Here is a 144,179-nt window from a genome sequence, read left to right on the forward strand (position 1 = left end):
CGGTCCCCAGAAAGCCCACAGTGCACTGCACAAGTGCATAGTGCATTGTGGGTATCCTCCTGGTGATGGTTAGGCACCCCTCAGTGTCCCAGCACCGGCTAACACACGATCAGCTAAAGAGAGTTAAGGGTGTACTTGCTCCCTAACCTCATTTAACAGCCAGGCTTCATAGTCGGATCTGATGCCAAGGTGCTGCTGGGAACCCTGCTTTGGCTGCTTGTGAGAACAGCTTCAGTATTTCCCAGCTCTAGATGATAGGCATTGAATCTGGGACCTCCTGCATGCAGAGCACATACAGCACTCTACTGCCAACGTAAAACCCTGTCCCCTGACCCATGTCTTTTTGAGCATCCGTAGCTTCCTTTTTAATAACTTCTCAAATTTTGCCCTTCCAGGACATTTTAGGCTGCTGTTCTGATTATCTTTTCATCTTCGTCCTGACTGTCCTCTCTGGGCACAACTGAGGCACTTTAAAATTCCAGAGGCTGACCTCCTAAGATACCAAAATATTTTGGAAGAACTTTAAGGATGCAATGGGCTTGTTGTCATGCCCACCTCTCCCAATTGCACTCCAGTGCACCCCAGATTGAATCTTGGTGTTCTGTGATGTTTCTACTATCACTGTTTCTACTAACAAGGAAGCCTCTCCCTGCATGCATTCTTCTGATTCAAGGAAAAGAAATGGGTCATTCTGGCCAGGTTTTTCTTGGTGCCGTCAGGTCAGTAGTGGGATCGCAAGAGACTAGGAAATACTACTCTGACAGTCACTGTCCCTGAGCATATACAGAAATTACCAGAATAGGCAAAATTTTGGAGCACTGAGATTGGAATGCAGTAATGACGCAGTGGGGAAATGGCTTGACTAGCAAGCCAGAGGTTGCCAGTTCGAATCCCCGCTGGTATGTTTCCTAGACTATGGGAAACACCTATATCGGGCAGCAGTGATATAGGAAGATGCTGAAATGCATCATCTCATACTGCGTGGGAGAGAGCAATGGTAAACCCCTCCTGTATCCTAACAAAGACAACCACAGGGCTCTGTGGTCACCAGGAGTCGACACTGACTTGATGACACACTTTACTTTATTGTAATGAATGAATGCCCAGATAAGCCAAGGAATCAAGGACATACTCCCTCCCACAGATAAGACTTTTAGAATCAGTCATACTGAAAATCAGTGCCCACTTCCCCACTACAGTACCCTCTCATAGGAAGAGACCTATACAGCCTTTTGTTTTAAGAGAAATCTTGAAGAGAGCACACAGCCCGGACATCATCAGCACCTTTTATCTAAGTATTTCCTTGTCCACAGAACAATGGATGCACCCAGTATCATGCCCTTAGGCTCCTTTTCAGCTACAAAAGACCTCTTGCCATTCCATGTGGAAGGAGGGAGGAAAGGAAGCAGCTATACAGAAGGAGACTAGTGTACTCACACATGTAGGAACCAGCACACAGATTGTTGTTTTGCTCTGACCATCATACCAAAGGCATCTCATCTTTTGGAACCTGCTCATAGAGATTCTTTCACACAGGACCTCTTGGCTTTTGGTGCTTCCCTTCCCTTGGGAGATCCTTTGGTGTGCCTCCCCCAGAGTAGGCTCAGCTTTGGGAAGCACACTGTGAGGCTGTACACACATGTGTGCAAAACTGGGCTAAGGGAGCCCAGCCTGGTTTTGCACACACGTGTGAACCGCTGGGATCGGGCCCGAATCCGGCAGCACCACGGCAGCAAACCTGCCTACGGCCAAGTGACTAATCCTGCACTTCAGATCTGTGTTTGAACCTGCAGAACAGCAAGAGACAGCATAGACAATACAGACCTAGGTAGACGGCTGGTCTGACCTGGTATGAAGCAGCTTCATGCTATGCATTACATGCATGCATTACAAGTGGTCTAGTAGCTTGTATATCCCTCTTACTTTCACTTTGGGGGAAGTAAAGCAACAAATCTGGTACACCAGCCAAGTAGCTGGAGAATATGTTCCTGTTTCAAGGACTGATTCACCACATATCTACAACAGGTGCACACAGTGGGAAAGCATGTAAGATTGGAGGGTCAGAATGATATAGTGCAACATGGAGGGGGTGGGGTAAGTTACAGGAAGCAGCTTTTAAAAACACTAATTTGTTTCCTTCGTATCTGTCAAGAACTGCACAGGCAAGAGCCAGGGAGATGATGAATTTTTCAAAATATTTGAAAAAATATATACCTGCAGGCCTTCTTCAGATCAGAATGATCTTTTGTAAAGAGTCATTGTAAGTTATAAAATATAACAAAAGGACAAAACACAACAGGATCCATGTAGTTTCTTGGCTGGATGAAAGGACACTTCAAAGTCTATTTGTTTTTAGGCAGTGTCTGCCTTTTCATCTTTGTTAATTGTTTCAGAAAATGAACAGTAGATGCAGGATAATTCCTTTGTGGAAAGAAACCTTTTCAAAAGTAGGTGTTTATATTACTCTAGTTCCATATGAAATAAAGCATAATTAGGTGCATTTAGTATCACGACTTTTAAATTATTCTCTGTAAGAGACTTATGAAAGTCACCTATTTTAAAAGGAATGTTGGCACTCACTGTTAATTTCTCATTTTCATAGTATGAGTTTCAGGTAATTTTTTAAAAAATCTTGGGCTATTATAAAACAATACAGATCTGTATAAGCAATGAAAAACATATAAAGTATATAATAGTTCATTTGAAAACAGTTTTATCTTCAATTGCTCTATTGTTTCTCTACATTAATAAGGGGTAAAAAGAAAAGACATTTCTGCACCAATCAGTCTTTTGTCTTTATTACTACCGTTGTAATTTAATTTCATATAATTAAGAATATTTGATTTATAAGTCCTTTTGTGCAAAGTGAGCCTATTGATCAAAATGTCTTATAGCTTCAAAATGTTAAGGACTGAAGACTTTCTTCCCAAGTACTGCACTGTATAAAAAGATTAATCGCTCCAAAAGGAACCCTTCAAAGGCCTGAGTTAGACAAAATTAAATGTACAGTTTGATTCATGTTAAGCATATATTTAGCTGTTCAAGCAATGGCTTTAACATTTCCACCCACAAACAGAAAAGGATTTTATAGAATCAGTATAGAAGACATTTTTATTTTGGTATTGGGAGGTTTAGTAAGTCTGGGCATATTTGACTGTTCTTTCGATATTTTTAGCCAATATGTTCCATATGTTCTTAATCCCAATGGTTCCTTTTTAAAATCTTCATGGAACTTAGGTTCTCCCCACCTCCATGTTATCTTCACCACAACCCTGTAAAGTAAGTTATGCTGAGGGATAGTGAGGCTATTCTCACAAATGCTCACAAGCGGGCTAAGGGAGCCCAGCCCGCTTTTGAGCAGTTGTGAGAACCACTGGGCTCATGAGCGAACCCGGTGGTTCAGCAGCAGGTAGCCCACCTAAATATCCCTCCCCTAAAATGAGGTTAGTGGAGCGAACGCTCCACTAACCCTGTCTCTGTGATCATGAGTTGCCACAGTGCAGCTCCGCAGTGTGGTGACTCACAAAGAGACCCCTGATGCCAGGAGGCTAAAATGAGCCTCCTGGCATCAGGGGTCTCCCCAGAATGCCCTGCATACTTGCGTGGGGAATTCTGGGACTTCCTGTTGTAAATATGTTGGTAAGGCTGACCCAACAGGATTTATGGTCCCTCAGTCTCCACTTCGGTGAGTCAAGATAGAAATTCTGTAGATAAGAAAGTAGCAGCTTAGCTGCATGGACGAAAGCAAAGGATGACTCTCAAAGATAAAGTAGTAGAAACAAAATGAAGTCCCCTTGAAACTAAACTAGATACCCCCCTCTACGATATCAGAGCAATAACTGAAATAAAGGAGCAAGGAAGGAACAAAACAAGGTCAGGCTGAAACAAGAAAGGTTGAACAATTATAAGCACGAGGAACACTGTCTGCGGAAGGCAATGTTGCTGACAGTACCGTCTCAGGAACAGCGTTTACTTGATTAGGGTTCGAGATAACCAGCAGCCAATCAGGCTGTCCTGACTCAGCATTTCTATTGCCTCTCCTGTGAGATCTTGCACCTGCGTGTCTCCCACTGAGCCTTTCTCTTGAGACATCTTCTTTACACAGGTAAAATTCCAGCTTCCTCCTGAACAGTCTCCTCAGCCCGCATCTCTGCCAGCTGTTCAGATTCCCCTGTCTGCTGCCATTCCACCTCAGCTTCAGATTCTGTTCTCACAGCCTAATCCTCCTGTTGTGCTTCTGAGCCTGCTCTCCCAACCAAATCCTCTCGCTCCTCCTCTGACTCTTCTGACTCAGAGGTCTGGGCCATGTCACCTCCGGGGGCCAGGCAGCCCTCCCCCCACCAGCCCCAATCAGCTCCATGGTGGAACCAGTAATTGTGTGCACGGCTGTTCTGGCCACCCAGGGCTAGCCCCCTGATCATCTGTGCTCTCCCCACAGAGCCCTATTAGGCTCTACACACACCAACCATGTGTAAAGCCTCACTGACTGATCCAAGATTAATGAGCAAGCCTCAGGTGTGAGTGGGGGTTGAACCTGCTTCTCTCAGGTCCTAATTCAACACTCCAATCACTGCACCAAACTGATTCTGTTCTATGATGTTTGGACGATACATTTCATGGAGTCTGAAACAAAACAAAACAAAACAAAACAAAAGATTAAACTAAACTGCATGCAGGTTTGGTCTTCCTCACACATTATATACAAAGAGGGTATTCTCACGATCACTGGAAAGTGCAGCACAGTACCTCCAGTGACTGTTGCTGGTGTCTGTTTTATGTTTCTTTTTAGATTGTGAGCCCTTTGGGGACAGGGATCCATCTTATTTATGTATTATTTCTCTGTGTAAACCGCCCTGAGCCATTTTTGGAAGGGCGGTATAGAAATCAAATAAATAAATAAGCGGGCTAAGGGAGCTTAGCCCTCTTTCCAGTCATTGTGAGGACCAGTGGGCTCGCAGGTGAGCCCAGTGGTTCCCTGGTGGCTAGCCCACCAAAGTAGCCCTCCCCTTAGCCCAGGTTAGTGGAGTGAGCGCTCAGCTAACCTGGGCTTCCTGATCATGTATTGCCACAATGCAGCTCCGTGCTGTGGCAACACACAAGGAGACCCCTGGCCGGGAGGCTGCAAGCAGCCTCCTGGGCTCGGGGGCCTCTCCTGGATGCTCCGTGCGCTTGCGCAGGACATCCTGGAACTTCCGGGGGCCACGCGGCCCCCGATCCCCACAGCCCCTGCTGGCTCCGTGATGGAGCTGGCAGTCGTGTGGGTGGCCGATCTGGCCCCCCGGACTGCTGCCTTGACCACAGCCTGCTCTCCCCGCAGAATCCCCTCCAGTGGGTCTCACTGATTGTAAGACTCACCTCAAAGACTGTTTCGAACCTGCTATATTTTATTTACTCTGCAGGAGCCTGTCCTGAACTGGCTTCCAAAGCAAGGGTGTCACATTTTCCACTTTTCAAAAGAACTTAATGGTGATAATGCTCAGACAGCATATGCTGGTTGTAGCAATTTTGCCCCACCCGACCTTTGTTAAAGCACAAGGCTGGTAGGGTTATTTGATTGGGAGAGGGTTTAGGTGGTCAGAACCAGCAAACCATTGGAGCTTGATCTTGCACAAACTCTCAGTCAGTGTTTGAGAGGCACCTCCCTGCCCTCCCTGGAGAACAGTTTGGGTCTTGGCTGCTCATCCTTTTGGGGGCTCAGTAAGAATATTGGCTCTTCACCCCAATGGATGATGATAGGGAGTGGTTTTTTTGCCAACCTAATTCTGTTCTCCATAGTTAGCAAGGCTCATTAATCACAATGGCAGGTACAGAGCAGGTTGGAGGGTGATTGGGCACAGCTTATTGGTGAGCACCCTAAGGCATGTGGTTTTGCCTGAAGAGGAGTTCCAGTCATTCCCTAGAGTAGGCCTACACAACTTCAGCCCTCCAGCTGTTTTTGGACTACAGCTCCCTTAATCCCCAACTGCTGGCCCGTAGTCAGGAACTGCTGGCCCAACTGCTGGCCAGTAGTCAGGAATTATGGGAGCTGAAGGTCAACATCTGCAGGAGGACCAAAGTTGTGCAGCCCTGCCCTAGGGGCTTCATGGCTTAGGGTAATTGGCCTCGGACTTATCTTGGCATTGGGGCATCATCATCATCATAAATTTTTAAAAAGGCTTGCAGTGGCGGCCATGCTTTCACCTTAATCCTATATGGGTCTGCAAAGAAGAACAGTGCTCAGGCTTAGGGTTGTGAGGTTACTTCAAGCCAGAATGTAATCACCCAACTAGAGTTAGTTATAGAAATGGCATCTTGGCTCAGAAGCAATTAGTGCCTGCGGTGTGGTGGGGGTGGGCGGGTGGAGAGCTCATTCTTACTACAGCATTGATTGGATTTGAATTAATGAAGTTAACCTTAACTTCCAAGAAATTTTGACTTGTGTTTTAATTAGAAAGAGACAATGTGTAATACAAAGCCTAATCTCATAACTAATACTGTTGTGCTTCTGCTGTAGAATAGCTACAACTCAAAAACATTCAGCAATCTGCTCCTGCAGCCTGCCTGATTTCTGGGAAATCACCCTCTGCCAGGAGCCCCCTGCATGCCATTTCAAACCTTCAGGTCACTTGATCTTCAGAATAGGTTTTCCAGGACTGCAGATTGTTGTTTTGGGGAGAAGGAGCTGGCCAAGTTCCTTTGCAGGAATTTCCTTCTGTGCACACTTAGGTTCCAATCCTATGAATCATGGAGAAGTGTGAATAGTTGGGGGAAGTGTGAATAGTTGGGATCCTAATCCCACGGCTTAGGTCAAGGTTACCTGAGAAAGCGTCTTCTTCTGCATGATCCTCACCGCATGTTAAGGTAATCTAAGGAGCTCCGTCTTCAGTTATCACCAGCACGTCTGTTGGCGACTCAGAGGTGGGCCTTCTCTGTAGCTGCTCCTGGGCTGTGGAATGCACTCCCAGCAGAAATCCATAGCTTGAGTTCATAGTTGGCCTTCAGGAGAGCCCTTAAAACCTATCTGTTTGGCCTGGCCTTACAGGGTTTTTAAATTGTTGTAAATAGTTTTAACGTTGTAACCTGGTTTTTCAGGGTTTTTAAATTGTTTTGAATGTTTTAACTGTTACTGTTTTATGGTGTTTTACAACCTCTGTTTTTAACAGCTAATTGGTTTAAATTGTTTTGTTTTAATGTAAACCTCCCTGAGCCATTTTGGAAGGGTGATATAGAAATCAAATAGATAGATAGATAGACAGATAGTCAGATGGATAGATAGACAGATGTGCTTTGAGAGCAATTTTGCACTTAAGATTAAGCATTATCCTTAAATACTTAATCATAATATCTTTACGTATGATTAATATTTTAATTGGAAGCCATTACAGGGTGTTCATCTGCAGTTAAATAACAAGAGGCTTGGCATGGCAATTATCGATATGGCTATAGTATTGCAGTTCAGTGCAGACATGTTTATGTATCTCCATCACAATATGGTCAGGTAAAAATAGGGGTTATGATTTGTAGTCATAGCAAGAAACCGATCAATGTATACTAAAATATAGCAGATGAACACTTTTAGGAATTGCTGTCTGTACTGGCTCGACAGTGAGATGCAGGAGTGAAAATAGAAAAAATAACAGCACCATGGATGCACTTAAGAATCCAATACTTTTAGAAAAAAAACTTTGAAGGTTGACTCAGAAACCGTGTAAATTATATTGAAACATGCATGCTGAGAATACCGAATCACATCTTCCATCATGACTTAGTTTGCTTGATGGATTTTTTCATTATTAAAATGCATTTATAATATCATAGAATTCAGCTTTGGCATCTGTTTTCATGAAGCATAAAAGGAAAGGATGTCAGATTGTAAAATATAAAAAGGGAAAGTTGTTTTTAACACGTGCAAAACTGCAAGATTTCATCTGAAATATTGCTTCAAGAAAAACAATTTACCGTAATATTTAAAGAGTTTTCACTTACAGGTCAAAAAAAATAAATGCAAATCGCATTACATGCTTTGATCTGGTAAATATGTACACTTTCACTTTCTAAATAATGCTAGTTTCACCCTTAGGACTAGAGCGGCTCCCTTCTTAAAGAACGTTAGATTTAGTCATTTGCAGTTTAATGTATGCTTTAAAATACATTTGAATATTAGCAAACTTTGATACAGGTGATAATCTAATCAGATGAAGCCTTTTGCATGACAGAACTGAGAATGAGTACGTAATACGTATGTAATACAAATTTGGGAATGTGAATGGATTATGCATATTATTAAGTAATTTTTCTTGGGGTTTTTTTTTTTTCATGTTTTAAGCCACTTCTACTAGCCATGGAGTTATGCAAAGCACCAGACATGAATCCCCTGAGTCCTAGGAGTTCTGGTCAATCCATAAGTAGCACTGCAGGGACAACTGCCCTCCTATTATCTCTGAAAAATGCCAGTGACAGCACAGACTGGCAATGGCACAGCCCAGTGCCATCACAGCATAGTGTCTGTCACAGCACAGTGACCCCCACCCCGCAATTCACAATTGGGGAAATTCAAAACACAAACTAAAGTTCAGCCTATTTCAAATTGGGTCCAGGGACTCCTTCAGATCTTGCCTCTCCTCCAGCCACTCTTCCTTGCAAACGTCCCCCACCACTTCCAGCAAAACAAAACCTCTTACTTTAAAGAAGGAGGGAATAATCCACAGTGCTTTGTACTCCCCAGTTCAGTTCAGTTCAGACAGCAGGGAACACAATAAGTTCCACACTCCTGAGCATGCTCAGGAACACCATTTCCAGAGCCCTAACTCAAAGTGATGTTTCTGAGCAGGCTCAGGAGTGTGACATTTATAGTGTTCTCTGCTGTCTGAACTGAACTGGAAGTTATAAAGACTATGATCCTCAGCAGAAAAATGATTAGGAAGAGTCACATCGAAATAAGAAAAGATTGAAAAGGCCTCTACTGTTTTTAGCAAACCCTTACCACTGCTGATTGCCCCCTCTGCCTTCTCAAATGTAAGGGTGTCCTGTTTTTGTGTTGTTGTTTTGTAGGGGGGCTAGCAGGGGAGGGTTGTATGCCTCACTAGGTCTGTGCACAGCCAAAAACATCAGATTCTACAACATGACATGATAGTGACACTGTAAGGAGGGCCACTGTTGTGTCATGTTGTGTCTTGTTGGAATCCAACATTTTCAGCTGTGCACAGACCTAATGAGGCAGGACCCCCCAACTATTGGATCGCATCTAGTCATTAAAGAATTCTGATTGTTCCATTGGACCCCTACAGTACACACACTACTCTTTCCTCCTCCTTACTTTTTACTGGGTGGGACAGAGGACAGGGTTGAACATCGCTTTATCTTCGCTCCAGAGGGAGCACTCAGCCAGCTGCCTTGCTGCCTGAGGACTGAGTTTTAAACTAACTTTTTTCTCATTTAGCTTTCCTTCTAGATGCCTGAGTGGCCTGAGTGCTTCTGGGAATGGCTATTATTTCCTGAGACTGTAGCCTTGGCTGCAGTCTCAAGGGGGACACACACACACACACACCTATGAACCCTAGAAGCATCCAAGTCCGTCAGGTACCTAGAAGGACTGCTTTCTTTTTAGGACCCTTAGTGGCCAGACTGATTAGTGGCCTGAAGAGAGGAGAGCTGGTCTTGTGGTAGCAAGCATGACTTGTCCCCTTAGCTAAGCAGGGTTCACCCTGGTTGCATATGAAAGGGAGACTAGAAGTGTGAGCACTGTAAAATATTCCCCTCAGGGGATGAAGCCGCTCCAGGAAGAGCAGAAGGTTTCACGTTCCCTCCCTGGCTTCTCCAAGATAGGAAGGAGATTCCTGCTTGCAACCTTGAGGGAGATGCCTGAGGCAGATTCCTGCCTGCAACCTTGGAGAAGCCACTGCCAGTCTGTGAAGACAATACTGAGCTAGCTGGACTTATGGTTTGACTCAGTATATGGCAGCTTCCTATGTTCCTATGATTCTGAGAATTGTAGCTTTTTCCAAAGGCTGCAGAAAACACTACCATTCCCAGATGCACTCAGGCATCTAGAAGGAGAGCTAAAGGGGGAAGGGTTGTTTTAAAATTCAAACCTCAGGTAGCAAGGTAGCTAGTTGAGTGCACCTTCTGGAGTGAAGACAAAGCAATGTACTGTTCTGTCTCTGCTCCCACCCAGTGAAAGGTGAGGAGGGGGAGGAGGAAGAGGAAGAAGAAGAAGAGGAGGAGGAGGAGGAGGAGGAGGAGGAAAGCCCCTTTAACTGGACAAAGAGGAAGCTTTCAAAGTAGTGACCATCTTATATTTAGCAGAATGAGAGTAACTAGTACCATTCAAGCCCAACACAGCCACCTCCTAGTGTCTGTTACTGGTGTGTTTGTGTCTCTTTAGACAGGGAACCATCTTTTTTATTATGTTTTCGCCCCTGTGTGAACTGCTTTGAGAAGTGGTGTGTGTGTGTGTGTGTGTGTGTGTGTGTGTGTGTGTGTGTGTGTGTAGGGGAAGGCAGATGGGGCAGGCAGGAGCTACAGCTGCTCTCTCTCTCTTCCTGCCCTGCTGTGGCTGCCTCTTCCTCTTGTCATCCTGGCTTTACATTTAGCTGCACAGGTGGTCATTTGCATTCTGCGCCTGACCTTCCCACCTGCCCCATCCTCTGCCCACCCCCAGCCAACCCCAGCCCCGCTCTCACTGGCCAAGGCTCCTTGTGTCATTCTCCCTCCAACAATGCCCAACAGAGGCCATGTTGGTCTGACATGTATGTCAGACGGACATGACTGCACAGTCCTATGCCTCACCTGTATGACTTTTTAAAATAATCTTCAAGAATTCTAAAAAAAAAAATTAGTCTTTTATTTCACTTCCGAGGAAAACTTGGGGTGGGGGGCAGGGGGTGAAGCAACCTAAGTGGAGCAGTATTCCCAGAAATGCCACATCTGGGATTTAATCTGCTGAACAAGCAAGTGAACTTTCTGCACTTTTAATTTACTTCATCTTCATCTGCTTCACCTTTTTTTACCTCTCAAAGTATTTTTCCTCTTACGCCACCACTTATTTGACTAGGCGTTTTCTACATTTTCCCAAGATGATGTTTGCGATAAGGGCTAGAAACCTGTATATATCAGAACCAAGCAGCCTAGGCTGTACTGCACAAAAAATGTTAATTGGCTTTTTGTGTATTCTTTGGAATTAATTACATGTGAAGATCCTATAAGCAATTAGCATTGAAATCCATCATTATGTCAGTGCTACGTAGTAAGCCTTTTTACAATGGTGATTAGGCTGTTCCACAATCATATTTTGTATAGATGTGCAGTGAAGGATAGCCACCTGGTCCTAACCATGTCTACTCAGAAATAAGTGCAATTGCTTTCAATGGGACTTGCTCCCCAAGTCGGTATGTACAAGATTGAAGCCTAAGCCAGTGTAAGATAACTTTTTCTAACTTATTTTGCAGCCTGCAGACAAACAGAAAGAATGCTACCATACCCAGCTGTGCATGAAAGAATCAAGGAATCGATTTTGTTCTTTTTCACAGGGGATAGGTATGTGAGGAATGAAGATGTGGAACTGGCAGATGCCAGCAGCAGATCAATTTGTGGAAGAGTAGTTGGGCACATCAGCCAGTCATGGCATATTGCCATTTGTTCCCTAGCTATGTAAGACTCAAATAGTTAAGCCTAAACAGAAAAGGTAATATTCTGCTAAGCAAATCCACTGGGGCTATTTATACGCTGGATGGGAAGGAGTTAATAAAATTATGATAGGAGCAGGTTGCTAGGAGGGAGGGAAGAATTAAAACTTTGCCTCCTCCTGCCCCCTCTTTTAAAATTTCGTGGGAAATCGGTGTGGCAAGGTTGAAGTGCGTTCTGGGACAAGAGATGAAGATGGGTCTCAGGCCTTTTGTTTTCTTCTCCTCACTCCACATATCTCTGCTGTAGAACAACCGCTAAAGACACAGTGGAAAACAAAACATCTTGGCATACCCTCAAAGCAGCAACAGATTCAGAGACAGGGAGGTGGGTCTCACGATTCGTGAGACCCGCTTTGGCCAGGTTTGCAGGCACTCCCCGCAGATGAGCAGGGCAGGATCCCTGGACAGCCGGATCGGCCACCCACACAATTGCCGACCCTGTGATGGAGCCAGCGGGGGCTGGGAAGTTCGGGGGCCGCACATCCCCCCGGAAGCTCCAGTATGCCCTGTGCAAGCACGCAGGGCATATTGGAGAGACCTCTAGAGCTGGGAGGCAGTTTTTCGCCTCCCCTCCGGGGTTCTACTCATGAGTAGCCGTGGTGCAGAGCCACACCGCGGCAACTCACGATCAGGAAGCCCGAGTAAGTGGAGCTTAGGGCTTAGGGGAAGGCTACAAAAGCGGGTGACCCGCTTTGACTCTACCGGGCTTGGCTGCGAGCCCAGTGAGTCTCACGATCGGTGGAAAACGGGCTAAGCATCCTTAGCCCGTTTTCCACTGATCGTCAGAATAGCTCCAGGGTTTTGGAAACAAAATTGTATTGATAAACCAGAAATATAATGCAAATGGTGGGTATATGATGACCTTGATACTGTTGCTGTTGCCTGGGGGCTGAATTAAACTCTCTGGGAGTAGATAAGAAGGGAGATGGAATGAAGGCCTTAATAGCCTAGTGCAGGGGTTCCTAGTCTGTGATGTTCCAGTTATTGCTGAACTACAACTCCCATCATCCCCTAGGCTGTGGTTCAGCAACATCTGGAGTACCACAGGCTGGGAACCCCTACACTAGGCTATTAAGACCTTCAATCCACGTCCTTTCTTATCAAATCCCTGAGAGCTGCCTTCACTCCCTGGGCACCAAAGATTTCACAAAGGATCATCTTGCGGGGGAAGACGATCTTGCCTTTCTGCCCACCCAGTCAGTCATGTGAATACCCTTACTGTGTTCTGCAGAAGCTTGAAGAAAAAGCTGGGCTAAGAATTGAAGCATCTGCAGGGTTTCCTTTCTGGGGAGAAAGTATAATGAAGCTATACACATGTGCAGCAAAAACTGGGCCAGGGAAGCCCAGCCTGGTTTTCGCTGCACATGAGAACCTCCATGAGCCGTGCAGCTCCTGGCAGTGGTGCAGCAGCGAGCCTTGTAAAGTAGCCCACCGCTTAACCCAGGCTTTGGGTGTGAGCACGCCTGAAACTGGGCAAATTGCTTTGTGTGGCACACTGACACACGAGTAGCCTCTCGACTGGCATCGGGAGGCTCCTCATAATGCACTATGTATTCACACAGTGCATTATGGAGCAGCCAGGAGGCCCCCAAACCTCCTGGCTCCCCACCAGCTCCTAGATGGAGCCAGTTATCACCTGGGTGGCTGGTCCGACTGCCCATCTGGGCGATCATCTGCGAGGAGGGGTAAGTTAACCTGCTCTCCCCATCCGAAGCTCTTCACATGGATTTTGTGAACAGCTTCAATATGTTGCTGACTTGTCAGGATTCTGTTCAGGGCTTTCAACTTAGGGAAACATTTTTAGATACCCTATTGAGTACTGGGTTTAGATGGGCTTTTTGTTATGTGATCCCTGGTTCCCCCAAACAGTGAAAAGTTCCAGATGGATTACCCAGCATATCTTCTTCTGCTATTCTGTCTAATAATATGTTGTGTTTTGTTGTTTGGATGTTTGTCCTAGTGGAGATCCTGTAGAAAATATGGTGGTGGAGTCAGAGGGGAAGGGAAGGAGGAGGAAATGGAGTTCTGAATAAAATCCCAGTTAAATCTACCTAAGATTACTTTATGCTTATGAGGGAAGCAGTTATAAAACACATTTTTTAGATGAGAGATGTGCTGTAATTGCGACTGCAGTCTTCAGAACCAACTCTGCTGACAAAAGCACTACAGGCATAAAGTGTCTTTGTAATATTTTCTTTGTAATATTTGCTTTATTTACAAATATATAAGCAAAACATAAGTAAAGGCAGAAAGTTCTGCAAGGCAGCAGATCCACTAGATCAGATCTCCAGAGAGAGACCATACACCCTAAAGTGCTTCATATTTAATCAGCAAAAAGCTTTCTTTCTCTTTCTTTGTCGATCCTGTACATCTACTCCCACAAAGAACATGATGGTTCATGCATGTCAAATCCCTGGCTTCCATCTGAGACACTTTAGACAACACCATAAAGGTACCCATTCACAGTAATCAGACAACAAACTTGCACTATTATAATAATATAACTTTTTATTTCCCTTCCTTGATTTCCAGACCTTAGAGATAATTTTGTTGTTGCTGCTGATTTTTTAAAACCTCTTTTGCCACAGGTTACTCTTTTCTCTATTGCAGAGATCAGTTTTGTTGGAAATTTGGTTTCCATATAAAAATACTAGTGCAACAATCTCTATCAAATGAAATGAAAAGTGAAAAAAAATTAAGCTCTGTTCCATAAGATATCACTCTCTTAATTTAAAACCAACAACAATCCACTGTACCATATTTTGGTGCATGTGCAAACCTTAATCAATCATAAGGTGTACTTTTAAAAAATCAGACATTTATAATATATAATAAGTTTGATTTTGTTGATGTGCTTAACAAGATCATCAGGGGTTCCTATAAATCAATTTGTCATTTGCTTCTTAGATTTCTTAAATAATGTCTTTCTTTCCCCCACTTTTATTTCCAGTGAAACCCATTATTATTGAGGTCAATGAGTCCTTTAATAGGACCCTATTAATGGAAAAGAATCTATTTTGAGAACTATGTAATGTAGCATTTTCACAGAAACAACACTTCAAGGTAAGTCTTTATTTACTGATATTCTTTTACACTACAAGAATATTTAATTTCACTAATTTAATAGAAGAGCAAAGCAGCCTGGACATTGTCCAATACATGTAAGTGCCTTTAAATAATCCTCTTTATCATTACTTATTTATTTATTTGATTTTTATACCACCTTTCCGAGCTGGCTCAGGGTGGTTTACAATTAAAAAACAGAAATCGTTAAAAACAATTAAAACAGAAATACAAATATAAACACCAATTTAAAAACATCTTTAAAAACAATTAAATTATCAAAACAATTAAAACCTTATAAACCAGGTTAACATTAAAACAATTAAAACTAATTAAAAATCCTGAAAGGCCAGGCCAAACAGATGGGTTTTAAGGGCTCTCTTGAAGGTCAGTAAAGAATTAAGATGACGAATTTCCGCAGGGAGTGCATTCCACAACCCCGGAGCAGCTATAGAGAAGGCCCGCCTCTGAGTCACCACCAAACGAACAGGTGGTAACTGGAGATGGACCTCCCCAGATGACCTTAACGTGTGGTGGGGATCATGTAAAAGAAGGCGCTCTCTAAGATATCTCGGACCCAAGCCGTTCAGGGCTTTAAAGGTAAAAACCAGCACTTTGTATTTTGCCCGGAAACATATTGGCAGCCAGTGTAACTGTTTCAAAACAGGCATCATATGGTCTCTCCGGATTGCCCCAGAGACCAATCTGGCTGCCGCATTCTGAACTAACTGAAGTTTCCGGACTATGTACAAAGGCAGCCCCGCATAGAGTGCATTGCAATAGTCAAGGCGGGAAGTTACCAGCTGATGCACCACTGTTTTGAGGTCATCCTCCTCAAGGAATGGGCACAGCTGTCGAATCAGCCGAAGCTGACAGAAAGCACTCCTGGCCATGGCCTCCACCTGAGATACCAGGGTGAGGCCTGGGTCCAGGAGTACTCCCAAGCTATGCACCTGCTCCTTCCAGGGGAGTGTAACCCCATCCAGCACTGGAAGATCTAACTCATCCCTCATTCTGAACCCCCACAATGAGCACCTCCATCTTGCTTGGATTCAGCTTCATTGTGTTATCCCTCATCCAGCCCATTACTGCCTGTAGGCAGGCATTTAGAGAATGAGTGCCATTTCCTGAAGATGAAAAGGAGGAGTAGATTTGGGTGTCATCAGCATACTGATAACACCCAGCACCAAACCTACTGATGACCTCACCCAGCAGTTTCATGTAGATGTTAAAAAGCATTGGTGACAGAATGGAGCCCTGAGGGACTCCATATAACAGCTCCCGTTTTGAGGAGCAACTGTCACTAAGCTCCACCATCTGGAATCTACCTGAGAGATAGGAACGGAACCACTGCAAAGCAGTGCCCCCTATCCCCAACTCCCCCAGGTGATCCAAAAGGATACCATGGTCGATGGTATCGAACGCCGCCGAGAGATCCAAAAGAACCAGCAGAGTCACACTCCCTCTGTTGATTCCCCAGTAAAGGTCATCCGTCAGGCCGACCAAGGCTGTCTCAACCCCATAGCCAGATCTAAAGCCAGTTTTAAATGAGTCTAGATAATCAGTTTCCTCCAAGACTGCTTGGAGCTGGTCAGCCACCACCCTCTCAATCTCCTTGCCCAACCAAGGGAGATTGGCGATTGGCCTGTAGCTGTCCATTGCTAAGGGGTCCAGGGAAGGCTTCTTTAAGAGTGGTCTAACCATTGCCTCCTTCAGACAGCGGGGCACCCTACCCTCCCTCAGCGATGCATTTACAATATTAACTAGGCCACCTCCAACAATCTCCGTGCTAGATAGAAGCAGCCAAGTCGGGCAAGGATCCAGAGAACAGGTGGTAGGCCACACCGCCCCAAGCAGCTTGTCCACATCCTCAGGAGTCACAGATTGAAACTGATCCAATCTAATACTGCAAGAGGGATCGCTGGACACCTCCTCCATAGACCTTGCAGAAATAGTGGAGTCCAAGTCGGCCCAAATACAGGAGATCTTATTCACAAAGAACCCATTAAAAGCATCACAGCAGAACGACCCCGGGGACTGATTGGAAGTAGAAGGAGCAGAAACCAAACTCCTCACAACCTGGGATAGCTCCGCTGAGTGTGAACCTGAAGCCGCAATGTGCGTTGACCAGAATCTCTTTTCACTGCGCGCACTGCCACCACATAAGCCTTCAAATGGGTCCCATGCTGAATCCTGTCAGATTCTAACCGAGTTCTCCTCCACTTGCTCTCTAGTCACCTACCCAACTGCTTCAGCCCCCGCAGCTCCTCAGTATACCAAGGGGCCATTTTTGCAGCAGGTCGGAAGGGACGCTTAGGAGCAATCGTGTCTACTGCGCTGTTGAGTTCCCTGTTCCAGGTTCCCACCAGGGCATCAACAGAATCACCGGCCACACCAACATCAAAATTCTCCAAGGCCTTTTGAAATCCCACTGCGTCCAGCAGCCTTTTTGGACGGACGATCCTAATAGGTCCACCACCCCTGCAGGGGTGGATTGTGGCTGTGAGACCAACCTTAACCAGGTAGTGGTCCATCCATGACAATGGGGAAACCACTGGATCCCCCACCCACGGAACATCAGCTCCGTCAGCTCAGTTAGGGAGTCAGTTGGGCAGCGGGGTGGACGGTACACCAACAGAATCCCCAATCTATCCCTAGTTCCCAGCCTCAAAAATATGCACTCAATATAAGTCAGCTGTCTCACAGGGCCCCCAGTAAGGGAAATGGTATTCTTATGGACCACAGCCACCCCCCCTGCCCACTTCCCATGGCCTGCTCCACGACAGAGTAACCTGGTGGGAGAAACTGAGCCCACACTGGACCACTCGCCTCCCGCAACCAGGTCTCAGTTATACATGCCAGGTCAGCTCCCTCATTCACGATCAAATCGTGGACAATTTCAGTCTTATTCTGAACTGACCTGGCATTGCAGAGGAGCAAGGCCAGATTCTGTGGGTCATTGGAGCTGCTCCCCGAGGCTGAAGCGTTGACAGAACAGTTGGAAGTGGAAACAGTTACTAAATTACTGGTTTCCCTTCCCCTGTAATGGCCAGCTGCTCTGCCAGCGCCGATGCTTCTATTCCCCACCACTACAGTAATAGCTGCTCCTGAACTGCTAGGCACACCCCCAGCACCATCCCACTCAAGAGAGCCCAAACACATGTCTACAAGAGGCCTGGCCCAACCCAACCCCCCAACCCCCAATTCATGGAGGACAGGTATATCAATGGCTACTAGTTTGATGTCTGTAGCCCACCTCCAGCCGCAGAGGCATGATGCCTCTGAATATCAATTGCAGGGGAGCAACAGTAAGAGAGAGGGCATACCCTCACTAGGGATGTGCATGAACCGGTTCCAAGGCATTTTTACGGGCCTCCAAACAGGTTAGAACACCAGGTGGTTCAAAGGGGGGGGGAGGGTACGCTTTCCCCCCTCCAGCGTGTTTCCCCCACCGATGCGCACTTAAAAACTGGTCCAGCGGGGTGGCAGCATACCTCCCTGCCACCCCATCCTCTCCTCGCACTGGAAGTTAGTGGAAGTGGCTCGTGTGCATGGGCATGTTGGTCCCATGTGCATGCACGTTGGGCTTGCACACACACACACGTTGACGTGCGCACATGCATGGGCTACTTCCGCTTACTTCCGATCTGAGAAGTGGAGTGGTGGCAGGGAGGTACGCTTCTGCCCTGCCGGACCAGTTTTTAAGCGAGTGCCAGTGGGGGAAATGTGACAGGGGAATAAGTGCACCCTCCCCTGACCTTATAGTTATCCCCCCTCCACCTTTGAACCAGCCCCTGCTGGTTTGGGGCACATCCCTAGCCCTCGCCTGTGGGCTTCTTAGAGGCATCTGGTGGGCCACTGTGAGAAACAAGATGTTGGACTAGATAGGCTTTGGACGTGATCCAGCAGAGCTGTTTTTATGTTTTTATGCCTTGACGCATTTGGTTGGTAAGAGGAGCAGCAATTGGCCATAGGGCTATGATGCTATTCTGAGTTAGGTGTGTTATCCGATGTGTTGTAGGCATGGATGCACACCTTGAGTGGTGAGTCATTAATTCCTGCACTGTAGCCAATCCCTTTGTTGTATAATTAGATGTCCATTGAATGAAGCTGAGTCCCTTTCCTCCAGTTAAGCCCCGTGTCCTCCTTGATCTGGGTGCAATGTTACATAGACAGCAACAAAACCCAATTTAACATATACAATCCTATCCCAAAACTGTAAGCAACTGAATCAAAAATTCTTTTAAAAAGTATGGATGCATGCATGTAATTGTTTCACAATAAAGAAGAGTTCAAATCCTCTTAATTACTAAATATCAAAAATGATGTCATTTGTGAACTTATAATACAGAATTGGGTACTCTGAATAGAGACTGAGCCACCACTGAGTAGTGGAGTACTTAATGGATTATTTTGCTGTTGTCTGGTGGGGGCCCAGACCAGCCTTACCGACTCTGACGTTCCCTCGGTGACCAAGGCTGGAGTGTCCCCAGGCAGGGCATGTGGCTGGACAGATCAGCCTGACGAAAGGCCAGCCAAGACACTGTGGGACCAAGGAGCCGGGCTAGAGGGTCCAGGGGAAGGGCTGGGGTGAGTGAGGGAGGAGGCAGCAGCAGACAGAGGCACTGCTGAGGGGATAAGGGTGAGAGCAGTCTGATATGGCCAGGTGGAGGTCCAATCAGTTGGGGCGGGGATGCATCAATTGTCAGGAGGGATTGAAGGCAGGCTCAGCCAGTGATGAGGGGCAGTTGGAGGGTGAGTGGTGGAGGCTTCTGGAGAGAGACTGCCACAGTGACACCAAGGAGCCTGGAGGAGGAGGACTTGGGTGAACCAAACCCCCTCCCCTCAAAAACTCTGAGGCCCTGACTGGGGGAGGTGAGAAGGAGAAGTAAACAAGAGAACGGCCGTGGAAAAACCAGTGTCGTGACAGCTGTCATGTTGCTCTTTGGAATTTTTTTACCTCCTTTCCAGTAGACTTATGAGATCACCTGACATTCTGTGCAAGGACACACGTGTGTGTGTATGTCTACCAACTTCGTAATCACTGGACCAATATGAACCAAATTGGGTACAGTACATGGACACATAAGTATACCTCAATGGCGTAATTTGTGATGATGTTACTCATCCCAGTTCAATATGGCAGATGTGTAAACATTTGAGGTACAAGTGGGCTAACTTGTGAACCGCTTAACCAATTTTAAACAAATTTGCTAGAGCTATAGGGACACATAGAGATGCTCCAACGGCATAGGTTGTGATGATATCATCTACCCCAATTCAAGGTGGCAGATGCATGAACATTTGAGGTGCAAGTGGGCTAACTTAGGAGTATAGGAAGCAGCCATATACTGAGTCAGACCATGGGTCCATTTAGCTCAGTGTTTTATACATAGACTGGCAATGGCTTCTCCAAGGTTGCAGGGAGGAATCTCTCTCAGCCCTATCTTGGAGAAGCCAGGGAGGGAACTTGGAACTTTCTGCTCTTCCCAGAGTGGCTCCATCCCCTAAGGAGAATTTCTTACAGTGCTCACACATCAAGTAGACTGCCTAACCAATTCAACATAAGAATATAAGAATAGCCCTGCTGGATCAGGCCCAAGGCCCATCTAGTCCAGCATCCTGTTTCACACAGTGAAGACTGCCTAACTGATTTGAACCAAATTTGGCAAAGTTATAGTGAGTGACAAACAGAGACGGCTCAAGGGCATAGTTTGTGATGATGTTATCCACCCCAATTCAAGATGGCAGACATATGAATGTTTGAGATGCAAAGTGGGAAATGATTTGGACCAAATTTGGTACAGTTGTTGAGGCTCTTAGAGACACCTCACACACATAGTTTGTGATTATTTCATCTATACCAGTTCAAGATGGTGGATGCATGAATGTTTGAGGTGCAAGTGGTCTGCCTAATTTGGACCCAGAGGCAATATAACCCCCGGACCTTGGGGACCCGGCCCACGGCCTCAAAGGTACAGAGAGCTCCAATGGATTGGGGCCTCCAGGGGGCCTCCTGTTGCCACCCTGCACCCACCCAGCACTCCCCTGCTGTGCTGCCCGTGAAAAGCTACCTTCCTTTAGCCGCCAAGGTATATGCCTGGGGGGCAGGGGCGGGTGGTGAGCTGAGCAGGCCTCCCCCTGCTCTGTGGTGGTGGCAGCAGCTGGCGCAGCTGCTGGGCAGGCCTGTCTGGCCCAGCAGTCCTTGCAAACTGTGAGGCACTCCAGCATGCCAGCACCTTGCAGTTTGCAAGGACCACTGGGCCAGACAGGCCCGCCCAGCAGCTGCTTCAGACACCACCAAAATGGGGCGGGGGGAGGCCTGCTTGGCTCACCTCCCACCCCCTGTGCGTGTACATTGGCAGCTCAAGGAAGGTAACTTTTCATGGGGTGGCACTGGGGGCAGCCGTAAGGTGGCAACAGGAGGCCCTCACAAATGCGGGGGGGGGGGGCTCATAGCAGGATGGTCCGGGCAACACTTTTGGCTAGGTGCACCCCTATTTGGACCAAATTTACTCCAGTTGTAGGGTTAGCAAAAGGAAAGGAGAGAGCTGGTCTTGTGGTAGCAAGCATGACTTGTCCCCTTAGCTAAGCAGGGTCTGCCCTGGTTGCATATGAATGGGAGACTTGAGGTGTGAGCACTGTAAGATATTCCCCTCAGGGGATGGAGCCGCTCTGGGAAGAGCAGAAGGTTTCAAGTTCCCTCCCTGGCTTCTCCAAGATAGGGCTGAGAGAGATTCCTGCCTGCAACCTTGGAGAAGCCGCTGCCAGTCTGTGAAGACAATACTGAGCTAGATAGACCAATGGTCTGACTCAGTATATGGCAGTTTCCTATGTAAAGGGAATTAGGCAGATTAGTTCTTACTAGAACAACTTGCCTTTGGTATAAATTACTTCAATAGTGAAACCCTTCATAAATATCTTGTAAGTGGAAATCATCCTGCTCTGACAGAATTTTATTATTATTCAGTCATTAGTGTTTAGTATTTTCAATGGTTTTGTACATTGGTAGTATGATTTATCGGTTGTGATTTGTATGTCTGTAACTTCAATATATTCTATATACTAGTGCTGAGAGCTTGGCTCCCTTTGTCACCCCTCCTGGTTTTCCCTCTTTGTATTGCCACAGTCATGACATTCCACCATATCTTTGTGTGCAGTGTCTTGGGTGACCTCACAGTACTGGCATAATTCCATGATTTTTAGTGTTGGGCTGGCATAGCAGTTGTTGTGCCTAATTTTAAATATTTATTTTCAGGATCACTTGTTCATAGATCAAACTGAAAGCATACCCATATAAAACCTTTCAAATTCAGTTTGATGGTTTTTCCAAGGAATCTTAGTATTGTCTCATGTGAGGGGAAATGCAGTATTGAACCAGTTTTCAAACCATGTTTTTATGTCAACTGAGTCTCCGAGGAAATAACTTCCAGAATCAGTGAAAAGTGCAAAAGCATTTTCTCTACGACAAAGCAGGATACAAACCATTATTCTATTTCTTTGTAGGTGAAGAGGTCGCCACTGTAAGCCCAAACAGACACTTCTCAGACTACTAGGGGGAAACAAAATCATGAATAGTTTCAATAAAGTGAACTTTCCCCCTGCCCACAGATAAATTGAAGTCAACTATGGAAGCAAACTCCTTGTCAGGTATAGAATTGGAAATCTGTGTATTACAGCTGATTCTTCTGGTCTGGTGCATTTATTAAGTGCAACTCAGAGCACATTTTAGAGCAGGGGCGGGGGGAAAGGCAAGCACTAAAGGCTACTTTGAGAGATTGTTTCCGGTTGCTGCAACAATATGTGGTATCATAAAGTCTTAATAATCATCCCCTGCAGCCTCCCAGTGTGAACAGAATAGCAATAATGGAAAGCTGACAATGGGCACACACAGGGAACCAAGGTTTTTAAGTTGAAAACAAGTGTTTGAAGTAGGTTCAAACATTACTTACATTTTGGGAAGCATGTACTGAAACAGCAATTATACTGTTTTACGGTACATTTCCAAGGTTACAAAGTCCAAGTATTAAGGGCATCAAGAAGAACTATAATTTGTTTCATTGTTTCCCCGGGAAATGGTATGATGGCCATTACTTGCCTGCTTGCGGAGGTGGAAAAAAATGGAAGAGGCCAAATGAAATTAATTAACATTTGAGTCTCATTTTTGCCCAAATTGTAGTATGTGAGCAACATTTAGAGAAATCCCCATGGTCAATTCACACAAGATTGACATCGTATGTAAGTTGAATAGGGGTCCACAAATTTTGGGTAGGCAAGGTAGTTATTTGTTATTTCCAGGAACCACACACCTTCCTGCTTCACAGACATATCAGCACATATTTTTTGAACCTGCTGCCTGGTGAGGAGGTTTTATAATAATTAATTATTATTATTATTATTATTATTATTATTATTCGATTTCTATACCGCCCTTCCAAAAATGGCTCAGGGCGGTTTACACAGAAGGTTTATGCAGAAGGTATGTGTGTACCAACCACCCAATCTGTAATACTGACCAGGGGTGGCCCAGTATACATAATACTGAGGTGCCTGAGGCAAGACAGTATCTTGGGCCACCCCTGGTCAAGGTGGGGAGGAGGGAATGTTGCCAGTAGCCTTCTCTTCTCCCCTTGTCTTTGTTGCAAGATTTGAAAGTAGTGTGGGGAGAGGCTTTCCTTCCAGTGCTTGCAAGGGTCAGATCAGTCTCAAAGAGCTGTGTTTATGGTAGCAGCAGGGAGGGGATCTCACCACCCTGCTGATGCCCCCAAAATCTGCCACCTGAGGCAATCCTCTTACCTTGCCTCATGAAAGCGCCACCCCAACACTGACACTGAGGCTATTCCCACGGCTACTGGAAAGTGGGCTAAGGGAGCATAGCCTGCTTTCCAGTAATAGTTGGAACCACCAGGCCCGGCCGCAAGCCCGGTGGTTCCATGGCAGCTAGCCTGCCTAGGAACCCCTGCCCTTAGACGAGGTTAACGGAGCGCTCATTCCGTTAATCGCATTTTTGCTGTCATGAGACTCTGTGGTGCGGTTTCGCGCTGCAACAAGTCTTGAGGAGACCCCCGCCGGGAGGCTCCAACAAGCCTCCCAGCCTCGGGGGTCTCTCCATGATGCCCCATGCACTCACGTGGGGCATCCTGGAACTTCCAGGGCCCGCGTGGCCCTTGATCCCTGCTGCCCTTGCTGGCTCCATGATGGAGCTGGCAATCGTGTAGGCTACCCAGGGACGACTCCTCACACAAAACCTAACAGCGCTTCACACTAATCATGTGAAGAGCCTCACTGCCTTCCAGCACAAGACACAGTCTGATGCCGTGTTTTAAAGCAGCACTCTCAGCTTCCCTAAGTTGCAAGACCGTTTTCAAATATGAGTTATTCCTAAAGCAGAGTGAACTGGAGACTTTTTCTGCTAGTGTCCGGAAACTACATTTCTGGACATCACTGGCAACCATATCTGTGGAACCCTGGGGTTCAGCTTATCTGTGTTGGACTGTGCTCACTTTAAAGCAGGTATGTAGTTATCATTCCCTTTGTCACTGCCAGTGCCCTCCAGCGGCATAAAGGCCTTCAACCCCTTCTGTAGTTGCCTATTTGTTGTGACATCCTAACATTAAGAAAATAGTTATTTAAGAATTACCAAGTGTAAATTATATACAAATGGGGCATGTGACCTGCTGACAGTAGATCTTAAAGTTCCTGGTAAAATACTGAAACAAACAAAATGCAGGATTTACATCAGATTTGTATCCCTAAGTTCCCCACAAAGAACTCAGGGTAGCATCCAGGAGTTGCGGACAGAGAGAAAACTTGAGGAGCAACTACTCACTTCAAGGGGTTTTTTTGACAGGAGGAAAGACATGTTGGAGGGGAGAGATTGGTCACCAGTTTTGGTCGGGGAGCTCAATAAAATGAGGGAGGAACTCTTCAAATGCTTAGTGGGGTGGGTGGGGGTGTCTGTACCCCTGACAGTATATGTGGGGTTTATCCTTTTGTATCCTGCCAAGACATGAGGTGCGTTGTGAGGCCCAAGGGTCACCCAGTGAACTTCATATCTGAGTCTGGCTCTCCAAGATCCAGCACTCATTACACGCTACATCACACTGGCACTCTGGTTCCAACCCTACACTCCATGCCATCTCCAAACAGAAGCTTATTTCCACTGATGTCTAGCACTGATCATTTTCAAAAATGATGGATTGGCAGAGAGTTGGTCTAGGACCTATTAGCCCAATTCAGACATTGTGCTGTAAGAGTGTACAGATGTCTGGTGGACAGTTCATTGAAAGTGTTGATTCAGTGCATGGCAGCTGTGAAAAAGGCCAATTCCATGCTAGCGATCATTAGGAAAGAGATTTAAAAACAATGCTACTATTATAATGCCCTTATACAAATCTATGGTGTGGCCACATCTGGAGTACTGCATACAGTTTTGGTCACTATATCTTAAGAAGGATATTGTAGAACTGGAAAAGGTACAGTAGAGGGCAACCAAGATGAAGGTGCTTAGAGCACCTTCCTTATAAGGCTAGGCTACAGCATCTGAGGCTCTCTGGAAAAGAGGCGAATAAGGGGGGACATAGTTGAGGTTTATGAAATTATACATGGAGTAGAGAGAGTGGACAGAGGGAAAATTGTCTCCCTCTCACACAACACTAGAACCAGGGGTCATCCCATGAAACTGAAGGTCAGAACTTACAAGAAAAAGTACTTTTTCACAAAGCACATAATTAATCTATGGAATTCTTTGCTGTGAGATGTGGTGATGGCCACCAGTTTGGATGGCTTTAAAAGGGACTTAGACAAATTCATAGAGGGCAGGTCTATCAATGGCTACTAGTCTGGTGGCTGTGGGCCACCTCTCCAGCCTCAAAGGCGCGATGCCTCTCAATACCAGTTGTAAGGGAGCATCAGCAAGCGAGAGGGCATTCCCTCACCTCTTGTCTGCAAGCTTCTCAGATGCATCTGGTGGGCCACTGTGTGAAATAAGAAGCTGGTCTAAATAGGCCTTGGGCCTGATCCAGAAGGGCTGTTCTTATGTTCTTATTTGCTTATGTACACATGTTTGTATGATGACTATCTGTGTTCATTTTAAAAGTGAACCTGGATACAGGCCCATCAAATGCATGGCACAGATAGGAAGTGTACTACACCCGCATTCAACATAACATGTTAATGGATCAGATCTGATCAGATCAGATCCTGAGTACAGATCTGTACCTGTATACACTGTACACTCATTCTATGAGTGTTGGAACATACTATGCGAATTGGTCTTTTGACTCCAGGATCAACTAAGACACAAACTCACCCTTGCCCTACAAACTGTCTGGGCTTCCTCTCATCCTTTCTGAGCCAGTAGTCTGACAAATCAGAGCAAACTCTCAGAAAAGTCAGGAAAATGTGAATGGATATGAATTCAACTGCAAATATTCACTTCAGCTTTATTCAATCACAATACTGCCTAGTCCAGCATTTTAAAAGTAGAAGGCAGAACAGAAAGTCAAAGTATTCCCAGTAGGTCCTCTAAAGCTAGCAAGCAAAGGTCTGCTAATCTATATAGCATATATGATATCCTATTTAATATTTCTTTTTCTTCCTTTGGTAAACCATTCTTCGTCATGCTCAGCATCTTCTGTCAGGTTACTACAAATGAAATATTCCATATGCAAGACTCCCTCACAGTGCAAATGGAAAGTTTTGTGACCTTTGAGCTCTGAGAGCTCACTTTGAAATAACATCCACCTCAACAGTTGATCTAAAAAGTTAACAGAATGAAACCATTTCAATTAATTGCAAGTGGGTAAACATCCCTCAGGCACAGTCTTGCTCAGATCAAAAGGAAGTTTGACAAAATGGCAGCAAGTATAGAAAGTGAATGGAGGAGATGGCACACTGTGCTTAGCATCCTCTGGCAGGCTTTCTATTAGTCTCCTTTCTGATTTATCCTGGAATTGCTTGGGGAAATTCCCAGACCATAACACTTACACCTACAGAGGAAAGACACAAGAATGGGAAACAAGAGTGTTTGATTTTTGCATGAGACTTTTGGTTCAATCTTCATATGAGGGTGTGGGAGGATGGCTTTAAACCTGAGTCTGATGCAATCACATATAATATGGGGGCTCTGATTTTAAGCACATATGCTCTGCGCTCTTCTTAAGTCAGTCAGGTGTTTACTGTAAAACACAACTGTACATGCTACACTGTACATCATTGCAAGTGATATGATAAGGGGGTGACTGATTGGTGGTGGTTGATCTGCCCCTTATCCTACCACATGCAGCCAACACACACACCTGTGAGTTTTAATGGGCTTTATTAAGGCTAATGATTACAAGTGTAGGTGATTAGGCCCAGACGACAATCCAGACACAGGTCTCAATCCAGGGGCGTAGCTATAATTGAGCGAAAGGGTTCAAAGAACACGGGCCCCCACCTCCTGAGGACCCTCCAGGTCCACTCCTCCCTATTTTCTTCATTGTCTCCCTCATTCTGGGGGGGCCCCAGAGAGAGGGATGAACACGGGCCCCCTCTCCCCTAGCTACACCCCTGTCTCAATCTAGCCTTTTGGCTTTTTGGGGTCTCAGAGCAGGCCCTGGTTCTAAAAAGGGGTTCCACCCACCTGTTCATATCACAAGTGGGTTGGAAGTCTCACCCCTGGGCCATCACTTATCCTCCCACCCATGTTCTTCAAGCTTATGACAGTTCATTTGAAGAGATGAATGTTCATATGTTCGATTGCACCGGTTTTTGTGATTGGGAGGCTGGGGCACTCCAGTTTTGATCATGGAAATGCCCACCATCACAGATATAGTATTCAATGCTTCAACACTACTGTAACTGTGAGCCGTGTTGGAGTGGGGGTGGGGGGACTTGATGGGCCAGGGTGGGACTTCTGGACCCGCTTTTGAGATTTGTACTCACATACAGCATCTATAATGTCTCTTTAGGAATTTAGCTGCACACAGTCTGTCACTCTTCTTTCATTCGAGCTTCAAAACCAAAAGTGAGTCCAGCTGGGAGAAAGATGCAATGAGGGAGGGACTGTGAAGACGAAATTGTAAGTGATGGGAGGGTTCTTTTTTTCCTTTCCTTTCCTTTTCTTTTCTTTGGGGGGGAGGGGACATTTGTCCTCCCTTTATATCCAGACAATGCCAAGGCAGGTCACAATAAAAATACAAATACAAGTCAATAATGAAAATCAAGAAAAGGTGTGTGGGGGGGGTGGGGAGCCTTAGCTGTTGCTGCTGTTCCAGCTGCTGTTTTTCTTCACTTCTTAGCTTCTTCTGCTCCCGCCTCATGCATTATGTATAATTGGGACAGACAAATATATATGTCTCCTTCTGCCATGTGTTATGGGGGGATTTGTTCCATTGTGAATATTAACAGACTGCACGCATACTTCTCATGCATACTCCTTCTCCACTTCCTCTTGCCTTTTGTACCATGTCTTTCTTTGTATTGGTAGCCTGAGAACAGGACCTTTTAATTTTTGTGTGTGCATTTCTAGAATGAGTAAATGATGATCATGACCCAAGCCCTGCACCATAACTGACAGGGCCCTAGGAAGGTAGCCACTTGGGTGAGTGTCCAAGCCTACTGGCTTCTGTTCTAAGTGAATTTGGATTAACAGCTGTGAAGCAAAAACTACAACAGTTGGGGGTTGTTTTTGTGTTTTTGACATGATAGCCTTTTGGCTGAATGCTCCACATCTCACAGCCACATCATGATCACAGTTTTGCCACCAACTGGCTTTTTCAGTGTTGAAATTCCAGGAGGTGATGAGCTGTGCTCTCACCATCATGCAACACCAAAGCATCCAAACAAATGTTTGCTGTGCTAATAAACAATTTCTGGAGTGTTTTCACCTTAGCCTGCTAGGTTTAGAAGAGTGAACATTTCCATACTTCTTTTTTAGCAGGAAATGCCAGTCTCCAGCTTTCATGGAAGCAGCCTGATCACTTTCTCATTACTTGTTCACATCACTTGCTTTTTACTGCAAGGAGCTAAAATATCATGCAAAGTAAGACAAGTGTACCTGTTTTCAACTGACAACTGCTAGATGGTATGAAGGAGTACAATAGCTGTGACTATTATTATTATTGACCAATCAGCAATTCTGGGTATGTAAGAAATTTTTATTATATTTTAATACCACCCCCCAAATTCTCATCTCCGGGAGGTTTAAAGTTAAAGTGTGCTGTTGAGTCGGTGTCGACTCCTGGCGACCACAGAGCCCTGTGGTTGTCTGTGGTAGAATACAGGAGGGGTTTACCATTGCCTCCTTCCGCACAGTACGAGATGATGCCTTTCAGCATCTTCCTATATCGCTGCTGCCCGATATAGATGTTTCCCATAGTATCGAAAACATACCAGTGGGGATTCGAACCAACAACCTCTGGCTTGCTAGTCAAGTCATTTCCCCGCTAAAATACAACATAAAAATTAAAACACTGAACACACAACTTACAATTTGCATCTCTAATTAAAAGCTTGGTTAAATAAGTGTGCCTTTAAGGTCCTTTTAAAATCCATCAGAGATGAGGATGCTCTTATTCCAACAAGGAGTACATGCCAAAGCCTATAGAGAAGGCCTATAGGCAGCTATAGAGAAGGCCCAGCCCTGAGTGGCCAGCAGATGAGCTTGTGGCAGCTGCAGACAGACCTCCTTAGATGCTTACTCAGTGGATGAAAAAAATGATATAGCAGTCTATTCATCGTTGCTGAATAGCATCCAGACTCTGGGCGGATGAGGGTTGCTTCCGTGTGAGCTGCTAGGGAGCTGCACAAAAAGGGCACAGTTCACTTCCCATGGGAAGCATAAGGTTGTTGCCAGGGAAAAGAACAAATCTTCTCAGCTGAACACTACAACATCCAAATGGAAGTGGAGTATGTTACCATGCCCGGATGTATCTTAATGTGCCCAGGGTCCCACGTGAAAATAAGAGTTGTAGAATGGAAATGCAGGGGGCAGACATCCCAGCTTATGCACATCAGCTACACTTCTGCAGCCTTGGAAAATACGTGCAAGAAAGGAGCCAGGAGAGGAAAATAAGTAAGAAAGTGGATGACACAACATCACATGACATTTTTGGGAGGGGAGGGGAGGGGTGGGAAGGGTGGCTTATGCATTTCTTCGAGGATGCTGTACATCACCTCATTATTATAAATTTAAAATCTGAATTCTCACTTACTTTGCTTATTTTGTGTGTGTGTGGCGGGGTTACTGCAAATTATTGAGAACATTTTAGCTTCAGGGAAACTGTTCTCATCATCTTTCTTTCCACATGGAGCTAGCTGAGAGACGTTCATGAAAGATTCACCAGGGCCAATTTTCTAGGAGTATAAGCAAAAGCAACATCAATATTTCAATGTCTCAGAAAAAAAGGAAGAAAGAAAGGGACTCTTCTCCAGCCTTGAGTAGATAGTTAGAAATCATTGTATTTTAATGGGTTCAAAATTTCTTGAGAGATTCCTTATGAAAATTTATAGGGAGCAAGCGGGCTTTTTTGCTAACTAATATTTTGAGAACAATAATGTTTTACAGTATGTGAGTCAATGTTGGAGAGAATGCGACTAGTGATCTTTTCATCATGGTCCTTGTAGACTGCTAGTTTCCCAGGCAGTTTCAGCTGTCACAGTTGCTTAGAGTTCACTGAGCTGTTTTTAGTTACTCATTCAAATATTCATAAGAAGCGAAGGCTGCAGCTTGCTGTCTGGTAACAACTTCATTTTCTGCTCACACAGATCTTGTCCTTGTGGGAGGCTGTTGTCTGCCCTGATTGGCTCTTGAACAGTCACATGGCCTTTCAAGGATAATGGAGTTTCCTTGGGAGTAGGTGAAAGAAGCATGTTCTACCTTTTATCTTTGCTTGGCTGGACGGTGAAAATGATTGCAGGTGACAGTTATGGATTATCAAAGAGATGTGAAATGATCAAACCTATATCAAGCATTGGTTTGTGCTACTAGAGAAAGCTCATGCTTTAATTATTTACCATGTGGGATAGCTCACACCTCAGGAAACCTTAAAACGGTAACAGTTCTGTGCAAATATTTACCTAACAATATTGTCGTTGAAACACAGTGATGAAAATAGGTGTAATTTTGTGTAATGTTCTTAGGAAAGACCAATGGACTGTGACATTTCACTGCATGGGGCAGAATCACTGGAGTGTTTGCCTTTTATTTCATTAAAGCTCTAGTTAAATTAACCCTTCAAGGCAGGTTAACCTCACAATTACTAAGGAAATTAGCAGAAGAGTAAGGGTTTGCAATCATTTTCCATTGATAACATAATGTCTTAAGCATTACCAGATAATAGGCACTGCAGCAAGACCACTTCTTCAGTTGACTTAGTAATTAAAAAAATCCACCTGTGCACAGCCAGCTGTAAATAGTCCACATGGGATGCACATGCAGAGACAATTCTTGTCACTCAAAGGTCTTATAAGAGGACTATTTAAGGGTAGAACACTTAATGAGCTGCTCCTAAAAGCAATTAACATTACTCAGCCCATTGCCCATCCGCTCTACCATTTTGCATGCCCACAAGGAGCTTTACTATTCTCTCTTCTCACTGAGAGTAAAAAAAAGATTTACACATCTAACCATTTTATTCCAAATTAATTTTTCTCGAGTAATATACATTCTACGCTCAGAATTAGCCATGCAGACCAGAATCACTGTGGAAGTCAAGTTAGGAGATGTCATGGAATTATCGAGGATGGTGAAAAGTCCAGTGGACTCTCAAAGGGCTCCAAAAGTCTCTCCCCACAGTGGATGAAAGGACGGAAAAATGGGGGGAAATGGAATTCAGTGTAAGAGTAAAGACAGATATTTTTGTTTGGAGGGGCTAGATTCCTTATCTGCCCCAACTGCAGCGGGTGGTGCACAGGTGAGAAGAGCACTGCTAATTAAGAGTATCAGGAGCTTTCTCACACAGGGGCCATCCTAATCTCCTCTGGGACATAGGCTGTGTGTTCTCACTACATTCAAATTCCCTTCGAGGTCAGTTTGATGTCTTTGGAAACACCCCAAACACAAATCAGGTTTTTCCTGCTGGATTTCACCTCTTCCCAGTTTATATCAGAGTTTTTAAAATGCTGGTTTTCAGCAACATTTCCTGGAAAATCTGATGCAAAGCACTGATATCAGTCTTTACATTTACATGTTAAGAGCAAGTCACGCCTATGGAATGAAAAATAAAGCTGCCTAGTGGCCTTGCCTTTGACCCTGAGGCAAAGGGTTGAAAACCCAGTTTCCAGGCTTGTTGCTCTTTGACATTTTTTGGAGGGGGGGGCAGTTCTGAACGAGGATATGCAGTCTTTTACAGAAAATGAGCATTTCCTTGCATGCCATCCAAGCTGGGATGGGGTTGCAAAAGCAGAGGTGATGATGCGACACATGCTGTGTGTGTCTCTCTCTCTCTCTCTCTCTCTCTCTCTCTCTCTCTCTCTCTCTCTCTCTCTCTCTCTCTGTGTTGGGATTGTGGCAGGAGCGGGGCAGGAACTGAAAGCCAAGGCTGATGGCTAACAGGCAGTCTGGTCCACAAAATGATTAAACAGAAGTGTAAGTGTGTGTGGACTTCAACAGAGCCAGATCACAAAGGGTGCTTTAATTACTAAACCCTTGGGGGAAAGGGAGACATGGCATCCTGCCTCCTCAGGAAGCCAAATTTTTCTCCTTCTCACATAATACTAGAACCAGGGGTCATCCCATGAAATTGATTGCTAGGAAATTCAGGACCAACACATGGAGGTACTTTTTCACACAATCAACTTGTGGAATTCTCTGCCACAAGATGTGGTGACAGCCAACAACCTGGATGTCTTTAAGAGGGGTTTGAATAACTTCATGGAGGCGAGGTCTATCAACAGCTACTGTTCGGAGGGCTATATAGGCCAACTCCAGCCTTAGAGGCAGGATGCCTCTGAATACCAGTTGCAAGGGAGTACAGCAGGAGAGAGGGCATGCCCTCAACTCCTGCCTGTAGGCTCCCAGTGGTATATTGTGGGCCACTGTGTGAAACAGGATGCTGGACTAGATGGGCCTTGGGCGTGATCCAGCAGGGCTGTTCTTGTGTTCTTAAAACTCACAGTAGAGTGTGGAGGGGCTGCTTCCCTAATGCCAGGGGTGCACCTAGGTAATTATGGAGCCCAGACCTGATAGGTCAGACCCACTCTCCCTGCAGACAATCAGGTGGCTTGTTTTAGCCTCCCAGTTGCGGGCCTTCTCATGAGTCACCATGGCATTGAATCACACCGTGGTGACTCGTGATCACAGAAACAGGGTTCAACCCAAATCGATTTGGGCAAATGGGTGCTTCTTTTTGGGGAGAGCTGGTCTACCAATTGGGATTAGTGGGTAGACCAGCTCTCCAAGACAGGCTGACCCACCAAGTCTGGAGCAGAGAGTTGGTCTACCCACCAATCCCAGTTGGTAGACCTGGTTTTCCAGGGAGAGCTCGTCTCCCAGTTGGAATTGGCAAATAGACCAATCCTCCACTCCAGACCTAGTGCATCAGCCCACTTCAGAGAGCTGGTCTACCCACTGATCCTAATTGGTAGACCACCTCTCCCGGGAAAGGTACCATTTTGAGGCCCATTTTCCCAACAAAGCAGGCCTCAGAATGGCTCCCGAATGGCTATCCCAAATTTGCCCCCTCTTTACAGTTATGCAATTTGGGATAGAATAATCTAATCACACACACACACACACACACACACACACACACACCCATTTGATCCCATTCATGGGCAATCAATTCATGGGTGAATCAATTTGCACATCCCTACCCAAGTTATTGAGCATGTTCCACACATGACACATGATACCGACTGACGTTTTGACTAATAAAGCACGTGCAGTAGTAGAGTTTGCTGGGATGCAACTGAAGTTCTTGCACACTTTCCCAGTCTACTTGTGGAACATGCTAAATCCACAAGGGCATCATGGGTTTAGAATGCATGCAGAATAAGGAGTTATGCTGTTATATATTGGCCATTAAGGAATACTATTTACTATTGCTATCAGCTGCGATGGTGCAGCGGGGAAGCAGCTTGCCTAGGAAACAAGAGGCTGTTAGTTTGAATCCCTGCCAGTGTGCTTCCCAGAATGTGCCTAGTAAACATATATTTAGTCACCTATATCGGGCAGCAGCGATATAGGAAGGCGATGGAGGCGGATGCTCACTTCAGTGACAACAGCAAAGGCATAATCTCATACTGTGTGGGTGGAAGGCAATGGTAAGCCACTCCTCATATTCTACCAAGAAACTCACATGGCTCTGTGGTTGCCAGGAGTCGACACCGACTCAACAGCAAGATCTTCTTTTTCATGTACGATTGCTGCATGGTTTAGCCACAAGCATACGTAGTTGTCTATATATAGCTTTAGTCTATATACCATTGAATTACCCAGGAATACCTGGTTATATAAACAGGAATTCACCTGGAGAGCTTTCTCTCTTTCAACCAATCAAGAGTAAGTAGTTCTGCCCATTGTTCTTAGTCAGTGTCCCAGACTTACCAAGAACAAGGTGAATGCTCTCTCTGAACTGTATCATGGTTAGTAAAAGCCACAGATTCTTTCATCTAGCAATCACCTTTCCGATATGTTTATTTTTTAGGAATTTCTGAAGTGTTTAGATTCTTTGGTGTCTTCATTACACACCTGTATTTCTTATGCTCATTTTGACCTGACAACTTTGCAGGTGGGGGTGGAGAATTAGTGACATCCCATGTACCAACTACACCCCCACTCATCCACAAGGCAGTGGGGTACTACTCAGTTTATGTTCTAGGAATTTTTTCAAGTGTTTAGACTCTTTGGTTTCTAATAACCTTTCCTCATAATGAATCCTCAAAAATTCCTAAAAATTTAAACTGAGTATCCCAGTGGCTTGTGGGTTGGGGAGTAGTTGGCACATGGGATGTCACTAATTCCCCATCCCCACCTGCAAAGCTGTGGGGTGAAAATGAGCATAAGAAATGAAGGTGTGTAGTGAAGACACCAAAGAATCTAAACACTTCAAAAATTCCAAAAAAATAAACTGAGTACCCCACTGCCTTACAGGTGGGGGTGGGGGTGTAGTTGGCACATGACAGTTGACATTTGGCACTGTCCAATGACAGTCAAAATGAACAGAAGAAATGAAGGTGTACAATGAATCTTCATAGGGATTCATTATGAGGAAAAGTTATTATACTCAAAAAATCCAACCACTTGAAAAATAGTGACTGCACATTTTGCTCCATAATTCCACTTCTACAAGGGCTAGAGCTTAGCTTTAAAAAAGACAAAAAGAAAGCTGGGGATCCATGTTAGGGTCAATGATAGGGCAACTTCAAATCCCCATTATTTCCTATGGTGGAAATATACAAAATCAGTAAAAACAGGGAAAAAACAAAACCCATTAAAAATCAATCAAGTGCCCCACTGCCTTCAAATTTGGGTGGTAGGTGGCACCCATGGGAACCTACCCACCATCCAAATTTGGTGCCCCAGGACCTTTAGAAGTGTGCCAAATCAATCCAAATCCAAGTTGAATCAAATCCAACTCAAATCTGATCAGATTCAAGTTTGCAGATTCAAGTTTGAATAAAATCTGGCTGATTCCATTTGACCTCAAATTGAATAGCAAAAAATCAATTCATGCACATCCCTACTGGCTATGGCAGAGTTGGATAGCTGCTGGGGTGCCTCTACTTCACCCTCTAAGTCAGAAGACAAGGGTAGGGAAGTGTTGAGGAGATCAGCAGGTACAAGGAGCCCTGGTGTTGGAGGCAGAAGCCCCTCAAACCCTTTTGAGTCCTCAGTGTCAGAACCAGGTATTATGGGGTCAGACTCCAGGTTCATGACAACACTTTCTGTGTGCTTTTGAGGGACCTGTACCCAAGATCACTTTCAAAATGGACACAGAGATGTTGTTCACACAAAAATGTACAAGTGTACAGACATCTATACACTCATAAAACATAATGTCTAAATAGGGCTTTGTTCTCATCCAGCAGGACTCTTCCATTCTTATGTTAATCTAACGCTTCATTGGGTACTTGTCTACATTGTCCCTTCAGACAGTGCTTTCGTATGAAGCTCAAAAATAGGAAACAGACAATTATTTGTACATCTGTATTTCTCCCTTCCAGTTATGACAGTATTTAAGTGTATTGCCATAGTTAGAACTGGATATGGGTTTGCTAATCTAGGATTCCAGACAAAACTAAACAAATGATGGCTGACCGGCCTTGTGACCTGGAAAGAATCAAAACTCTCACAATTTAGTCTTCTCTCAATCATAGGTATGTTATCCTGGGGTATTCTGTTTTAGTCAAGAACTCCAAGTGTTGTCAATAGGGCTGTGCAAGGGAAGATCAGGAGTGGCCTAACACTTCACAGGACATCGGAGGTACTTTGACTCCAACTTAGGGAGCCAATTTCAGATCAGAGTTCTCTGACCTGTTTGCTAGGTTCAGAGCATTTCGAAGCTCCAAGTGGTGGTGCGGTTCACTTCCCCCCTGCATTACAACTTGGGGTGGGGTGGTGGTTAAACCATCTTCTGGCATCTCCCTTCCCACCTGCCTGCCAGCTTGCCCACTCATTTTTTTTAAAAAAATGTTTTTTTCTCAATATTTTACTAACAATTCTAAAAAGGAAGTGGAAGATTATCTGATGTTACATCACTTACCCTGAGATTCTTAGATGTTACATCTGAGAGTAAAATTTCCAATTACTTTAAAATAATAATTTAAGAACAACAGATGGTTGGTTCATTTGTAATTGAATAGATGGAATCCGGCCTTCTTTACCTACTTCAGTGCCTACATTGAGGGCTCCAATTCTAGCTGGCACCCCTGGACACCGCCTCCACCTGAGCTTCCAAAAGCAGAGCGGGGTCCAGTAGTACCCCCAAGCTGTGTAATTGCTCCTTCAAGGGGAGTGCAACTTCATCCAGAACTGGTAAAATCTCATCCCGATTGGCTCTCCTACTGACCAATGGTACCTCTGTCTTGTCCGGATTCAGTCTCAGTTTATTAGCCCTCATCCAGCCCATCGCGGCCTCCAGCCCCCAATTCAGGACATCCACCGCCTCCCTAGAATCAGGTGACAAGGAGAGATAGAGCTGAATGTCATCCACATATTGCTGACAACTCCGTCCAAGTCCCCGGATGACCTCTCCCAGCGGTTTCATGTAGATGTTAAATAGCATGGGGGACAAGACCGAACCCTGCGGGACCCCACAGGCCAATGGCCATGTGGCCGAGCAGTAGTCCCCCAGCACCACCTTCTGGACCCTCCCCCCAAGAAAAGACCGGAACCATTGCAACGCAGTACCTCCGATTCCCATACTCAAGAGGCGGCCCAGAAGGATACCATGGTTGATGGTATCGAACGCCGCCAAGAGGTCCAGCAGAACCAACAGGGACGCACTCCCTCTGTCTAGTTCCCGGCGTAGGTCATCCACTAGAGCGACCAAGGCAGTTTCAGTCCCATATCCAGGGTGGAAGCCAGATTCAAAAGGGTTCAGAAAATCCATATCATCCAAGACCCTCTGCAGCTGGGATGCCACCACATGCTCCATCACCTTGCCCAAAAAGGGCAGGTTAGAGACCAGTCTATAGTCGTCCAGGTTGGAGGGATCAAGGGAGGGCTTTTTTAATAATGGTCTTACCACTGCCTCCTTGAGGCATGATGGCATCCTGCCCTCCCTTAATGAGGCATTAATAATCACCTCTAGACATCTACCTGTCTCCTCCCTGGCAGCTTTTATTAGCCATGAAGGGCAAGGGCCAAGAGCACACAACGTCACCCACACACTGCCCAGGATCTTGTCCACATCCTCAGGCCTCACCAACTGAAAATAATCCAACACAACAGGACCAGATGGTACCAGAGGCACATCTGCCAAAACTCTGGAGTCCAAATCAGCACGGATGCGAGCGACTTTATCCGCAAAGTGACACTCAAACTGATCACAGTGGGCTGTAGATGATTCCTCCCCCATTACCTGGGGGGATATGTGGAGCAATGTCTTTGCTACACGGAACAGCTCCACCGGTCTGCACTGAGCAGAAGCAACGGAGGTGGAGAAAAAACATTTCTTCACCACCCCCACCACCATGGAGTAGTCCCTATAATGGGCTCTAGCCTGTGTTCGGTCGGATTTGTCATGACTTTTCCTCCAGTGTCGTTCCAGCCATCACCCAAGTTGTTTCATCACCCTAAGCTCCGAGGAAAACCAAGGAGCAGATCAGGCTCCACCAAGCCGGAGAGGGTGTTTAGAAGCAACCATGTCAACAGCCTGGGCTGTCTCTCCATTCCAGAGATCAACCAGGGCCTTGACAGGATAACCAGCTCCAGACACTGGAAACTCCCCAAGGACCATCTGGAATCCAAGTGGATCCATAAGCCTCTGGGGGCGGACCATCCTAATTGGTGCACCACCGCTGCAGAGGGCAGATGGAGAATCAAACTAACCCCCCCCCCAGGTGATGATCTGTTCATGACAAGGGAGTTGTCTCAAATTCCCCCACCTCCAGATCATTTATTTCCCAATCAGCAAAAACCCGATCCAGAGTATGTCCTGCCATGTGGGTTGGGCCCAATACCAACTGAGTCAGGCCCATGGTTGCCATGGAGGCCATGAAATCCTGAGACGCACCCACTAGAGGGGCCTCAGCGTGGACATTGAAATCTCCCAAAACAATAAGCTTGGGGGAACCCAAGGCCACCTCTGAGACCACCCCTGCCAGCTCAGGTAGGGAGACTGAAGTGCAGCAGGGTGGTCGGTACACCAGCAGAATCCCCAGCCTATCTCGGAGGCCCACCCTCAAGGACAAACACTCAAAATTCTGAGATTGCCTGACTGGGCACCTGGAAATGGGGAGGGAGGGTATCTCGATAGATGACTGCAATGCCCCCTCCCCGGCCCTCGAGGCGGGGCTGTTGCATGATCTGGAAACCTGGAGGACAGAGCTGAGAGAGACCAACCCCGCCCAGCTCATCCAACCAGGTCTCCATCACACATACCAGGTCAGCATGCTCATCCCCATTAAAATCGTGGATGAGAAAGGTTTTAGCATTGACTGACCTGGCATTCAGCAGCAGCACCCTAATCCTCGAGAGAGTGTTCTCAGAGCTCTCTGGGGTCAGAGGGTTAGGAAAAGAGCTGGAAAAAGGAACAGGCCTCAATTGCCTGGACTGTTTCCCCCTATAACGGCCTGCCTAACTCCCACCACCATACGTCCCTCTGCCTGCTACCTGTGATATTGCTGCCCCCACTCCATCCCTGCTTTTCTGCTTTCCCAGACACATCTTCTCAGCCCAACCAACCACAGCTCCTCTGTTTAGTTAAAACGAGGCCCAGGACTCATACTCTCTTCAAGCTCTCATGCTGGCTTCTTGATGGCAGAATTAGGAAGGTCTTCTGGGCCCCAGGCAGCTCACCCCATGGCTGAGAGCCACAAGGACTAGTGCCCTTGGGCCAGCTTGCCCTATATAGCAGCAGAAAAGCCCCAGCAACAGCCCAAGGAAATGTTACACACCTGAGGAAAGGTGGGGCCCTTCTTCCTTCCCCACACTTTCCTTCCCTGCACCTTCCCCTGCCTGCTCCACTTGATGCTCCCATGGAGCACTGCAGCTGCCCAATTTTCCCTGTGCCTTTGCTGGGCAGCTTTTAAAGATATAGATAGATATAAATAAAATGGTGCCCTGTCCCCAAAGGGCTCACAATCTAAAAAAAAAGATAGACACCAGCTACAGCCACTGAAGAGATGCTGTGCTGGGGATGGAAAGGGCCAGTTGCGCTCCCCTGCTAAATAAAGAGAATCACCACTTTTAAAAGGTGCCTCTTTGCTCACTTAGCAGGACTGTGCATTTCAGAAAATGTCAGAATTCCGTTTCAGAATTCCCAGCCAATACCACAAGGAGGGAGCCACTCATGGGACAACTGTCCCAGATATGGGGTAATGATGGGGGCTCTTTAAAAGCTGCCCAGCACTGGTGTGGGGAAACTTGGTTGAATGCAACCCTCCATGGGATCACCCGGGGGTGGGTGGGTGGCAGGAAGTGACCAAGAGGAAGCTTATAGTTCACACGGGATGTCTGGGAACCTCCGGGATGCCTGGGAGATGTGGTTCCTCCTGATCCCCCAGGCATCCCTCTGGTTCCCAGCTGCCCTGCACAAGTGATAAGCTTTGTCTTCATCACTCCCTGCCTGTTTCCCTTGACGCTCCCATGGAGCACTGCAGCCACCCAGTTTTCCCTGTGCCTTTGCTGGGTGGCTTTTAAAGAGCCACCACTCCCCCCCCCCCGAGGAAGTAGCCACAGGAGCAGCTGCTTCCTTGTGGTGGGGACTGGGAATTTTGAAATGGAATTCCAATGTTTTCTGAAGTGCGCCGTCCCTCCCACCATAGAGTTCTTTGCAAAACAAATAGATCTGCCCTGGCTTCGGTGCGCTTTGCTAAAGTTGTTGATCTTGTTGAACGAAGAAGAGGGACAAGTTGGACCAAGTAGAGGAAGCAGGTTGATGAACAGAGAAAGAGAAGGAGACGGGTTACTATAGCCAACAACTCAGTAGAAGGTACAAAGATGGAGCTGAGAGGAAGCAGCAAAGAACACCCAAGCATGGGCTCTGCTGAAAGTATTTATTACACAGTTGCTGGCTAAAGTACAAAATGGAATAGACAGCAGAGAAACCTTCTGTCTAAACTAAACAAAGAATGGAATAGATGCAATGAGCACTTCTTCATTCTGTCTCATCCTCCTTCAGATCTAATGAAACAAACCCCTGGGAAGGTAAGCCAAGAAGAAGATGAAGGGGAAAAAAGTGGGGGGGGGAGGATTGCAGTTTCATTGCAAATATAAGATAAAACCATCCCTGGAAAGGGGAGAAAAATCTAATAATGCCATTTGCTCATAACACCCACTATCACAGCTACAGTGAAGAGACTGTCAGCATTTCTATTACAGTGCCATATTTCAGGGGCTTATAACCAGGCCATGAAAAGATGCTCTGAAAATTGAATCCAGAACACAGGCTGTCTTTAGCTGCAGCTTATATATTACTCTCAGACCTGCAAGGCTGGATGCCGTGAACATGAAATACGAATCGTAAACAAGGCATAGCTAAATCATAACAGGTGCATTGATGTGATATTAAGTTAAGGGTGTCACAAGCTTGGATGGCTGATCTTTCATTCATGGTCTATTTTCTCCCATTTTAATATCAGGACACTGAACGTCTGAAAAAGAAATCATAAAAAAAGATTCGAAATATCTTCATGTTTCACACCATGGCAGTTAAAAATGCACTGCTAGCACTTTTTTAAAAAAACCCACCATGCTATTGTCTAAGAATGTAAGCTATTTAAATAAATCTAGCTGAAAGTTAATCACACTCTGGCCTGGCCAAAGAACATATCCCAGAGCAGGATTAGGCAAAGAGGAGGATATCTTGGCTTTCAGTGGCTCCTATTGCATCCTGTGGGTGAAAGTAATAGACCTGGTTGGCACATGCCACAAAATGAGGTGGAAGAATACTGAAGTGGTGGAATGGAATGAACCAATTCAGACTGCTGGTAGGGGGCTACATTTTATTTAATGCTTCTCTAGCATTAACACTTCCTGAAAAATCAAAATAGAGCATAGGAAGTAAAGAACTGGGCTAGAATGTTTCTCCCTAATCTGCTGGCTTTCTGTTTGCAGAGATTCTTTTATACAGACAAACATTCAGAAGTGGTGTGTTCCAACCATAGTCAAGTGGAACGGTGTGCCTCTCTTGTAGTCTGAAGTGCTATATGCCAGTCTTCCATCTTTTTCTCACCTCAGTCTGTCACATGTGTAATCTGGAGTATTTTATTGAGTTTATGGAGATAAATTTCACGGTGATAATACAGGCTGTTCACTTTTGAAACCAGGAACTCCAGAGAACGGGTACATATGCTCCATAGTGCACCGAACTATATTCCATTACTTTCCCCTATATGGAAATGACTGTATCTGCTCCTATCAGGGCTAGATTGTAAATTCTCAAACAAGCACATTCAGCTCAAGTTAGAGGCAAATATGAAGGGTGACAGTGGGCCAAAATGACCTTCACCTTTCACATTATTTTCCTCCACCTGGTGGTGATGGTAACAGCAGTGCTTGTCCTGGCAGCCACCATTTATTTTCCACAGTTCCCCATGGAGTAACACTATGTCATTGTGTGCGCTACAGTGCTTCATCCAAGGAAACTAAATGTAGTACTGTTCCTGGAACTTCTCAATAATCAGAAAAGTGGAAAGTGCTTAATGATATCATAATCACACCAGACTCTGATATTATAAAGCTGAGTGCTGGATGGAGCTGCAAGGTAAAGTGATTTGATGTCATTTGATTCTACATGTGGATAATTTCATATATTTAATCCACTACCCTTGTTTGCCTGATAATTGGATTTTTATGGATTAGAAAATGTGGATTATGCTGAAAGTAGTTTAGCTTCCTCAGGTTTGCCTCAAAAAGGCAGTAATCCACAACCCCCTTACTTCAGAGTGCCCCTTTTCAAGTTAATAGGTCTACTCGGAAATACATGGGTAGGGAATTGTGGCTGCAGAATATATTCTACATTGTACTGCATAAAGGGGCACCCCTGATCTGTTAGTTATGGACCTGGAGGCCCAAGGCCATGTGGCCACTCTCCTAGAGGGCCCCATGATTTTCCCCAAGGGAAAAGAGGATATCTGTTATATTTCTGGAATGTCTTGGCCTAGAGTACTGAAATTTGGTACAAATGTAGGACAGGTTATCAGGACTCTGTATATTGATTTTGAAGCAGCCCAGTCAATCACTTGATTTTTAATGATATTATGAATTTTTAAATCATCAAAAGAGTCCTATAAGTGGCTTGTTTCATGGCAGAATATTACAAAAGGGGGGGGACTGAAGCCCCCCACCCCACACCCCACCATCATTGCACCCCCAGCCCCATGTGAAGAAATCTTCCAGTTGCCTCCATTTAAAAAGAGGGTAAACATCACCTCTGGTTTCATCCTCTTTTAAATTTCTGGAATGGTTTAGCTGAAAATTCTGTAATTGGGCTCAGATGTAGCACAGGTTAGCAGCATTCAGAGTATTGCTTTTGAAATAGATTGAACAATCTGATGATATTTAATTATTTTTCAATGTTCCTGTCCTATAGATAGCTTGTTTCCTAGCCAACAACTTTTAAAAAAACTTCTGGAACTGAAGCCCCACCCCCACGTGGGCCATCATTCCACCCCTATGTGAAGGAATCTGCCCCTTGCCTTCATAAAAAGGTGCACCATGCCCACCTCCCTTTAACCAACCCTTTTGTTTCGATATTGGGCATCAGTGATATAGGAAGATGCTGAAAGGTATCTTGACATACTGCATGGGAGATGGCAATGATAAACCCCTCCTGTATTCTATCAGACTCCCCTAGCCAGGGCTCTGTGGTCACGAGGAGTTGACACCGATTCGATGGCACACTTTACCTTTTTACATTTCTAGAATGGCAGGACTTAGGTTTCTGAAACTGGACACACATGTAGTCCAAGATGGCAGGACTTTGTGAGGACTCTGCAGCCCAACCCAGGCTAGGGGAGCAGAGTCAGGGTTAGGCTATACATCAGAACTGCCAGGATCTGGTCTTATCCCTGTGGGGCAGCACCACCTAGTCCAGCTTTTTACCCCAGCTTTTAGTACCATTAATCCCAGCTCCAGGACCATGTGCCCTAGAGTGCCGGTCTTCTGGGAGTTCCCTTCAATGCACCATAATCATGAACATAAGAACATAAGAAAAGCCCTGCTGGATCAGGCCCAAGGACAATCTAGTCCAGCACCCTGTTTCACACAGTGGCCCACTAGATGTCTCTTGGAAGCCCACAGGCAAGAGCTGAGGGCATGCCCTCTCTCTTGCTGTTGCTCCCTTGCAACTGGTATTTAGAGGCATCTTGCCTCTGATGCTGGAGATGGCCTATAGCCCTCAGACTGGTAGCTATTGATAGACATGTCCTCCATGAATTTATCTAAACCTCATCCAGGCTATTGGCTGTCACCACATTTTGGGGCAGAGAATTCAAAAGATTGATTATGTGTTGTGTGAAAAAGTACTTCCTTTTGTTGGTCCTAAATTTCTTGGCAATCAGTTTCATGGGTGAAACCCCTGGCTCTAGTGTTATGCGAGAGGGAGGGAAATAGCTCTCCATCAACATTTCCACACCATGCTTGTTCTTATAGACCTATATATGTCTCCCCTCAGTCATCTTTTTTTTCTAAACTAAAGAGCCCCAGGTATTGTAGCCTTGCCTCATAAGGAAGGTGCTCCAGGCCCCTGATCATTGTGGTTGCCCTCTTCTGCACCTTTTCCAGTTCTACAATGTCCCCCTTAAGATATGGTGACCTGAGCTGCACGCAGTATTCCAAATGCAGCCACGCCATAGTTATGTATAAGAGCATTATAATATTAACAGTTTTATTTTCAAACCCCTTCCTAAGAATTCCAGGCCTGGAACTGGCCTTTTTCATAGCTGCCGCACATTGAGTCGACACTTTCAATGAGCTGTCCACCACGACTTCAATATCTCTTTCCTGGTCAGTCACTGACAGCTCAGATCCCATCAGCGTATATGTGATGTTGCAATTTTTTTTGCCCCAATATGCATCACTTTACACTTGTTGAACCGCATTTGCCATCTTGTTGCCCATTCCCCCAGTTTGGAGAGATCATTTAGAGCTCCTCACAAGCTCCAATCTCTGGGAGCGCAGTCCATGCTCCCAGCAACATTTCTGCTATTGTCCGTCCAGGTGGGAAGGTGAGTTGTACCAGCCTTCCCCACTGCCTGCCTAGTCATGTGACTGGCTACTGTGAATCTTAATTTCAAGGCAATTGGCTTCCTTCCAACATCTCTCTGGTTGGCATTCAGTTACCCATATGAAAGCTGCATGAGCTGCATGAACCCCTGCTAATTTGGCAAAGAGACACCTTTTAACGTGGTGATTCTCTTTATTTAGCAGGGGGAGAATAACTGGCCCAATCCACCCCCAGCACAGTACCTCCAGTGACTGTTGCTGATGTCTATCTTGTGTTTCTTTTAGATTGTGAGCCCTTTGGGGACAGGGATCCATCTTATTCATTTATTATTTCTCTGTGTAAACCGCCCTGAGCCATTTTTGGAAGGGCAGTATAGAAATCAAATTAATAATAATAATAATGAGAATTTTCATTTCGGACTTCTTAAAAGAGAATTCAGAGAAGTCAGTCTAGTCTAGCCTGGTTCTGGTTTCTCTTTCAAGTGCCCATGTAACTAGCACAAAAGAAGTTACATCAGTGATGCTGAAGAACCCCAGGATGTGATCTTCACACACCAGTAATGTGAACACAAGTCTGGGGAAGAAGACTTGTTTTTCTTTTACCCTATCTTTTTACCTTTACCCCCTTTTTACTGACCAATTCATTATTTTTTTAAGTTGTGGCTGAAAAGACCTGACACTTATGCTTCCTCAAGGAATTTGATGATCAGGGCTCTGCTCATTTTAAGACAGACAAAGCAGTATAGAGAAACCCATATAATCCAGAGTAAAAAGAAAACTCTCTTAGCACATTTCTGTCAGTGACTGACATTCAGAGTATGGAAGCACGGGCACAAATTGAGAGCAGCCTAGCAAAACTTCCCAACTAACTGCATCAGTGCAGTGGGGAAGTGGCAAATTCCAACAACCGCCCTCCTCCCAGGAAGCCCTCCGTGCCATCCCAAAAATGTCCCTGAGGGCTGTGCAGTAGGGATATGCCTGATCTTGCTTGGGCTGGTATCAGTTCTTTTAAAAACCAGGTAAGCAGGTCCTGCTTACCAGGCATGCACATAGCCACCACATGCAGGCTGCTGGGAGCAGCGTTGCACCCACGTGTGGCCTTTTTGTAAAGCAAGTACTGTGCCCGGAAAAGCAGTGGAGCAGCAGAAAAGCATGTAAGGACCTTCTTATCTGGATTTTAAAGGAACTGGTCCCTGCCCAGCCGAACTGGTTCAGATACGGGTGCCCAGGCCAATTAGGTGCTTCCCTAAGGAGGTGACAAACCAGTTCGGGCACATCCCTACTGTGCAGCAACATGGGAGGGCTTTCTGGGGAAGGGAAGCTGCCACCAAGCTGCACCAGTGCAGTTGGGAAATTCTGTTAGGCTACTCTCTCACTCCACCGATGTCTCCTTGCTTTGAATGTCAGCCACTGTTTTAAGGTTTTGCAATATATGAATATGATACTTAATGCCAGTGCCAAATTCATGGGGGCCATCAGCCAAGTGCCTGTACACCTTACTTATTTATTTATTATTTATTTATTCGATTTCTATACCGCCCTTCGAAAAATGGCTCAGGGCGGTTTACACAGAGGAACAATAAATAATACCTTAGTGATGGCTTGCATGAATATCTGTGATGGCAGACATCTTTTTTACTTATAAAGCATTGTCCCTGCCCCTGACTTTGTATCACTGGACACAGTAGCAGAGGCAACGTATTATGTGTAAACGAAGATGGTGGCTGCCAGTGTGGTTGCAGAATAGCACTCCATACTGCTAATACTGTCACTGCTAAAATACCTCAAGACTTCTGGAAATTTACTGTGGGTAGCTGTGACTTTGAGCATTTCTCAATGGCTTGCTGAGGACAACCTTCTTCTTCTTTTGCCTGGGCCTCAGGGCTTGGCCATTGGCCTTTTGGCAGACCTGGGTTGGCAGCACCCAAGTTGGCTGACCCCCATTCTGGCCCTGATGGGACCATTTTCATTGCTTTATGTCAGAGTAGGCCACAAACGTTCTTGGAGTAGAAGACACCTGTGCTTCAAAACCAGTGCCCATATCTGGTTTTCCTTGACTATTTTTCTCCCCTATGCTTGTCTTTATTAGTTCTCTATTTTCTGCTTCTATCAGCTTGAGTAACATTTTCCTCCATGCCAAATTTTCATGTTAGTGGTTTTATCTCCAGATACATAAAAGTTCCTCCCCCCGCCCCCACCTCATTCAATTTCCAAGACCTAAATCTTGTTATTGAAATGATATTCTAGACCTGAAACATTGACTCAGAATTAAGCTGTGTGAATACCATTGCAATTATAATACTGAACTATTATAATATATAATATTATATTACACTGAACTATTATATCCCATGCTTATATGAGACAAGCTTGATTCAGCTAATTATGACACTAATCAGTATCTTCTTTTGAAAACCTGTTGTGTCATAAACATTTTTTCCGTGGTTGTCATGAACAGCCATAGGTAGACCAATGATCCATCAGCTCAATATTATTTCTCTGTCAATGACCTAATCTGAATTCTTGAGTAGAATTGTACAATAGACCACTAAAGAACACTTCATTTACTATCATTTATTCCCAGCCTCTGTGCACGAGAATAAATTCATATTTGCATACATTACAATAAAATTCTTACAGATTTTCAAATTCTAATGGACTAAATCTAATATCAAGTTAATGATCAAGACCAAGGGACTGAAATGCCATGAAAGAGTTTTTACTTACATAATGGAAACTGATAATATTCTATATTACACTATTGAGGGAATTTGACATGTATTATTCAGAGGACCATAACTGAAGACTATGAGGATTCCATCTCATTAAAATGTAATACTAATTCCAAAGCTGTTTTTACACAGACAAATCCTATGGTTTTTTTAAAAGGAAAAAAATATGAAACTTAAGTCTTGTATTAATTTTGAAAATTACAGAGAACTTCTGTTTATAACAACAGGCAATTCATTAATTCAATGCAATTGTGAAAGCACACAGGAAAGTCACAATATATCCTATATTGGACTGAATCCAATGGCTCTCTTTTTCTGATGGAAGGAATCATCCTCTAATAAAAGAAGGCTCTCCAATAAAGTAAGGGAACCTTTTGGATCTAAACCACTGTATTGTACCTGTTGAGATAAAGCCTCTTGCACTAACTGGTGATGCACAAACATTCCAGCTGCTGAAGGGAGGTCAGAAGCCTTGAAATCCAGACTAAGATGTCCATTTGATTTGAATTAAAGCTCCAACAATCCTAGGGAATAGGAGTAGCTTTGTGGGACATGCAGGTGACTGTGCATGTAAGGACTCAAAAGAATAGAGAACCAGGAACAAGATAAGTGAAAGGTGGGTGCACAGCAACAGTGGACTGAGAAAAAGGAAACTGAGGAAGGAAAGAGAAGGAGGTATGGGAGCTGGAGTAAGAAGGGGCTGATGAGGAAGGGAACTCTGGGGAAACCTCACAAAACTAGAACAGGCTGTGTGATAGCTGAGGGAAGCTAGGCAATCTGGCTAAGAGACATGAAGACCTGCTTCATAACGCTACCTTCCTACAGTCAATTATAGTGATGGTGTGATTATCTGTATTTCCCTGGACAAGCTTTCTCACAGACATGTTAGAATAATCACTGTATAATGCAAAAGTGGGGATTAAGAAGGTCTTGACTGAAGTAGTGAGCATGAATTGTTCCTTTTGCTAAGCAGGGACTGCCCTGGTTTGCATTTGGATGGGTGACTACTGAGAGCTTTCTGCTGTAAGCTATTTCTCTCAGGGAAGTGGTTCCCAACCTGGGGGCCTCCAGATGTTGCTTAAAAAGAACTCCCATCAGCCCCAGCTACAATTTATTATGGCTGGGGATGATGGGAGTTGTAGTTCAGCAACATCTGGAGGCCCCCACGTAGGGAACCACTGCCTTAGAGGATGGGGCCATAGCTCAATGGTAGAGCATCTGCTTGCATGCAGAAAGTTCCAGGTTCAATCCCTGGCATCTCCAGGTAGGGCTGGGAAAGACTCCTGCCTGAAACCTTGGAGAGCTGCCACCAGTCAGTGTAGATGACACTCAGCTGGATGGACCACTGGTCTGACTCTCTATAAGGCAACTTCTTACGTACCTAGCATCTGTCACCATTCATACCAAAAGAAGCTGGAACAAGACTAGGAAGTGTATATAAAGCTCCCCCCACCCACCCACCGCCATATCCCATCTCCTGTTTCCATCCAGTCTCAGAATTGCCATAAAATATGGCACACAGAGTGCCATTACGCCTAGTGATTGACATTAAAGCCCCTTTCACTGACACTGCAAGCTCCTGTGGATTATAATGAAAATCTACTGCCTTTATTCTCATGAGATTCTAATTGTTATTACCGTATCATATAAATGAAAATATATTTCACACATTCTGGGTTTATATTCTAAACCTTTTAAATAAGAAATACAAAATCATGGACGCACAGGACTCGTAAAGTAAATACTTCTATGCTAATGGTACAAGGCAAAATGATGATTGCTCTAAGGAAATGTTTACAGTGCCACAAAGAAAGCAATAACTGCTTAATATTAACATTTAGAGAGAAATCCAATGTGCTCTAGTGGATTGGTGTTCTAATCCCTTATCATTTTAAAAAATGACTATTTCTTTATTAATCTGCATTATCTGCCATCATCTTGCAGAAAGTTTAAACAACACTAATTCTCCCACTTTCTACTGCATTCAGATTGCACTGAGCATAAATTCTAGTCCACAGGCAGCTGAGTATAATTTAACATGCTGCTAAAATGTATAAGAAAACAAAGATAGCAGGCATTATTGTAAGCAATCTGCTTAATAACATAGGGCTAGTTTGGACAATAGCCTGCCAATACTTCCCAACAGCATGTAGGAGGTGCGTGGATATCCCCACCCAGTGCATCATCACGCCACCACCAAATCAGGTGGCTAAACCGTTCATTTGAACTGCCTCTTAATGCACAGATTAAATAATACATGTCATTGTCAGATGTACAGTATGATTTGACCTGGCCCCATGGGATACCTTAAAGGAGTCTTTCATCTATGCATTGAAGGTGCCTAAAAAAACCTGTGGCACAAGTGGGCTAATTTATGAACCACCTAACCCTTTTGAACCGAATCGGGTACAGTTGTAGGGACACAAAGGGTCACCTCAATGGCATAGTTTGTGATGGTGCTGTCCACCCCAAATCAATATGGTGGACATGTGAACATTTGAGGCACAAGAGAGCTACCTTGTGAGCCACTTAACCAATTTGAACCAAATTTGCTACAGCTGTAGGGGCTCATAGGGACACCTCAATGGCATAGATTGTAATGATGTCAGCCACCCCAGTTAAGGATGGCAGACACATGAATGTCTGAGGCACAAGTGGGAACTGATTTGGACCAAATTTGGTACAGTTGTAGGGACACATAGGGACACCTTAAAGGCATAGTTTGTGATTATGTCATCCACCCCAATTCAAGATGGTAGATGCGTGAACGTTTGAGGCACAACTGGGCTAACTTGTGAACTACCTAACCTTTAGGACCAAATTTATCCTAGTTCTAGGGATAGTGAAAGGAAAGTAGGCAGATTAGTACTCTGCACTAGCCCCTTATGCAATGCTGGCAATTTTGATGGAATTCTGATGGAATTGGGCCAGTAGCAACAACAACATATTGGGAAAAACAACATCTCAGCCAACAATGGCCACCTGATATATATATTTTTTCCTCCACAAAGCACCTGCATGTTGGTAGCAGCTGCTGAAGGGTGGTAGTCAGTTAGACTGCTGCTGTCGTTGCTGCTACTGAATCACAGTGTCAGCAAGGAGAAGCAACCTACATTGTACAGTGAGGAGATCCACCCAGCCTGCTGCTGCTGCCAGTTACCAGTTGACCTCCCTGTAATAAAAGGGTTGAACAGGCTGGCAGGGTGGCTGTAAGTATGAGGCGGGGAGGGGTGATCTATTTCTGTAGTAAGACTGTAGTCTTTGGGGATAAACCTGCTCTGTTTATACATTTTCTTTTATTTATTTATTGACTTGTTTGTTTGATTTATATACCGCCCTTCCAAAAATGGCCCAGGGCGGTCCTGTACCTTTTTTAAACCCAAAGAAATTTATGACTTATTTTGTAGAGATCCAGTTGTTTTGTTTTGTGAAGAATTCCTCTCAGACTATCTCCCCCACACCCTGGTATTTATTTAAATGAATGCTTCTTGCCAGACTCCAGGTCCCTGAGGTGAAACAAAGAGTGGTGGCAGCAAATCAGATCTGATTGTGGGGGTTGTGGTGGTGGTGGTGGTCTTATTCTATACTATAAAATGCCCTGCTTACCCCACAGAAGGGGGCCATGTCACAAGCCCAATCTTCCCTGGGAAGCTAGGGTAGAGACAGTCCTGGCAGCTGCCCAAGTGCCATGTCCAGCTGACACATATCCATTTTACCCCAGTCGCCAGAGGTGGTGCTGATGTGGGAAGAATGGCTCTTCCACATGGCCTGGTGTACCCAACTGGTCTGGGCTTATTTCTACATTAGCTCAGTAGCACAGGAGGTGCCCCAATGCAGTTGTTCTCACATTACCAGTGTAATATAAGGAGTCCATTGTTGTGCAGCCATTGAAAATGCTTCAATGCTTGTTGTCTGAGTGCACATTACCTGAGCACATCCATGTTTATTTTTAAAGAAATTACTATACTTCCCTCTTCCACTGGAGATGTTCACAGTGGTTTACAATATAATATTAAAACAATAGCAATTTGTTCCCAAACTTATATAGGCTGAGGTAATATGATTGTGGAAGTGGGGGCATTCTTAACCTTCTTCCACCGACCAACTCTTCAATGCAAACAACCCCACCCAGACGATTTCCCCCTATGAGCTTATTTCTGATTTTGGAGCCTGGCTGTCCCACTCCCGCAAGAGCATTATGAGGCAAAAATAATGTGTGTGCCTGGAAATATAGAATTATGCCATGAACATGTTCATGGATGGTCCTGTAATAGGATGTCAATGGTCTTTTATTTTATTAATTAATGGTGTTTTTTGAAAAATTATTAAAAAAATAAGAATTCTATTCTGATCATCTCTCCCTTTCCCCAATAACTAACTCTCTTTTTCACAAATACAGACTGATTCACATTAGAGAAAAATTAAAGTGAAAAACAGTATGACAAAGAAAGAGTGTGAACAAATAAGAAAAATATGTAAGGAACACAGAACAGAAGAAAGGTGAAGTGAATGAGGAGCCTTGAAGTGCATTTTGAATTGTTTGTTTCTCTTTCCCCCTTACCTTGAAGTGTCAGTACTTGTGGCAAACAACCATTCCAGCACTACTTCAATACATGTTTTCCCCTACAGAGCGGTTATTTCCACATAAATACTATGTCTGTATGAAGCGATCCTCATTTCAATGGGCTTTTTATGGGAGAACTTCTCAGGCATAGGGTTCTGTAGCATTTTTATACAATTTTCCAGATAAATTGTGTATGTTAGTGTATATAAAATACAACTATATAGTTTTTCACTGAGAAATGTATTGTTTTCCATGTCCAGTGTTATATTTGAGAGCTAGTTTTAAAAAATATATATGGTTTGCTCAAACTTTTGCACTTCAAAGCTTTTTCATTCCATTTAAATTTAAAATCTCTTTCTAGAAGTGTAGGACACAGAGGACAACATGCAGTCTTGCAGTGCCACCTAGTTTTTGAATGTGGATATGTCCAATGACAAACATTTCATACATCTATTTCTCCACAACACAAAGAGAGTTAATGTATGTAATATATACAGATGGGCATCGCTGCAGATTGGAATGACTTCAAATGATTGGATACACAAGTTAACGCCCAGTCATAACAAAATGAGCTCAGAAGTAAGTTCCATCAGTAGGATCACTAGGTCTTGCTCCCAGGTAAATGTGCATAGATGCATCCTTAGTGACATGCTTTATGGTTGTGTACATACATGCTGTACTCCATAAACTACAGTTAGCACAAAATTCAGCAGCCAGGTTGATCTGAGGAACAGCCAGAAGAGACCATATAACTCCAGTTTTAAAAAGCATTTCACTGACTACCAATAAGTTTCCAGGCAAAATACAAAAATATTGATTAACTACAAAACCCTAAATTACTTAGGCTGAGGATATTTAAGAAAATGCCTTCTTGTGTAGAGACCCCACCTACAGAAGATCATCAGGAGAGATCCATCTACAGCTGCCACTGGTTCAGCTGGTGGCCACTCACAGTTGGGCCTTTTCAGTAGCTGCAGCTGAGCTTTGGAACCCTCCTTGCTGAGATGCAGAATTTGGCTTTGTTGTCTGCCTTTTGAAGAGGCCTAAAAGCACATCAATTTATTCAGGCATTTGGTTGTATTTAATGCAATTGTTTTAAGGTGTTTTAACTGTTTAATTTTGTAATTGTGGTTTTAATTGTGTGCCTAGAGACTAAAGTTGAGGCGGTATAAAAATAAAAATAAAATAAAATGCTGTGGGGAAAATGCAAAAATCTTTCAAAGACACTGGCCAATTTGATGAAGCATGAGCCTATCACTTGGGAATAGAAAGGCAACATTTCAGATAATCAGAAATACATATAACTGTGGAGGCTTTCCTTTATATAATTACCTTGATATGAACCTACATGGGGGGCAAACAGTGTCCAACATTTAGAGCAAAGAACTACGTGCTGAAACAGCACTGTTGTGCTAGCGCAACATGATGACTTACTTGCACTAAAAACCGTGGATGTGAAGAAATGTGAAATAGCACAACTGCAGGTCTGTGGTCACAGAATGCAGGTGTGGAGTGCAAGCTCCAGACTTAGCACAACTAGCTAGCACAACAACTTTGTGCTAGGCTGGGGCAACGTCCTCCCACTTACAGTTCACTGTTCTGGATGTCAGCCAGTGAATTTAGATAACCAGGATTATTACCAATATAGAGATGAATCTGGTTTTAATGTATCATTGTCGCCGCAATAATCATCTACTCTAGAAAGTGCCTTTGAGCTCTGTTCACAATGCAGCAGAAGGAAATGATAGAGTGCTGAGGTGGTAGAATGGACTGAACCACTTCAGACTACAGGTGGACCATCAGACTGTTTAATGCTCCCCTGTGTTATAAACTCCCTGGACACAGAAAATGAGCACAGCTGACAAAAATGCTAGTCCTCTATATTCAGGACATTTTGATGTGGAGATGCAGCCAAAAGCAGCAGACCTCAAGGGCTGTAATCTGTTCTGCCACCTTAACATTCTACCATTCTGCTGCAGATGTAGACCCAGACTATGCATGTCATCCTAAGTGCACTTATGGGAAATAAGTCCTGTTGAACTCAATGAGACCTCAGTGAGACTTCTGAGTAAACATGCTTAGGATTGCACTGCATGACATTTCCCCAGCTTTTGATTGTGAGCTTGCCTTTGTATTGAATGTTCATCAGCATATCACTCCATCCACCTACAGAGTTGTTATTTAAATCTTTCCAACAATGCTTTTCCAGAAAGCTAATATTACAGCATGTCACAGTACCATGGTAACTTTCATTACTTTGAAAGACATTTAGAACAATTGGCTTTAACAGTGATCACAGGTGGGCTAGACTTTGATTACCTCATTTGTATTTGGGGACATCTGACTCCGGTAATCATCACGCTTCCTTCAGAAAGTTACAGTAGTAGAATAGAATGTTATTCATGTTCATTATAACTTTATGATAATGCAGTTGAACACTTTGCACCTAGCTGCTTTCAAGGTTATGAAACAAATATCTCAGACTATTTTCACACTCTGAAGCATTATCAGCCTCAAAACAATTAATGCAGCTGAGTTTTCTATTAACCTTTATGGCTGCAGTCTCTTAACTATGTGTATTTCATACAACAGTTGTCTTACAGTATGCTTATTATACCACTTCAGTATAGCTATTTTTCTGGTGCAGGGGCTCTGGTGTATGCATGTAGTTGCATGTGTACACCTGTCTACGGTGCCTTCCCCATTCTGTCCATTGCAAAAAGCTGATTCTTGCACACACATTCCTTTGTGCATGTGGATCATCTGCCTTTACTCAAACTGCACACCCTGAGGGTAAGGATCTTAGGATGAAGTTGCTCAGAAAACTAGATTGGTATGCTTTTTAATTTACTAAGACTGCACTAAATCAGGCTCATTAGCTTCGCAACCTCATTTACAAGTCGAAATGTTGCCTTTGCCCACTTTTGGCGATGCTTCAGAAGAGGAGAGGGGTGCTCATGAAGCTGGTCAGTGTTCAGTCATGAAACAATGTTCATCCCTGGAGCTCTTCTGCATGAAGCAAGAGGCCATTCCCACATTGCCTAGCCAACAACATTGGCTCACATTCCTCTCTTCACACTGCACTTCGACCTCACAGCGCAGTTTAGAAAGATAATAGGGTCATTCACATGACCCATGAGGCTGGGGCAGCGGAGGGCTACAGGGGAAGGTAGGACACAGCCTGCCTCCCCCCACACAAGTGAGGACTCACCTGAATGCCACTGCACCACACACCCACATCATCAGCACGATGGCGATGTCCTGAAGAGGGATCTGAAGGAGGAAGTCCTCCAGTATCCCACAATGCACCAGATAGGCTGCCTGCATCAGTGCAGCAGCTCCTAGCTTCTTAGCCTTCTTAGGCAGCACTCAATGGTGGAGAGCCAGCCAGGCTGCCAGGAACTGATGCAAACATCCCCACCATTGGGGCTGTTGAAGTAGGAAAGAGCTTTTCATCTTTTAACTTGGTTAAAACCAAGGTAAAAGTATGGAGTAGCCCCGATTTGGAGCAGCTAGATAGGAACAAGTCCCCAGGCTCCACACAAGCCTCTCTGCCCTGAGTTTCCCACTCATACTAATCTCTGGCTGGTTGCGTGAATGACCTTAGTGAATGTGCCCACATTACTTAGAAAACCGGGCAGCAATCACTCTCTTCTGGCAACAGCAAGCATTGCACTCACAAGTCACCAAGGCAATGCAGGGACTCGTCTGTCTTTTTCCATACTATGCTGTAGAATCGTAGTATGGTTTAGGAAGACAGAGAGCATCCGTGAACTGCTCAGGCAACTGTCTAGATGTCAGTTGTCTTCTTTCAGCAAGTGTGAGCATTGTCCAGTTGTCTAGACAATGGAAGGGCGTGCTCCTTTCTTCCTGTGCTGTGCCATTGCCTCACAATACATCACACGAAGAGAGTGAGCATCCCTGCATTGCCTAGGCAACTGGACAATGCTCACCTTTTGCTAGAAGTGGATGAATATTATCTACTTCTCCTTAGCAAGTGAGGAAAACTTGCTCTCTTTTTATACTTTGCTGCAAAGCTACAAAATGCCAGGCATTTATCCCTCTGCTGGAGGCAAAAAAAAAAAAAAAATCATTATGATCCTGGGCAGCCACAGAAGTCGTAGAAAAAACTGCAGGGGTGTGTGGCGTTGATATTCCACAAATCCCTCAGTTTCCCTGTAAATGTTTCTGTTGGTGATCATCTGGCAAGCTCTTTACTATGAGGTAGCACAATTTTGCTTTCACTTTTCAGACACAAAGCTGCTTGGAAATCAGCAGAAAAAGAATGCCCCATCCCTGAGCCTCGTGTGAGGGGATGCGTCTTATGTCCCACCCCTCACCTGAAAGTCCCAAGAGGGTTCTTGATTGGCTGGAGGGGTGGTTGGGGGCAGGGTTAGCTTGCCATTAGCAGTTCCCCACTACAGCATTTCAGTCCTGGTATCTCCAGCATCCCCTCTCTCCTGTCCCGAGGTACAGAATGGGTTCAGGCTGGTCATCCTTTTGGGGGCCAAGTAGGAATTTTTGGCCCTTAACTAATTGACCATGTTGGAGGTCTTTTCACCTACTGCATGCTGCTTTCCCTACTTTTAGCTAGTTAGGTCACAATGTGGGCAGATATCGTGTGGGATGGGTGGTGGTTTAGTTGGGTTAAAAATCAGTGAGCACCCTGGGGCAGGTAAAAGAGGTGGAATGATCAATAACTCCCTAGTGGCTATATGGCACACGGGCCTGATTCACCATGAAGCCTGCTTTCGGGCTTCACAAACCTCAATGGCTGTGTGGTGGGTGGGTGGGGGGTGAAATCTTGGAAGTTGCCCTGACCCTTTAGGGGTTGATCATGAAGGGGAAAAAATGGGTTTTCCTGCTTCTACCCTGAGAAGGGTGTGCTGCCCGTTTAAGGCATGGGAGAGGACAGTAATGTTTTATCCATACCTTGGTTAGGCCTGCACTGTTGGTGGGTGGAGTTTATATTCTTCCAGTCAGGCTCACTTGCTCAATTTGATTAATAAAGTTGTGCCCCTTCCTTCAAAACTCTGGTTGTCTGTGTCTTTCTTGGGGCTGGGGTGTGGTGACAATAATCCATTACTGCAGAAGCTGACACAACTCACCTGATGCAGTGCAGACTCTTACAACAAAATTTAGAGTTGGAGAGGGTCTTGCAAGACATCCAGTTCAACTTCCTGTTAGATGCATGAAATCCAGAACTAGAGCACCCCCAACTGATGGCTGTATCTATCCTCTGCTTGAAAATCTCTGGTGAGAGAGCCCCCACCACTTTCCTAGGTAATCAGTTCCATTGTTGAAGAAGTTAAGAAGTTTCTCCCAGTGTTCTACTGAAATATTTGCTTGTGTAACTTAAGCCCATTAGATCTAAATCCTATCAGAGAACAAGTATTTGCCCATAATCCCTCAGTCTTCTATTCCTTTTGCTACACATACCCAATTTTTCAGATCCCTGACCATTATCATTGCCCACATTGAACCTGTTCAAACATGTCTACATCATACTTAAAATTAATGAATAAAATATTTACTTATTGCAGGAAATGATCAGATGCGAACAAAATCTAGATCAAATGTTTAACTCCTGGGCTTACTTTTTATCCATTTTTCATTTTACTGTTCTTCTTTTCACTTGTGTTAACTAACCGATAATCAAACCAATTTCTTAAAATAGACCAAATATAATAATTAAGATTTATTTAAAAGAGATCTGTTCAGCAAATAATACAAACATTTACTTACTACAGGAAAATAAATGCAAATGTGTTTGATTCATATCCTGCTCAATGCATACAGGGTTGGTATGGAGGTCCTTTACCCTACTGGCTCACCCAATGTGCTAAAGAAATGAGCATGCCAGGAACATGTATGTCTCTTGACCTTAGTGCATTCCTCCCCACCATTCCTTAAATACTGCTACAACAAATATTTATATACTGCTTTTCAACAGAAGTTCTCAAAGTGGTTTACATTTTTAAAAATACATAAATAAGATGGTTCCTGACCCCAAAGGGCTCACGATCTACAAATAAACATAAGGTAGACACCAGCAACCACCACCGAAGGGATGATGTGATGGGACTGGATAAGGAGTTGCTAAATATATGAGAGAAAGGTGCCTCTTTTTTGAGGTAGCAGGGGTTAGAATTAAATAATTGCACCTCTCCCCATTGTTTTTTAATTCCATGAGGATGTACTAAAGGAGGATTTGGAGTACATGTAGAGAGACACCATGACAGAGCATGCCCCCAGCATACCATTTCACACATTTGCGATTAAGGAATGGTGTGCTGGAGGGAGAGATGTTCATTGTCATGGTATGCGCACTTCTTAATCACATGGTTGGATCAGCTGGCAAAGTATCATCTGAACCAGCCCATAATTACAAAAGGATTTGGCAATAACCTGAGTTAGGGTTCTCCCTACTTAATATAAATATCCAATTACCTTATTCTGAACTCCAACCCAATTAGTACTCGTGGAGCTTAGGTACATCCTGACACAAAGGCCATGTTTGGACATACTGGGAAACCAGAAGTCCCTTCACCTCCAGTTTCCAAAGCCACATGTGCAAACATAGCAAACCAGAGTTAAGGGTGAAAAGGGACTTGTGGGTTCCTTTGCCAAACTCCAACTCTTTACCTTTGGTCAGAGTGGAGTTTCACCACCCTTAACTCTAGTTTAGTGGTGCCAGCACTACATTCAAACACTGGCTCTGCAGTTTGGGCCCAACAGAACCGGAGCTGAGGAAGGAAGTCCCTCCTTCACTCCAGCATGTTTGGCTGTGCAGGATTTCTTCTGTCAAGAAGGAAGCCCACATAACCAATTCCTCCACCTCTCACCAATGTCTGAAGGTGGGCAGGAGAGCAGGGAGGGGGTCATGGAACCACGGGTCCAGTGGATCCACAGTTCCATGCTACAGCTGAACCCAGCCAGAGACTTTCTTTTGTAATGACCCTACGGCAGAAGGATCAGGATAGAAGAGACAGCTGAATCCATGTTAATCTCCAAGGCTTCTTATTAGTCATCAAAGCTTGACACCTTTTCTAAGAGCTGTTTCCAGAAGACTCCCCCTTCCCACAGCTTCTTCTTCAGCTTCTTCAATCAGGACTTCAATATTTCTTTCTTCTGTTTTCTTACAGAAGCTTGTCTAGGTCCTGGACAATCAAATATTTTTCTCCAACTACCTGCTGCTAGTCTTTCTCCTTTCTCTGGCAATGTTGTGCCTGGTCTTATGTACTCTCTGCCCCCAGTCTCTTCAGCCAATCCTAATGAGATCTATATCAGGCCTGAGGCTCATTGCCTTATAACTAAGGACCAATGAAAGGCAATGGAATGTCCAGACTCAGACCAGTCATTTGCTGACCCTTTTGTTCAGTTTTGAGTGTCTCTGTACTACATAAATACAGAGAACCGTTTACATCTTAAAGAATTATCTGTCATGTAACCCACCCAGAATTCCAGCCACTCTCTTGGCATGAATGACAGAAACACAGGTTTTGCCCTTTACAAGCTTCCAGCAAAGGGCTGCCACACTATGATATAACTTTCAAACCTTTTCTGAAGGCTAAATACCAAAACTTTAACATTAAGCCCTTAACTATTTCTGTCCCTTACAATCTTCCCCACAGAGAACACCTTTGTTTACATATTTCATTAAGGTTTGTTAAAATTTTAGCTCAGGAACTTAACTGTTTCTCCACAGTTCCAAAGTGAACAAGTTGATATAGTTTAGAGAAAGCAGCAAAGAGAAAATTTGATTTACAACTAGAGTAAATCTTTGCCGTACCTATTCTATATAATGCAAACATTATTTGTCACCTTGATACTCAGTCAAATATAGGGCATAGTCTGAAGGCACATGAGATAGTCACCTTGCTGAAGTTAAGCAAGTCCAGGTCTGATCAGTGCCTAGATAGATAATTGCCTGTGAACCTCATGTACACTACACTGAGAACTAATGCAAACATTACACTTACCACAGATATATGAATAGATATTGTGGATCATTGCCATGTACGTTTTTCAGATTCAATGATAACATCTTTTTGGAAAAAGACATACAGTATCTCCTGTACATGATATGGCTGATTAATAACAAATAATACAGGAAAATCTTAAACACCACAAGGTAAGTATGAGATCTGCATTAGTTCTGAGTTCCATGATGGAATAAATATTGGAGATAAGTGTAATAAAGAAATAAAATAGTTGCTTTATCTATAAATTGAATAAATAAATTGAATAAGTAAGTAATAATTATCCATAATTCATCCATAATGCATAATTTATGTTACAGGTTACAGAGGTCCCTCAGACCATAAGAAGGCAGGCATGACAATGCCACAAATTCTTCTTTTGTGTCTTATGTAAAGAATTAACTGATTATATGCCTTTTTAAAAGCTCTGCAGGATTATTTTTATTTTCCTAGAAGGAAAGGAGCTTTCCTAGCAATATCAACTGAACATACACATGTATTTGTTTCTCCTTGGACAACATGAACACAATCTAGATCTTTAAAAAGGCCACTAAAGCATTTTACTCCTAGACTTATCTATTGATTATTTTACTGCTCTATTCACTTGTGCCAACCAGCCAAAGCTATTATCAGGTCAGAAATTCAGCTCCTATAAAAGGCTAGCAGAGTCTTTATCATTCAGTATTTCATCAATTGAATATTTCAAGATCTCCATCACCATCATAAGGAAGCATTAAGAGTGATAAAATAATCAGTTAGCAAAAATTTTGTTACTCCTTTAGTGAAGGGGGCCATTATAGTCTCACACAAAAGTTTCTCATTTCCTGTAAGACCAGAGACAGCTACTGTACTGGGGAAAAGAACAAAAAGTAGTTGTCAAAAGCTGTTACCTACCTACATAATCTTATGCACAATAGGGCTGATACAGAGCAAAAGTATGTATTTCAAAGTATTTTGATGTTTATTTTAAATGGAAACAAAACCAAATATTTTTAGACAGAAATGCCTAACGCCATATGACACATCTCCTGAACCTGATCCATTAGTTTTGTATTTTGCTTTTCTGCTCACTGACATATTGTTCTTTTCTTCTTCTCTACATACACTCTGCCCATCTAAAATGGATGCACTATGCTGCATCTGTTCTTTAACAGGTGTAGCCTCCACACAGGTGTTCATTAAAGTGGGTTCAACCATAATCCTCTTAGTACTTAAACAGGCGGCTTTTGAAAGAGGAAAAAAGGTCCAGCATTGTCAAGCTATTTAGTGTAAAAAAAAGAAGAAAGAAAAGAAATAAACCTTAGGTGGAAATTTTTCCTCAGTTGTCTTACAAGACCACACACACTCTTCCCATAATAATGTTCTGTTGAAGGGCTTTCAAAAACTGCATTTTCTCTTTGAGGTTTCACAGGGAAAGTGGCAGCTCCAGGAAACATCCAATTTAGCTGTTCCCAATTGCTGGAGTCAGTGATCTGACTTTTAAAAAAGGAAAACACACAACACTGTAATTTATGAGGGATAGGAAGTTGCTTCTACTATTGTTAATGCCATGCAAACCTCCTAAGCACTGGATATTAAAGGCATATTAAATAACCAGCATTTTAGATGCTTCTTTAAGTTACTCAGGCCCTTTCACTAAAAATCTGAGCCAAAGAATTCATGAAAAATAGCATTCAGAGGAAAAATCCTATTATCCTGATGGAATGGCTAAGTGGATGCCATGATAGAAAACTCGCTGCCATCCAAATCCTTAAGTGCATTTACTTGAAAGCAAATCCTGCTGATTTCAAAGGAACTTACTTACAGGTAATTTGTGGCATTCATTTTCTGAGTCTCACTTGATCTGACCAATACTGAATATAATATAGCCTTCAGAAGACTATTCTTGGGTTGCAAAAGATTTCAAAAAGCAGGAAATTGAGATGTCAAGCCTCCTTTATAAAGTAACCAAATAAAACTATGTTAGCAATAAGATCAAAACAAAACTTTGCCACTCAGAGAAAAATATTGATATGAAGTTTTTTTAAAAAAACACCAACCAATTACATTCGTTATTCAATCAATCAATTTTTTCCAAAAATGGGAAAGGAGATAGTCTTCCATTACTATATATCTTACGCTAGAAATTAAGGCAGTTTCCTGAAGACTAAGTCTATTTCTCTTTTTCTCCAGTCATTTTTGTTGCAATGCAGAAGTCGTTTCAGTTGAATAGACTAAATGAAGTCAAATCCTATACAGTTTTACCTAATGGTTGCACTATCTGACCCTAGTACACCAATTTTATATGCACTCAACTTAATCCAGTAAGCTCTTTGAGGGGCAGGTGATCCAATGAAGACACAAAGGTCCCCCACTTCAGTTATTCAATCAGGTTCTTCACTAGAAATTCATGAGAACCTCCACACATGCAAAAACAAACAAACAAACAAACAAACAAACCATCTGCACATCAAATGCACATGGACCTCTGGACTGGGGCACCTATGTGGAAGGAAGTCTCATTAAAATTAATTCCAGAAACAAATATGGATCTTCTCACATTATGGATAGAGGCCATTGGTCTACTGGTTACTAAAGCTGCAACAGCACTAAGGTGTTCCAGTCTGCAGTTCCCATTCTAGGGGAAAGTGGGACATTCTGCTTTTCCTCATACTTCTTGTTGGAAGATCTGTGCCCAGGCCTGGCACACCAGCACTGATATCAAGAAGCTGTATCTGCATGCCAACCCTGGGCTGGAGCCTAAAAGCCTGTGTGCATGTGAAAACCACTCAGGCCCAACTGCATTTGAGCCATTCGTCAAAAGAGTCAGATCAGTGGCAAAGCCAGTCAAATAGCGGCCTGTGTTCCACCCTGCTGGTGGCACCGCCAGTGATGCCCCATGAGCATGACATCATGCCCACGTGGACATTCCTGGGCTCTAGAGAGCTCTGAGCAAGCTTTTCCCATCTCATTTCCAGGCAGCGCTTGCTGCCTGAAAGCATTTATTTCCCTTCCTCTCCCTCCAGCAAGGGAGAGGAAGGGAAATAAATGCTGCAAGGCAGCAAACGCTGCCTTGAAATGAGATGGGGAAAGCTCACTCTGGGCTCTCTGGAGACCAGTGACGACCATGCACACGTGACATCACATGCAAAAGGTGTGTGCCTGGGCTCCAGAGAGCCTCAAGCAAGCTCTCCCAATCTCATTTCCAGGCAGTGCTTGCCTGGAAATGAGATCAGATGGACTGGGGTGGGCCCTCTGGTGATTGGTTCATGCCCCCTTTGCATGTGACATCATGCACAATGGTGGCTCTGGCGGCCCTTTTCATTAGTGTCCCAGGTTCTTTCAACCTTGTTGCTCAGTGGTGGCTCAGCCCCTGAGTCAGATCACTGTCTGGATGCTCAGCAGACACAGACAATTAGGCTGGGTCCACTATTAAGTGTTGCAAGGCAAAATGGACCAACTTCACCCATGTTTAATTAGAAAACATTGGAAAGCAGTAATTAGGAAGCAGACAATGGTTCAATGAAGGTTTGGGAGTGGACAAGGGAAATGACTTGACAAGGACAGAGAGATTGCTTCAAACATAGACACAAGTGTTTGATATTTATTTGTTTGTTTGTTTATTTGATTTCTATACCGCCGCCCTTCCAAAAATGTCTCAGGGCGGTTCACACAGAGAAATAACAAATAACTAAGATAAACAAAATGGATCCCTGTCCCCAGAGGGCTCACAATCTAAAAAGAAACATAAGACAGACACTAGCAACAGTCACTGGAAGTACTGCACTGGGAATGGATGGAACCAGTTACTCTCCCCTTGCTAAATAAAGAGAATCACCACATTAAAAGGTGTCTCTTTGCCAAGTTAGCAGGGTTATAGCAAGGATGTTTTGGTACAAATGGGCTTTAAAACAAGTTGGATCTTTGATAACACTAGGGAGAAAGGGGTGAATTGAGCTCAAAGGAAGGACATCCTACAAGTCCAAGTCCTCTTTTGAGATATGGTGCTTTCCACCTTGCAACTTAAAAGAATCATTGAGGACAATTGGGTTCAAGGATGTGTGCCACAGGGACCATGTCATATGCAGTCAATTGTCTCCTCGCACTGTGATGTTTTAATCTATGGCCTGCTCTTCTCACCTTGAAGACTCTTTTCATTGGTGGTGGTGGTGGGGAAATGGGCTCAGAGGCATGCCACGCATCCAAAGATCCAAAGAGGCAATCCCCTTTAGCCTTAGTCGTCAGGTTGAAGGGAAGCAAAAAGCAGGATGCTTGCTTCTCTTCAGTTACTCACACTGCTTGATCCACCAAGTGGGGCTCACACCTGCACAGCACTTTCTTCTTCTTTTTGCCATTTTAAATTTTTATTGGATTTTACAATAAACTGCACAGCACTTTCTATTGCAGGGGATTTCTGGTGATGTACAAGTAGTATTTATGAACAACACACACCTCCATTGATTATAGGATATCGTAGGAGGCTGGGGGGCATTTCAACCCCCACTATTTTTCTGCAAGGATACTGGGTCTCTGCCATTGTTAGATAATTTCCCCTAGCCTTCTTTTTGTAGGCACAGTTGATGTTCACATGGAAACATATGCTGTTATTAGTATAGGGAGTGATTACTAGAATTCCTGTGTGTGGTGCTTGTATGAAATCCATTTCCATTTCTTGATGCTGGCCAGCTTTTGAAGAATGCTTTAGGTTAGTTACAGCCTACTTCAGTCCTAGACTGGGAGGGGAGCAGATAGTGAACAAGCAAGAAAATGGGAAAGTGGAATGTATTGTTTGCTATGTAAAGACCTAAGTCTTTATTAAACTCCTGATGTGTTGGTTTTACTTTACTGCCTCATCCTTGTGTATCACAACCCTTATCCTCTGGATTCTACACTATGCATCCTACACTTATATAATCCTCAGCTATTTTAACAAATAGCTAACTAGACTTTTCATTATCCAGTCTCACGGCTACTTTAAATCTCTGTAAAATGATCTAAATTTTAATGACTGCTCTGACCTTTTAAGATTAATCTGTACATTAAGCAACACCCACAAATCTAAAGGAACAGGTAGGCTTACACAATCAACATCATTAAAGCTCTGCTTCCTAATAAGCTAGCAACCAGACACTTGTCAACCATTTAAATAATGAGTTTAGATCTATGATGAATGTTCCAATAGCATATTTTCCATAGGAGTGTATTTCAAATTGTTAGAAAGTGTGGAATCACAGCAGGATTTTATTGGTGCAAATTGCTTTGGAACTGGAAAACATCTAAAATTAATTTTGCTCATTAGCACAGAGTTATTAATCACTTTAGTGTGGGTGCTGCTGTTCAAAATACATAAAATTTGATTTAAATTTGCAGTTTAAATCAAATTGCATGCAAAAAGCTAGCTTTTCAGTTTGGAAACAACCCACCAATTACTAAGCTCTAGTTTGTTTTAATGGAGCAGATAGTGCGGGGGTGAGTGGGTCAGATTACACCTTTTGCCCTTTGCTCTGCTAGCATGCTGGATAAATGCAGCCACTGATCCTGTGAAATAAGCCATTGGAACAATGGCTCGAAATTGTGTTTATCCTTTTGTTTATTTATGTGGATTTGTTATTTTATCTTATCCAAAAGTGCCTCGGTGTTAGAAAATTTTAAAAACCAGTAACATCAAAATAGATTCTAAGGAAAAGGCCTGTGAAATATCATAAAAGCTACAGCCAATTCAAACAGATCAAAATTCAATTCATCATACATTCTGAAGTGATCTGGAATATTCCTAAGAGCCTACTATGCAATATTTATGAAAAAATTCCAATTTCTCCCTGATGTCCTAATAATAAAACATACCAGATCCATTAAGAAGAAAACTGAATACTTACATGTGTGTACATTTTATAGCAACTGGACACTAGACGGCAGTCTTCCTCCAGATAATCACATCCAGTCAACCACTATGCTGTCTTAATTGTAAACATCCTTATTTGAGAGGAGTAGCTGTGTTAGTCTTTTGTGGCACACAGAGTACTGTGCACTTTCAGAAGGAATAGATTTATTGTATAAACATCTATCTACTAAGCAAACTTCATCATATACACAAAATGAGTTTAATCATAAAAGCATGAAGATGAAGGCAACACTTCAATATAGGTAATCACAAGATGCCAAGGAATTCTCATATGCCACCATCCCTCACCAAATACTAGGCAAAGTATTAAATGCCTCTTCTCCCATACATTGCTTGGGCACTCCACAGAATATCTGGTGTTGTCAATGTGCAAAAAACCAAGCATGTTAGAGGCAATTATATTTTTTAAAGATTCTCCAAGACTCTGTATAAGCATACATATTATTTTAAAACTTCAGTGTGTGTCGATAAACATACAGAGGAAGAGTCATCACTGTGAAATAAGCAGGCTTACGTGAATATATAACAATATTATTCAGCATATTCCCTCGATCTCATATAGAATCCATCCTAAAACCCTTTTTAAAATGCTTATGTTCGCTTATGTTGTATAAATTCAACAGAAACAGAATGTGGGTGGAATGTTGCATTATTTTAAAAAATCAGAAACTTGCTCAAAAATATTTAACAGTACATGCTCTCATCAAATCTGGTTCAGTATCCTGCTGGAATAAACCAGGACATTTTTGCTGTTTCCACAGTTAAAGCAAACACAATATCTTTCTGTGGTATCTACATTCAGGAGTGAAGACAGAGACAAAGCTTGAGAAGCAACTCTTCACTTAAATTTTACCTGGGTGGAGAGAGGAAAGACACTTTTGCGATGGATTATTAGGTTTGGCAAGGGGGAGTTGATGGGGAGAACTACTCGAATGCTTAGGGATGGATTTGCACCCCTAGCTACATTCTCATATCTGTGCACTTACATCAGTGAGCATACATCCTTACATCTGCTTTCCTGCAATAATTCAATACTTTCAGACTAGACCACTTCTTGTAATGCATCAGATCACATAGTATCATGTTTTTTTTTTTGTCTCAAGATCCATTTAAATACTTAAATTTATGCTCCATCATGAACAACTGAAACTCTATAATGTAACTGTAGAAATTCTATTTGTCCTGAGAAAAATTCAGAAAAGAATCTATCTAATAAAGCATTCTGCCCAATCGTGGCCAGTCAGATGCTACTGGGAAGCTCACAAAACAGCTCTCAATTGCTTTCCCTCACTATTTGCCTCCTGGAAGCTGGAATGCAGAGACACACACCACCACCCCCTGCCCTGACTGGAAATTCAATTTAGTCACTTTCTCTCACTACCTGTCCTTGGACCAAGTAAGGTGGGGATTTCCAGTGGCAACCAGAAGCATATCCATACATGCAGAATATGAGCTGTGGTGAATATATGAATATTTTAGATGAGTGTCGGGCACTTTAATTATTGCAGGAAGTTAAAAAAGGAACTGTATATCACTCAAAGCTTGGTGTTGCAAACTGTGACTACGAAGTTTGATTAAGCCATCCAGGCCCAGGATAAATCTGGAGTGACAAATAGCCTTGATCAGGGAGCTAATCTGAGATAGCGCTGCAAGAAGAGCAGTTATCTGTAGCAACAGGCAAACTTAGACCATTGGGATTTGAATATAAGTGTATTTTGTTAGCTTAAATAAAGGAAAACCTATTTGAAAGTTTTATTGCATTCTAGACTTTCAATTCATTCCTGTTTTTAGCTCATGCGTATTCCTAAAGAGCAACTTGAGAATGTGCATGTCATAGCTTTAGTTTATAGTTTTACTGTTCTAAGTTTTTAGAGTTTTTATCTGTATTTTAAATTGTTTTAATTCAATTAATCAATCACCTTTGTTTCAGTCTTAAACCAACATAAGAACAATGAAAACACAACATGATAAGTGACATACTAAAAGCCTAGAGGTGAGTGATGTAATACAGGCATACGGTAGAGAGAAATAAAACTGTTGTTATTTTAAAAAACCCAGAAAAAACTATAAAAAACAGAAGTAAAAGTAAAATTTTTAAAAAGACCATGACTGTCTAATACAAAAAGCAGGACAGCAAGCTAAGTAATCAGTGGCCCCAAAGGCCTCTGATCTGAAGGCTGCAGCAGTTAAAGGTATTTAAAAAATAGTTAAAAGTAAGACTATACTTTTATATTACATTAATTAAAAAGTGGTTAAAATGTTTATTAAAGGTTTATAAAATGTTTATTAAAATGTTATAAAAGGTGCAGGACTGTGGGAGAGCAAAGACTGCAGATTATACGAGAAGTCCTGTAGCGCTGTGGCTGGGTTTTATTGTTTCAGCCTGCAGACCCACTAGGCAGGACTTGGAAGCTCTCAGGGGCCTGTGGATTCTACCCACTGCAGCACAGAATTTTGCAGTGTTGTGTGTGATGGCTGGTTCTTCATCTGAAAGCAGCAGCAAGATATAGAATTTGCTTGAACAACCAGGATACTTAAGGAGTATCCACAAAATAAGGTTGGTGTAACTTTCTCTATAAAAAGGGTAAAAGAGGTGTGTTGCGGTTTCAACCTGCCCTGTGTCACAAGGACAGATCTTCTTGTATCTGCCTTCTAAAACAGCTGAAGGGAGGGCATGGAAACATGCCAGGGTGAAGGCCCTCCTGTGGGTTAACTGTTTTAATTGTATTGATGCTTTAATTATTGTGTTTTTAGGTTGTGAACTGCACAGAGACATACATATGGGGCAGTATTAAAATGTGCTAGCTAAATAAATAAAACTTGCTGACCTGGTGCAGAGCATCTGTGCCCTAGTTCTCCCTGTCTCTCCCCCACCCATCCCTTCAGCCGTTCTCCCCACCTTCAGCCCCAGTTCATTCTCCCTGCAGCCCCAGTTCATTCTCCCTGCCTGGAGGCTGGCCAGCCTGGCCACTGTTTCCTCTCGCTGCTCAGCGGGCAAATGGCCTGGCCGCCATTTCCTCTTGCCAGCTGGCGGCTGGCCTGGCCACCGCTTTCTCTCATGGACCACTCACCTTCCTCTCCCCCTTTCCTCACTCGCGAAATCTCGCCAGAGCTGCCACACATGGAATTAGCAATGGATACGCCTTAGAGAAATATATAGATAGCTGCGGTCAAAGCAATAGCACAATCGGCAAGTTCAGACATCATGCAGAACCATGGTTAACACTTGGTTCTGCACAACATAACCAAGCCTCAGGATTGCAACTTCCTCCTCCCCTGCCCACATGAACACCAAAGCATTCTATTGAAGTTAGAAACAAGCTAAGATCGGGTGTGAAAGCTGAACTAAGTGATCTTGGTTTATTTTCACCAACTTCCCTAAAATAAACTGACCTGTGAAATCCACTTCAAACCTTGGTATGGATGTCATGATCAATTTTGGTTGTTTCTAACCTCAATCAGGCATAAATGTCTTTGGAAACTTGTGCAAGCAGGGAGGTAGAGGAGCATATACTCCCAAGGCTCAGGGATTTCACAGAAAACCAAGCTTTAACTATGGTTCTGTGTTAGTTAGTTGTTTATTTACGATCTTAGATCAAACAACAATAGAAACAGAATATACTCAGTAAAGAGAGAAAACAAAAACGAAAACAAAATCTAAAATGTTATCAGATACATAAAATCAAGAACCTTTGACAGTAACCGATAGCTGTGCTCTAGCCTCTCTTAGTTTGATCAATGTATAACAGAATTTGGCAACCGCCAAGGATATTGTTGGGTCCCTATCTTCTAATAAACATGTAAGAATTGACTCCACTGAGTGGCTTTTGAGATCTTTCAGGTACTGGGATAAAAATAAATCTCTTTCATCGGTATAAAGTGGGCAATATAACAGTGAATGCATCAATGTTTCGGGAGCAGATCCGCAAGGGCATAGTCTCTCCTCATAGGGTTTTCTCTCCCTGATAACATCGCTGAGGGTAGAGTATTCAGGCGAGCTCTTGTAAATGCCCAGCGAAGTTTGGGTGAATAGAATGTATAAAAATAAGAGGCTATGACCCAATCTTTCTTGGTGCTTAGGAGTTGTAGGGACCTATTTGTAGAGGCCCTTTCCTCCTGGAAGTTTATGTCCCTGAGCCTTTGTTTAACTAGGCATCTTGCCATTGACTCGCCATACTCTAACAGTTGTGCTTGGAATGGTTCTGTGTAATATCTGGGCCATCCCAATGTTACTTTTCTTCCCCCATAGCTCACAATGACTCCATATGTTACAACATATCGACTTCTGATTGTCTGTGGTCACATGTTTTTGCTTATAACTGTGATCTAAACATAGAGCTGCATAAAGAGCTGGTTGCAAAGGAACAGTGGCAGCTGCCGATCTGGAGCAGGTAACTCCCTGAGTTCAGGAAGAGTCTGGTCCTTGTCCAAGAGAGAGAGAGTCATAAGAGGAACAAATGTATTAATGCCATTTAATTTATTCAAATAAGGCCCTCTAGTTCAAACCAAATCCATTGTTAATCAACAATACTATCCTTCCAAGTTTTCCAAGGCCGAAAAAGCTAGCAACAATAACTGTGTTAGCCTATCCACTGTAGCACAATTCCACGCATAGCCCAGAAATTTGTCCCACTGTGCATTTTATTTATTGCTAAATTTATATACCGCCTTTCATTAAAAACAGTCACAAGGCAGTTTACAAAAGTTAAAAAATATATAATCAAAATAACAGTTAAATGTATTAAGCTAAAAATATGACAACAAATCCGATTTAAAATATATAAAATACAAACATAAAAACTGTACACAGATTAAAAACACACAAAAGCAGCAGTAAAACAATCGTGTAAAGGCCTGGATAAAAAGCCAAGATTTAACTAAGCTTTCTAAAAACTGTGATGAAGTCCGAGGAGCAAATGACCACTGGGAGAGCATTCCAAAGTCTGGGGGCAGCAACAGAGAAGGCCCTGTCCCGAGTGCACGACAACCGAGCCTCCCTCATTGTCGGCACCGGGAGCAGAGCTCTCTCAGATGATCTCATCAAGCGGGTAGCAACCCTTGGGAGCAGGCGGTCCCTCAAGTATGCCAGGCCCAAACCGTTAAGGGCTTTAAAGGTCAAAACCAGGACCTTGAACTGGACCTGGAAACACACTGGTAACCAGTGCAGCTCTTTCAAAATAGGTGTGATATGATCACACCAGGCAGCTCCAGATAGAACCCTAGATGCCTCATTTTGCACAAGCTGCAGTTTCCAGTTATTCTTCACGGACAGCCCCACATAGAGCGCGTGACAGTAATCCAGCTGTGACGTAACTAAGGCATGGGTAACTGTGGCCAGATCTGCTTCACTCAGCTTACTCCCAGATGCATAGTTTTGCAGCCTTACACTGTGGGGCTTTTTTCACCCCATACACCTTCATGATTTATGCACTGCAGAATTTGTGGGTGCTGTCCTATGATAGCATTTATATCCCACCCACCCCCCTCCCAGTAGCTCAGGGTGGTGAACATGGGTTTTCTCTGACATCCCCCAACCACCCACTCACCACATTCTTTGAAGTTTAGACTGAGAAATCCAGATAGACTTACCAAGTTCCCTAGCTAAGTGGGTTAAAATAAGCAACACCGCGTGTATCAAAAGAAAGGGGTGTGTGTGCCATTTTATTCAAATAAGAATAAATAAAATGGAGCCCCCATTTAGGAAGCCCATACGAGTTTGTCTCTGCTTAGTCATGCCAGCCATGCAGACCACACAGTTGCAATTAATTTCACTTGAATTCTTAATGAAAATGTAAAGAATTCCATCACATTGGGTTCAAGGTCATTTATACAAATTGGAACTATGAACTGAGTAGATAAATATAATGAACTGGCCAGTTATGAGTTTCAGAAGCATCACTAGTTTTTTGTGATCATACAGTCTATAGGTTAAAGTTCTTCAGCTCCACTGCTCAGGTGACTGCAATCTGAAATCCATGAAGAACCCTTGTCAAAGTGCATGAATTCTTGTTCCAGCCATTCTTTCAGATATAGCGTTAAACTCCTTGAGGTCATTCACACAATCAAAAACTGTTCTACCCAGGTTTAAGAGGTATATGTACTCCCAATTTTCAGTTGTGTAGAATCAAGATAGCAGGATAACCTGGGTAGAAGTGATTGTGTGGAAGTAAGGTAGGAGGAAAAACTACCCAGGTAGGTACCCTTGGTAGAGGAAAAGGTACCCAGGTTCCCCTCCTACCAGACAATCACTTCTACCTAGGTTTTCCTCCTACCTTGCTTCCAGGGGCATAGCTAGGGGAAAGGGGGCCCATGTTCACCCCTCTCTCTGGTGTCCCCTCAAAGAGAGGGATATAATGAAGAAAATAGGGAGGGGTGAAGCTGGGGGGCCCTCAGGAGCTTGGGAGCCCTGGTTCTTTGAACCCATCTGCTCAATTATAGCTACACCCCTGCTTGCTTCCACACAACCAAAAACTGGGAGTACACTCATCTCCCAAGCCAGATAGAACACAGTTTTTGATTGTGTGAATGACCTCAATATATTTTAGTAAAAACTTTGTTTTGAAGCACAAACAGACATGGTGTTCTGCAAGACACAGTACCAATGGTACGTTCTTTACTTTCTTGAGACAGCTTGTCTAATCTGGACTGTGCTACAATTAGATCATCTCTAATTGAAATGTTGCTTGTTAAAATATAAAACAATGAACTGAGGGGGAGTGTACTGAAATACCATAGTATGTGTCTTAGATAAACCAAGTGCTCGTTTTAGAGGCATTGTCATTCAGCCTGTTTTTTTTAAAAAAAAACACGAAACAGTCAAGACTTCCATATTCCTAATTTCTTTGCATACAAAGGCATGGGGAAAGAAAGCTTGCGCCCAATTTACATAATTTTAGCTAATTATTATACAAGAAACTGTTCACCCATTGTAAATATAAAATCATGCCTTTTTTGGGTTTGAAATATGGAAAGGGAAGATAAAAACAGAACATAAAGAAATGTGAGAAACAGAACTCTCCAAGTTTTACTATATTAAGGAGGTGTTTTTTTAAAATAGTCTGAACCATTTATGTACTGAAATAATGTGGTGTAAAACATTGCCACATTAGAGAAGTTTCTAGTTAAAATAAAACAAAAATTCACATTTATTTTCACAACTGCAAGATAATTAGGTTTTTAAAAGCATATTCTCTTTGTGTGGCAAATGGAGATAGCAGGGACAGAGCTGGCTTTTCCATCGTTCATATTCCCATAAAACATACTTTCAAATGAAAGTGAATTAACACAATTTCCTTTCTCTACATATCTCAAATTTCTCCTCATCTCTTCTGCTATTGTCCAGTGGTAATGAATTACATCAACAGCATCATAACCTTATCTGGGGTGGCTGAGGGCCTTCCAGGGAAGCGAGACTCTCATGACCCCAGGAAGCATTACAACCAGCTATTAGCTATTAGGATAGATCAATAAGTTTCAGTAACACTAACCTCCATCAGCTCTGTAGCTGCCCCCACATGCTCTGTTGCTAGCATGCTTATCCATTTGAGGCAATTTGCTGCTACACTTAGCCCAAACATGCTTAGGAAATGGTACAGAAGCACAAGACCCTCTGGACACATAAGGATTAAATTGGTAGGTGGGTGTCAATCAGCCCATAATGCAGATGTAAAATTTAAATTGGCTAGAATGCATGTTCAGTTTCTCTTTTGCCACTTCAGCAGAATTTACACACAGCACAAAAAACACAGACAATGTCAGAAGCACATTTGAAACATGAAGCACCCACATTGTAGTTCTTAAACTCATTTCTCAATGCTCTGGCTGGGGTGCTATAGACACTGCCTCCCTCTCAGTGTGATGGACTTTTAAAAAAGGGAGATGTGTATATGCCCCGAGATCTGTATATGTCCCATAAAATTATCTTCATTGGGCAGCAGGAACAGGAAGACATTTCCTACTGAGCTTAACAATTCCAGGATGGAAGATATTCTTACCCTCAGGATATCCAGACAGAATATTAACATACTGGCCACATTCACATGTAATGCAAAATTGCAGTTAATTGGGGCAGAGGTTTGAATTTGTGAATGGCCAAATGTGTGCAACTGCAGTTTCATGGCAAAAGCGACCTGCAGTTTGCCTCACCAAACTCCCATTTGAACCTTCAGTTTGTAGAGTTTTCCTGCCACAGCCTGAGGCTTTTTGGCTGCAGTGTTACATCCAAACGCAGCTGCCTCCATAACTGTGGTTCTGTGCAGTTTCTGGAACCATAATAATAGAGACAGCAATGCAGACTTACCCAGGATTTCGCCTGCTCCATGCCTGCAGCGCGTCTTGCTGGCTGCCTCTCTAAGCACTTGCCCTGCCTCCTGTCTCAGATCCACCAAAGCAGTTGTCTGGAAACAGGGAAGCCATGATGTCCCATCCCAAGCTAGTTATCATTTCAAATGGGAAAGTCACACAGAGGCATGACCTCTTCCCACTCTCTCCCTTGTCCCGTCCCCCCCCCCCCCGCCACCCGGCAATCAGGCGAGAAAGGGGACGGGATGGCAAGATGGACACTCTGTGCTTTGCTCTCAAAAAATGAAGTGATCAAGATGTATGGTCACAAGCACATACAGTCGAGGTGGCAACATAAGCAGGAAAATCCCATTAGAGCACTGGGCAGCAACATATGGCAGGGCGGCAATGCCAGGTTTAAAGGGCAGCCCCAACCATGAATTCTTGAATGCCTATACTCTATTTTCCCCCACAAAGATGTTGTAGAAGGGGGGGCAAGCCCCTTCCCCTCGTGGGAACATGTGCAGTCCCTTGGTTTACTTATGAGAAGGGTTGGGCAGCAGGATGAGTATTGCCTCCAGTGAAAGTAGTGATTCTTCATATGTGAAACGGATGGATGATTTTCCTAAGCGGACCACTCACTCATGAGCATGTAAGGCCATGGCTATACCCCTTCACAACTCATGAGAAGAACCATCTGAGGGGACAGGGCAAACTCGCTAAGAATAGCAATGACATCCCTTCTCCCATGGACCACTGTCTCACAAGAGTGAGATGCATGGGGGACAGACACCAAATGCTGCCAGCGACATTGTTCTACAGAAGCAAATTGTGGGGAAGGATACTCTGGCAACAGCTCTCTCTGTCTTGGTGACTGCCACAAAGAAGCTGTCAAAGCATGCCCTCTGCCAGCCCATCTGCCCATTTGTACATGTCCATCTTTATTTTTGCCCAGAACAGTGACCCCATTATACTGGGGTCACAGACAACCAGGGCTACCCTCTACCATGATTCCCCATGGCAGTAGATCTGCGTATGGTGCAATGCTGGGAAATTTGAATGAGAGTAAAGATCTGTCCCCAATCCTGGTGTTTTTTCTGTCTGCCCACCTGGCTACGCCTGGACACAGGGAGCATCAAAATCTCTTTTGGGTGAATCAAAGGCTTCCCTTGAGAGGAGAGCATCATGATCAAAAGTTCTATCATTAACCAGAGAGAATGTGGGCTCCACAAAAGTGGGCTATTTTTTCGATAGCTCAACTCATGAGCGCACAGTCCAATGGAAGACCAAAGGATGGCGAGCCTACAGTCCTCTCCAGTAGACTGGTCCTCTCATGACAGTGCTAGACCCTGGTGGCAAGCCATGGGGCAGGTCCATAGGTTTGGTCTCCATGGACTAATTTGGTGGGGTGAGCCATCACAAAAGCATTCTTGGTCACAACAGGCCAGACTCCAGGATCCTTTGCCCTCCCTCATATACATATCCCCTCCTAGGAAGTCATCATGTTCCCTTTCTTTTCCTGAGTAATAGTGCCCCCCCAGCATGCCCCTCCACCAGAAACTGTGTTTCTGCATGACAGTTTTGTTGCAAGGCTTTTACGAGGGGGGTGGTGCAATTGCTATCAGAAGAAGGGCTTGAATGGCATGGCACTGAAAGGGATTTAAATGCCCTTTCCTTGCCAAGTGTGGGCAGACCATTCTGAAAAGGCATGATCAGGTTTGGCACGCTCCCTTGAAGATTCTGGCCAGTGGCTGCCAACCTGGAGACATGCTGACACCTTGCACACAGTCTGATGATGCAAGCACTACAAAGCTTGCTGGGATGCAGCCTCAGCGGACCAGGAAGAGGGAGGAGCTACCCTGCCCTGAATAAGGAGGTTGCCAGACTGCGGTTGGATGAACGTCAATACGATTCAGAACGTGCAATACGATTCATGGTTTGAAAAATTAACCAAGGGTTCGGCAACCTCCGGTTTCACGTTATGTGCAAATGCGGCCATTCACTTCCAGCTCCCTTTTTCAAGTAAACCATGGCAGTGCCAACAAGGCTGGTGGCCTGGAGACAGGGGTAGGGAAGCCAGCAGATCAGCAGAGATTGATACAGAGTGTCAAGCATTCCATGAGCAATTCACCCTAAACTGAGAGCCAGCGCTCATACCAAAGAGGAGGCCAGAATCTTATAAGGCTTGCAGGAACCTTATTGACTCTAAAGGCCAGTAGATTCTATTCTGAGGGCATTATTTGCCATAGGCTATTCCTCGGGAAGATATAACGTAAGAACAACAGAAATTGCACTTTCCTGGAGTTGCTTCATATGCACTCTTCTGTGCTTTCTTTCCCATGCGAGAAGGTATTATAAACTGGACATAATTTAACCATTTCCCATGCACATGCATATTATAAAATATAAAATTACAACGTTTAGAAAATTAGAAGTTAAAACTGTAATGTTAAAAAATTAAATTTAAAAAGTATTACATTATTACTGCATTGCTAGAAATTTTAATCCAGTGATTGATTATTCCTCCCAATGGCCAAACAGCTTGGATTTCACCAGTTAGTAGTATACATACAACCATAGAGTGCCTTGATGACACTGATATGCCCATATTATATGGAATACCAGTGACTGAGAACCCATTGGGAATGCTTATTTTAGATATTCTGAGCGTGAATCCTCTTGAACAGCACAAAGGCCAGGGGTGTAATCTAAAATACTAGTAATAAGATGGAGATTAATATAAGACATTTTGTAGAAGAGCAAACTCATTTGTGCAGTGTCCAATATTCCCTTACTTATTCACAGATAAAGAATACCTTAGTTTATTTTATTTATTTTTGAATGTATATTTGCCTCTCAACCCATAAAGGGCTCTCAAGCAGATCACATTAAAAATAAATCACCACAATTCAGTTACAATCCTAATAAAACACCAACAATAAAACAGAAAATTTGAAAGGTATTAATGGCCATTCTTTCCCTAAAAGCTGCTCCTCATATATTAATATGGGATAATAGACTTTGAGTTTAGGTTTTCATTTCCCACATCGGAATTCAAGTGCAGTATATCTGCATTGAGTCTTATAAGGAATCTTCCGTTATCCTGCATTAACATCTGTAAATAAATAGTACAAGAGGACATTTATACTGTCACCGATAAACTACAAAACATAGAAACAAGGAACTGACTCAGACACCTGCCAAATTCAGATGTAATAAGAAACCGGAGGTCCCTTCACCTCCGGTTTCCCTGGACGCATCATGTCCAAATTTGGTAAACTGCAGTTGAAGCTGAGAAGGGATTTGTAGTTCCCTTCTCAGATTCCCTTCCCCAAACTCCCCGAAGTTTGGGTGCCTCCAACTCCCTCAAAGTTTGGGTAGCACCAGTTCTGCAGTGCCAGCATTGTATTTGAATGCTGACACCACAGTTTCAGCCCCACAGAGCTGGAGTTGAGGGAAGAAGCTCCTCTCTCATTCCGGCATGATTGGCTATGCAGGCTTTCCTTCTTGATAGAAGGAAGCCCACACAGCCAGGTCCCCTGCCTCTCTGCAGTCTCACTGACTGCAGAGAGGCAGCTCTCCTGCACGGCCGAAAGCAGATGGGAGAGCAGGGGGTGGAGGGTGTGTGACATTAAACCTGAAGAGGGCCACTGAAATTCCCTGAAATTGGAATTGTTTACTGGGGAAAGTATTTCACCATTCTAGACAAAGTTTTTCCTGGATGGGTTGTAACAGCTTGTTTTGGACAGTGAATAGAAAGGGCTGGGGAGCAACTTCTTTGGAATGCTGTTTGTGTAGCTTCTTCTTGCAACATTCTGCTTGAAATAGCCTGCTCTATGCCATCACATAAAGAATTTTCTGTAATCAAAAGTTAATCCAGCTCAAAACAGGATTAGTGTGGATGGCACTTTTCAGACATTTAATTATGTCAGCATTCACCACTTGGAAATCTTGACTGTAGTCATAACCCGGATATCTTGTATCTAGATTCCCCATATGCATATATTCCCATGTGATCAGATTTCATCAAACATTGTCACAATATTAGGCTTTGGGCTGTAGTTACTAAAGGATTTATGACTGTCAAACATGATGTTTGCTCATGGCTGGATGAAGTGAAGTGAACCTTGAATTCTTCAACATCTTTTATCTCTAACCTTTGTAAGCTAATGCAGCCATTTCAGGCTCTATTATTTATTTGTTTGTTTGTTTGTTCGATTTCTAGACCGCCCTTACAGAATAGCTCAGGGTGGTTCACAAATATCATTGTCAGCTCTAGTCAGAATAGCAATGGTTAAGATATATCCTTAAGCATCCTCTGTAGACCTGGCCTTTCAACCACTACTGCCAATGGCAGCTCAGTTGTGTGAAAGTACAAAACAACTGTAAAGAGGCATGTGTCCAGAGATTAGTGCTATTTACAGATTACACATACAGGTAATCTGCACAAGAGTACACATTTTTGCGTGAATGATAGCACATAGGTTCATTTTAAGTGCCAACACTGTGATTGGATCCATCAAAAATGTAGAGTACAAATGGTGTGTACTGCTTGTATGTGTTGAATAAATTGTGTGAAGAACTGTATGCCCATACAAATCAACAGCCATATGTACACTCTACACCGATGTATGTGTCTGAACATAACGTGTGAATAGGGTTATTTTGATTTTCCAAGGATGTGCCTTGGGTATCCATTTGGATAATGGAGAAATTGTTCCTCATACACTTGGGAACCTTGGATGATACCTAATAGGCACTGGCATTGGGAGTATTCTGGAGTTCTTTGTAAGTTGCCTCTGAATTCTTACTCTGCAATCTTGCAACCAAGAGTCTCGGTGGTTCTCTTCTCCTTGATCTAATAAAAATATAGGTTGCTGAAAACATATTAAAGGTATTTACATGCACAGCCTAACCCAGGCTAAGGCATCCCAGCCTGGGTTAGGCCATCTGTGTGAAGCGCTGGGAGCAAAGTCACTCCTGGCACTGCCCGACTTTTAAAACCAGCGTTTAGATGAGGTTAAGCAAACCTGTGGTTCACTAAGGAGATGCTCACGACCCACCAAAAGTGGGCTAAGGGAGCCTAGCCCGCTTTTGGAGGATCGTGTGCTGCCACAGGAGCCCCACGGCTCCCAGCAGCAAACCCTCCTAATTCCCCCTCCTCTTAGACAAGGTTAGCAGAGCGAGCGCTCCACTAACCCCGTCTATTTGATCGTGTATTGCTCCATGGCACAGCAACACATGAGGAGACCCCCGCTGTGAGGCTAAAACAAGCCTCCCAGCCCTGGGGGTCTCTCCAGGATGCCCCGCGCACTCGTGTGGGGCATCCTGGAACTTCTGGGGACCATGCAGCCTCCAATCCCAGCAGCCCCCTGGAAGTTTTTCACACCTGTTGTTTAGTTCGCATCTTCTCCGGAATGGAAGTGTGCATTCACATATCGTCCAAATTTACCCCCAAGTTCTGGCGAACAATCAGGGAGCAATTCACACACAATTCGGGTATTTCATTGCGCATTAGAGTGTAGCCCGATTTATATCCTAAAATATTTTTTAAAATCTTACTTTTTTTTACTCACAGAAAATGCACAGTAAATTCTCTGGGAAAGATCCCGGTGATGAAGTTGATGGCGATGAGGTTTAAATAATGGTAGTGGTGGTGGGCAGCCATGTTTGCACTTTCCCAACAGCTAGAAATGAATTCACATATGCATGTTTATCACTTATTACCATCAGAGGACTTGTCTACATGCAATCATTACAGATCAAGTACCACAAACGTTTCTTATCACCTAATGCAAGGGGGCTCAACCTTGGGTCCTTTCGGTTATTGTGGCTGGCAGTGATGGGAGTTGTAGTCCAACAACATCTGGCAACCCAAGTTTGGGAATCTTTGACCTAATATAATCTCTTACACATCCAGGTGTAAAATATCAAGTGCTGAACCAACAAACAACAAAATATCAAGTGGTACACAACTCATGCATCTCTGAATCAATATTAGTTAACAATTTGCATTAGAAGTAAACTATGGAAATGAGTGCTAGAATTTGATACACTGAACCAATTCTTTTATTGATGCACGTATACTAACATATCATCAGAAAACATGTTGAATCCCTATATGAAGAAAAGTAATTATAATTGCTAGCATTTGACAAGCTTAACCAAATCTTTTATTGGTGCTCATATACCAGTGTATCATCAGAAAATATGTTGGATCTCTGCATGAAGAAAAGTAATTATAATTACAGCTCAGGGAGATGGAATTGGGACACAACTGATTTTCTGGAGGTTATCTGGCTCTTTAATTTTTGACATCTAAACAACATGTAATCTGATTTTCAATGAAGTAATTATCCAGCAAGTGTGAATAAATGGCAGGTTACAACATATAGCAAAAGAGGCCACACCTGAATGAGCTAATGTTACCAGAAGAACTATTATCTGTAATCAGAAGAATATGCCAAAATGATTATTTATGTGTAAGATTAAGCCACCTGCTCTGAAACCAAATTGTAGGAACTTGTCCACTGTTTTTTCTTGTGTTGGACAGATTGTGTAATTATTTTCAGCTGCATTACTGAAAAAGATGGGTGAAACTGAATGCTGAGGGTTAGGGTATTTGTGTAGAAATATTTGTGGAAAACTGACATCTTAATTGAACCATTCACACCCACTGTAGAGGCTCAGCACATTATTAGCGCCAATAAACAAGGCAACACACAATGCATTATTTCAGTCATTATTTCTGAACCAAATAACATTTTAAAATAATGTCCCTTTATTTAAATTAGTGTATGTATGTAATTTAAATTACATAGCCGACATCACATATTCAAACGGTCACAATTTTTTATTTTTCTCTCTTATTATTTCTCTTATTTATTTTTTATTTTATTTTATTTATTTTTACATTTTATATCCCGCTCTTCCTCCAAGGAGCCCAGAACGGTGTACTACATACTTAGGTTTCTCCTCACAACAACCCTGTGAAGTAGGTTAGGCTGAGAGAGAAGTGACTGGCCCAGAGTCACCCAGCAAGTATCATGGCTGAATGGGGATTTGAACTCGGGCCTCCCCGGTCTTAGTCCAGCACTCTAGCACCAACACCACGCTGGCTTGCTCTCTCTTATAGGCCTGGGTCACACAATCTTTTGAATCTAGGTTTAATGTGAGTTAACAACATTACCGTGATTGTTTGAACCCACACCAAGGTGGTTTATGGCCTGAGATGAATCTGATATTCTTGCCTTGGCATTGTTAAGGCAAGTTAATTATGCTAATGATGGTAACTCATATTAAGCTTAGGTTTGTATGATTGTGTGAACCAGGATATTCTGTGTGTGCTCACGTGATGATCAGGCTGTCTGTGTTGTGCCATTCACAACACTAATAGCCTCCTGTGGGAACCAGGACTCCTATGCAGAATCCTGATCATATGGAGGCACCATTTATGTCATTTTATCACTTCAAAAAAGAGGGGAGACATTTCAGGAACAGTGTCTTGATACAATCAGTCATTCTTGAGGATGCCCCAGCTCACAAAGGAAGGCTACCAGTGCTGGTTGTCTTCTAAAGTATTTCAGGGCTGACTTCTGGCAAAGATATGAAACTGGACTAAGAACATAAGAACAGCCCTGCTGGATCAGGCCCAAGGCCCATCTAGTCCAGCATCTTGTTTCGCACAGTGGCCCACCAGATGCCGCTGGAAGCCACAGGCAGGAGTTGAGGGCATGCCCTCTCTCCTGCTGTTACTCCCCCGCAACTAGTACTCAGAATGTATCATTCCTCCAAAATGCTAATTGGCTGATAAATTATTTTTATCCCACCCTTCATCTAAAGAACTCAGAGTAGTATAGTTAAGGTTCCATCTCTCTCTATTTTATTCTCACATCAACCCAATGAGGTGGGTTAGGCTGAGAGATAGTAGTGATTGACCCAAGGTCACCCACTGGTAACTCAATCAGCCATGTAAGCAGGCATTGGGGGCCTTCTCTGTTGTTGCCCCCAGGCTCTGGTCTGCCCCCAGTGAATGTCCACTCTTTGACATATGTGGCTGCTTTTAAAAAACAACTAAAGACCTTTGTATTTGTTCAGGCTATTACCCCTTAGGGGCCACCAGGTCTCTCAACTCTCCTTCTTCTGTTTGTCTTTTGTATGGTTGGGTTTCTTTGGGGTGTTTTATTGTTTTTACTGTTTAACTGTTTTTAACTGTGGTTTTTATGGAGTTTTATTGTATTCTAACTTTTGTAAACTGCCTTGGGACACCTTATGAAAGGTGGTATAAAAACTGAGCAATCAATCAATCAATAACATGACGGCCCTGGTTCCTCAGCAGGATGTGAAATAGATGGGAGAGGCTTGACCCACACTCCTGCCCCACAGATATAATGGATAGTAAAAAGTATCTAATTTGTACTGCATTTTTTGATTCTAAGAATCTAATACCATGAGCTTTTTTCAGACAGCGACTATACAACAACTTACTTTGAGAGGGGGTGTGTGCGTTCTCATAGCGGCCAGATTTACCCCGAAATCCATTAGGGATGTTTTGTTTCAGATACAAAACGTTTTGTGCACAAAACATGCCAATTCGGCTGTTTTTTAGCCCAAACAAAACACCCAATGCTCAAAACAGAAAATTTTGTAGCCAAAACAAAATGTCGCTGTTTTGGATACAAAACGTTTTGTTGTTTCGGCTGTTTTGGAACTCCATTTTGCAATTGCAAAAAGTCTTTCTCCTTCAGTCTCCATTTTGAGTTTTGCCATCTATTTGAATTTCCGGCCCTTCCAGCCCACAGATTGGCCAGTGAAAGCATGGACTGATCTGCTGGCATTTGCCTCCTTATTCCTTTTAAGCAACTTTAAGGGTAAATTCTACCCTCATTGGCCAGTGGGGCAGTGTACATTTACCCTCATTGGCCAGTGGGGCAGTGTGCATTTCATTGTTGTTGTTTCGCACTGTTGTGTGTTGATCAATTGCATTTCGGGCGGGTGGGGGGGATGTGGATGTGCATGACCTTTGGAAATCTGCCTGATTTTTTCCAAAGCTCTGCTGTTGTTGATGTGTGATGTTGATGTTATTTGGGGTGGATTGGGGGCAGAAAGGAGGCTTTCGGGACAGAAGAGTGGTTCAGGTGGTAGTGCCCCAATGGGTGCCTGCTGCCACCCAGATTCCAAAGGAATTGGGGAAAGGGCTGATTTTTAAAGAAGTTCTGAAGTTGAAATGTCTTTGGGGCAGAAAGGGGGCCTGAGGGTCAAAACAGTGGGTTGGGTGGCAGTGCCCCAAGGGGTGCCTGCCACAACCCAGATTCCAAAGGAATAGGGCAAAGGGCTGATTTCTTAGGAATTGTTGAAGTTTACGCTTCTTTAAGGGCCTCCCACCGGAATAATGGAGGTTTCAGCAGACCCATAACTCCACCTGGGGGGCACTGGGGTGGCTGGGAGTGAGTGGTGGTGTAGTGCACATAGGGTGCCAACCACCCCCATGGGTTGCTAACCCATGGGGTGCTGGGTTCTGTTGTTTCTGAGGTGTTCTGAGTGTAGATTCTCTGGTAGCATATGAGATTTTCAATGACAAACCATGAATCCACTCTCATATGCTACCAGAGAATCTGAATCTACACTCAGAACATCCCAGAAACAACAGAACCCAGTACCCCATGGGTTAGCAACCCATGGGGGTGGTTGGCACCCTATGTGCTCTACACCACCACTCGTTCTGGACCACCCTGGTGCCCCCCAAGTGCAGTTATGGGGCAGGAATTATGGAGGTCCATCATTCCATATGGGGAAAGACTTTACAGATGCGCAAACTCCATTACATCTTTAAAAATCAGCCTTCTGCCCAATTCCTTTGAAACAATTCTGGCAGCTTCCTTGCCCCCACTGGGCACTACCACCCACCCTACTCTGCTCTGGGCCACCACTTTCCCCCCCAACATGAAGCTATAATTTTGCTAAAACCTCCATTCTTCCCTATGGGAAAAATCCTATACTTCAAAAATTCAACAAAAACCAGCCCTTTGTCCAATTTCTCTGAAATTTGGGTGGTAGTTTCCACTCATTGGGCACTACTACCCCTGCCCACTAGTTTTTCCCTGGGGCCATATTTTAAAATCCAAAACGTTTCAGATTCAGATTTTGCAATTCTGAACAAAGAACAAAACTGGGGTGTTTTGGATTGGCTGATTTCGAACAAAGAACAAAATGGGGGTGTTTCGGATTCAGACCAAAAACAAAACGGGGGAAAAACAAAATGCACAACCCTAAAATCCATACAATAATTCAGAGAGCACTTCACACACAATTCGAGTTTTCCCCTCTGTATTGGAACCTAATCTGATTTATGTCTGGGGTTAAAAAAATCCTCTTTTTGCATCGGAGTACCCATGAAGACCCCAAATTCACTGTAAAGCCTCGCGGTAAACTCGTGGTAAAGCCTGCTGTTTGAAAAAACCCGATGAGTTGTTGACCTATGACAGTAGCACACTTTTCACATAATGCTCCCTACATTTACTGAATGCAGGGAGGGGCAGTGGGGTCTTGGGCCTGCCCCTGGTGCTGATGTGCTCTCTAGCCATGCCTTGGGTGACTGTACAATCTGCAATCTTGAGAAAAGGGCTGCACCCATGAACACCATGCCAGCAAGGACTGTTCCCAACAGTGTGGTATGTACAGATAGAAGTCCCTTCTCAAAAACACTGGGGTGTGTGACTGGGAAGCATAGTGACATCAAGGGGCAGAAAGTGTGACTCTGCTTGGCCCTCATTCAGGAGTGTTATGAGAGGGGTGCTACTGACTTATACGATATGAAAAAGAGTCCTAAAACAACATGAGGTTGCAGCTCAGCCCCTCCCTAGGAACTAAACTAGGCAGCTTCCCCATATCATCTACATAACACAACTCTGTAACACAAGAGTCGTTAAGTCTTTAAAATTGTAGAACAATATTTCACTTCTGTGAGTAGTTTTGTCTATGTCTAAGGCTTTGTCTAAGCCTTAGCTCCAATACAGTATTACAAAAGAAAGTGGATCTTTGTATGAATGTTACTATCAGTAGACTATTTTTGTGCCTACTGTTAACTTGATTTCTGCATGAAATTAGCATATCTAGGGTAAAATTTTGTTCATTCAAACTAGTCATAGATGAACAAAAACCCTACCCTACTGAAATTAATGAGACTTAAGTCAGAGATGATTAACTCTTTTCATTGATTTGATGACTACTCTGAGGGTTGCCCAAAGTGTGTATTTCTGCTTGCAGTATCCTATTTATATATGAGAATAGTTTGTTACTTCTAATTGTCCAGATAGGCAATTTAGAACAGCACCCATGGGCACCAAAATTTTGCTTCAAAATTTCAGCTTAACACTGCAAAGACAAGAAGGAGAAGGGAGGGAAGGAAATGCAATTCCACAACATATGCGGTATTTACATTTATTTAGCACGAACATTAAGAGTCAGCATGGGTTTGTCATAAACAAGTCATGCCAAACTAAACTCTTTCTTAATTTAAAAAAGTCACTAGTTTGATAGATTATGGGAATGTCGTTAACATAGCTTGATTTCAGCAATGCATTTGACAAAGTTTCTTATGATATCCTTATTGACAAGATGGTAAAATGTGGGTTAGATTATAGTATCATTAGGTGAATTCACATCTGGTTTAACAATGACACCCAACAAATGTTAACTAATGGCTTCACATCAACCTGGAGGGAGGTAAGTGGAATATCATAAGCCTGTATTCTGGGCCCTATGCAGGTGAACATTTTTATACTTGAGCTGGATAAGGGAATAGAGTGGGTGCTAAGCAATTTGCAGTGACAAAAAACTAGTATGGATGTGCACAAACTGGTTCAGAGGCCATGTTAGAGGCCTCCAAACCGGTTCTGAAACGGACCAGTCTGGCGGTCCAGCACCGAGGGGGGGTCTACCTTTAAGGTCGGGGGGGTAGAACTTACCCCTCCCGCTGCTCTTCCCCCTCCGGTGCTGCGTTTAAAATTGAAGTTTTCGGGGCGGCAGCGTTCCTCCCTGCCGCCCCTGCCCCTGTCGTTGCCCGGAAGAAGCTGTAATAGAAGCACACATGCACGCGTCACGGCATGCGCTCGCACATCTCCGGCACACGCACACATGGCGGCGACAGGCGCGTGCGCACCACGCGCATGCGTGCTTCTATTACAGCTTCTTCTGGGCAACGACGGGGCAGGGGCGGCAGGGAGGAACGCTGCCACCCCCAAAACTTCAATTTTAAACGCAGCGCCCGAGGGGGAAGAGCGGCGGGAGGGATAAGTTCTACCCCCCCGCCCGTAAAGGTAGACCCCCCTGTGCCAGTCCGGACCGGTCCGGACCCATGTACATCCCTAAAAACTAGGCGTGATAGCTAACACCTTGGGACGGGGAGATTAAAAACAAACTGTATAGGCCTGATTACTGAGTCAAAACTAACAAGATGGCATCTGAGATAAGTCTGCATGTAGATAAAAGAATCAAATGCACAAGTACAGGATGGGGAAGACCTAGCTTGGCAGCAGGACATGTGAGAGAGGCCTAGGTAACTTAGTGCACTGCAAGTTGAACATGGGCCAGCAGTGTGATGAAGCTGCTAAAGAAGCGAATGTAATATTGGGCTGCATTAACAAAGGCGTAGTTGCCACATCACAGTTAGTAATAGTTCCACTCTGTTCTGCATCAGTCAGACCTCATTTGGAATACTGTGTCCAGTGTGGACATCATATTTTTAAAAGGACATTGATAAAGTGGAACGGGTATGGAAAACAAAGATAGCAAGGGGTCCGGAAACAAAATCCTATGAGGAACAGTTGAAGGAGCTGGGTAGTTCCCTGCTAAGTGATGAAAGTGGTGATTCTCTTTATGGGGCAGGAGTAGAGCAACTGGCCCTATCCATCCCCAGCACAGCATCCCTACAGGGGCTGTTGCTGGAGGGTGTTGCTGGATCCTTATATTTCTTTTTTAGATTGTGAGCCCTTATTGGGAGCCTATCTATCTATCTATCTATCTATCTATCTATCTATCTATCTATCTATTTACAGTATATGTAAACCATTTTGGGAACTTTTGTTGAAAAGCGGTATATAAATAGTTGTCATATCTGTATTCATATGTTTAGCCTGTAGAAGAGAAGGGGAGACATGATAGTCATATTCCAATATCTGTCCAACATGATAAAAGGGCACCCTGTCCAGAGTATATCTAAGATGCTGCCTCACTCCAACAAATCGGGCCATGCATGAATGAACTTCATAAGAACATCAGAGCCCTGCCAGATCAGTCCAAAGGTCTATTCTCCTGCTTCCCACACTGGCAAACATGATGCCTCCAGGAAACAGGGCACAAAGGCAATGATCTCCTTCAGTTCTCTGAATGTGGAGATTCCATTCAGCCATTTTGTCTAGTACATAGCCAGGCTTGGCTGCCCATTAGAGCTGCTGGAATTCATGAGGCATCATCCTGCACTGAAGCCCAGCACGTAGCCGAGTTTAAGGGCACAAACATGCCCTTAACGCAACTGCCGAGGTGTGCGTGTCAGTTCGAGCTGACAGAGAGATGGAATCCTCTAGAATCCCCCAGTGCACTGCGCTCAGTGTGTGCTGAACTGTGGGATTCCCAGAGGCCAAGACAACAAGTTGCGGCCTCAGAGTGATATGTTCTGCTCAACACTGCACAGAGCAGGGCTGATCGTGTGGGAGCGTGCTCCATGCGCCCACCAACCAAAAAAAGATTGTCAGGGGGGAAGCAAAGTTTGCAGATTGTCCCCACTGCCCACCCACCTGGTAGGTCATGTGAATGGCCCCATTGATATTGTCCATTAAATTATCTAATCCCCATTTAAAGCCACTGCATTTTGTGGCAGTGAATTTGGTAAATAAATAAATTATGTATTGTATGAATCACTTGACAGGACTTAGACTTGACCCACAGTCAAATCCATCTCAGCACTGTATTCTAGTGCACGGAACCAGCAACTGCGGGTTCAAAGGGGGGGATACCTTTAAGGACCGGGGAGGGTGCTCTTACCCCCCCCCCACACACACCATGTTTCCCCTGCTGGTGCTGTCCATAAAAATGGTCCCACGTGGCAGCAGTGTACCTCCTTGCCACCCCGGTACATCGTGAGCCAGAAGTGGCCGGTATGCATGCGCGTATTCACGCGCACTGGCCACTTCCGGTCCACGATGTACCGGGGCAGCAAGGAGGTACACTGCTGCCATGTGGGACCAGAAATGCAGCGGTGGGAGAGGGTAAGAGCATCCTCCCCGGATACCTTAAATGCATTCCCCCTACACCTTTGAACTGGTGGAACCACCAGACATTTGAACCAGTTCGGAGGTCCATAAAAGGGGCTCTGAACCGGTTCTGTTTGCTTCCCTACTGTATTCCACTAGAAAGACTGCTTCATCTACAATACAGAGAAGATGCACTGAGAAGCAAATCTCTCTCCTAGCTCCTCAAGCATCAACAGTTCAGCCTCCTCCCCAGCATTCTTTCTCTCACCATCCCTTTCCCACAGCAAAGCGCCCTGGGTTCTCAGGCTCATCTTGACTGGCCAAGTTCTTGGATGCTTCCAAGTGTAAAAGGCAGAAATGAACTCTAGCAATTTGTGAAGCAAACTCACATTTAGTTAAAAAGAGATCAAATTTCAAACAGTAACCCAAATTCCTTCAAAGACTTGCAGTGTGAAAAAGACTAAGAATTAACTCTGCAGTAATCAGGGGCGTAACAAGGCTGGAGTGGGCCCAGAGACAAAATTTTAAAACGGGCCCGTCGCTGATACACACACACACACACACACACTTCACAATATATAGTGCACTCACACTCGCATCCCCTTTATGCCAGCTTCTCTAGAAATCTCCACTCCCTCGCTTTAACCCCGTCCCTCCACCCTCCCATGGGGAAGAGCGCTCCGGCTCAGAGTTGCTTCTGCAGACAAGGACTTTGCTGCATGCATGCCGACTTTGCTCCAAACTTGGGGTTGGCTTTTCCACTGCACCGAAGCTCTGCGGGTGTTGGGGAGTCATGTGACTTGCCTCTGGGGGGCCCCTTGAGGTGTGGGGGCCCCGAGGCAGCCACCTCCCCTTGCCTAATGGTAGTTACGCCCCTGGCAGTAATGCTGTGTGTGCACACTATCAAATAACAAATGTGCTTGACAGAAAACTACAACCTGGTGTGTGTGTGTGTGTGTGTGTGTGTGTGTGTGTGTGTGTGTGTGTGTGTGTAAAACCCCATCATTTGGCAATTTTTCAGAGGTGGACATAGGCAGTCAATTTTAAGTTTTTGTTATTTTAAGCAAGTCATTCTCCTTTTCTTCTAATCATAGAATATTTCATAAAATATTATTTCTGAATTCATCTTTGGAAAAATCTACAAGAAGAAAATATTGGGGATGGGGCTGTAGCTCAGTGGAAGAGCATCTGCTTTGCATGCAAAGAGACAGTACTAGTAAGTACTTTTCGGTGGCTGCACCCACTGAAAACTCAGAGAACTCCCTCTGCAGGGCACCTTCATTGTTATCTTTTATTCACCAGACCAAGTCTGTTTGGCTCATTCAGGCCTATGGTATGTAATTTATGTTGTGGCCATTTCCTTCTCCCCCTCTTCTGTTTCTAATATTGGTTGTCATCCAGACTAAGGGAGCACTGCTGCTCTAATACTGTGTTGGTGCTAGGAACCAGGGGCTATATTTGTCAGCCTCCCCTGTGCCTGCTGAAAATATGTCCCTGAGGGCTGCACAGCATTCATACATGAGTGCTATGTTTGTCTTCATGTCAGCCATTGTTTTTAACTGCTGCTGTATCTTATGTGATCACTCTTATGTTGGCCCTGTTAGTTGCATAATTATATGTCATCGCAATTTATTATGTTTTTAATGACTATTTTGATGATGTTAATGGACGTGGGAGGAAAGTGGTAAATATTTTTTTAAAAATAAATGAATACAAGAACATTCTGCCTTTTAGTCATAATGGTTATAATGACTGAACAAGATCAGTCTCCCTCTAAGTACTTCTTCATGAACTACATGGGTAATCTCACAACTCTGCCAGATGCTATACAGTTTCATATTCATTCCCCTACTGTTGTATTGTTTTTAACTGAAAAGTAGCCTTGAAGGCTGCAGGTAAGGGCAGAAGAGTGATGGAGATGAAGGGGGCAGCTTAACTTTCCCCATTCTTGCTGTTGTCCACTCAAGAGCATCTCCTTCTCTGTTTGTTTTCAGGAAGAACCTCAAGACTCTCCTGTTCTTGCAGGCTTTTAATTAGAATTAATTTTAATAATTTTAAAAACTTGTTTTAATATCTACTTTATTCTATTGTTTTTATTGTCATGTATTTTAATTTGTAACTTTTAAATATTTTAAATTTTGTACACCACCTAGAGATGTACATATCAGGTGGTAGAGAAATATGATAGATAGATAGATAGATAGATAGATAGATAGATAGATAGATAGATAGAAAGAATTGCCTTCCCAATGCTGCTTCTCAAAAGCTATTCTCCTTGAGTAGGAAAGCAGATGGTGGGGTCTACAATTACTCTGTGTAAACTGCCCTGAGCCATTTTTGGAAGGGCAGTATAGAAATCAAATAAATAAATAAATAAATAAATAATATTGATTTTTGAGCAAATTACAGAATGAGAAGGGATGAACAGCCACCACTACCCATCACTGCTCTACCACTCTGAATTTCAGTTTCTAAGACTTTTTTTTCGTTTCCCCCCCTTCAGATAAAAACATCCACACAGAGAAGAAAGAAACATGCAACTGTATATAAAGTGAAGTTTGGACTATTTGTTTATGTGTACACCTAAAAATGTAAAGTATGAATATGGTAAATACTTGATTGCAAGCACATGTAAGAAAAAGACAGACTTATCAAAGAGCCGGAATTATATTCAGCTCCCCTGTGATTGTGGACTCTGTGATAAGTCCAGATTTCCTGCTGTGTAAATGTGTGAAATGGTTCTAGGACATCCAATGAAAGTACATCTCAAGGCGATAACTCTGTTACAAGCATCAGATGCTGAACCCAGACAGGAAAAATAATGCATAGATTAATCCAAAAACTCTGGTAAATACATTGTGTCCCATATATTTCTTGTGCACAATATTTCTGATTTAGAGTATTTCTAACAAATAGTTCTGGAATTATATTCTGAACAAATAGTACCAAAAATGTGCATTTGTTATTCCTTTGTTAGATGTGGTCCATAAAATTTATTTCAAAGCAGCCCATCTTTTGTAAGGTAGGAACCATCATTTCCAGCCCCTAGAAGTGTCACCCTGTGTCCCTCCAATTAGTGCAACCATTGTGATTGTGAATGTGATCATGGTTTTGATGTGCACTGTGGTTGGGCAACTGTCACAGATGATTGTTGGATGCTATCTGTGACATTATTAGTGACAAGCAACACAATTATTCCTAGGTTACCATTGAAATGTTTGGGTCACAATCCATACAAAGTTCAGCACTTTCAATGAAAGTCTTGCTGAACTCTGCTGTTGAAATTAAACATATTGGGTTGTGATTTTTTAAAGAAGCATTTTCCTTTGTTCAGTTGCTGTATTCAACCCTGAACCAGCCAGCTGTACACCAGAATGTTTATCCAGCTCTTTAAAACAAAACAAAACTGGGAAAGAGCAACAAGGCATTGCTTATTATTTGTATTGTTTATGAGTTTATTATTGGGCCTATGTATGGCCCAAAATATTAGATTCTGACAAGACATGACACAACCCAACAGTAGCAGTGTCAAGAGGGCCCATGTCAACCGCCCTCAACTGTTGTGTCACACCATGTTGTTGTGGAACTCTGACATGTCTGTTGCACTCTGCTCCCCTCACTGTCCTCTCCTCATCCTTCTCTCCTTTATCTGTCAACTGAGGCTTTTATGCACAGCAGGTTTTAACATGAGGTTATGGGGAAGCTTTATTGCGAACTTGAAGTTGTCCCCCAAACCCAAGACAAATAGTTGATTTTTAAACTGGATTTTAATTGGATTACACTCTAATGCACAGTGAAAAACCCAAATTGTGTGTGAACTGCTCCCCGATAACGCTCAGGGACTTTGGGGTAAATCTAGCCCATATGTGAATGTACTCCCTCCATTCTGGAGGAGATGCGAGTTAAAGGGCTTCAAAAGTCCCATGTGAAAAGCTTCCTGATGGGGCAGGGAGTAGGCTACTATGATGATGGCGCTGAATATTTATATACTGCTTTTCAACAATAGTTCCCAAAGAAGTTTAGATAGATAGATAGATAGATAGATAGATAGATAGATAGATAGATAGATAGATAGATAGATAGATAGATAGATAGACGTGCTGTGCTCAGAGGTATATCTAGGGAAAATAGTGCCTAGGGCAAGCACTGAAATTGCGCCCCCTGTCCAAACATCTGACACCCATCTGATTCTCTGTACATAGTGCCAAACTGAATATGTGTACAGTGACTTATATTATATTATTTTAAAAAAAAAAATTAAAAAAAATAAACATTTTAATTTTTTTTAAAAAAATTAATTTTAAAAAAATTACCTGTAGCCCCTTCAGGGGGCTTCCTAAAGGCTGTGGGGGTGGGGTCTGCAAAGGTTTCCCCTCCCCTCTCTGGCCTCTAGGGCCTCGCAGGGACCATTTCAGCATGTGCGGTGGCCATTTTTTAAAAAAAATATTTTTAAAAAAATGGCCACTGAAAACAAAATGGTGACTGCGCATACTCAAATGGCCTCTGCGAGGCCTGGCATAGCCTATGGCCTCACAGAGGCCATTTGAGCATGCACAGTGGCCATTTTGTTTTCAGCAGCCATTTAAATTTTTTTTTTAAATTTTATAAAAATGGCGCCCCCCTTCAAGTGGTGCCCAGGGCACGTGCCCTGCCTGCCCTACCCCTAGATATGCCCCTGGCTGTGCTGGGGTTGGATAGGGCCAGTTGCTTTCCCCCTGCTCAATAAAGAAAATCACCACTCTAAAAGGTGCCTCTTTTTAGAGTGTTGATTTAAAGACCAGTCGCCTGGCAGTTGCTTTGCTTTCTTCAGATTTAACAGGGACCTTTTTACTTTAGCAGCAGTTTCAGAAAAAGCTCCACCTCCCAGAAGTGCCCATGCCACTTAGGGACTCGGAAGGCAAGTTAAAGGTCGGGGTGTGTGTGTCTTTTTAAAATTCAAGCCACAGAAGGCATGTGTGTGCTCCCTCCGGAGAAAAGATAAAACAATGGACAGCCCTGTCCCCTGATTCCCACAGTAAAAAGCGGAGGAGGAGGAGGAGGAGGAGAAGGATGTAGTGGGGTAGTGCTTTCCAACAGACTTATTGGAGTTCTGACGTAGTCTCTATTCCTGTAGGAAGTGAGACTGAATTTATTCATCATGTTCTTTTACACTGTTTATTCTATTTTAGGTATCAGATTGAAACTTCTGAAAACATCCAAAGACCTAGTATTAAGTTGTTCCATGGCACAGAATAAATATTAGGCCTGGGAAAGTCAGATCAATAAAATCAGACATGGTTTTGGAGGGGTTTGGAAGGAGTCTGTACTCAAACTTATATACCCCAGTTCAGGTCAGACTTCTCCAACCCCTTTCATAAAAAATCAGAGTGGCAAGAGGCTTTATTTATTTTATTTTATTTTTGGCGATTGTGGCTAGATGGAAAATACCCCAGCTTCTGCCCTCTCTGCCTATCTATTCTCACATTATTATTATAAGAAGAAATTCAAGGTTTTTGGGCCAAATTTTCACTTACATTTGCAGCCACCAGCCGATTTCTGGGTTTCTCCTGAGATACTCTGGTGTGGTAACTTCCCTTTAGACTCTCTGATGTTACCTCACTTCCCCTGCTAAGTGAGGTAACACCTGTTGTGTTCGTTTTCTTCCCGTATCACAGTAACAAAGTTATTTACAAAATATTTTAAAACTTTTTGCCTGACTGAACCCATTCCCCCCTGAAATTCCAACTCTGACCCTGAATCTGAACCCAAATTTCAGAGGGGCTCAACACTCCAAATTGGTATTTTGGGGGTTGGATGAGACTGGGACTGACTCAATTCTGAATTTTGTGCCCGTGCACAGGCCTAATATGTTATTGGGCTTTTGCCAGGTTTTTTGTCAATGCAATGAAGATCAGAGTGGAAAATAAAGGGTTGAACTCTATAACTTTTGGCAGTTCTTGTACAATTGTTCTTTTGGCTGGTTTTGACTGTAATAAACTGGAACTGAACTAAAACCACAATACAACAATAACAAGTGGTAGTAACAGAATAAAACAAGAGCATCAGGAGGCCATTTAATAATAATAATAATAATAATAATAATAATAATAATAATAATAATAATAATAATAATAATCGGCTCTAAAAGGCCTGGGAAAATGAAAAGTTATTTTTTTTCTTGCCAAAGTCATGAACCTAGGCACCAGTCAAGCCTCTCTAGGGAGAACAGTCACTCTCTAAAGAGAGTGCCACAGCCTAAAAAGCTATTTCCTCAGCTGCTACCTGCCTAACCAAAGAAGGTGGTTAAAATAAAGATCTAAACTGTACAAGAGATATACTCTGTACTCCTATTCTCAATGTCCTATTTTTTTATTATTTCTTCTTCTTCTTCTTCTTCTTCTTCTTCTTCCTTCTTGTTAATTCAACTTCTATACAAACCTTTCGTATATTTATTTATATAATCATAATTATATATTTAATTATATATTTATAATTTTATTTAGTATAATAGTCAATATATATTTTACTATTGATGGCTAGGTGATCCCTTTCTTTCCTGAATCACATAGGAAGCCACATAGAATGAGGAGAGTATGACCAGAAGGATGAAAAGAGTGCAAACACCTACACCTGCAACAATATCCCACAAATATTGGATGGGTTGGGTGTGTGCAGGAATAGCATGCTCATTATTTGAGTCTGCTATGTTCCAGTTTGATCACTAGATGGCACTAGCTGTACATTCACCATCTTCCTTTCAGCAAAAAACTTAATTGCAGAAAATCCTACAAAACATGAGTTATTGAAGTAGTTTACCTTCCCCACATCCATCTTCAGATATGTATTGAAAGAATTTCCCACTTTAACTACCTCACCAAAAAGGCTCTTATCCAGGGATTGAAATGAAGAAGTTTGAGACCAAGCAAGGTCAAAGCCTGGTCAGAGTTAGCAACTACACAAAGGAATTTTCTTTATAGGGTAAATCTGGCCATGCCAGGATTGTATATTTAGATATTTACACGCACTTTTTTTCGTGGTTTGGGAAGAGGTATGGCACAGCCTGGTTTGGGATAAGTGAGTTATATCAGACAGTAGGCCGAATGGGAGGCTGACTATCAGGGGAACCAAGCATGGAAAGCAAAAAAAGTGAAATAACATCCAGTTGCTTTGACTGTGGCAATTCTCTGTCTTTGAAATCTGTATACATTAGCTGCAGATAGTCCTTACAATGAGGTCATTTTGTGTGTGTGTGTGTGTGTGTGTGTGTGTGTGTGTGTGTGTGTGTGTGGATGCCTGTACTAAACTTTATCCTTCCTTTGGTGTTTTCCAGTCCTAACTGGAAGATAGACAGGTGCCCTTTAATGACAAGTTTCTTGGAGGACTGTCAATGAAGTGCAGCCTCCTGAAAGGTGCCAGTAGTAAAGGTGCCATGACTATGCATACGTTAGCGTTTGTACTTATGTTACAAAGGTTAGACTTAAGGTCACAGTGAAGCTTGGAAGACCTTTATTGGACTTCCATTTTTCCATGTTCCTAAATACACGGCCTGCAGCAAGCAAGATTTCCCCCCCTGTGAATATCAATGTGCTATGGAATGCCACTTGAGACCTTTAAGCATTTACCAGAATCAGCAGCATTGATCTATCCAAGCTGTTTTTATGGATACCACAAGGATAAATCATCAGACTGGGCCCTGTTGAGAAGAAGCAAGTGACAGACTGAGCCTCTCCACCATAATATGAATCATGTCACACATATTTGATTTTACCGACAGCTGAGTTCTCAGCAGCGTCATAGATCATTTCATTTTATAGTATTGCTGGGCAGACAAGGACCTAAACGGGATACATGATACCTTTTACTAGACCAACATTTCCATTGTAACTACACCCTTTTTATACACATAAAGAGAGAGGTGGTCTCAACAAATGGAAGGATATTTATTTTGTATAACAAAGCATTATGCTTCGATCTTAAATTGTCAAGGATAAAATATTTCTATGCATTATTCCAGACCCAAGATTTAAATATTTTCAGACCCAAGTGACTTAGGTTAAATCTGACCTAGGTTAAGCCAGGGTAGGCACCTCTGCGGGCAGTAGGGTGTTGCTAAACTTGAGTTGAATCCATCTTTACATGGACTCTATATACATGGAAGGGTTCTTCCAAACAGGGCAATTATGTCATTAAAAAGATTCTGGTATTCACCATGCAAATTTCTTCTTTTTGTGGTTGAAGGGTATTCATTGTAGGTTATCTCCTTCCACTCATTCTGGAGGCAGGATTTATTATAGGGCCATGAGTGAAGGGTGAGACCCAGAAATTACATTCTACCATTGAGACTAGAAATCAAAGGGACAATAGGTACTACAGCTTGTAATTAGAAAATGGCTCAACAGATTGATAAGAAATGGGATAGTGATTTCAGCCTAGTAAATCTGGACTCGCAGGCAAGTTTCCAGCTAAGCAATGGAGATACAACAGTCCAGTGATTCAGCTTGAAGGGGAAGGAGTTTGGGCACACAAAAGATGCTCAGCCAGGCAAGCTTCTGGGCAGTAAAAGATCTTGCCGCCAAGATCTCATGTAAGACATCAAGCTCACACGTCCACAAACAAAGACTACAGTTTTTTTCCTTCTAGATTCTCCTAGAAGGGACAAAGATAAGAAGGTTGGAGGAACAAAAGAGGCTCTGGAAGAAAGTGTGGGTGAGGTGATCACTATTCTGATGGATGCCCAGATAAAAAGGCTCTGTCCTGGTCTTGCTTTGAATGCATGTTGGGGTATGGTTGTTCATGTTCTCAGGGACAGAGGCATATCTACATAAAATAGCGCCCAGGGCAAGCACTAAAATTGTGCCCCTGTCCAAACATCTGACACAAACGTAGAATAAAAACTGTTTTGTTCCAGTAGGGTGGGAAAAAGTAACTTAGAATGGAAATACAAAAACAAGCCCACCTCCCACACAAAATCAGCACAAGGTTCCTGTAAGAATAAATTAAGAGGTCAGCAGGGGAGGGGAAACCTTTGCAGACCTCCCCCTCACCTTTAGGAAGCCTCCTGAAGGGGCTACAGGTAAAAAAAATATTTTTTAAAAAAATTGCAAACTGGGGAGGGGGTGGGAAGCAGCATGGCACTGTCACCCACCTTCATGTGGCGTCCAGGGTACATGCCCTGGCTGCCCTACCCTAGATACGCCTCTGCTCAGGGACGATCTTTGGTCCATGACCTACCGGTTTGCTCCATCTGAAATGTGGCATTAATTATTTAATTAATGAATTATTTAAGAATTCAGAATTATTTAAGAATTCAGGGGGTTGCCTAGCCTCTCTGGGGCTGCTACATTATCTTAGTTTGCTGCTTGGTCCAAATGGTGGCTGCTTTTCTCCTGGCACCAGATGCACATCTATGCAAGCAGTTCTGCTCAGGTTCACTCAGGGCCAAAGCTGAACTTTCCAGGATGGAGAGGAAGCTGTCTGGCAATGAAGTCTTGTGGGGACACAGGGAAAGCAGCTTTAACACCCTTCTTCCTCCTGAATATAGAACTTATTTGCTTTGAACTAGCTTTCTTGGGTTAATCTGAAGACATAGCTTCTGAAAAGAAATAATTTTGGTTGTTTCTGCAAACAGAACCAGATTGTGTCTCTCACTACCCCACATAGCTGAGAAAAATTGCCTCAAAACAGTGGTACATATGCTAGTAACCTCCAGACTGGATTACTGCAATGTGCTCTATGTAGAGTTGCCTTTGTATGTAGTCCAGAAACTATAGTTGGTCCAGAATGCAGCAGCCAGATTGGTCTCTGGGTTAGCGATGTGCACTAATCAATGTTTTCAATTCAATTTGTACCCGAATCAAATCACCCCCAATTTGTTTTGGGTCCAAATCTGGCCAGCTAACACAGCTGGGGATGGAGAGAGTTCCAACAGAATGCCTTCTCAATACCTTCTTGTCCAATACTTTGCTTTGGGTGAGTTTTCTACACACCATCCACTTGACTTAATGTTGCATACATTTAACACATACTTCTCACCAACAATGAAGAATATGTCTTACATCAGAGATGCCTTTTAAATTGTTTGATGTAACAAGCCAAATGTCCAGGTTAGCAGGAACCTGCTTCAATTGCTAATTAGTTCTTTCTAATTAGAATTCATATTAGAATATCCAAAATGGTGGACAAAAAGTGTTGTTGCAAGCCTTCCATAGAACAATTTGTTATGGGGCAGTTAACAAATAAAAGTTGCTGTTATTATTGCCATTATTGCCATTACTTGCATTGCTGCAGTGTGCAAGAAACTTGGGAAAGGGGATAACAGGAAGAAAAGGAGTGAGGGACAGACCAGAAGCAGAAGCACATAACTGGGAGCCAATGGACAAGACAAGGAATTAGAAGCAACACAATAGACAGAGAATGCAAGCTTTTTGAAATCATTGCAGTTACTGAGAACTCACTGCCACACACATTATGTTGTGCGCCTTATTTCCTGCAGTATAGATGCTGAGCATTAAAAATGCATTTCAGTTTTAAAGAAAAGTTGTCATAGGCATCTTTAGTCTGTGTCAAATTTTAGATTCTGGACTATGTGGCAGACAATATGACCACAAGGGATTTATTTATTTATTTATTTATTTATTTATTTATTTATTTATTTAAATTTCCTTATATACCGCTTCCTCCAGATAATCTAGGCGGTGGACCACAATAACACCTATAACAATAAAAAAATAATAATAATAGGGCAAACCCCTGGCAAAATAGGTAGGTCTTAAGAAGGGCCTTAAAAGCAGCCAGGGAGGAGGCTGAACAAATCTGGAGGGGGGAGGTGTTCCAAAGAAGAGGGACAGCCACAGAGAAGGCCCTCCTACGGGCCCAGGCATCACTCACTATACCAGGGCCCAGGACACTAAGGAGTGCCAGCTGAGAAGACCTCACAGGACAGGATACAACTGACCAAGCGAGGCGATCCCGGAGATATACAGGTGCTAAGCCCATAAGTTTTGTAGGTGAGAACCAGCACTTTGAATTGGACCCAAAAATGAACAGGCAACCAGTGCAGCAAGCATAAAAGAAGTGTGATCTACGGCCACCCATGAGGAGGCAGACCGCTGCATTCTGGACTAGTTGAAGCTTCCAAATTGGTTCCAAAGGCAACCCTAGGTAGAGCGCATTACAGCAATCCAAATGAAAGGTGACAAAGGCATGAATTACTGTTGCCAGGGCCTGCTGGTCGAGAAAAGACCATAACCGGTGAACCAGCCGAAGCTGGGCAAAGGCACCCCTGGCCACGGCCTCCACCTACTGTTCAAGCAGGAGCTGCAAGTCCAGAAGGACCCCCAGATCATGAACCATCTCTCTCAAGGGAAATGCAACCCTGTAAAGAGATAAACTCACACACGGCAATTGGCCAGATTGCAAACTGGACAAGAGTTCTTTCCACTGATATTCCTTTCTGCTATCTCATCAGCTCCTATACAGTTCTTGAGACATACACCAGCCTGACAAATGAGCCTGGCCCCAAATGGATAAAAATAAAATATTCAGATCCGTGCTCCATCTGCCTTGGTAAACTGAGACCATGTCTCAGAATCCTTTGCATTGTCACAGTGGGGTATGGGACTCTATTCCTCCCTCTGCATCTACCCCTAAGAGTGTGGGGAAAACCTGATGCCAGCCTCTTGTTCACCAAATGTATTTCCATAAAGAAGGTGCACCTCCACCATTTTGGACATTCCCAGCGTGATTGCTCAAAGTGAGCACAGAGTGGGTTAAAGTTGCATTCCAACACAGTACATAAAATGTCCTTGCCAGACCCCACTAAACCTCAAGAGACCTGAAGACCCCCCCATTTGAAAAACCATGCTCTAGGACATTTGGCATCTCCACTAAGTTAATTTATGGTCCTATGCAAAATGAATATCTCCTTGAAAAATCTACTGTATGCCTTTAGAGAAAAGAAATGTTGTATACTTTTTCCAACCACACTCTAGGAGAGGGCTCTGTTTTAGCTTGGCCAGCTCTTGAGACTATAAATGTACAATGTGGTCTTCCAGCTTAGCAACCAGAGATAATTGCCTCTACTTACAGCAACTGAGCAAACGTCAACATCTTGGTCCTGTTATCCATCCCCCGTGTCTTCAAGTTCTCACACAACAGCAATGCAGTGCAAATCTTCAAGCTTCCCCCCTCCATACTATAACCATTGATTTGAGTAAGCATCAGACAATGAAAAGAGGGTTGGCTCTTCAGTTACCTACTGTAAATTGACTCACCAAGCCTGCTCTAGAATTGCTCTCAGATAATGAACACTTTTCTGTCCTGGGGGCGTTAATGGTTTGGATTTCTTGTTAAATTGTTTTAATATTAATAGTATTACTAATGTTCTGATAACTTTCTTAAAATTATAAGTTGCAAGTAAATACAAAAGGTAAAGGTAAAGTGTGGCATCGAGTCGGTGTCGACTCCTGGAGACCACAGAGCCCTGTGGTTGTCTTTGGTAGCATACAGGAGGGGTTTACTATTGCCTCCTCCCACACAGTGTGAGATGATGCCTTTCAGCATCTTTCTGTATCGCTGCTGCCTGATATAGTTGTTTCCCATAGTCTGGGAAACATACTAGTGGGGATTCAAACCAGCAACCTCTGGCTTACTAGTCAAATAATTTCCTGCTGTGCCATTAGGGAGATACAAAAGATACCCAGACATAATTATTACACATAAATAAAATTGCATAGGGTGGAATGCCTGAAATTCTCTACATAAAATGTAATATAAGAGCAGGTAAATTAAACATTTGGACTGTATACTTTTTCAGGATAAGATATAGTGGATGATAACATGTCTGTATTTCTCAATAGGAAGTAGTTTAAAGGACTACTATAGTTTAATACGACTTCCTCTGGTAAATTTAGGCAAAATGTCAGTTAGTACATACAAACTGGTTTTTTTAGTTATTATACAAATATGAATACTATGAATATTTAAAGTTCCCAAAGTGGTTTACATAGACATAGATACGTACAATTATTTAGATATTTAACTCTATTTTAGAATTATTATTGTAAGATTTCCTCCTCCTCCTCCTCCTCCTGCTCCCCCTTCAAGATTATATCATTACATGATAATACAGTACAACATAATCAAGAGCAGGAAATATGTATAATTAAAAAGAAAGGAAGGAAGGAGAATGATAATTTTAAAATCCCTTAAATCTTAATGTTATATAAACAAAATATGCCAAGAAAGAAAGAAATGAAAAAGTGAAGGAGAGACTTCTTCTAAGGATATTTATTCAAAACAGGAACAATTCATTAAAATTGCTGAAAATTCCTTTTTACCTTTCTGTCAACACACACACACACACACACACACACAATCCAACCGCTTCAAAGCAGACAAGGAACGCATATTGGGTATCCAAAGTAAATTTGTCCTTCCAGTGTCATATAATAATCCTTTTGGCAGCTCTCCATACATGAAGAATCCATAATTCTTCATAATACCATTCTCCCCATCTCTGACAATTCTTTAAAAATATTTAAAAACCCATCTTTTTACTCAGGCTTTTTCAGTTTCTTAATAATGTTTAGTTTTTTAATTCTGTGATTGATTTTTAAATTGTTGGTTTTTAATTGTTTTTATGTGTTTTTATATGTGTTTTTAACTGTTTTATCATTGTGAACCACCCAGAGACACGAGTGTGGGGCAGTATAAAAGTGTAATAAATAAATAATTCTTGATTAATACAACTTTGCTAAGGATGTACCCCAAAAGAACATGAATGTCGTTGACAAGCAATGATCACTGCAAAGTTAATGATCTTATGAATTTCAAGCCAAAGTGGAACAATAACTGGACAGGACCAAATCATATGCATAAGTATTTCCAGAGATGGGCAGTATATCAAATACATTTATTTTAAAATATATATTTTCAATACTTTTGTATTTTGTATCTAAAATGCCTTTCAGAACAGTATTTTGTATTCTGTATCTAAAATACATTTGTTTAGGTATTTTGTATTTTTAAAATACATTGACGAAACCAAAATACATCAGCCAATCATTGCTTTGATGTGTTCTTTGGTGGGTCCCCCCCCCCTCCAAGAGCTGCCTTTTTATTGCAAGCAAGCAGCCCATTAGCATCAGCAAGCTTGTATGCTCAAGTTCATCAGTCAATTGAACAACCCAGTCAGTCCTGTGTTGTCTTTGTAGCAACTCAGCAAACAAGTTCTTAGGAGACATGCCCTTTCACTCTAGTATTATCTGATTAGAAGTAGCATAACAAGGAGAAAAGCAAGTGATAACTAGCTTGACCAGTTTGAAATGACCAGGCTAATGTCTTTCAATGATTGGTGAACACCCACATTAGGATGCAAATTCCCCCCCACACCTCTTTGGAAGATGGGAGGGATTGCAGACATGTGGATTAATTGAGATTTGCCTACATATTGTTCTTCTCTGGTCTACAGCAGGGGTGTGCACAAAACTGGCTTGGCCTGTTTGGTTCAAATTTGAACCCAATTTGAACCAGGGTGGGTAGATTCAGTTTTGGTTTTGCTTGAAACCCACCCACCCCTGATTCAGTTTGAATGTGAACCCAACTTGAACCAGTTCTAAGAGGTTCTACATAGGGTATAATGGGGACTCAAACTGGCCCATTATTCCCTATGCAGAGCACCTAGGGTCACAAAACTAGGATGGGTGGCAGGCACCCAGGGGTGCCTACCACCCACCGAACCCCAAAGCAATCAGACACTCCTGTGATTTTTAATGATTTTGGGGGAAGATTTTTACATTTCTTGCATCCCCCCTAGGTAATAATGGGGATTTGAGGATGCCCCAAATGCCCCCCTGGAGGATTCCTGGGCACCAAAGTGGGTTTGGGGACAAGGCACCTTGTGCCACAACTCCCCCAGCAGCCCCAAGCTGATGGGGCTCATGATTTTTGTTTTATAATTTTTAAATATTTTAGCCTCTCTCAATGCAATGAATAGGAATTTCTCCCCCATTCAAAAATATTGAACAGTGTGTGACCTAATGAACTCTGTGTGACCTCAGCATTTACAGGGAGAGGGATTCCTATTCATTGCACTGAGGCAGGCTAAAATCTTTTTAAAAATATGTTTAAAAAACCATAAGTCCCACCAATTTGGGGCTGCTGGAGGGAGTTGTGGCACAAGGTGCCTTGCCCCCCAACCCACTTTGGTTTGGTTTGAGTTCGAACCTAGTCTACAGGACAGCAATCAGCAAAGTGCAGTTAGGAGGGCAAGAGGTAATTAATTATTTTATCTTCTTAAAAAACCCTTTGCAAACACTTTGGGCTTTTTGTGATTTTGAATAATCAAGGTCTTATTCCCAGCCAGCAGCTACACTGTTTGTTAGGTATTTGGGGGATGGGGGGGGGGGCTGTTCCATCCTGGGTACTGTATTCTTTTGTAGGGTTGTGGTGGGGGAGAGAATGAGAGATTTTAATTTGCTTCCTAATTGCAAAGGGGAGAGAAATGGAGAATACTTATGCTTGCGTGGCTGGGAAAAGGTCCTATGTTTCCTATGTGTATGGTCCAGTGCCCATCTAGTCCAGCATCCTGCTTCACACAGCGGCCCACCAGATATCTCTGAGAAGCCCACAAGTAAGAGGTGAGGGCATGCCCTCTCTCTTGCTGTTGCTCCCCTGCAGCTGGTATTTGGAGGCATCTTGCCTCTGAGGTGCCTGGAGCTGGCTACACACAGCCTTATAGGAATAAGAGAAATGCTTATATCTGCCATGCTAGATTCCTGAAAATGGTTTGCTATGTTTTTTGCATGTTCAATTTATGGGAGTGTTTGGAGATCTGATCCTGTGTGTGTTTTGTACTTTGTTGTGCTATTCCTAGTATGCACCATAGGCTTGGCTATGTAGGCTACATGATGAGTTAAGAGTCTAGTATTCCACAAAACACACTGGTGATGTTTAAGCCACCCTGATCTTTCGGATGTTGTGTGTTCCATTTTCAGCAGTGTTCAGCAGCAGAACACTTTCCCCACAGGTGGGGTTTGTGTGACAGAATGGGCCTTTGTCTTAAGAACACATTCCAGTTTCATATCAAAACTCCACTCACTTCCAAAAGCCAGTTTTGGCCTGGGCCCACGCCCACCACTTTTGTGGATTTATTGTCTTTCGCTTGGTTGTCAGGAATCTTCTTCCTATTGTATGGAAAACTCTACCTTGAGGGAGAAACATTAAGCTTTTGATTGTTTTGTCTATCTCCAATAGGGGATAGTTAATCTCAAATTAGGTGAGGGGAAAGGATTTCTGAGGTTGCCGTTTCCAACATGCTACTTTGGTGTGTGTTTAGCTTTGTTAGCTGAGCCAGGCTGCATGGCTCCTGGGAATGTGCAGACTTCATCACAATGCAAGCTTTTGTTCTCTGAACTGCAATTTGAGACCGAAGAGCTACCAAGCCTCCTGTCTAACACCAGTTAGGAAGAAAGGTATCTCACATGCATTTCTACCATTTTGGTTGCCTGTGAACTGTCCAATTTTTATATTTACTTAAATAAACTAGCTTTTGATTGTTTTAAACTTGATCTGGCTGGAAGCGTGCTCCATTCTGTTTCCCTATGTGCCCGCTCCAGCTACATGCTCCAAAGAAGGCATTTTAGCTATATTTTGCATTCACCCTGCTTCTAGATAGAACAGGGAAGATTTTGATGTTAGCTTTGTCTTACAGGAACTGGTGCAGCTCTACCGGAGGATTCATTTAATTCATGTAAAAAGTTACTTGATTTTTATTTTATATTGTGGGCTTCAATTTACTGAGTGAAAAGTATATTCCATTTTTAAAACTATGTGATCAATTGTTGATGAAGAAATATAAATAATGAATACATATAGATGAATACACCTGTGCCTGTCCTGGGGACTGGATTTAGCCATAGGAACATAGGAAGTTGCTCTATACTGAGTCAAACCCGTGGTCCATCTAGCTCAATATTTTCTACACAGACTGGCAGCAGCAGCTTCTCCAAAATTTCAGGCAGGAGATTCTCTCAGCCCTGTTGCTACCAGGGAGGGGAGGACACCTGGAACCTTCTGCATGCAAGCATGCAGGTGTTCTTCCCAAAGCGGTCCCATCCCCGAAGGCAGGCCTGCTCAACTTCGGCCCTCCTGCAGATGATGGCCTACAACTCCTATAATCCCTGGCTATTGGCTACTGTGCTTGGGGATTATGGGAGTTGTAGTCCAAAAACAGCTGATGTGGGGTTGGGCTGTTGAGTAGGCCTGCCCTATGGGGAACATCTTACAGTGCTCACACATGCAATCTCTCATTCAAATGCAAACCAGGGTGGTCTCTGCTTAGCAAAAGGGAGAATTCATGCTTGCTACCACAAAACCTCTCCTCCAATGTACCCTGTGCTCCCCCCACCACCTCTGAAATTGAGAAGTCTACACCCCTGTTTTTTAAATTATTGATCGAATTGAGTGTTAGGAATTTGTTGAGAGCAATAACAAAATATGATTATTCACATTAGTATGTTGGATGGGTATCCCATTGTCCAACAGCTATTTTTTAGATATAATACTGGTCGAACATCAAGCGGTCCTGTAGAACAGTTGTTTTCCTTTGCTGGGATGATTCACAGCCCCAGGAGGTACAACCTGAGTGATTTAATCTTTGAAAAACTTGTAATGCTTAAAGGAAATGGAAACAACTTTGGATAAGTAACAAACATCTCAAAATTGTTTCCTTTGTTCAGGCATTGTATTTTGTATTTTAAGACGTATTTTAAAATATTATTTTGTATTGTTATTGGTTGTTTACCAAGTATTTTGTATCTAAAATACATTTTCTCAGGTATTTTGGATCTAAATTACTTTTTCTGTGTATTTTGCCCTTCTCTGAGTATTGCTTCATACATATTACACCTCCAACATCTAGGAGTTTGAAACCAGACCTTCTTGTACCTTTGTTCATTACACTATTGTAGAGTAAGTCTGAAATGTCAAGCTATATATATATATATATATAACACAAACCAGTTAAGCTCATAACTGTGAAGATATATGAACATCTTATGCTGCCATATACCAAGTCAGACCACTGGTCCGGTATTGTTTGTCTGAGCCCCTCTGGGGCTTCAGACTGGCATATTTCTCAGCCCTACCTGAAGAAGCCAGGGCTTGATCCTGGACCTGCATACAAAGAATGTGCTCTGAGTTACCTCCACTTCCCATGTTCAGTGTTCCCACAGGAGTTTCAGTTGGAACTGCATCCTATTACAAGATATCAGGCCTGTTCTCACATCCATTTGGGGGTGCGCTGGAGAGCTCCTACCACTTTCGCAGCACACAACCAGAACCTCAGTTTGGGTCAGCAAACCCAGGAAACACACAATTAAGCCATGTATGGTGTCCATTTTAAAAACTGCAAGCTGAGAGTATAGAAAGTCCCCAGAGGCTTTGCAGACCTTCCCAGCATGCTTTGTGCTGCCAGTGGACTAGAAAGCTTCATGACATCAATAGCTGCCCTCTGATTGGTCGAGAAGGAGTAGGAGGCAAACCCAGTCCTGCTCAAGTTGTCCAGCTTAAGAACCATAGAGTGTGCTTTGCAGAGTGGCACCCATGGATGGTAGCTCCTCACAGCTCTCCATTGTTTCCATGTGAGGAAGGGCCTGCTGGGTTCTGGTGGCTGGGTAGAAGAGATGAGTGGATTCACACAATTAGAAAATCAAGGTAGGAGAGCTCTGGTTAAGAGCAGGGTAGGAAGTCTGGTTTACTTACATCGAGCAGCCTGGGCTGGAGGGATTTATGTGAGTTCACACGATCATGCAAACCAGGGTAGCCTGCCTTCTATACTGATTTTGATCATTGTGTGACCAGCCTATTGTGTCTGAGCCTAGCTACGCCTTGAAAAATAATACAAATTCAGATGCAGTCTTTTGATGTTTTGAAGCTTCTCCCATTTTTAGGTGTTTCCTTTGTGCAGAGATGAAATAATGGTTTAAATGGTTTCTGTTAAATTGTTCCTCATCAAATGCTTAGACAGTCAGAATCCTGGGGTTTTTATATCAACCCAGTCAGCCTAATACCCTGAAGAGTTGCATTCATATAGCATCTGTATTAAATAATTTACTCATAGGAATGTTTGCCCTTTCCCCCCTTTAACTGTAATGTACACCACAACTTATGCTTCTATTAAACTTGACCTCAAAATTTGTAGTTTTGGAACACTGTGTTTACATGGCTTATGGTTAGGTCATTAATTGTATTTATGAGTCAGGGTTTTTTTTTTAAAGAGTTAAAAGCAACATGTCTGTATTTAATATGATGTGAAACCCAAATCAAATCTCTCACGGCCACTAAAACTGGACAAATGTTGTGCCCGTAGATGCACACACATAGCAACCATTGAAGTCAATGGGAGCCACATGTGGCCATCTGCATGTGACTTGAAAAGTATCTTGGACATTGTGGAGATCAAAACAACAAAACTGGTTTGAATTTGTCATACATCTGTTTCCAACAGTTTTAAATGAGGGAGAAGTGTCTGATAAAACATCTACTCCACCAGAATTAATTGGAACATAGTGAACCCAGTCTTAGTGAATCCAATGATGATTACAACTCAGTGATTTCTCTTTGGGGGTAGTGCATACCATCTTAAAATTTTCAGATTTCCAACAGCAGGTGTCTTAAACCTTTCAGATGGATCCCAGGGTTTTCATGATTGGCTGGATGACTAAATAGCTGGCTGAAGCTTTGTGTTTATGTTTTTATTCTTAGCTTTATTGGAAAAAGGATGTTACATTTGTTATTTTTATTCTTTCATAAAAGAGCATAATCAGCCTTGACATCAGTTCCTCTTCCTTGCAGCGAATTAGAACAATCCGATTGTTTGTTGTTATTTGCTGCTGTAGTTTTTCCTAAATATTTCCAAGCAGTTTCTGCAAGTTTTTTGGAATGTAAAATTAGATCAAGATGATAATAAAAACAGACTCATTAAAAATATGTTCCACAAAAAATCTTCAATTTAGGAAACTGCTACACTAATATTCGCTAAATTATATTATTCCTCCTGTTCAGCATACTATGCAGTTGCTTCTTGTGATTCAGGCAGCTTTAGAGAAATGGACATAGGAATTCAAAACACAAAGAAAAATCTAATGGGAAATTTTCCTATGATAGTCCCTCTGAAATGAATTGCAGTAATAAAAAAGCAGTAGTGTAGAATTAGCAGTCTTGGGCAACTTGCTGTTTTTGGACTACAACTCCCATCATCCCCAACTACAGTGGCCAAAGACTGGAGATATTTTATTTATTTATTACATTTCTATACCACCCAAAACTTATGTCTCTGGGCAGTTTACAATTAAAATAATTTAAAACATCAAATCACTTAACAATTAAAATAATTTAAAACATTAGAAATTTTAAAACATTTCAAATCCAGTATTTTAAAAAAACATTTATTTTTTTAAAAAAAAATTAGAACCATAGATCTAATAAAAAGCCAGGGTGAATGAATGTGCCTTCAGTGCCTTTTTAAAAGTTGCCAGAGATGGGGAAGCTCTTATCTCAACAGGGAGCGCATTCCAAAGTCCAGGGGCTGCAACGGAGAAGGCCCGTTCCCGAGTAGCTGCCAGACGAGTTGGCAGCAACCCCAGATGAACCTCTCCAGATTATCTTAACAGGCAATGGGGCTCATGGCAAAGAAGACATTCTCTTAAATACCCAGGGCCTAAGCTGTTTATGGCTTTATAGATAATAACCAGCACCTTGTATTTTGCCCGGAAACCTATTGGCAACCAGTATAGTTCTTTCAACAGAGGAGTAATATGGTCTCTCCTAGTTGACCAGAGACCAACCTGGCTGCCTCATTCTGAAACAAATGCAGTTTCCGGACTATATACAAAGGCAGCCCCACATAGAGCGCATTACAGTAATACAGCCTAGATGTTACCAGCATATGTACTACCGTTTTGAGGTCGTTCATCTCAAGAAACAGATACAGCTGGCATATCAGCCGAAGCTGATAAAAAGCACATTTAGCCACCGGCTCTACCTGGGACACCAGGAGAGGTTCGGATCCTGAAACACCCCCAGACTGCATACCTGTTCCTTCTGGGGGAGCATGAGCCCATCCAGAACCGACGGATCAAAATAGTCTCCTGAGTTCCGACCCTGAACTATAAGTACGTCTGTCTTATCTGGATTCAGCCTCAGTTTGTTATCCCTTTTCCAGCCCATTACTGCCTCCAGGCAGGCATTTAGAGACTTCTCCTGATGCTGTTGACATGGAGAAATAGATTTGGGTGTCATCAGCATATTGATAACATCCTGCACCAAATCTCCTGATGATCTCTCCCAGCAGTTCCATGAAGACGATAAACAACACTGGAGACAATATGGAGCCCTGAGGGACACCATACGAAAGTTCAGATTTTGAAGAACAACAGTCTCCAAGATACACCATCTGGCATCTGCCTGTGAGGTAGGAGCGGAACCACTGCACAGCAGTGCCTCCCACCCCCAGTCCCCTCAGACATTCCAGAAGTATACTATGGTCAATAATATTGAAAGCCGCTGAGAGATTACCAACAGAGTCATACTCCCTCTGTCAATTCCCAGTTGAAGATCATCCATCAGGCAGAACAAGGTAGCCCACCCAAAAGCCAGTTTGAAATGGATCTAGATGATCAGTTTCCTCCACGACTGCCTGGAGCTGGGAGGCCACCACCTTCTCAATCACCTTGCCCAGCCATGGAAGATTGGGGACAGGCCTGTAATTGCTTAACTCTAAGGGATCCAAGGCAGGCTTCTTCAGAAATGGTCTAATAATTGTCTCCTTAAGACAAGGAGGCATCCTGCCCTCCCTCAGAGAGTATTTATGATTTTTACAAGGCCCTCTACAACAGCTTCCTTGCTAGATTTTATAAGCCATGTTGGGCAAGAATCAAGAGGGCAGGTGGTAGGCCACACCATTCCAAGCAACTTGTCCACATCCTCAGGGGTCATGAACTGAAACTGATCCATGGTCATCACATAAGGAGAACTGCTGGACACCTCGGCATCCCTAACAATTGTGGAGTTTGAATCTAAGTTGACCCAAATACGAGAGATTTTGTCCACAAAAAAACTCATTTGGAAGGTCACATAGAGTAATTGTCGGTTTCAAGTACTGATTCAAGGGAGAAGGGGCTCACATTTGCCCCTTCACAATCCTGAACAACTCCGCTGTACGTGAGCTTCTGAACACGATACGAGAGGAAAAGAACTGCTTCTTTGCCGCACATATCACCCCAGCAAAGGACTTCAAATGCTCTCTATGTAATAATCTGTCCGATTCAAGTTGAGTCTTCCTCCACTTGTGCTCTAGTTGTCTATCTTGCCGCTTCAGCCTCCGTAGTTCTTCCGTATACCAAGGGGCCAATTTCAAAGTGGGTCAGAGAGGACACTTAGGAGTGATCATATCCACTGCCCTGGTGAGTTGATTTTTCCAGTTCTCCACCAGAGTGTCAACAGGGTCACCAGCAGAGCCAACACTAAATCCCTCCAAGGCTTCCTGAAATCCTATAGGATCCAGTAACCTTCTCGGGTGGACCCTCTGGGGATGTCATGGAATGATCCCAGGACCTTCTGTATACAAAGCATGAGCTCTACCACTTTTTAAAACACCCCATCCATCCCGTTGTGTCATATGTGTTTTGCATGATAACCACATTAGTCAAAGAGATAAGAACCTACATCTACCCATGGCTTTTATTGGACTGGAAGCTCTAGAGTTCTTTCGTACACTGGAGTTGTATCAAGCACTGCAGCTGCCACCTTGAAACTCACTGGCCTCATCAAAGCTGACATCAGCTGGAATATCCACTCCCACCAAGTGCTGGCTTGGAGGTAGAGAGCTGGGATCTCAGCTCTATTTTGGTATACAAGCACTAGGGCCTTTCCTGACGGTGATGAATTATTCCTATGGGTTATGTTGCTGAGGGTTCATAGAGCCCCTGCTTCTTTCTTGGTTTTTTTTTTTTTTTTTTTTTTTTTTGTGTCTGTGTGTGTGTGGGGGGGGGGTGTTGGCCACAATAGCCATCCAATTTATGGGGAAAAGGGTATTTTTTCAATATCACTTTTTTACTTTTTAGTGTTCTTATCAATGGCTTATATTCTTATCAATGGTTACTAATCTGGAGGCTATAGGCCACCTCCAGCCTCTGAGGCAAGATGCCTCTAAATACCAGTTGCAGGGGAGCAACAGAAAGAGCAACGTCTTGCCTGTGAGCTTCTCAGGGGCATCTGCTGGGTCACTGTGTGACACAGGATACTGGACTAGATGGGCCTTGGGCCTGATCCAGCAGGGCTGTTCTTATGTTCTTAACATGAGCACAGAGTACAAAATTTTGTGGAGGTAGAAAAAGGAATGGACCACCATAGCACAACCTGTAGTGGAGTGGTTACTTACATAGGTGGGGACTTGAACCCCCCCACAAACGTGACTGAAAAAATTAATAAAAGCAGTATACTATTTACACTATCAATCTTATTGTCAGCACCCCAGTAATCAAAAGAATGAAAGAGCAGGAATTGAAGACTGAACAAATAAAAGGTTTAAAATTATGATCCCAGCAGCACAACTGGTGAATGTTTACTCAGATGTAAGTCCCATTAACTTCAGTGGGACTTACTTGCAGAAAACTGTGTGTAAGAATGCAGCTAAATTATTAGAGCGGGATGACTGGGCAGGAGGAAAGAGAAACAGTGGGACCAGATTTTCAGGAAGTAATTTATGACTTCAGCAACCAAGTCCAAACAACTAGGAAACACTTAATTTCATCAACCTAGACTCCAAGCAAAATGGGAGCTTTAAAAGAAGTAGGTGGTAAGCAGGTGAAAATGTTGCAGAAATTCAGTAAGCTGGAAGTCTAGTACGCTGGAGGTGTGCTGTTCAGCAACAGCACTTAAATTTAAAAAGTAAAATGTATTGCTTTCTGCATGTGCACACCATCAAAGGAATGTAAACCTGATCCTAACTAATCCTGTATATATAAGAAGATCAAAGGTATAATATGGATAACATAAAATATGTTTAATATAAGATATGTAAACAATTCCAGTCAACAGAACATATTAAAAACAATTATCATCAATCTCATTTCCAACATTGCCTTTAAAGTTATCTAAAATAAATATGAATCAATTATCTCCATGGTGCCAACATATGCTATTTTATGAAAGCTATCTTGAGAATCCTTAAGGGTATTCACATGACCAGGAGGTGGGGAGGGAAGGCAGGCAGGCAGCGGGAAGGCTGTGCTGAACTTATCGTCCTTCAACGGCATTAGGAAGAGGACAGCACAGATCTCCGGAGGCTGGGATGATGCATCCTGGCCTCCACATATACCACAATGCATCACACACTGAGCACTGTGCACTGAGGGATTCTCCCATGAGGGTTCTCTAGGCGCCCGTCTCTGTGTCTGCTCAGGCTGCAAGCAACCCAAGCAGTCACACAACCCTGCACCAGGTTAAGGACGCACTCGTGTCCTTAACCTTAGTAAAAGACCAGGGTTAAAAACTGGGTCAGGTGGGCAGACAGTGCCGGGATCTGTGCAGATCCCAATGCTTCACATGTGCAGCCGAACCCAGGTTAGGCTGCCCTTGCCTGGGTTAGGCTGCATGTTTGAATACCCTTCTTTTATTGATGTAATTTATGAGTTGCTCTAATTATCACCCATTAGTAGTTACTAGCCAGATGTGTTTTGACTTTGTAGTCTTCTTCAGTGGCTTTTATAAGACAGATTTTTATGCACATGGCAAGTAGTGCACCATATCCATATTTCAGCTTCTGAAAAGTATGGAGTCTCAGTTATCCTAGATCACTTTGTGCACTTGAACATATTAAGTACTTTAGGAAGCTGTGAAAGTGGAGCAGACAGTGGGAGTGACATTAACCCACTGTGGGGCTATTTTGATGATCACAAAAATAGGGCTAGGAAAGCCTAGCCCGATTTTTGAGGATCGTCAGAACCACCACGCTCACAGCCGAGCCTGGTGGTTCTGGAGCGGCTAACCCGCTCCTGTAGCCCGCCCCTTAGCCCGGGTTTGCAGAGCGAGCGCTCCGCAAACCCGGGCTATCTGCTCATGAGTAGCCGCGCCGCGGCTCCGTGCCGCGGCTACTCACAAGTAGACGCCTGACCGGGAGGCTTAAAAGCAGCCTCCCGGCTCGGGGGTCTCCCCAGTATGCCCTGCGCACTCGCGCAGAACAGACTGGGGCTTCCGGGGGCCACGTGGCCCCCGAGTTCCCCAGCCCCCGCCGGCTTCGTCACGGAGCCAGCAACCATGTGGGCGGCCGATCCGGCCGCCCAGGGCTCCCTGCCCGCTCGTCTGCAGGGAGAGCGGGCTTAGCCCGCTCTCCCCGCAGTTTTTTTAAAAAGCGGGTCTCACAGATTGTGAGACCCGCCTCAATGTCTGCTTTGTATAGACAGAAAATAGTGGGATAAACTAGTGCAAGAATAATTCCCACAAGTAATGTTTGCCTGAACCCACTCAACCTCTCTCAAAAAAATCTCTCAACCAGGAAATAACCCTAATTCACAGATAGGTACAGCCTGGTTAAAGTGTTACTGATTTTTTTCAAACATGAAGCCTACATTGTTTTGTTAAAACATGCTTTAAACTTTGTGACACGCAAGCACACACTTTTCATCTATTCTTTTAACTGTATTGCCTAAATTCTTCCCCTGTCTTTATTAGTTTGTGCTGAGTATCAGAATGAAAATAAGATTAAAGAAGCAATGAACTCCACAGGGCCATGACAGAGAGCTAAACATATCAGCTCTGCTGATTACATCATGAATGTATTTCCTTTTCTCAAGGCTAGGCTACTTTCTGTTGTTCCATGTTTGATGTGCCAGGACCAGAAATTAGAAAACACATCAAACCAAATGTCTGGAAAAAAAAGCCCTAAGAATGCATTCTAGCTCTGAGATGTGATTGCATATAGTATAAACAACTATGCAAATATAAAACAGGTTGGCTGGAATATTACAAGTATGACACATAGCCATGTGCTAGAGTAAAAACAGGGTGCCATTTCATAGCATAGTATAAACTAGCTAAATTCCATTAATTTTGTTGGAGTTCCTGCCAAATGTGGATTTCCCATTCGGTATTATTCAAAGCTAGATGGGCCTCAGTAGTTAAGACTACAGGACAGTTCACATGTGCAAATACATCCTTTGATTTCTCATCACTAGGTTACTCAACAACTTCATGCGTCAGTTCAGTGTCTGAAACAGCTCTGTTAAAAAACACAGTGTTTGATATAAAGTCAGGAGACGCAAAATAGCTGTCTGTGGTATTTGGACTGTGATGGCATATTCACACATTCAAGTCACCACCTCATGTGTCAGTCATTAAGTGATGAACCAGCCATGGCTGCTACAGTCCCAAAAATCCTACCAATCCTAGAAGCATCTGTGCCACTTACAGGATCTAAATGGAATATTTTTTTTTTAAAGGTGGGGGAGTCCATATTAAATTGCAATTGCGGAAGGCAGCTCCTTCTGTATGTGTGCTTTCTCTTTGGAGTTAAGATCAAGATTATGGGAGGAAATCTGATCTTGCATGAATTGTCCCCATTGCTAAGCAGGGTCCACTCTGGTTTGAATTTGAATGGGAGACTATATGTGAGCGCGGTAAGATGTTCTCTTAGGGGATGGGGCTGCTCTGGCAAAAGCATCTGCATGCTTGCATGCAGAAGGTTTGCTCCCTGGTATCTCCAAGATAGGGCTGAGAGAAACTCCTGCTTGCAGCCTTGGAGAAGCCACTGCCAGTCTGTGTAGATGATACTGAGCTAGATGGACCAATGGTCTGACTCAGAATAAGACAGATTCCTATGTTCTTATGTGTAGCCTGTACAGCCTGATCCCTGTCCCCAGGCAGAGGGCTGGGAAGAAGGAGAGAGCAGCAAGGGGGACCAACAGACATGTTGGATCTCCAACGGAGACCCATAATGACAGAAGCAAGTCTCCTGACTGGGGGTGGTGGTAGTTGGGGGTGGGGTGGGCTCTCTCCCTTCTGTCATAGCAGAACTTCTTCAAAGAACTCCTGACAGATTGCATGTTTGTACCAACAAAGCTTTTTGTATGATAGTAATCTCAACCAGTATTGTCTATTTTGGTGGTCTGAATGTCTAATCCAGGGGTTCACAAGCTGTGGTACTCCAGACCTTGCTGAGTTGGAGTTCAGCGACATCTGGATTACCACAGTTTGGGAACCCCTGATCTAATCCTTAGCAGAATCAATAAACCAGAATATCCTCTGTGATGTACAAAAAGCATCTACTCAGAGGCTGCAATCCTTATCTGCAATAAGTACTATTGAACTTTGGTCAGCATCAGCAGAATCACCCTTAGGCAGCTGCCAAAGTCTCAGTGCCCAGGAGACCAACTGCTGAAACATGTCCTGGTCCCCCAGCAGAAATGGGTCCAGTCAGCAACTCGCTGTGTGGTCCCTCCTCACCTTACTAAGGTGGCAGTATGGGATTCTTTCATGGTTGATGGATCAGCAACTGCTTTCTAACCAGTGACTGCTGTCCCGCCGCCCCATGTTATTTTCCTCTCACAATACCCTATGTATAGTTGTGACACTGAGGCTATTCTCACAATCACTGGAAAATGGGCTAAGGGAGCTTAGCCCACTTTCCAGTGATTGTTGGAACCACCAGGTTCGCCCACAAGCCCAGTGGTTCCATGGCGGCTAGCCCGCCTAGGAACCCCTGCCCTTAAACGAGGTTAATGGAGCACTAACTCTGTGTTTTTGCGGTCGTGAGATGCCACGGCACGGTTTTGTGTTGCAATGACTCTTGGGGAGACCCCCACTGGGAGGCTCCAACAAGCCTCCCGACCTCGGGCATCCTGGGACTTCCGGGGGCCACGCAGCCCCCAATCCCTGCCACCCCTCCAGGCTCCCCACACAAACCCTGACAGCTCTTCACACTGATCGTGTGAAGTTCCTCACTATGTAACACATTGCTGGTAAAAATAAAGTCATGGAGACAGTAGCTGCCAAACAGAACACTGTTGTTGCTGGCCCACTGGGAATGAATGAAATCTTGTCCACCACCATCATAAGGAGAAGGGTCCCACACAGGTGAGTGGGGGCTCACCAGAGGTTACATTGCCAAGGCCTCCCTCAAATATACAGCCAGCCCTTCATGGGGTAAATGGGAAACATGAATTTCTAGAAACATGCAGTTCTAGGCATGTGCACGAACCGAGGCTCAAGCACAGGTTCAGCACGGAACCGGTTTGGACGAGAGCAGAACCATTTTGGCACCGCCGGGGGTGGTGGTGGTGGTGAGTGGGAGTAGAGCATGTCCTTACCTGCTCTCCACTGCTCCGGTCATGGTGTTGCTGACAACACAAATTGTTTCCGTGCATGTGCGGAGGCCATGTGCATGCTGGTGCCATGTGTGGGTTGTTGGGGGGAGTGCCATCACAACAGGAAGCTGCATGGGGTGTCAGAAATCAGGTAAGGACATACTCTACTCTCTTTTAAAGGTCCCATTCACCACTTCCCACCCCTACCCCAGCAATTCATGTACATCCCTATCCAGTTCTCTTTGTCTAAGTTGATTTCTATTGACTTCTATCGCAGGAAAGCAAGGAAGGAATAATGGAGATTTTTAAGCAACTAATCACACAAACTTTTGAGAAACTTCAGAAAGATGTGGAAATGACCTACTGAAAATTCTGGAAGTTGTTTTGTCTTAGTGAGGACTAGAGAAAAGCTTTCAGCAGCAGTCGTATTGGTATTATACTATTCTGTTTTGATGGCCTAACATTCTTTGAAAAAATGTTGTGTTAAATATGCAATATAAATAAGAACAGTAAAAGGATTTTGAAAATCAGACCTTGAACTTTACATAACAACAAAATAAGGTCGTTCACACGACCAAAATCCTTGGAACTAGGGAGGACTGGGGGGAATGCAGGAGTATACTTACCTTCTCCCACACAAGCATTGTGTCTCCAGCACTCCATAATGCTGCGTGGTGTGGCATGATTGCTGCTTAAGGGATCTGGAGGAGGAAGTCCTCTGGTATCCCACAATGCATTGTGTGGGCAGTGGAGAGGCTGCCCACATCAATGTAACAGTTCCCAGTTTCCTGGCCACTCTGTAGGTGGCACTCTATGGTGGAGAGCCAGTTGGGTTGCCAGGAGCTGCTGCAAACCAAGCTGAAAATACACATGATCGGGGCTGTTGAGGTAAGATGGAGCTTTTCCCCTATTACCTTGGTTTAATCGAAGGTTTATGAACAGGGTAGCCCTGCTCTGGAGCAGTAGGGTAGGAGCAGGTCCCAAGGCTCCACACAAACCTCTCTACCTGGGTTTTCCCACTCCTACCGTGCTGTGGCCAGTCATGAGGACTACCTTAGTGTCTCTCTTATGTCAAATGACTAAGGCACACAAGGTTAAATTCCAACAAGTTATTACAAATACTAAAGTACATATGAAATGCTGCTCCATAGAGCTCCAAGCACAGTTGAACATCATCATCATCATCATCATCATCATCATCATTTGATTTCTATTCCGCCCTTCCAAAAATGGCTCAGGGCGGTTTACATAGAGAAATAACAAATAAGATGGCTCCCTGTCCCCAAAGGGCTCACATTCTAAAAAGAAACATAAGACACACACCAGCAACAGTCACTGGAAGTACTGTGCTGGGGGTGGATAGGGCCAGTTACTCTCTCCCTGCTAAATAGAGAATCACCACGGTAAAAGGTGCCTCTTTGCCCAGTTAGCAGGGGTAAACAAGCAAAAGAATACTACTAGAAATCATACAGTCAATAAAACATGTTTGCATCAATTGCTGATCCTCATGCCAGGAGCTTCCAGAAAGAGCCCTTCTTGGACAGGACTAACTATTTTTCTTTGTAGGTACCAAGCAATTCTTTTAATCTCACTAATTATTTGAGTGAGATCCATGAAGCCCAGCAGGCCAGCCAAAGACACTACAACAAATGCACCAGCATCCTCTGAAGCGAAGACAATAAAATCGAAATTACTTGGCCTAGCCATCATTTGCTTGGAACTCCTATGTACTGAAGAGTATACAGCTGTAATCCTCACAGTCTCTATAGGGAGAATTTGAGCCCTTGTTATATTAACCTCATGGTAGAACATTCTGCACTGCCTGTGGCAACTGATACTTGTCCTGGCCATAAAGCATTACTTTCTATCTGGTTTGCCACTAAAGTGGTCTATATGCTCTCAATCATGGCTTCTGAGAATATGAAGTTAGGGTATGGAAACTTGCAGTGTGATGCTGGCAATCCACATAATTAACTACTCAGTATAGCCCAGATAAGACCATTTTCAGCAGCATTTCCATGGCAAATGTAGCATGTCTGCCATCCCTCAGTTTGTTTTCCACATTGGCTGACATCCTGATCAATGCAGCACTGGAGCACTGGGAGAAGAACCAGTGCTTTTGAAAAGTTCAACTCACTCCACTCCACTACTGGCTCAGTGGTGAGGGCAACTTTCAACAACCTCCCCTTACCCAGGATGCTTTCTGTGCCACCTGAAAATATTGTCCCCAAGGGTCACGCAGCCCACGGGTACAAATTTTGTGGTGGGGGGGAAGGAGGTTGTTGAAGTTTACACACACACACATGCAAAATTAGTCTGGAACTCTTCAGCATCACTGGTGCTACTCTGGTTTTTCTCCCGTTGCACTAGTTTTTCATTGGTCAGGATGTCAGCCATTGTTCTTCTTGCTGTGCACTGGTTTAAGTGACCTAATGAGCTGGTCTTAAGATGTCTGTTCAGCCCAACTTTTGGGTCACTGTGCTTGCCTGACTTCTCAGTTCTACTTCGTTTATGTTTGCTGCACCACATCCTGCATGGAATTGTTCTGGCCCCGACTTTCTCCCACTGACACCTGTATGGTGGACTGCCATTTTCCCTTATGCCAGGACAATTTTTTTCAGTGCTATTATTTGTGCACACACAAGAGGCTGTAAATTGGCAGCAAGCATGGGGCCAAGCTGTGTCGTTAGCTGACATTTATTTATACCCAGGGTCACTGAACCATGAAACAAATTGTCACTCACAGGAATAAAAATAAAAAACGTTGTTCAGTTCAAAGGAGAAGTAGGCTTGTATTTGTAGAAGGAATTGGAGCCCACAGTCACTACCTGAACTTTCAAGTTAGCAGTGATGATAGATTAGTTGATTAGATCACTCGGGGTTAATCAGGGCAAGTTTCAGTGGGACAATAATCTTTTCCTGCGCTGTATATGTTATTGGGGTAAATACTCAAAACAACATTAGATTATCAAAGGAATGTAAAACAAAAACAAAAACCATATACTTCTTTTGGTTAGTCCAGACCTGTTTTCCTTTGTATCTTTGACATGAAGTACAGGAAGTGCCAACTGGGGTTAAAAAAGAAAAACACTCAAGAATAATGCATTGTGTTTCAGCCACAGTGTGGTTGGGTGGCATTGCTGCCTAATGATGAAAGACAAGATGTAAAAGGTAAAATGAAAGGTAAGGAGACAAGTGAAAAATATTGGAGCCCAGGGTCTTCACCTTCTTCCCCATGTGAACATCTTAAAGAACAAATAGCATCAAGAACATTATTCTGCTCGTCAGAAACATGCCCCACAGAGAGAGATTCTCAGGGGAGCCATTTCATTTCACTGAGCTATTGCCTGCCTATAAATGGACAAAGTGTGAAATCAAAACAGAGGCCCCAGCGAGAAAGCCTTGAAGAAGCACAGGCAGCCTGAGTGCACCATAGCCATTCATCTGAGACTGATCAAACAAAACAGCCCGCAACTCGGAGACAGAGGAAACAGATCCTCCTGCATACAGCTCTATGGAACAAAAACCTGTTGTGGTAAACAGCCATATGCCCCTCCAATTGTAAGCACATTACTTGGGAACAGCAACAAAAATACCTCTGCTAAGGCTGAGTGTTTTTAAATGCTGGAAGCAAACTTTCAAGTCATGTAATGTTCTTCCTCTGGCTTAGATGTTCAGGGGAAAGCTAAAGCATTTCTAATTGTTCCGCACTAATTACTTAGGTTACATTTGCCATTACCCAACTGCCATTTGCTGGTTAAGAGTGTGATCATAACCAGGCTTAATTGAACTTGAATGCTGTTAATATCACTTTAATTCACAGCAAGGTTTCCCCACACAATTTGTGGTGGGGGGGGGAGACTGATTTTGTGATAGTGAAAGTGAACTGCCTCCTTTGTTAAGTAGGGTCTGTCCTGATTTTTTTTTGGAGGGGTGACTACATGTTTGAATGATTACATATAAGTGCTGTCTGCTGTAAGATCCCCTCAGTGGATCCCCTTAGGGGATGGGGCCGTAGATATCTACTTGCATGCAAAACAACTTGGTTTCAATTCCTGGCATCTCCAAGTAGGGATGGAGAGACTCCTGCCTGAAACCTTGGAGAACCACTGCCAGTCATTGTAGACAATAGTGGGCTAGATGTCCAATGCTCTGAGTTGGTATAAGGCATTTTCCTGTGTTCTTATGTTCCAATCCTGGTGCCTGAATTGTGATGCATATGTACAGGAAAATATAGTTATGGGAACTAGCCTAATGGGAACTAGAAGTGAGATTGAAGAAGATGCTCATTATAAGGCTATTCACGCAAGCAACCTGGGCTAGGCTGCTTGTGTGCAGCATCAGGATCATTCCTGATCCTGGCACTCCTGCCCAGCCTTACCCTTTAGCCAGGGTTAAGGACACAAGTGTGCCCTTAACCCTGGCACCAGGGTCATGTGTACCCAGAGTCAGGTGCCTAGAGCATCCAACTCCTGGGGGATTCCCACAATGCACCATGATCACTGTGCATTGCATTGTGGGATATCCAGATGCCACGACACATTGTCCCTGCCTCCAGAGATCTGCACTGCTCCAAACAGTGCACTTCTCCAAACAGTGTGGATCATGTGGGAGTGTGATCCATGCGTCCCATCGAGGGAGGATCATCTGGGGGGAAGGTAAATTCAGAACAGCCTCCCCCCGCCACTGCCCATCCACCCGCCCAGCAGTTGTAAGAATATAGCCTTTATGTGTGGCTTAAGTCTACATTCTACCAGCAGTGCCCTTTAGTTGCCTCTGGTGGGAGGGAGAAAGAATTGTTCTTAGTCATACTGAAATCATGAAAATCTAAATCTAGGTGGTAAATCTAAAAAGCTGGTTGATCTAATTACTAGAAAAGAAAACAATTGGGCATTGTCACTTATAAGAGTTGCTTCACATGTGAATAGCACCAATTTTAGAAGGACTTTTCTCTCCATATGCATAAAATAGAATTCTCTCTTTACAGCTACAGTCTTGAATCGTATGCAACTACTGTACTGCAAAATATCAAGTAACTGAAGAAGAAGGGATAATTCAAGACCCAACATGATGCCAGCACACAAATTTAATTAGGTTATGACTTTGGAAAATAACTTTATGAGTAGCTTCTGTTTGTTGTTGTGCTTACTATTTCAGTCTCTGCATATCAAATTATATAGTGCTCACCCATGTGGCACATGACTGTAAAAGTACACTGCTCCTGTTAGTAAAGTAAGCAGGCTTCAACTCAAATGCTGAAATCTGGAGACCGATGCATGTCACCGACAGAGCTGCCTTCGGTTTGATTTTCAGACCCAAACTACATGTGACACAGAAGATTCATGATCAGGAGAGGTCTCAACTTTTTTCATGTTACTTACAAGCAGCTGCAGGTGCTCCAAATGGATTTGAACATTATAGTCGGGAAAGGGGTGTTTAACTGTTTCCCTGACCTAAATTCCTGTTCCAGTGCTGCTATTAGCCCTGCAAAATGGGGGAGGGGATAGTTACTTCATAGGACAAAATGGTAAATGTCATTTTTCCCCCCATTTTGTCAAAGGAGAAAATGTCGGCTAGTGATCACACTCATGCATTTGTTAACGAGCATTATGGAAGGGGTCACAACAAAATAGAAATGCACTGAAATTTGTTTAAAGGCACTCACAGGGCGCTTCCACCTGATCAGAAGGGAGTGGTTTGGGGCTGGGAAAGATTTTTTATCTTATTTAAGACAAACAAGCAGAGCTTCCAGTTGAGTCTGCAAGGCCTGCTCCCAGACAAGCACTGCGGCCATGTTCTTCATTGCTGCTGCTGGGAGCTTTAAAAAAAGGGAGCCTCTGAGCACCGGGAAAGTGTCCCCAGTGGGCTTCATGCTGGGTGAAGGGAAACCTCCTAACATCATCAGCTTCCCTTTGATTGGCCATAAGGGGGAAGGAGGAGGGGAAAGCCCCATTCAAGCCATTTTGAGCAAGCAGTCATAGAGTGTTCTGTGCAGAGGGGCACATTCACATACCACAGCCCCTGTAGCCACAGTACTCTCCGACAAATATGGCAGCCTGGTGCCAGGACCTGCAAAACCCAGGAAAAACAGACATGCTTTAAATGACCCGAGGTACCGGGTTTTCTGCTCTGCACTAACCTGGGTTTAGATCGAGGATTGGAAGCAGGGTTACCCAGATTTGGACTGCCAGGGCTGAAGGAATTGTACAGGTTCACACGAGCTTGCAACCCTGGGTTATCTGCCTCTAACCCAGGTTTAGATACGAATACGACAAATATTTATACACTGCTTTCCCAAAGCAGTTTGCATGCTAAATAAATAAAATGGCTCCCTGTCCCCAAAGGGCTCACAATCTAAAAAAGAAACATAAGATAGATACCAGCAACAGCCACTGGAGGGATAGTGTGATGGGGATGGATAGGGCCAATTGCTCTCCCCCTCCTAAATAAAGAGGTTCTTCTCACGATCAGTGATAAGAGCCTGGGTGGGATTTGCGAGAAGAGTGGGCTAAGCCGCCCACACAGCTGCCGGCTCCATTACGGAACTGGAAGGGGCTGCAGGGATCAGGGGCCGAACAGCCCCCGGAAGCTCCAGCGAGCCCTGCGTGAGTGTGCAGGGCATACTGGAGAGATCCCTGAGCCGGAAGGCTGCTTTTAAGCCTCCCGGTCAGGGGTCTCCTCGTGAGTCGCCATGGAGCCACGTTGTGGTAACACACAACCACAAAGACAGCGTTAGCTGAGCACTCGCTCTGCTAACCTCGGCTAAGGGCAGGGCCAATTAAGCGGGTTATCCGCTTGTAAACCACCGGGCTCGCCTGCAACCAGTTGAGTTGAGTTACACAACCAGTAAAAATCAGGCTAGGCTCTCCTAGTCTGATTTTTGCTGGTCGTGAGAATAGCCCCAAAGAGAAGTAGCACTTTTAAAAGATGCCTCTTTGCTCAGTTAGCAGGCTTGGTTAGCAGATGCTTGTGTGAAGAGGCTTAATGTCTTGTAATAATGACACACTAAAATGCAGAAAATTAAGTTCATAGAACCTCATTGAAACTTCATTACCATCAGTGGCCTTGGAAAAGCTTTGCAGTGTCTTGTTCATATTACCCTACAAACTTCAAAATATAACCCAGCTGCAGTGATTAAAAAAAATCAGCGCTTCATGTTTTAACTCACTATTTTTAAAAAGTAAGATCTTTAAATAGCCAGCTGTAATAACTGTTCTTATACATCCCCAGCTTCTTTAATAGGAAAAGTGTTATAGGAAACATGATTCTTATTACCACTATTTTAAGAGTTATACTATCAAAACCAATTAATTCTAGAAAAAAAACATTGCCCCGTATAAGTAAGTTAGTGTCTAGTTCTTTAAGGCAGTACTGTTGAAAATCAAGATTATTATTTTTTAAGAAATGAATGCTGAAAAGTCATATATGAGTACATTTTTAATCTGTTCCTCAAGTCATAAATCACAAAAAGCACTCACCGTAAAAGACTTTTTGTTCAAAAGGATGATAAATTGAGGTCATAATCCACTGGAATTTTGTAGTGAAATTTGTCATTTTTAGGGGATGAGATAGAAAAAGTGTAAATATATGGTAAAAAGTAATAAATCTATTCATTTTAAAATTAACTATTTATCAATTTATCAAAATAGTTTATCAACTATTTATAACCTAAACAAATCAAAGTGAGGATGACTGGATACAACTTAAAGTCCTGGTTCACACAATTGAATCTAGGTTTAACGTGGGTTACTGACATTAGCATGATTGTATGCATGATTGTGTGGGATCAAACCATTAAGGGCTTTAAAAGTCAAAATCAGCACCTTGAATTGGACCCGAAAACAAATTGGCAGTCAATATAGCTGTTTCAAAATGGGTGTAATATGATCCCAGCAGGCAGCTCTGGATAAAATCCTAGCTGCTGCATTTTACACTAGCTGCACTTTCCAAATATTCTTCAAGGGCAGCCCCACATAGAGCACGTTACAGTAATCCAGCCATGACATGACTAAGGAATGGGTAACTGTGGCCAGATCAGTCTTTTTGAGTAAGGGATGCAGCTGCTGCACTAGCTGAAGCTGTGCAAAGGCACCCCTCGCCACTACCTCCACCGAAGCCTTCATGGGATGAACCAGCCTTCAGTTTCATGGGATGACCCCTGGTTCTACTGTTGTGTCAGTGCTGAGAAAAGAAAACCACAAAATCAAACCTACCTTCCTCCTCTCCTGATGTATTCTCTTCAAGAGTGGTATGAGGGCTCTCTCTGCCTCCAGGTCTCCTTAAATACATTTCCCTCCGTTTGTGTTCCTTCCTCCCTGCTCTCAATGGGGGCACATTTACCCCCACTGATTTGTATCATGACAAGACTTGATTTGTATGATAAGCGAACCAAGAAGCAAGGAGATCGCAAACCAATCAGAAACCAGTGACAGAAAACCAATCAGCAAGGGAAATGCAGGCCTCCAAAATGGCACTTGAAATGTTGAAACATTTCGATAAAAATGGGGTTGTTCTGGTCTGAGCTCTAAAACAGGCCTTTTTTAAAGAGTGTGTTCTGTTTCAAGCGCAATCCTATAGGTTTTTGGGGGGAAGCTTAAAAAAAATTAAAAATCACCTGCTTGCCAATTTCTTTTGTGGATTGGATGGTTGGTAGCACCCATCATGCCTACCCATGGTGAAATATAGGGTTATTCAAGCCATTGTTTGTTCCCTATGGCCAAATCAGTCAAATTGATTTGAGTTGTTTTGTTGAAACAGCCAGCAATGGCCACTGTTTCAACTAATTGATCTGAGTATTTTTGAGCTCAAATCAATTCAAGCTCAAATCAAATCGTGAAATACTATTTGTGCACATCCCTACGCTGAACTATTCATAAAAACAGAAAAATAAAGTTGCTTCCTCAGATTTCCCCTATGTAATACATTCACCACAAATCAAAATTTATTTACTGGAAGAAAATCCTTGTCAATTGCAATGGATTTGATTTTGGAGTAAGTGTTGCTAGGAACAGCATTTAAATATGCTTTGAATTTCTTTCTGCAGAGCTATAGAATATCTATTTTTGACTGAGACATTAATTGCTTTTATTTGCTGAAGCCTTATGAAAAGATATCTTCCTGTCTGGTTTTTTAAACTCTCAGCAACTCAATGCAAACACTTTGAAACGAGCACTCTGGTGGGATTACACACTATAATCCCACCAGAATGGATTACATTGACAGAGGTACAGCTTCACCCTCTTTAAAGAGATGGATGATATCTCCCATGCTATACTGCCTGTGAGAGCTGATTCCCACATTGCCCTCCTAATGAGAAAGCATGTGTATCTGAGTACCCCTCTGCCTGTGTTAGAATCCTAGAATGTCTTGAAAGAAGCATAATCCCTCCAAAAGCTACCACAGACAGAGAAAGACAGAAAAACTTACCTTTTGCCTTTCACTGTATGCCCAGAGAGAGGAGAAGCTGTCAGACATCAAAATGTAAGTAGGAGCCCCAGCTGTTCCAAAGTAGCAGAACCTTACTCCGATAGCAACAATTTCCCCCTTCTTTTTAGACAAAATATTGTAGATGCCAGAGTAAACAAGGTACTGTTGTTTTAATACATGTGCTTCTGTTCTGAGGATGCAATATCTCTATCAATCAGTCAATTAAGCACATATGGCTCAGGAAATCCACTAGTCTACTTGTCTGTGACTAGTGAAAAATGATACCTGGTTAATGAAAAAAATCCTGATGAGTAATGTACCATCATAGCTTGAATAAAATTTTTGTCTGGCTGGTGAACAGAGCCAATATATCTTGACCCCTATGTCATTCATTTTCTCCAAGACGCTCAAGGTGGTCTAAAGCGGCTTTTCTCCCCATTTTATTTTTCCCAGAGTTGGCATGCAGGTGTTCTTCCTTCTTCTTCTCCCCCTCTTTCTCTCTGGGAAATTGGCATGGGGCAAGGGGTGTGAACAAAACCAAGTTGTCCAGTTCGGTTTGACTACAAACTGAGTCTGGACCAGACTCAAACCAGACCAGCCAGGCATGTTTGGTTTGGTCACCTGCAAACACCCCGCAGTTCAGATCAGCTTGGTGGGGCAGGGGTTTTAAATTGTTTTTAAAACCATTTTTTGAAACATAATTAAACTCACTGCCACCCAGTCCAGGGGCTTCTGCGTGACCATGGAGGGGGGTCTCCAGAGGTTTCCACTCCCAATACTGGCCTCCATTTAATGCCATTGGACATGCGTGGCAGACTCCAAAATGGCCATCTTCATGGACGACAGGCCCAGAACAGGCTAAAAACCACGGTATTTTGAGATTGGGTCGAACTGGGGCCGGTTTGGTTCGGGGGTGGTTCAACAAGAACCATCAACCTCATGCCTGATCTAAATGTTCAATGTCAAATGGGGCCAAATTCAAACCCATTTGCACATCTCTAATAGGGGCTTTTTTCTCCCTTTTATTCTCCCAGGGTTGACAAGTGACTGTTGCTTCTTCTCCTTGTGCTCTCCTTCTCTCTGTCTCTGGGAACTGGGCCAAGTCAATTCAGGGATAAGCCAATTCTCTGAACCTGCATTGTTCTTATTCTGTTTATGTGCAGGAATGTATATCCCTTTCTTAGGAATCTAAGACAGGTGTACAGAGCCAAGTACATGACCATTGTCAGAAGAAAGATAATATATGAGTCCCACTTTAAACATTTTCTACAGAATACAGACTATCTTTCACTGATCAAACCATCAGTGTTAAAGCCAAAATTTCTATTGATTGCCCAAAACTGAGTCATCATCCCTAATCCTGCCCTCACTAGATATCACACTCCATCCATGTCTCAAGTACATCATGGTGTTGTGCGTGACTTTGCTGTAGTAAAGGTGGCAGTAGAAGTGACAATAGCTGATGCATTCACTTTAGTCTCTGTGGTTTTTTCAGGACAATGTTTTGAAGCATCTGATAGGGCAGCTTGCACCATATCTGGCCAATTGTGCCAGGCATAGGGACCTCCAAAATGGCTGCCACACTGGAGGAGGAAGGCCCAAATGGGCTGAAGAGCCGGCCATACAGCTGGTATGGGCATCAAGGGAGGCCAGCGAGGGAGGAGGAACCTCCGTGGGGCCACCTCCAACAACTCCTCCAGAGGGGGTAAGTTAAATTTTTTTAATAAAAAAAAATTAAAAAATTGTGAATCCCCTGAATGGTTAGAAGGTGTTCATTCTGGGATCGGACTGAACAGAGGATCAAACCGAACTGGTTCAACGTCGAACCTGTTTGCACATTTCTCTTACATTGCAGTTCAAATCCCATTTGACAATGGGTGGATACCTATGTCATAGAGGAACATATAGGAATATAGGAAGCTGCCATATACTGAGTCAGACCATAGGTCCATCTAGCTCAGTATTGTCTACCCAGACTGGCAGTGGCTTCTCCAAGTTTGCAGGCAGGAATCTCTCTCAGCCCTATCTTGGAGATGCCAGGGAGGGAACTGGGAACCTTCTGCTCTTCCCAGAGCGGCTCCATCCCCTAAGGGGAATATCCTACAGTGCTCACACATCAAGTCTCCCATTCATAAGCAACCAAGGTGGACCCTGTTTAGCTAAGGGGACAAGTCATGCTTTCTACCACAAGAGCAGCTCTCCTCTCCCCAGAGAACTGGTGGCTCTGCTGAACCTCCAATTCTTGGAACACTTGCATGAGTGAGCCCAACTTACAGTGTCAGGAAGGATATGCAAACAATAGGTGGGATCTCCCCACCTACCAGTGTTGGCTTATTCTACCATACTTGCAGTTCCGAACCTAACATTTGCTGCAAATCTAAGTTACAGATATCAGATTTAGAACATTGGTGGGTTCACAAGCCATGCCCAATGTTGACATATCCTTTCCGGCACTAGAAGTCAGGCTCACACCACCCGTTCTCCATGATGTGAAGCTGTCCAATACACATGCAATTTTGACATTAATTCTAACCTTCAAAGACTTTCAGTACACAAATATCGGAATGTGGCCTTCCACAAAAGTCATTGCACTGCATTAAGAGGATTCCTATATATCAGGTCACAAAAGTGATATTTTAAAATACTGTAAAATAAATAAAAGCTCAGTGGTAATTCAGAAAGAGATAATTTAGTTGTGTTTGTAGTGGTAAAGCAATGAATCTCTCTTGTTGGGGGTGGGGGACTAAAAATGATGTCTAAACAAAACTGCATGAAGTGAGAAACACCATTTAATAATAACCTTTAAGCCAGTTTGCATGATTAAAACCATGTCCTGGAAAGGAGAGCCTGAGATCCTGGTGATGTGCAAACATCATGTCATGTAAACCTGCAAAAAACTGGTGATTTCAGGTTGGTACTGCACTGCACCATTTACCAGAGTTGCTGACGAACCAGATTTACCCAGATTAACAATCCGAGTAAATGGCACAGTGCCAACCTGAGATCACAGCTTTTCCCCGGGTTCACATGACATACTTCATGGGAATGTGAGCACTTCCAGGATCTCAGGTTTTCCTTTACCAGGCATTGTTTTAATCATGTGAACCAGACCTTAGAAAAGATGCTTTATACAGGTCACAAGGCAGGGTCTATAACTGTAAGTGTTCCATATATTGGTTTTCTTAGCAGCTCAGCACTACTGTGGTTGATAGTTGGTATTTCTTTAATCTGCAGGCACCTATAAAGACATTTATTAGACTCAATAATTTCTCTCAAACTATGTAAGGAGAGGCAAATAAAAAATAATAATCATTCAGAAATGACTATAAGAGTAAATTTGTCTTGTCAAGTTTTGAGGGTTTCCTTGTGGTTTCATATTTCTGTGCAATCCAATTGATTGTCACCAGATGATACCATACAATAAAACACTTTCTAATAATAGTGCAGCAAAGATGTCTCCGTCATCAAGCATGATCTAATTTGTAAAGATCATCAAGCACTGCATCTATGCAACCTCTTTTCATTTCATGGGAGCAGAGGTGACAGCGGCAGATCCATGGATTCAAATGATGGGGGGGAGGGTTCATCTAGATCCCTTCTCTACATGTACTACAAATACTAGTTTAAATACAAGTATCATCTGAATTGGCCTCATGTTTCCAGACATGGTCGTGACTTGCAGAAGCAATTTCGTGTTTGTGTCATAATGTGGGACACAGGTTGGCGGAGATGGTTTTATTGAGATTAACAGACTGAAGGAAGCAAAAATTTTATATATTTGAACAGCATTCAATATGTGACATGCAGACTGTTCTGGAAAATGCTGACTGCTAACTCAAAAGCAAATGAAGAAGCATTATGAAAGAAGTTCAGACAAGTGAAATACATGCTTATTAACATTGTGTGTAAATGCCATCACAAACCATGAAAGGAGTCTGATCTGCACTGGGTGGTGCTCATATCCCCCTGGCTTTGAGCACTTTATGACCAGCCTTTCTGTTAATTGCACACTCTTGACAAAGGTACAGTAGTCATGCTTGCTTACTGACCTCTTTTTTTAAGGATTTGCTACAATCCCTTCAAGAAACAGGTAAAGAAATCTTTTCTGTATAAGCAATCTACTTTGCAAGTAGAAGTGAAAATATATAATAGTGTGCCGTCGGGTTGGTGTCGACTCCTGGTGACTACAAAGCCCTGTGGTTGTCAGTTCGGTTGACTGCAGGGGGCGGGTTACCATTGCCTCCCACACAGTATGAGATGATGCCTTTCAGCATCTTCTTATATCGCTGCTGCCCGATATAGGTGTTTCCCATAGTCTGGGGAACGTACCAGCGGGGATTCAAACCATCAACCTCTAGCTTGCTAGTCAAGTCATTTCCCAGCTGCGCCATTAGGTGTGTGTATATATATATATATATATATATATATATATATATATATATATATATATATATAATTTATATATTTTAGTCTAGTTCAAGAATTCTCAAGGTTGGATCTCCAGATGTTATTGGACTTCAGCTCCGATAATCCTCAGCCCCAGTAGCCTTTGGTTAGGGATTATGGGAGCTGAAGTCCAATAACATCTGGGGACCCAATGTTGAGAATCCCTGGTCTCGTATTTCTAATCAATGCACCCTGTGCATTTATGCCACAGAGCAGAATTACACTTAGACACCTTACCAAGAATTTCATCCAGAATTAGTCATTATAGTGATAATTGCCAAGATTTGATTCCCAGATTATCTATAATGTGAAGTTAGTGGCTTCTCTCACTGACTGACATGAAACTCTCAGGCCAAACCACAAAAGATAGAAACACACAATTTACATAGATAGATTGCCCAGACTACCAAACAGATCCAGACCCCCAGAAAAATGCATTACTTTCCTGGAAAATCTGGGGAAACTCTCCCATGGGGAAAGCATGGGGAATGAGACCTCACAGAGCTAGGAAAAGACTAGAGTCACAGTGAGATAAGGAGGCTATTCTGATGATCAGCGGGCTAAGGGAGCTAGCCCGCCAAAATCCCCCTCCCCTTAGAGGTTAACAGAGCAAGCGCTCAATTAAACCCGTTTATTTGCTCATGTGCCACTGCAGCGTGCAGCAACACACGAGTAGACCCCTGGCTGAGAGGCTACAAGCAGCCTCCCGGTTCTAGGGATCCCCCCAGAATGCCCCGTGTGAGGGCCTTCTGAGGGCCAAGCATCCCCTGGCCCCCCATGGGCTCACAGGAGTTGTGTAGGTGTTTGCGATTGGTAGTTGTGTGGGTGGCTGATCTGGCCACCCAGGGCTACATGCCAAGCCCGCTCTCCCCACTAAACACCATGAGGCTCTTCGCACCACTCATGTGAAGCGCCTCAAGATGTTCAAATGCTTGCAAACTGCAAGCCATTTTACTAGTATTAAATATAGTTAAATGTGCTTCCTGTTTTCTCAACTCATTTTTTCACACATATAGTCCCTCTTTTTATATCTGGAGATCCAAGGTGATAATCAGTAGCATTATAAAATGCAGCAAAATAAAAAAATATAATCCTAAATCAAGATCAATAAAGATTAATCTAAAAGATGGTCAATAATCCTAACCAGAATTTTTAAAATCTACTTCTGAGGAATCTACTACTACTACTATGAATATTTATATACAGCTCTTCAACCAAAGTTCTCAAAGCAGTGTACATAGAAAAATAAATAATACATAAATAAGATAAATAAGAATTATAGCAATGCCATTTTGGTCACATTCTCATGATCACAAGGGTTGTAGTTAAAGCATTAATAGTGATCACTGAGCCTTGCATGCTCCTGAAGAGTGTGACATGAGAACCCTGGTTATCAATCCCAGTTAAATGCTATTTAACTACAGCTGTTTGACCAGGATTGTCTGAAAATTCCAAGTTCTCGTGTAATGCTCCACAGGAGTGCATTGGCTCAGCCCTCACAGTTAACTCTTTAACTGCAATTCTTGTCATCATGAGAACACAGCCATTAAGCGGTTTGTGGATTCTATTTTAAAATTGGAGTAAAGGTTAAGTTGTGCTGTCAGGCCAGTGTTGATTTCTGGCGAACCCAGAGCCCTGTGGTTGTCTTTGGTAGAATACAGAAGGGGGTTACCACTGCCATCTCCCATGCAGTATGAGATGATGCCTTTCAGCATCTTCCTCTATTGCTTCTGCCTGATATAGGTGTTTCCACCAAGAGGGATTCAAACTGGCAACCTCTTGCTAATAGACCGATTTTCTATTATTTGTTATTTTGCTGCAATTTTGAAGTTGTTGCACACTGCTAAACAGTTCTGTGGTGACTGTTGGTCTGCCAAGACAGCACTGTACTTGTTCAACTGTACCACAGGTCTTACTCTGTGCCCTTTAAAACAAACTAAAGCTCATTGCTACCACAGAGCCACACTATTTTGCATTCTGCAAATAATGCAGATAAGACTGAGGTGACTCATTGTATCCTTGCATTGTGCTTATTATACATTAAAATAATGTAACTGAAGAGTAAACAAATGAGCAATGCTTCCTAATAGCAGCAAGAACTATTCATAAATATTAATACTATAAAAGAACATATAATTGTTACTACAAATATTTATATACTACTTTTCAGCAAAAACAAAGCTCTCAAAGTGGGTTTTATAGAAAAAATAAATAAAATGGTTCTCTGTCCCCAAAGGGGTCACATTCTAAAAAGAAACACAAGATGGACACCAGCATCAACCACTGGAGGAATGTTGTGCAGAGGCTGAATAGGGACAGTTGCTCTCCTCCTGGTAAATATAAGAGTCACCACTAGGGATGGGCAGAACATTTTTTAGCTCAAAACAGCCCAACTCCGCCACATTGAAAACCCAGATAGACACATCCTGTGGATGAGTCCTAGAGATTCCCAAGCCTGAAAGTCTCTTAGCTGAGATCACTGTTTGGGGGCCTCTCAATCTCTAATCACAACTTCCATTTAGCTGCTCAGAGTGCCCCACACCATGTGGATCTCCAACCTCATCATTTCAGCCCAGGCAAAGCATGAAGACAGGTAGATATAGCCCCTTCCCACAACTGCTGCCTTTAGGACAGGGATTATTTTTCCCATTTATTTTTCTATAATTTACTAGTAACAAACTTGGTAGCACTGCCCTCTTGTATTCCTCTTCTCAAAAAAATCTAGCCTCCCTTCTTGCTTTTCAAACAGCATGCATGCCCCTATTTAAGCTACCTGGTCTACCTCCCAAGCAGCTGCATTGCATTAACTTGTTTTGCCTATTTCCTCCTTTTCTAACCAGCCTATTTCTCTGATTTGTTATTCCCCATGTTTGTTAACTCCCTGCCTGTCTCAGGAACCATCCCCTCATAGTACTGTTAAGCTAGCACATAGTTTTGACACCAATGAGACTCACTAGGAGTCAACAGATCGTCTGTGATCTTCCCCCCTGAGTGCCCAGTAGCCCTTTTCACTGATCATGAGAAAGGGCCTTATGGTTATGCCTTTTATTTCAATTGCATTGTTTGGATGTATTGTTTTTCTGAGCTAATGTTTCTCACAAGTGAGTCTGGTCTGCCAAATTCACCATATAAATGATTTATTTTGCTAATTCCCTAATAAGCTTATATATTTTTATTTCTTTGTAATCAATACTAAATGTTTTGCATTGAAAGCCTGTCTCACCCATTTTTATCACTCCTGCAACTACATACAGATTAGCCTTTCCAAAAATCCCTTAGCAGGACACAAGAGTCCAGCCACACAGTATACGACAGCTTCTTATGTTCATGGAGTTATAAACAAGAAAAATGCATTGAGAGTGTGCACTGAGATAATGGGGCTATTCTTACGATCACAACAATCGGGCTAGGAAAATCCTAGCCCGATTTTTGTGATCGTCAGAACCACCGGGCTTGCAGCCGAGCCCAGTGGTTCTGGAGCGGCTAACCCGCTCCTGTAGCCCGCCCCTTAGCCCGGGTTTGAGGTGCGAGCACTCTGCTATCTGCTTGTGAGTAGCCCGCGAGTAGCGCTCTGCACCACAGCTACTTGCGAGTAGACCCCCAGCTGGGATGCTTAAAAGCAGCCTCCCGGCTCGGGGGTCTCCCCAGTATGCCCTGCACGCTCGCGCAGGGCATACTGGGGCTTCGGGGGGCCGCATGGCCCCCGAGCTCCCCAGCCCCCACCGGCTCCTTCTCGGAGCCAGCCATCGTTTCCATCTCGGAGCCGCCCAGGGCTCCCTGCCTGCTCGTGAGTGGGGAGAGTGGGCTTAGCCCGCTCTTCCCACTCACCGCTAGGAACCAGGTCTCACTGATCGTGAGACCCGGTCCAATGTGTTTAAATGTTTCACTCAACCATCCTTCCAATTGCTATGCTTCTGGAGTGCTAACATGTCCAAACAACTTGCCAAACAACTTCCATGACAAATTGTGATACACACTTTATAAGGACAGGCGTGAGACAGCCAACTAATTCAACAAAAGGCCCCAAAACATGTTTCAACCACAAAACCATTTTGCCATCACAAAACATTACAGGTATATGTGCAATTTTCATTATCCTTTCTCAAATGCAACATTCAAGGTGTGTCCAGATATATCCAAAAGCATGCTGGTGTGGAAGATCATTTATAGCTTTTGGTCAGACATGCAATCTTTTCTGCAGGATTAAGACTGGGATTAACTGGTTCTACCAGTTGGCAGCAGAAGTTGGGTGTAGACAACATGGATTGGCTCATTCTGTGAAGTCGCCAAAAATCCTTTTTTGGAAAAGTTTTCAATTTTGAAAACCCCAATACATTTTTCCCCTTCTATAGATATGGTACCAAAATATGTTTTGGATGTAGAAAAAACTCTTTAAACAATTTTTAAAAAGCAGACAATCTGCCTGAAGCACTGGTGGAGGGGAAAAGCTAAATCAACATTTGAATCAGAAACAAATAGTTACGTCTTTGCAGTGTGAAAGTAGAAGTAAGGCAGGATCATCCCACAGCAGGACAAAACATGCCAGCTCCTATTCTATGCTATATGTACGCACCCTTACTCTCAAATGTCACATTTGCCTCTTGGCAATACGGGAGGTGTTAGTCTGAGCCCTGCATACCATAAAGACAGTCTCCACCCTGTGTCCCATTATTATCTTTTCAGGGACTGCCTGTCATGTTCCAAAGACAAAAAGCAAGTGCACGATGAGAAATATTCTTGGTGAACACCACCTTCCTTGCCTCCTGCCTTGACACTCTGCTTCTGAAAGATTGCCAAAGTCCAACAAAATTTCCCAGAGCTTAACTTTATTGACTTGGGATAAGCATGCAGTTGCGGTTATTATAAAGTGTGTGTGTGTGTGTGTGTGTGTGTGTGTGTGTGTGTACACACACACACACACACCTCTTTTGTTTTAAATGTTTTGCATATATTTACTATATTTTGTTTTAAAATGCATATATTTTCTACGCATATTTTTATGTACAGACATATTGCTGGTTTTTTTGGTTTAAAATGCATATACTTAAACACACATATTTAAACACATATATTTATTCTATTTTGTTTTTCCAATCTTGAAGTTCTGCCATAGGAAGGGTAAGAAAAAGACAAAACAATAAGTATTCTTTCAAGTTCAGGGATTTTGAGACTGTCGTTCCTGTGCCATAACCAGAGTATACTGTCCAGTCAAACAAACAAACCAGAAATGGCAGGCCATTGTCCAAATCCCCTCTGAAAGGTAGTATCCTAATTGTGGCACCACTTCTGAAAGTACACTGAGTGATGTGCACAGTGCAATATCATGCAAAACAGGGCACGGGAACATTTGTAAACATATGAAACTGCCTTCTATTGGGTCAGATCATTAAGCCATTTAGCTCAGAACTGTTTATTCTGACTGACGGTGGCTATCTAAGGCCTCCAGCAGAAGGTTTTTCTGACCTACTCCCTGAAATTATTTTAACTGAAGATGCTAGACAGAGAATCAGGAACCTTCTGCATGCAAATTGTTTGCTTTATGGATTTATAAGCCAGCTTTATAACCCAAAGATCCCAAGGGTGACTTGCAAGAGCAGTTTATACAGTACAATACAAATCTATCACGAGACATTTAAGATATACACTAGAGTTTTAAGTACCTCTGAAATTTTCAGCTCATATACCACACAAGGTTGGAGCACCACCCGAGTTTCTGTGTGCATCAGGACCATCAGTGTGTTGTGCACCAGGCAGTTCCACTCAGGTTTAAAGCTGTGCAAACACAGTTGCTCAACAGGACACCCATTATTTCCAATGGTGTCCTCCCGCAACTATATGCTGGAGTAGAATTGCTGTAGTGTGCAACACTGTCAATGATGCTGACACATGTGCAGCAGCATAGGTGATGCTCCAAACACCCATGTCGCCTTACATGGTGTGAAAGCCAATAAAAATTGAGTTAAACTAACTCAGGTCTCATTAATTTCAACAGCTGACATACTACACAACATTCCATCTGCCTTGTAACTTGGAGAGGAGAGCTGGTCTTGTGGTAGCAAGCATGTCTTATCCCCCTAGCTAAGCAGGGTCTGCCCTGGTTGCATTTGAATGGGAGACCATATGTGAGCACTGTAAGATATTCCCCTCAGGGGATGGAGCTGCTCTGGGAAGAGCAAAAGGTTTCAAGTCCCCTCCCTGGCATCTCTAAGATAGGGCTGAGAGAGATTCCTGCCTGCAACCTTGGAGAAGCTGCTGCCAGTCTGTGTAGACAATACTGAGCTAGATGGACCACTGGTCTGACTCAGTATATGGCAGCTTCCTATGTTTCTAACAGAAAGTATGTGCAGTGGTACACCTAGGTCCAAAATCAACCCGGACCTTAAGGGCTTTGGAGGCCCCCTCCGTCATGAGGACCCCCCCTTATGGATATATTTTAAAAGCTGATACCGCTGCTGCTGCCTCCGGGAGGCCTCCAAATGTTAGGGGGAGCTCCCTAGAGCCCCGCTGCTGCTGGAAGCAGGACGGGGCACGGCTGCAGCCCCATTTGAAACCTAGTTCGATTCAAACCAGTTTTGCACATCACTACAAGAGCACTCTTATGAAAAACCTGTGACTTCGCAAATGCAGTTGTACGATTGACAGCCACTGTTTCCAATAGCTGTTGATTGCACAACTGTATCACAGGGCTGCAGTGAGGATATAGGCTTTTGAGCTCTTTAGAAGTAGGCAGGATTAAAAAGTTATAATAGGTGTGCCCATAGACCTGAGTGGTGTGTTTAGGCCAGTGCCTAGTATTATTTCAACTTGTTCTATTCAGAGGTTTAGTTATCACTAGGAATGCAAAAACATACATGAAAATGAGGATTCCTTTTATGCTAGGAAGAAAACAAGACAGGAAAAAAACAAAACCCCAGGCCCATTTTACTAACTAGCAGGCACCAACTGGCTTCAGCAACAATAGCATATCAGCAACAGATCTTACCACAAAAAAAATCTCTCTTGATTGAATTATGAAATTAGGGCATAAAGAGAAAGTGGTAGATGCAACATATTTGGACGTTAGCAAAGCCTTTGATGCAGTGTTTCAGAAAATCTTACTCTTGAAATGAATTCAAATTGGGTTGAACAGGAACACTCATGTGGACGAAAAACTGGCAGGAGGACCCTAAACCAAAAGTAATTATAAACAGCAAAACATGGGAGGAAGTGTCTTAAGGCAAGGACTAGTTCTAGTGAACATTCTTTGTTTGCTGATGTTTAAAAGGTGACCTGAGTTTCATAGAAATGAAATGCATAAAAAGTTATTTGAGCAAGGTATCAGATACTGGAGTAGAAAGTGTCCCGATTTAAATGTTGGCTGGGCCACTTTTGAAAATGTGATAAGATCTTGTTAAATTATGTTTGCACAGGCATTTCATAACTAATACTACTTACAGATGAAATTGTCTTTAATCTGAATTTGGGAATTATGTGTATTTTGTGTATTTGAGATATTTATTTTATCCAAACAGAATCTATGGGGTTTAATAGATTACAGCTCTAACTATAGAGGCATGGTGCTATAATTAATTTTATTCATGGTGGTGTATATTCCCTTTACTCATATTACACAAGTGGAGAACTTGTAACTAGACAGATCTCAGTACCCTGGGAATAAGAGTTCTCTCTGAAGTGGATTTCTAGTCCACTTGAAATAGAGAGACTTTAACCTCCTTCAGGCATTTAAAAGTTGTGCAAATAGGTCAGAAGTCCCACCCCAAACCTGTCATTCACAAATGTCACACCGCTCATGGTTACAGTAGTATTTGAACAAGGAAGCACCACATCCGTGGTGCTTCCCCAAGGAATCACAGAAGTGCCCATCACCATGGATACAGCACTTCCCTATTCAGACAAATGTCTCCCTGAGTTTCAGCACTTGTGAATAATGAGGCAGGGCTGAGCAGGGATTACAACCCAGGTTTGTTCCTCTCGAGTATATCACAAAAGCTCTCTTCAGACATTTAAAAACACCTTCGTAACTAGCCCTCAGCCGGAAAGCTCACAGAGGGACTGCTGACCTATTATCTCTCATTGAGTCTACATCATACAGTTGTTGGGTGAATAAAATGTGAAAATCCCCATGTGCGACACCCAAAGCACCTTGGAACACAAGACATTTTGCTGCCTGAGACAAAGAACAAGATGGCACACACACACCCAACATGCGAATAGGCATTCAGCACCCTCAGGCTATGCTGTCAAGCCAATAACAATCCACAGGCAGTTGGGGTGGTTTTAGATCAAGTAGGGTTGTCAGGTGTGATGAATCCAAAGGCCTGAGATTTCTGAGGCAGGGCCTAGTGATGACACAAGGGACAACAGCGCTACCGACACTTAAGCTTTATTTCACTTCAAGTAAGGACTATAACCCTGTTCAGGTATTGTAGGATTTGTTTCCAGCTCAAAGCACTGCAATTCCTGAAGTTTTTATTGTATTTATTGATTGATTCATCAAACTTACATACTGCCCAAACAAATCAACAGTTTAAAATTAACCATAAAATTAAAACAGACAATTTTAAAAAGCTGAGAAAGCTTGGGCGAAAAGATCAAGTAGGGTTATCACAATCACTCTTATTCAGATTGCTTCCATAATTTGTATCACATAAACAGGGTCGGTGCTACCGTTAGGCCAACTACGCAGCCACCTAGGGCGCAGGCCTTAGAGGGGCACAAAGTGTAGAGTGTCAATGTGTTAAGAGTGTGAGAAACCAGAATAATGAGTTGGAATGTGAGGGGGGAAACAATTCATTGTTTTCAACATTAACAATACTGTTAAACTTAATTCATTTTGTATCACAGTGATCTCATATATTTTTATTCCATTTTTCTAGTAAGCTATGGCTCACTAGATAGCTTTTTCTACAAAACATCTTTTTTTGAAAATCGAAGTTGAAATTTTTTTGGCGGGGTACTTAGCCTTGCCTAGGGCACAAAATAGTCTGGCACTGACCCTGCACATAAAGAACAACTAATCCAACCCCCTCTTCGATAAAGGATGTCCAGGGCTAGATCTTCCCCAGCAGATGGCTGCCCAGCCTCTGCCTGAAGACATCTAGCAAGGAGGTCTTCAGGCAGTAAGAACTGCCATAGCCCCATATTAAAACATGAACCACCACAGCTCTGTTCAGATGATATTAAAACAGAGGCTGTACTTGAGTTCCTCATCTTCTGGATGTTTCTCCACATCACTCATCGTCTCCCCTACGCTGTTCATGATCCCAACAGCATTCATCTGAAGAAGCAAATGTTGTAATCATGATGGCAGGCGTTTCCATGACTGGAAATGCCTGCCATCACCATTACAACATTTGCCTCTTCAGATAAACATTGTTGGAATCATGAGCAGTAAGGAAAAACATGAGTGCCATGCTGGGGTGGGATTTCCGGCACAAGAACCTAGGAAGGGCAATTTCTATGGTATTTTCTATGGCCAAATTGACCAAACTACTTGACCAAGGTTTTAGGAAAATTCAGGCTTTCAGGTCTAAAAAGTCCAAAATCTGCCTTTCAGGCTGTTTTTAGACATAGGCTGTTTTTCAAACCACTCCATATTGTCAGAAGATGCACTTTTCAGAAGGTACACCTTTGTAGTTTTCCAATGTGGGCCAAGTTCTACATCAAAGAAAATTGAAGGGGCAGAAAGGGTGTGATGGTGTATGACAGAATGGTGGCATAACTGCAAAAGTCCCTGTCTTTTTCTCTTGTGACAAATCCTTTGAAGTAGATTTTTTTTTTAAAGTTCATGATATGGAAGATATGAATACACCTGTATTAAATTGTACAAATCCTACATAAATCATGGCCCAAGGCTAATTGACCAATTGTTTTATAGTTCAGGAATATGCCGAATTAATTTGGCCAATCAATGCTAAAACAAACAAGGGAACAAATTTGAGGGGGTGATGCCAAGCTAAGATATAAGGGTGGGGCAAAAAGTCAAAGAGCAAGGAGGAAAGAAGTGGAGAAAGAAACAGGCAAGCAAATTTCCGGCTTAGACCAGCTAGGTTTCTGGAAAAATCTCCAATTAGTGTTTATGAAGGGCAAGCTACCTGTATCCTGAAAACTGCATTTTGTTGCTGACATAATTTATTTGTTTATTTATTTGATTTATACACCACCCTTCCAAAATGGCTCAGGGCAGTTTACAACAGAATAGAAACAATTAAAACCAGTTAACAATTAAAATCAAAACTATGATTGGAATATCATATTGGAAATGATTGGAAAATCAAAACTATGATTGGAATAAAACCAATTAAACATTCAAACAGCTAAAAACCCTCAAATACCAAGGCAAACATTTAAAACAATGTAAAACAGTTTACAGCAGTAAAAACTCTGGAAGGCCAGGCCAAACAGATAGGTTTTAAGGGCTCTCCTGAAAGACAGTAATGAACTCAAATTATGAATTTCTACAGGGAGTGCATTCCATAGCCCAGGAGCAGCTACAGCGAAGTCCCACCTCTGAGTCTCCACCAGAAGAACCAGTGGTAACTGGAGATGAACCTTCTCAGATGACCTTAACGCGCTTATCAACTTCTGAGATTGTCAAGGAATTGGGTGAGAATAAATATCCTTGATTTTTACTTCTTGTCTGTGTGTCTTCTTGGATCCCAGAGGGGCAGAAATCAGCCAAAGAAATCAGCCAACAAAGAACCTAGACTTTCTGAATGCTCTTTTTCCAATTGGGAGAAGGGAAGTCTGATAAATTAAAATCTTACACTTACAGAGGCTGTGTGAGAGACTTATTTTATTTTATTATATTACACTTTAGTAACATATGAATGGGGCTCATCTCCCTGGGTAGCTGGTCTTACCATTAAGAGATTTCTCCTGATGTCCTAAAACATTTTTACCATCTTGAAACTTAAATCAAGTAGATCTAGTCATGCCCTCTGGAATAGTAGGTAACAAGTCTTTGCCCTTTTCTATGGGACAGCTCTTCATGATCGTTCCATTTTTGTCACCCCATCTCCTCTGCCTTCTCCATTTCAGTAGCTATTGCATTTGAACATTGAGAGAAAATTATGGTGCTGAGGCTGAGGAGGCCTGAGTGCTGAGAAGGATGCCACTGTCACTCTACCTCCTCCTTTGAAATAGCCACTGCAATCCTCCTGTACTTGATTTGAAAAGAAGGATGAAGGATGGAGTGGAAGTAGAAGTGAAAGAGAGTGGTGGGCTAGTGCAACTCGCCTCCACATCCTCTTTTGTTCTGCCCCCCTCCATGTTTCAAATTAACTAGTGCAGGAGGGAAGAAGATGGACACACTGTCAAGGTAGGTGATGGTAGGATACATGTGACAGCTGCCACCTCCCACTATCTGCCATCTGAGGCAGTCACCACACACCACACTTGGTGTGGTGCTTGGTGAGATGAAATATCTGAAATGCTGAAAGCTTATGACTTATACCAAGTCGGGCATTGGTCTATTTAGATCTGTATTATCTACACTGACTGGTAGCAGCTTCTTCAAGGTTTCAGGCAGGTGTCCAAGCACCAACCATAGTGAGACTTGCTTAGCTTCAGCAAGGTGGCTGAATCATGTGCCTTGCTTAGAACATACTCTAGGACCCAGAATTGCTTAGTTATAGTCACTTCAATCCTACTGGCTGTCATACTGTGCAACAATCTGTGTGCAATGTTGATTGCACAACAATCTGTGCCTGTTGTAATGCAATGTGCACACAGTTGTGCAAGGGTGCTCTTGCACGAACACAAAAATTGTGCAGGCAGTTGCAGAATGGCATGACCACTCTTTCCAGTGGCCAGACTGTTGTGCAACTCTGTGCAAATATATGCATTTGTGAAAGAGCACACTTGCACAACTGCTTGCAGACAGCATTACAATGTGCATGGAACATTGCATAGTATATCAGCCATTGACTTTAATTTAAACATAACTATAGGTGGATAGGAATGATACTTGAGATGATGGTCCCCGCAAATGGCCCAAATAATTAAAAAGTGGGAGGCACCAAGACTGTGTCCATTCTGTCTTGCTTGGATGACTAAAGGTAAAGTTGTGCAGTTGAATTGGTGATGGCTCCTAGCGACCACAGAGCCATGTGGTTTTCTTTGGTAGAATATAGGAGGGGTTTACCATTGCCTCCTCCTGAACCACCTTTAGTGGTGCAGCGGGGAAGTGCTTGACTAACAAGCAGAAGGTTGCTGGTTCAAATCCCCACTGGCACTATATCAGGCAGCAGCGATATAGGAAGATGCTGAAAGGCATCATCTCAGACTGTGTGGGAGGAGGCAATGGTAAACCCCTCCTGTATTCTACCAAAGGAAACCACAGGGCTCTTTGGGCGCCAGGATTCGAAACTGATTTCATGGCACACTTTACCTTTACCTCCTGTGCAGTATGAGATGATGCCTTTCAGCATCTTCCTATATCGCTGCTGCCTGTTATAGGCTTTTCCCATAGCCTGGGAAATGTAACAGCGGGGATTTGAACCAGCTACCTCTTGCTCCCTAGGCAAGTTACTTCCACTGCCATTAGGTGACATGACTAATATAACTATAAATGTATTTATTTGCCAACCAGGAGGGTAGGAGCAGTGCCCTGTGCTCTGTGTCTCCCTCCTCCCCATTCAGGTAAGCTGTAGTGGAGGAATGCCCAGGGGCTCCATGGGATGCCAAGGAGACTGAACGCCATAGAGGCACAGTACATGGGTTTGCCCCAATTCCCCAGTGCCCTCAACAACTTGGTGCTGCTCTTGATTTCAAATAGTTTCAAAAAACATATTTTTAAATATGTTATCATTTGCTTCACCTCATTTGCATATTTGCACTCACTTCTGGTTAAAAAAACAAAAAGCAATATTATGGAAATTCCTGATATAGACTGTGGGTTTAATTGGCAAATAGGAAGGAGAGATGCTAACCATCATATTAACCAATGAGTCTGATCCTAAGCACATTTTCTTGGAAATGCACGTCACTCGTATCTATACTTACTTCCATGTAAATGGCTTTAGAATCAGCATGTGTTACATATTAGGAATAAAACAAAATTGAATAAATGATCTTGATTTGAAGCAATTTAATAAGGAGCATGGAGAATTGAGGGGGTTTTTAAAAATGGGGGGGAGATGAGGCCTTACATACCATGCCACTCATGGAAGGGGGATGCAAGCACACAGCTTCTACAGCAGTCGAGAGCCCGTCCCTTCTGCTAGTGGAGACGAGGGCTCCTGCCTGTGCATGAAGTTGTGCATCTTTGCTTCTGCACCACACCTGCCATTGGGAATAATGGCAGGAGTGGCACAACAGTAAGACACATGGCTTAGTGTGCACTAAGTCCCCATCCCTGCTACTAGTGGAAATGGACTCTCAGCTACTGTGGAAGCCACACTTGTATATCCCTGTTCCATGGATGGCGCACTGCATGGTGTGTAAGCTACAGTAAGCTACAGATGCATTTCTATGCATACTTTCCTGGAAGGAAGCCCCATTCAGCACATCTGCACTTACTACTGAATAAACATACATGGGATTGTGCTATACAAACTATTAAGATTTGTGCCTTTTACGCACACTAAAATAAAATGATGATGATGATGATGATGATGATGTCTGGATAAAACCTGTAGCCAAACATTGGTGGGACCATAAAACTGAAAAAGTTGTAGAAAATGAAGATGCATAAATATTATGGGACTTCCGACTACAAAGAGACAAACATCTG

General features: G+C 43.2%; 1 protein-coding gene across 4 annotated transcripts; it reads right to left on the reverse strand.

Moving 5' to 3' along the window:
• Positions 1-26,203: 26,203 nt before the first annotated feature.
• Positions 26,204-117,283, reverse strand: LOC128352118 (uncharacterized). Of its 4 annotated transcripts, none has more exons than XM_053312374.1 (4): positions 109,305-112,204; positions 79,560-79,670; positions 29,924-30,065; positions 26,204-26,716 (listed from the first exon to the last, which is right to left on the reverse strand). In XM_053312374.1, the coding sequence occupies exons 1-4, from the start codon at positions 109,617-109,619 to the stop codon at positions 26,670-26,672; spliced, it is 615 nt and encodes a 204-aa protein (XP_053168349.1). In that variant the 5' UTR covers positions 109,620-112,204; the 3' UTR covers positions 26,204-26,669. The 4 variants fall into 4 exon arrangements, 3 of the variants coding, with proteins under 3 accessions (XP_053168349.1, XP_053168348.1, XP_053168350.1); XM_053312373.1 differs by lacking the exons at positions 26,204-26,716; positions 29,924-30,065 and adding exons at positions 68,604-68,846; positions 74,003-74,099; XM_053312375.1 differs by lacking the exons at positions 26,204-26,716; positions 29,924-30,065 and adding an exon at positions 76,879-77,098.
• Positions 117,284-144,179: the final 26,896 nt, after the last annotated feature.

Source organism: Hemicordylus capensis, chromosome 3 (genome assembly GCF_027244095.1).
Source record: "Hemicordylus capensis ecotype Gifberg chromosome 3, rHemCap1.1.pri, whole genome shotgun sequence".
In the NCBI taxonomy this organism is placed as follows: Eukaryota; Metazoa; Chordata; class Lepidosauria; order Squamata; family Cordylidae; genus Hemicordylus; species Hemicordylus capensis.

Bases quoted from the DNA above. Each gene is read 5' to 3' on its own strand.
- LOC128352118 (XM_053312373.1), bottom strand. From the start codon at position 109,619: ATGGTGTCCCTCAGGGCTCCATATTGTCTCCAGTGTTGTTTATCGTCT. The intron at 74,100-79,559 runs GTGAGTAAAAAA...CCCTGTTTCCAG, and splicing joins GAATTTACTGTGCATTTTCT to ACAACTGCTTTGGTGGATCT. The intron at 68,847-74,002 runs GTAAGTCTGCAT...TATTTCTCTAAG, and splicing joins TGGAGCAGGCGAAATCCTGG to GCGTATCCATTGCTAATTCC.